General features: G+C 42.9%; 1 protein-coding gene across 2 annotated transcripts; it reads left to right on the top strand.

Moving 5' to 3' along the window:
• The first annotated feature begins 31,697 nt into the window (after positions 1-31,697).
• Positions 31,698-103,371, top strand: ANLN (anillin actin binding protein). Of its 2 annotated transcripts, none has more exons than XM_040353221.1 (24): positions 31,698-31,851; positions 50,549-50,693; positions 52,462-52,752; positions 54,542-54,882; positions 57,062-57,335; positions 58,750-58,943; positions 59,031-59,138; positions 61,545-61,644; positions 64,764-64,883; positions 73,352-73,629; positions 73,722-73,882; positions 73,969-74,116; positions 81,269-81,404; positions 82,249-82,422; positions 83,468-83,594; positions 85,210-85,258; positions 85,384-85,440; positions 86,431-86,466; positions 88,636-88,657; positions 91,112-91,224; positions 92,234-92,320; positions 96,216-96,323; positions 100,711-100,883; positions 102,559-103,371. In XM_040353221.1, exons 1-24 carry the CDS (start codon positions 31,834-31,836, stop codon positions 102,680-102,682), a joined length of 3,384 nt encoding a protein of 1,127 aa, XP_040209155.1. In that variant the 5' UTR covers positions 31,698-31,833; the 3' UTR covers positions 102,683-103,371. The 2 variants fall into 2 exon arrangements, with proteins under 2 accessions (XP_040209155.1, XP_040209156.1); XM_040353222.1 differs by having other exon boundaries at positions 31,699-31,851; positions 52,462-52,743.
• The last annotated feature ends 345 nt before the right edge of the window (positions 103,372-103,716 follow it).

Genomic DNA, 103,716 nt, shown 5'->3' with positions numbered 1-103,716 from the left:
TGCCGAGACGTGCGTTTTTCTTTTTTTTTTTCATTCAAGTTTAAGTTTATTTTCAGAAAAAGAAGAAAATACAATAAAATAAAAAAATAGCGGGAGATATATCAATGACGTATATAATTGTAAACAATATAGAACAGTAGTCTCCTTTCTTCTTCCATCACGTCTATAGACATAATATCATTTAAATGAGAAAGGAAATGTAAATGAGTAGAAAGAATAAAAATATCTAAAATAATAAATTATATATGAAAAAATTTCCCTATTTATCAGGGAATTCATAAACCTCTTAATATTATTTAAAACATTAAAAATTATAATGCATATAATGCGTTTTTCTAATGTAGGCCTCTGCAGGGACACAACGAAAACAATTGTTTTCTATGTGCCCTGTTCACACCATAAAATTGCCGTCGCGTGTAGGGTTGCCACCTTTTCTTCAAGCAAAACCCGAACACTTTACTGGCACATTTTTTTTCCGTATACACTATAGACAATAGGATTGTAAAAGACCTTGGAGCAGGAGTGGACGGGGGTAGTGGGATGGACACCAACAGACTTTGAGGGATGGGAAAGATGGGATGGCCTGTATGCTTTTATGTCAGTCAGCTCATTTCAATTTTTTTTTTTTTTTTTTAATAAATATTCTTGATGGTATTTCACTATTGTGAGTTCCGTTTCTCCTTGAAGTGCTTATATGGATTTTTATCTGTGAGATCTGCTTGCAATGTCTGTTATGTTTAGCATGGCAGTTGCCCCATGGATAGACGCTGAAGTGCTGTATTACATTCTGATCTGGGGGGGGGGGGGGTTTATGGGGGCGGTGCTGTCTTTAGATATTTTTTCACATGAATGGACTTAAGTAATTGCACAGTTGGGGCCAGATTCTCAAAAAATCGCCTATCTATAGGCGGGCGTAGCGTATCTCAGATACGCTACGCCGCCGTAACTTTGTGAGGCAGGTCCCGTATTCTCAAAGAACTTGCGGCCAAAGTTACGGCGGCGTGTATCTGTGCTGGCGTAAGCCCGCGTAATTCAAAGTAGGCTAGTGTGGGCGTGTTTTATGTTAATGTATCATGACCCGACGTGATTGACATTTTTAACGAATGGCGCATGTGCGCGCATGCTCAGTATCACGTCGAATTTTCAAATTAAATTAAGCCCGCTCAATGCCTAGTCGACGTGAACGTAACTTACGTCCAGCCCCATTCACGGACGACTTACGCAAACGACATAAACACGACGCTGTTCGTACGTTTCCGACGTCCATACCCAACATGACTTACCCCTGCTTTATGAGGGGTAACTTTATGCCAGCGTATGTCTTACGTAAACGACGTATCTTGCTACGCCGGGCGCACGTACGTTCGTGAATCGGCGTATCTAGTTCATTAGCATATTCGATGCGTAAATCTACGGAAGCGCCACCTAGCGGCCAGCGTAAATATGCAACTAAGATACGACGGTGTAAGAGACTTACGCCGCTCGTATCTTAGGCAAATTTATGCGTAACTGATTCTAAGAATCAGCCGCATAGATACGACGGCTCTCATTCGAACTTACGACGGCGTACATGGTGCTACGCCGTCGTAAGTCTTTTGAGAATCTGGGCCTTGGTGTTAACTTTTTTTTTTTTTTTTTAGGTATATGTATATAGGGAAATTATTAGCAATTAATTCTATGAATTATCAGATTTTCACATCAATGGAGGATAATAAATGACATACTCAGATATATAAACATTTTTAGTTAATCACATCCATACACACACACACTCAAATACATACAGATACTGAAATATATACATATGCTCAATTACATACAGTACATGCGCACACACATATACACACACACTCAGATATATACAATCAGATACATATATATATATATATATATATATATATATATATATACACACACACAATCAGATACATGTATATATATATATATATATATATATATATATATATATATATATATATATATATATATATATATATATATATATATAAACACAATCAAATACATGCATACACACACTCAGATATTAGCCTGTACATGTGCTCAGTTATATACATGCACACACACACACACATATATATATACACACTGAGATACATACATGCACTCAGATATACATAAGCATGCATAAATACACTAGACACAACCACAACACACTATGGGGGGAATACATACATATGTAGCCTGGTAATGGGCAGCCAGCTTCTCTCCTCCCCTCTCTGTCTTGATGTTCCCTCACTCACAGCCCAGTCAGTGCAACTTCTTCCTCTTCCCGCCCACACTCACTCACAGCTCCTCTCCACTACATCAGACTGTCAGAGTGAACAGTCCTGACAGGGCTCCAGTAGCCGGAACTATAAGCAGAGCATCGGCAACTGCGGCCAGGAGGTTCTGTATCCTTCCACATAGACAAACAAGTCCCTTGTAACTAGGGATGTTTGCAGCCAGACAACTACAAATATGTAAAGATAGGTGACTTTCTGTTACATGTGATAGATGCTAGATTCTGATTAAGCTTTCATGGAGGGTGTTGGAAGACTTTATGAGGGTTCCCTGGTGTCCGGGTGTCAGGCAGTCAGAATCCCGGACAGAGTTTGTAAAAACCGGACTGTGCACGTGAATCCCGGACAGGTGGCAACCCTAGTCGCGTGAGTTCTCTTTTCTGCACAGAAATATGTATTGTTCTCTGCAAGGGCACAAAAAAAAACAAAGAAAATATTGGCCCAGATTCTCAAAGGACTTACGACGGCGCAGCGCCATGTATGCCGTCGTAAGTCCTAATCTGGCCCGTCGTATCTATGCGACTGATTCTTAGAATCAATTACGCATAGATATCCATTAGATCCAACAGGCATAAGTCTCTTACGCCGTCGGATCTAAACTGCATTTTTTTTTTACCGCTAGGTGTCGCTTCCGTCGATTTCCGCGTCAAAGTATGCAAATTAGCTAGATATGCGAATTCCCGAACGTACGCGCGGCCGCCGCAGTAAAGTTACGACGTTTACGTTAGGCTTGTCCCGGCGTATAGTTGCCCCTGCTATATGAGGCGCAGCCAATGTTAAGTATGGCCGTCGTTCCCGCGTCGAAATTTGAAAAGTTACGTTGTTTGCGTAAGTCGTCCGTGAATAGGGCTGGGCGGCATTTACGTTCACGTCGAAACCAATGACGTCCTTGCGATGTCATTTGGAGCAATGCACACTGGGATATTTTACGGACGACTCATGCGCAGTTTGTTCGGCGCGGGGACGCGCATCATTTAAATGATACACACCCCCTACCCGCCGAATTTGAATTCCGCCGGGGGATTTACGCTACGCCGCCGCAACTTACGGAGCAAGTGCTTTGAGAATACAGCACTTGCCCGTGTAAGTTGCGGCGGCGTAACGTAAATCGGATACGTTACGCCGCCGCAGGAGATACGCCAATCTACGAGAATCTGGGCCATTGTTTTCTATGTGCCCTTTTTACACCATAACATTGCTGTTCCGCAAAATAAATTCTATGTATAAAGAAAACCTGCACCTGTACGAAACGCACTCCTGAACCTTTCACTATGTACAATGCATTCCTGAACCTTACACCCTGTACAACGCATTCCTGAACCTTGCACTTTGTACAACGCATTCCTGAGAGACGTGCGTCTTTCTAATGTAGGCCTCTGCAGGGACAAAACAAAAACAATTATTTTCTATGTGCCCTGTTCACACCATAACATTGTTGTTCCGCAAAAAAAAAATCTACATAGAAAGAAAAACTGCAGCTGTACGAAACGCACTGAACCTTGCACCACGTGCAACGAACGCCAAAATCTTGCACCATGTACAACGGAATCCTAAACCTTGCACTCTGTACAACTCCTCCCTGAACCTTGTACTCTGTACATTGCACTCCTGAACCTTTCACCCTGTACGAAATGCACTCCTGAACCTTGAACTCTGTACAACGCTTTCCTGAATCTTGCACCCTGTACAACGCATTCCTGAACCTTGCACCCTGTACAACGCACTTCTGAACCTTGCACTCTGTACAACGCACTCCTGGACCTTGCACAACACACTCCTGAACCTTGCACCCTGTAAGAAATGCACTCCTGAACCTTGCACTCGGTACAACGCAATCCTAAACCTTGCACTCTGTACAACGCATTCCTGAACCTTGCACCCTGTACAACGCATTCCTGAACTTGCACTCTGTACAACACATTCCTGGCACTCTGTACGACACATTCCTGGCACTCTGTACAACACATTCCTGAACCTTGCACTCTGTACAACACATTCCTGAACCTTGTACTCTGTACATTGCACTCCTGAACCTTTCACCCTGTACGAAACGCACTCCTGAACCTTGTACTCTGTACAACGCTTTCCTGAACCTTGCACTCTGTACAGCGCACTCCTGAACCTTGCACTCTGTACAACTCATTCCCGAATCTTGCACACTGTATAACGCACTCCTGAACTTTGTACCCTACAAGAAATGCACTCCTGAACCTTGCACTCTGTAAAACGCATTCCTGAACCTTGCACTCTGTACAATGCATTCCTGAACTTTGCACTCTGTACAATGTACTCCTGAACCTTGCACTCTGTACAACGCACTCTTGAATCTCTCCACACTTAGCGTAACACGTGTACAGAAAAGAGAAATAGTGGGACTTTAAATGAAGGATGTCACTGCAACAGATTTTGCATAGAATATATTTATAATTTATTAATCAATCAAATTTGAACATTAAATAATATTGAAATACATGATATGTTCTGAATAAATAACAAAACCATATGCAAAAGAGATGACATATAAAAATGCAGAAATACACATACACATGAATGACATATTACTTCATATAATATTCATACATAAAATGCAAACACGAACCAATACATCATGGAGGTGAATTAAGAGCCGAACTTGTCTAGGCACCCTAAAAAACTCTACGTGTTTAATGGCTCTCGACCACTCATCAGGAGTTTGATGCAAAGATAAGCTATGAAAAAGGTAAATAAAAAAAAATTATCTGTTAATAAATAATGTCCTTGAAAAGAGAGAAAAAAACTTGTAGGGGTCTGATACTCACAAATCAGCTTCAAAACTATGCCCAGCTTTTCTTTATCATACACCATGGGACACAGAGCCTCTATTCATTACATAGTGGGTTGTATGGTCACCAGAGGTGATTGGACACTGGCACAACCAATGAAGACAAGTTCCCCTCCATATAACCCCTCCCCTAAGGGAAGTACCTTTGTTTTTTCTCCGATGTCTAAGGTGTTGGACGCGAGTAGGATGTGCTGAAGGAAGCTCTGCCAAAGAGACCCTATGGGGGTAGAGAGCTACACTGCGGGTCCATCCAAGACGCTTATATTATTACGCCAAAACTGGATGGTATCCGGGCCTCATGGACGAGGTGTCGCTTGTAATGTCTCTCTTTGGAGGACTGGGCTCTAGGGTCCAGCACTTTCGCTCTATACACTTAAAGTCCTGGCAGAGTCTTTTACAAGGCCCAGGGAAGAGGTCTCCTTTAAATAGGAACCCATATCCCTGAAGGTTGGCACGCAGACCCCGTCGTGATGGGGGAAGATTGGTTCTGCTTGGCAGATAACCTGCGGCGGGGACAAGGTAAGTCAGGAAAGAGTCCTAAGTTTTAAACTAAAAGGGGTTCTAAAGGTTTACGTTTAAATGATGAGCGCAAAAATAAGTGAATGGTGGGTATACAGACAATGATAATATAAATATGATCCCCAATGAAGGAGAATGGGCCAATGAGTGAATATAAAAATGAATCAAATCACTCAAATCACTGTGACAGTGATAAACAAACAAAAAAGGAAAGTGTCCTGCGTATAAAAAATAAATAAATAAATAAAAAATCAGTGAATGTCCCAATGTGATGAACAATACACTTGTGCATCCAAATCAAAATGTTTAAATACGATCCCACCGGCAGCCGGGCTCACGGAGCGCTTACCTTCCTGATGTAAATAAACAGCGTATGGATGCTCAGGTGGAGACTTAGAGACTTTCCTTCTGCTCAGGACGAGCCAGTACACTCCTCTATCCTTTTGCCTGGAGAGCGTCACCCTCACTGTGTATGGTCCGGGGCTACACCAAAATGGAGGCTCTGTACTCGGAGTTTACACAGACCATCGATGAGATGTAAAAGAGGAAAAGAAAAACGGGCTCCAGATGGTGAAGTATTTCTCGGCAAACAGTTTTTTATTAGGTCCAAATGGTAAAATGCTCAACATGAGCTAAAAAATCAAACTTTGAAACAGCGAGTAACAAATGTGCGGACGGAACGTCACGTCACTTCCGGTCACGTCTATACAGGGCCTTACGCGTTGCGTCACGTCACGTGACTTCATCAGAGGCTGGGGATTGGCTAGACGGACCCCCTTTATATAGGCTAATAGGCGGAAGTCAATCGCGGCCATTTTAAAGATGGGCAAACCCATCGAATCTATCGTGGCCATCTTGTGTGTGGGAAACACTTAAATGACAGGCACGCAAATCCATTAAAACCAAGTGTTGGCAAGCAAAGTGATGTAGAAACATCATAGTCCTCATAGTCTCAATATATGCTGCATGAGCAAGAGGTCTGTATTAAATGTATATTTAATGGGTGTATTAAAAACAAGAACTTAAATTAAAATTACATTAAATCCAAAATATGGACCATATAGTGGATTGCACGATAAAATAATGTAGCCCCACAAACAGTTATATTAATAATAAACGTGGAGATTCACTCAAACACGTCAAAGGGAGGGATTTAAAGGAACTAGAAGACTAGACCAACAGTGATGCTAAATCCCATCCTTTACAATAAAATGCATAAAAAATTATAAAAAATTATTAAAAATTGCTTATAAAACAGTTGACATCAAAGTCCACATTTAATCCATCAGGCACTAATGTATGTAAGGTGTGTATCCATTGAGATTCCTTTTGGCTGATAGTTCTCACTAAATGTGCCCCTCTCCATGGTTTTTTGAACTTATCAATTGCCCAAAAGGATAAATCACGTGGATTTTTGTTGTGAAACTTCTCAAAATGTCTGCTGACATTATGTTTGTCTGAACCCTTCAAAATATTCTTGATGTGTTCTTTAATGCGGACCATTAATGGCCTTTTGGTTCTGCCTACATACTGTAAATTACATGTACACTGTAATACGTACACCACACCCTCAGTGTGACAGCTAATGAAATCTTTTATAGGATGCATTACATTAGTGTGTGTACCCAAAAATTCTGTTCTCTTCAGTTGAGGACCCCTTGCGTGCAAACATGCAAAACAATATTTGCACGGAAAAAAGCCCTTTTTATTAAAAAACGTGTACCCACTCCTAGGGGGAGGGTCAATCACGTTTTTAACAAGCATGTCTCGAACAGTCGGTGCTCTTTTATAGATAATGTTCGGTCGAGCAGGCAGAATCTTTTTCAGATGTTTGTCTGCTGTCAATACATGCCAGTATTTTTTGAATACCTTTTCCACATCCTTATGCTGGACATTATAGTCCAGAATGATAACCGGAGCTTCCATTTTGCGTTGTGTTTTGATGTCTCCTCGTAACATTGAATTCCTGTCAAGTCCTGCTACTGTTTGAATTTGTTGCTGAATAAAATGTTCAGAGTAGCCTTTCTTTTGGAATCTATCTCCAATAAATTCAGCTTGGATTAGAAAATCTGTTTCCTTCGTACAGTTCCGCCGAATGCGTACTAACTGCCCTTTCGGGATATTTAATAGCCATGATTTATAATGGCAGCTTTTTAATGATAAATAGCTGTTGGTGTCAACGCTTTTGAAATGTGTTTTGGTACACAGCGAATTCTCTGTAATCGTGATGTCTAAGTCTAAAAAACTAACAGTTTTCTCACTAATGTTGACCACTAACTTAATGTTTTGGTCATTTGCATTCAGTCGTGTGAAGAATTCTTCCAAAGAATTTTTTGAACCTTTCCAAACAATCAACACATCATCGATGTATCTTTTATACAGGATTAATTCTGGTGGGGTGTTAAAATACACTGCATTTTCTTCCCACTGTGCCATAAAGGCATTAGCCACCGACGGAGCAAATTTTGCCCCCATGGCAATGCCTGTTTGTTGATTGTAATAAGTTTGATTATACCAAAAATAATTGGATTTTAGACAGAACTCTAAACACTTAATCAAATATTTACGTTGCTTACAGGCTAGAATAGTGTAGTTCTTCAACAGCCACTTGGTTGCACTACAGGCTTGATGATGTTGCACGATAGTATACAGAGATGACACATCTGCAGTGGCCAATATTGTATTCCCTTCTGAGACAGGTATTTCTTCTAGTATTTGAAGAACATGTTTTGTGTCTCTCAAATAGGCCTTCGTTTGCTGAACTGCTGGTTGCAAGAAATGGTCCAAGTATTGACCCATCCTTGCAGTCAGGGAATCAATCCCATTGACGATCGGCCTACCCGGAGGATTGTTCTTATCCTTATGTAACTTTGGGATAGTGTAAATGACAGGGATTCTGCAGGTTTCAGGCAACAAATAAATGGCCTCTTTTTTGTTTAGAATATCCTTTTTCTTGCCTAAATGAATGAGTTGTTTTAATTGTGTTTTATATTTGGCAATGGGATTTCCTAATAATTTTATATAGGTGTCCTCATCTTCAAGTTGTCTAAGGAGTTCTTCATGGTATTGTTCCTTCGATTGGACAACCACTCCTCCCCCTTTATCCGCGGGGCGGATCACAATGTCATTTCGTTTTTTTAGGCTTTGGATCCCCTTTTTAATGTGTGGGGGATCTGATATTTTCTTTACTTTGAGGACATCCAAATCTTGAAGTACTAATTTCTTGAATACTTCTATATGTTGTCCATTGACAACCTGCGGGTTAAACACAGAGTTGTTCCGAAGAGTGCTGTGTTGTATAAAGTCACTAGTTATGGATGTAGATAATTGATGTTTCGCTGGATTTCCCAGAAAGTATTTTTTAATGTTTATTTTTCGAATGTATTTTTGGATATTAATGTACGTGTCAAATTTGTTTAAATTCTTTACAGGTGCATGTTTGAGGCCCCCTTCCAGTACTGCCAACTCCTCTACAGATAGTGTTTTTCCACTTATGTTGAAGACACCCTCCCCTTTTCCACTCTTTTTCTTTTGGGATCTCTTTCCCGCTCTGTATCCACGTTGTCCAGCATAAGGATGTGGAAAAGGTATTCAAAAAATACTGGCATGTATTGACAGCAGACAAACATCTGAAAAAGATTCTGCCTGCTCGACCGAACATTATCTATAAAAGAGCACCGACTGTTCGAGACATGCTTGTTAAAAACGTGATTGACCCTCCCCCTAGGAGTGGGTACACGTTTTTTAATAAAAAGGGCTTTTTTCCGTGCAAATATTGTTTTGCATGTTTGCACGCAAGGGGTCCTCAACTGAAGAGAACAGAATTTTTGGGTACACACACTAATGTAATGCATCCTATAAAAGATTTCATTAGCTGTCACACTGAGGGTGTGGTGTACGTATTACAGTGTACATGTAATTTACAGTATGTAGGCAGAACCAAAAGGCCATTAATGGTCCGCATTAAAGAACACATCAAGAATATTTTGAAGGGTTCAGACAAACATAATGTCAGCAGACATTTTGAGAAGTTTCACAACAAAAATCCACGTGATTTATCCTTTTGGGCAATTGATAAGTTCAAAAAACCATGGAGAGGGGCACATTTAGTGAGAACTATCAGCCAAAAGGAATCTCAATGGATACACACCTTACATACATTAGTGCCTGATGGATTAAATGTGGACTTTGATGTCAACTGTTTTATAAGCAATTTTTAATAATTTTTAATAATTTTTTATGCATTTTATTGTAAAGGATGGGATTTAGCATCACTGTTGGTCTAGTCTTCTAGTTCCTTTAAATCCCTCCCTTTGACGTGTTTGAGTGAATCTCCACGTTTATTATTAATATAACTGTTTGTGGGGCTACATTATTTTATCGTGCAATCCACTATATGGTCCATATTTTGGATTTAATGTAATTTTAATTTAAGTTCTTGTTTTTAATACACCCATTAAATATACATTTAATACAGACCTCTTGCTCATGCAGCATATGTTGAGACTATGAGGACTATGATGTTTCTACATCACTTTGCTTGCCAACACTTGGTTTTAATGGATTTGCGTGCCTGTCATTTAAGTGTTTCCCACACACAAGATGGCCACGATAGATTCGATGGGTTTGCCCATCTTTAAAATGGCCGCGATTGACTTCCGCCTATTAGCCTATATAAAGGGGGTCCGTCTAGCCAATCCCCAGCCTCTGATGAAGTCACGTGACGTGACGCAACGCGTAAGGCCCTGTATAGACGTGACCGGAAGTGACGTGACGTTCCGTCCGCACATTTGTTACTCGCTGTTTCAAAGTTTGATTTTTTAGCTCATGTTGAGCATTTTACCATTTGGACCTAATAAAAAACTGTTTGCCGAGAAATACTTCACCATCTGGAGCCCGTTTTTCTTTTCCTCTTTTACATCTCATCGATGGTCTGTGTAAACTCCGAGTACAGAGCCTCCATTTTGGTGTAGCCCCGGACCATACACAGTGAGGGTGACGCTCTCCAGGCAAAAGGATAGAGGAGTGTACTGGCTCGTCCTGAGCAGAAGGAAAGTCTCTAAGTCTCCACCTGAGCATCCATACGCTGTTTATTTACATCAGGAAGGTAAGCGCTCCGTGAGCCCGGCTGCCGGTGGGATCGTATTTAAACATTTTGATTTGGATGCACAAGTGTATTGTTCATCACATTGGGACATTCACTGATTTTTTATTTATTTATTTATTTTTTATACGCAGGACACTTTCCTTTTTTGTTTGTTTATCACTGTCACAGTGATTTGAGTGATTTGATTCATTTTTATATTCACTCATTGGCCCATTCTCCTTCATTGGGGATCATATTTATATTATCATTGTCTGTATACCCACCATTCACTTATTTTTGCGCTCATCATTTAAACGTATTCATTATATATTTTTTGTTGTTAGCACATTATAGATTTGAGCTGCATTTATTCATTTACTTATGTTATTGTTTGTATAATTTTACCCCTCACATTGAAAGTTTTGGCTAGCGCTTTAGTTCACCCTTTATACATTGGTTCTAAAGGTTTGTTTTTTATTTTCTAAATAGGTTCCTTTAAGCTAGTGCATTGTTGGTTCACTTACCTTTTCCTTCGATTTCCCTTCTAAATGTTTTTTTTGTTTGTTTTCTTTGTCTGAATTTCTCACTTCCTGTTCATCCTCAGTAAGGTGTTCAGTAAGCTGTTCTGGCTGACTAAACACCACTCGGATGATGGTGTGAAGTTTACTGAGGAGAAACAGGAAGTGAGAAATTCAGACAAAGAAAATAAACATTCAGAAGGGAAATCGAAGGAAAAGGTAAGTGAACCAACAATGTATTAGCTTAACCACTTCAGCCCCGGCCTTGCGGCTTCACTGCCCGATTCCATACTGCGCATGCGCGAGGATCGCGGTGCGCCATCACTGGTCCCCGCTGTCTTCAGTGTTTCCCTGAAGACAGCGGGGGGGGGGGAGGGGTGACAAGGCTGGACTCCCATGGGAGTCAGAACCTGGAAGTGGTGCAAATACCTGTCTTAGATGGGTATCTGCACCCCTCTCCCCCCGAAAGGTGCCAAATGTGACACCGGAGGGGGGAGGGATCCAAAAAGTGGAGGTTCACTTTTTGTGTGAACTTCCGCTTTAATTAGATGATTAGAGTGGGACACTTTGAGCCTAGAATATTGCACCTTTTCACAATATTCAAATTTTCTGAGATCGTGGATTTGGAGTTTTCATGAGCTGTGAGCCAAATTCATCACAATTATGACAAATCACAGCTTGAACTATCTTGCTTTGCATGTAATGAGTCTATCTCATATATTAGTTTCACCTTTTAAGTTGCATTAGTGAAATAAATGAACTTATGAACGATATTCAAATTTTTCGAGTATTACCTGTAATAGTCATTGGCTGCGGAAGATTTCACCATTGTTTATGAGTGAGAAATAAATTTACCGGCTACTTTATTAGGAACACCTGTTCAATTGCTTGGTTGGTAACACAAATTGCTAATCAGCCAATCACACTGCAGTTCTGAAGGCAAAAGGGGATCCAACCCTGTACTAGCAAGGTGTACCTAATAAATTGGCCAATGAGTTTATATACATTATTAAAGGGTAATCAGGTAGCGTAGCACTTTATTGTTAGTAGTTGAATTGGGTGTGGGAACACATATCAGTGTTTACTAGCAACCTGACATTTGTGTTTGTTTTATGTGGTTGCAGGGATTAAATCTCAGTTAGAAAGTAGTGCGGTAGTGTAGCGCCCCCTTACTTTCAGTATGGGCACTACGCTAAAGTTAGTGGGGAATGGGAGAGTTATTTTGCTCCCATTCACAATTTGCTAAATTTGGGCTGCTGTCATTCCTGAACTGTCCTGTGGGTCAGTCTGCGCTCCAGGGATGTAGTTCCCATCCCTGGGCGGCAGTTGACGCTAGAGGGGTTCTGGCAGAGCCGCTTTTCCCCAGCAGCCAATTGGAGGAGTTTTCCCTCGCGGGGCATGCTGGGGGAGAGTATATCTGTGGCAGACGCCATGCTCTTTGGTGCTTCTTCTCCGCGGGTTCCAGGTTCCAGGTGCGGCACCCACCTTCAGGGTGTGCGCATCCAACGGACCCCGGCGATGGCCTACCAGGCCGGGGTCGCATGCTACGCGGAGTTCCACATTGCTGAAAGGGGCTCCAGTGACATACTGGGTCCCCAGTTCTATTGAAAGGATCCCAGGCTGGGTGCCGCTCGATTGGGGGATCGGCTTGAGGAGAACCCGGAGGCAGGTTGTCCAATAGGGCTTGAACGAACCATCGGGGATCTGGTGACCGGGACATTGACAGGTACACTTCAACTGTCAACCGGTGACCTTAACTTAATCTACTGGGAGGATTCGCTCAATCTATTCAGTTCATTTAATTACTAAGCCTGTGGCAGAGGCCTGTTCCTCCCAGAAATCTAAAGTGACACTTCGGCTGCCAGGCTTGTGGCAGAAGTCTGTCCGGGGGCACTGGATTGCAATTGATACTACTGAGAGCAGGATTGCTCGGTTCATATCCAGGCCTGATACTGCAAAGTTCTCTCTTGCTTCACCAACCTTTTTCTCTTTTTTTTGATGTTGATGTTGGCCATGTTGGGCCTGGAAATAAAGCATTTGAAAACCTTTATTCAATGACTGGACATTCGCTCACTACTCTAAGCTACTCTACTGATCAGCTACACCCCTAGACAACACTAAAAGGTAACTTAATATGCCGATCCCAACAACAACCAGCGGCTCCTGAGGGAGTAGCGCAACAGTGGTTATTGCACCTAATTATCTAGAATGCAAATGTACATGCAAACTCAACTACAGTTATAGAGTAAAAGGTCCCTTACAGACTAGCTCTTCTGTCGTTGGCCGATAGGTCATGAGATCTGTTACCAGGTGTCAGGTCCTCCATCCTTTAATCTGGCATGTGTCTGGCTGGTTTGGGGCACCATAGCATACAGTCTCAGAGAGAATACCTGGTCATTACAGACAGCACTGAGCTTCCAGTGAGGTGGTCCTATGCCTACAGCCATTCACTTAAAGCGGAGTTCCGGCCACAATTTCACTTTTTAAATATAAATACCCCTGTAATACACAAGTTTAATGTATTCTAGTAAAGTTAGTCTGTAAACTAAGCTCCGTTTTGTTAGGTTGTTACAGCATTTAGACACTTTATAAAATAGAAATTGACTGGGGCCATCTTAAGTGTGGGCATCATGAAGCCAGACTATATGACTTCCTGGATTTCAGCCTTGCAGACCTCGCACATGCTCAGTGCTGTACAAGCAGTGTCAGATCAGGTTTCAGCACCTGTGCTGTCCAAGTCACATGATTCTTGAGACTGGGGAGTGCACAGACTCCTGGAAAGTTACACCCACTACATTCCCAGGAGTCTGTGCGGTGTAGGTTAGGAAGCATTAAGCACCTAGGTGCAGGAAGTGGGAAGATTAACTATTCTGCCTAGCAACAACACTTTGAAGGCATCTAAAAAAAAAAAAAAAAAATCGTAAAGGACTAATGACATTTTTTTAAAACTACTGATGTAATGTTATATTTATGGGTGGAACTCCACTTTAAGAGTCCACAGCAGAGACTCTTCCTGCCACTTGTCTGTGAAACAGGCTGAGGGAACCCTCCAGCCAACCACCTGGACTATCAGGACTTGTTCACACTTGTGTTGTTTTCTATGTGCCCTGTTCACACCTGAACGCAGCGTTCGGGAGAGCTGCAGTGCAGTGCAGAAATCTTCAACCCGTCTGCATTTTTCCATGCCATAGCTCACCCATAGCTCCATTCTTTCTGCATTTGAATGAAATGTAACACTGCCATTTTAATAAAATTAAAAAGAAAAGCAAACAGTGTTCTGTGCTTTAAAAGCACAAGAGATGTCGCTCCAAGGGAAGTGCAAGTAGTCATTTGTATTTTATTGTTTAGAGTTCCCTTTAGTGTTTTGAAAAATGTACTGTGCTGCCAGCTAGTGCCATTATGGAGAAACTGTTCCTAAGCAACTCTTGTTTTTGTAATTGTTGTATTGCCTGTTATTTTTTTTTGTACTTATTGCACACCCCCATTACCATTTTGTTAGCATTGCCAATCTATCCTGTGTTTATCCTGCATTTATTTAGTAAACCACAAGTAACACATTGATGTTCGTCTGATCATTTGGTGGATAAATCTTCATTAGGGGTAGACAACCTTTCAGAGGTTGAGCTCTACATGGACAACATGAGGAATCAAACATCCCGGGGGGGGGGGGGGGGGGCATTGTCACCTTTTTTTTTTTTATAAAACCAAGCCCCTAATAAGAAAGATGTCATGAAGAACACATGATAATATTCGCTGCCCCCCCCCCCCCACAGTGGTGTCCTCTGCCCCTCTTCACATCACCCCCTCCCAGTAATGTACTTTGGCCCCCCTCCACTCTAGTGTCCCTTTCCCCTCTGCCCCCCACACACATTAATGTCCCTTGCCCCTCCCCACACACACAGTAGATTCCTCTCCCCCCCCATACACAGTAGTGTCCTTTGTCCCCCACATAGCGGTGTCCTCTGCCTCCCCATAGTAGTATTCTGTGCCCCTCCACAAAGCAGTGTCCTCTGCCTCCCTCCCCTTCACTGTAGTGTCCTCTGTCCCCCAAAGCAGTGTCTTCTGCCATCCCCTCTTCCTACAGTAGTTCCCTCTACCCCCCATAGAAGTGTCCTCTGCCCCCCCCCTCCATAGCAGTGTCCTTTGCCTCCCCATAGGAGTGTCATGTGCCCCCCTACCATATCCGTGTCCTCTGACTCCCCATGGTAGTGTCCTGTGCCCCCCATCCCAAAGCAGTGTCCTATGCCCCCCTTCTTCCACTGTGGTGACCTCTGCCCTCCCATAGCAGTATCCACTGACACCCCCCCCCCCCCCACAGTAGTGTCTTCTGCCCCCCCCCCACATCAGTGTCCTCTGCCATCCCCCATAGTAGTGTCCCCCCCCCCCTCCAAGAGGTACTCTCTAGACCACAGAAGTAGTGACATTTGCCCCCTTCACTGCACACAGCCATGTGTAGGTAGCTCTCTCCCACCTCTCTCACACCAGCTGTACATTAGAGCAGAGTGAGAGGCAGCACAGTGCTGGATGAAGGGCAGGAGCTGCCAGAGTTAACTTTTATGTTAACAGCCGTGCTTGTGATCTACCTGTTGGCTTCCTATGATTGACAGGCAGATGCCTCTGGATTACCAATAGAGAATAATGTTGTCAGGGCCGGATTTCCCACAAGGCCAACAAGGCCAGGCCTCGGGGCGGCACTGTGTGCAGGGGCGGCACTGTGTGCAGGGGCGGCACCGCACGGCGGAGGAGACAAGGAATTTTTTCAGCGGTGCGGGCCGTGCGGTGGCGGAGAGAGATTACATCTTCTCTCATTGTTCGCACTCCTGTTCCAACTTCCGCCCTTACTTACAGGCTGCGTGACACAGAAGAGAGACAATTACGTAATCTCTCACCGCCCGCCCTCACTCTCATCTCTCACTCGAGTCTCATGTGCCTCTGTTTCACGGTTAACCTGCAGCTAGTTTCCCCGCGTGGGAGAGGAGAGGCTGACAGCATTGTACCTGGCTGCAAGTACTCTGCAATGCTGGAGGGGGGCTTGATTTTACATGCAATTAGTGACAAACTGATACTTTTTGAGTGGCAGCCAGGTAACTGTGGCAATTCCCATTCTGCTAGCAGGCAGTGTGGCAAGTGACATCCCCATCTCGTGGCAGGCAGTTGTGGCAAGTGACATTCCCATCTGGTGGCAGGCAGCGTGGCAAGTGACATCCCCATTTGGTAGCAGGCAGCGTGGCATCTCCATCTGGTAGCAGGCAGTGTGGCAAGTGACATCCCCATCTGGTGGAAGGCAGTGTGGCAAATGACATCCCCATCTGGTGGCAGGCAGCGTGGCAAGTGACATCACCATCTGGTGGCAGGCAGCGTGGCAATTGACATCTCCATCTGGTGGCAGGCAGTGTGGCAAGTGACATTCCCATCTGGTGACAAGCAAAGGTGGCAAGTGACATCCCCATCTGGTAGCAGGCAGCGTGGCATCTCCATCTGGTAGCAGGCAGTGTGGCAAGTGACATCCCCATCTGGTGGAAGGCAGTGTGGCAAATGACATCCCCATCTGGTGGCAGGCAGCGTGGCAAGTGACATCACCATCTGGTGGCAGGCAGCGTGGCAATTGACATCTCCATCTGGTGGCAGGCAGTGTGGCAAATGACATTCCCATCTGGTGACAAGCAACGGTGGCAAGTGACACGCTCAGGGCTCACACTCATTCTGCTTTATGTTGAGTTTAACTATTTCATTTCAATCATCCTGACACCATAACAACCATGGTGCCGGAATGATTGAAGCACTAACACCAGTCATTGTCTGGGGAAAATCGCTTACCCCCACCCCTTTAATGGGGGGGGGGGGGCGGCATTGAAGGACCCGGCCTTGGGTGGCAAAGGGAGTAAATCCGGGCCTGAATGTTGTAAATAGGGATATAATGACAATGAATGATTTTAATATAATTGCAGGTTTCAATAAACTTGCAGTGCCAACACTCTCACTGTTGGTCTGATCTAAATCCCCAGTTGGTGGGTCAACAGAATAATGGTAATTCATACAAAGAAAGTTTACAAACTGATTAACCCCTTTATCCATATAGGCTGTGGCAAGGCTTGTGGGCCTTAAAATTATATTAACCACTTGCCTACTGTGCACATACACCCCCTTCCTGCCCAGACGAGATTTTAGCTTCCAGCACTGCGTCGCTTTAACTGACAATTGCGCGGTCGTGCGACGTGGCTCCCAAACAAAATTTACGTCCTTTTTTTCCCACACATAGAGCTTTCTTTTGGTGGTATTTGATCGCCTGTGCGGTTTTTATTTTTTGGGCTATAAACAAAAAAAGAGCGTCAATTTTGAAAAAAACTTTACTTTTTGCTATAATAAATATCCCATTTTTAAAAAAAAAAATATTTTTTTTTCTCAGTTTAGGCCGATACGTATTCTTCTACATATTTTTGGTAAAAAAAAATAAAAAATCGCGATAACCGTATAGTGACTGGTTTGCGCAAAAGTTATATTGCCTACATGTAGGGGACATAATGATTTTTTACATTTTTTTTTTTACTAGGAATGGCGGCAATCTGCGATTTTTTCGGGACTGCGACATTATAGCGGACACATCGGACACTTTTGACACATTTTTGGGACCATTCACATTTATACAGTGAACAGTGCTATAAATATGCATTGATTACTGTATAAATGTGACTGGCAGGGAAGGGGTTAACCACTAGGGGGCGGGGAAGGAGTTAAATGTGTAGCCTAGTGAATGTTCTAACTGTAGGGGGAGGGGGGTGACTGGGGGAGGTGGCCAATCTGTGTCCCTATGTACAAGGGACACAGCATCGATCTCCTCTCTCCTCTCCCTGACAGGACGTGGAGCTCTGTGTTTACAAGCGCGCGTGCACCCCCTAGCGGCTTTAAATGACAGGACGTCATATGACGTCCTGTCAGAACAATAGAGCATTCTGCCCGCCGTCATTTGACGGTGGGCGGGTGTTAAGTGGTTAAAGGCTTATATTATTGTAAATAACAATTATTTTATACTTACCTGCTTTCTGCAGTGGTTTACACAGAGCAACCCTGATCTCCCTCTTCTCGGGTCCCCCGCCTGTGCTTCTGGTCCCTCCCTCCTGCTTAGTGCCCCCATAGCAAGCAGCTTGCTATGGGGGCACTTGAACAGGCTTGCTTCCGAGCTGCTGCTCTGTGTGTCCATTTGCGCAAAGAGCAAGACTCGCCCAGCTCTCTCCTCATTGGCTCACTGACTGTGATTGACAGTAGCGGGAGCTAATGGTTACCGCTGCTATCTCAGCCAATGAGGAGGGAGAGACCCAGGAGAGCTGAAAAAAGAGCGTTAAAAAACCTTCTGTATGCAGCAGCACCCCCACCCTTTACAACCACGTTAATGTGTACAGGTCCAGAATTAAACCTTGGGGGCCTGGGGCACTTCAGGATCGGGGGGCCCCTCATTCAGAGAGATCTTTTACATTCTCAATGACAGTCACACATTTTCAAAATGCATGACACAACGTCATTCTGAGGTCACACACGCACACAGTGATATGCCACCTTTCTTCAGACCGTAATCAAAAATTTGTTTTTAAAAACTATATACTATATCAGTCTAAAGTAAAACCTTTTACAGAGGATGTCAGGCAAAATATTACTTCCCAAGATATAGTTAATAAAAGAAAGGGTTTTGCTTTTATTAGTATATGTCTTATAATATTTTATTATTATTCATTTTTTATTATTTTATATAATTTTTTTATATTGTTTTATATATTTTTTGCCTTATAAATTGGCACTGAGCACATATATGATTTGCTGTCTTGCTTTTTGGGCACAGAACTGACACTTACTGACAGCTCACCTCACTACTAATGTTCGAGAGCTAGTAGGACGGACCCCCAATAATGTCAGCACTGCGCAGCCAATGCACTCCTCCTATCAGCTTTGGGCATTGCCGCACATTAAAAATTGTTTAATGCGATTACTAAATCAAAATATTACACATACATTATTTAGGACAGGCAAATTCTTGTATATGGGCTGAACATAGTTTGTGTGTTACTGCTTTTTTACTATATAGCTATGAAATGGCAATAATATAGATCTGTTTAGCATTATTTTAGCAGTACAGGATTAAAACAATGCTACTAAACAATGCACTACACATTACACTGGCACTTCTCAAAAAACAAAAAAACAAACAAACATAGGTTGCCAAGAAACTCATTTGTATTGTCTAGTATGTATGCACACTCATCTATGTATTGCTAGGGAGCAGGTATTTGGTAAGAATTACATGGTAAATAATTAGGCCATAAAACTGCTTTTTGTTCAAAGTTCATGTTATACCCAACAAATACACTGTAGTTACGTTTTTTTTTTTTTTACTAGAGGTTAAATAAGCATTTGCTATGATTTGTATAGTGTTATTACTACAGTATATGGATAGTGGTTTATTTTATTATTATTATTTTTATTTTTTTTATAAGTCACAAGAGAGCAGCAGCAGGTCAAAAGGGGGAAAGAGGTCCTGTGACATTATGCAACCTGACGAAGATTCCTACAAGGGGGGTGGGGCTACAAATGGAGCCTATCATTGATGTGCCCAACCTATTGCATAGGGGTGTGTACCCCAGAGCACAAACACACATGTATGTATATCAGCTGAGCAGTGGAGATTGGTGTCAGTAGGGCAGCAGATGGTGTCAGTATTTTATATATATATATTTTTATTTTTTACAAATAATTTTTTTAAATAATTTTTTACAATTTTTTTTTTTTTTTACAATTAGGAGCCACGTTTGGTGAAATATCAATGGTCTAAACAGATCCCTGATATAGTGCTAGGTTTGCATAAGAAATAAGTATGGTCCTCAGCACCATCTAGTGTCTATTATGCAGTATTTTATCCATGCACACTTTTTTTATTTTTTTATGAAAAACATTCGATCTCAGGAAACATAGCCCCAGTTTAGAACAAACACATTTACAGGAAGTTTCAATGAATAAACACCTATGAAAATGTTTATAAATATACCCCTAAGTAGATGCTAGGCACAACACAGTTCATAAATCACACACCTTGAACATAAGGCCTGACGAATCTTATTTATTTTGCCATGCTTACTAAATAAATACTGCCTAGGCACTACTAGGTAGATTCAGTAAGAGTTAGGCCGACTTATCAGTAGATAAGTCGACCTAACTCAGAATCTACGCCGACTTATGTTTAAGCGTATGCTCAAACAGAGATACGCTTAAACATATCTAAGATACGACGGCTTGCGCCGTCCTATCTTAGATTGCAATATTTTGGATGGCCGCTAGGTGGCGCTTTGATTGTGGTCGGCGTAGAATATGTAAATGAGGAGATACGCCGATTCACGAACGTACGCCTGGCCAACGCAGTACTTTTACGCCGTTTGCGTAAGAGATAGGCCGCGTAAAGTTAGAGCTAGGCCCTATTGGAGTAGTAATGTCAAGTATGGCCGCCATTCACGCGTTGAAATTCGAATTTTTAACGTCGTTTGCGTAAGTCGTCCGTGAATCGGGATTTACGTTGTTTACGTCCACGTCAAAATCAATAGGCCCATGCGGCGTACTTAGCCGCAATGCACACTGGGAAATGTAGGCGCCCGGCGCATGCGCAGTAAAAAAAAAACGTAAAAAACAAGAGGTCAAGCCTCATTAACATAAAAAACGCCCCCCTCAAACACATTTGAATTAGGCACCCTTACGCCCGCCGATTCAGGCTACGCCGACGTAACTTAGCAGGCAAGTACATTGTGAATCATGTACTTGTCTCGCTAACTTACGGCGGCGCAGCTTAAATTCCTTAAGCTACGCCGCCGCAAAGTTACGCGAATCTACCTGAATCTACCTATACATCTTTCCAGGTCTGCAAGAATGTTATAATGCTCAAACGTACAGCTATTTTAGGGAGTTTCTAACCACTTACAAGCAGCTTTTTTTTAAAAAAAAAGGCAACACACCAACACTTTGTACTGCACAGTGATCGAAGCTCTTGCTGCAAGGTTGCATTCATTCTTTCAAATGTTTTTCAGTTCACAGTTGGTTAAAATGGTTAATATTGCCACGCTGTTGCAATGGAACAACAGACTGGTGTTAAATTGTGCTTTATAACATGAATATAATTATAAAACAATACAGAGAAGTCCAAACACTTACTTGCTTCCTTCTTCACATTCTGAATTACGGATATTCGGGAAGTCCAGTAACACCCCTAGCTGTAATGTATTTCAATACAAAAGGGAACAAGGTTATCACTGTGTTGACTGGTAACCTCCAATTGCAGCAATATATTATGAATATCAGGTTTGTCCACCTATGGTAATGCCTGGGCTTTGTTCTGCTGAGCCAGCCCTGAATGAAAAACAAACAGAATGTGAAATAAAGGTAATGTATGCTCAGAGCTGATGGATCTAACACCCGATGCACAAAATACCAGCAAAGTCGAGGCTGCAAAGTCCTACTGACTGGTTTGATATGAACACAATGAAAGAGATTTACCATGTTACATGTTATTATTTATAGCAATCAGACCGTTTTATTGTTCACTAGCAAAAACAGGGATCATTTTAACAAAATACACTAAAACCTTGGATTGAGAGTAACTTGGTTTCAATGCGTTCTACAAGACCAGCAACATTTTATTTAATTTTTTTACTTAATATACAAGCGATGTCTTGATATACAAGTAGCGTCATGTCACAACTGGGTATAAAAGAGAAGAGAGGCGCCTCTAATGCTGTGTACACACGATCGGTCCATCCGATGAGAACGGTCTGATGGAGCGTTTTCATTGGTTAACCGATGAAGCTGACTGATGGTCCGTCGCGCCTACACACCATCGGTTAAAAAAACGATCGTGTCAGAACGCGGTGACGTAAAACACAACGACGTGCTGAAAAAACCGAAGTTCAATGCTTCCAAGCATGCGTCGACTTGATTCTGAGCATGCGTGGATTTTTAACAGATGGTTGTGCCTACTAACGATCGTTTTTTTTCTATCGGTTAGGAATCCATCGGTTACATTTAAAACAAGATTGCTTTTTTTTAACCTAAGGATAAATAACCGATGGCGCCCACACATGATCGGTTTGGTCCGATGAAAACGTTCCATCAGACCGTTCTCATCGGCATAAGTGTAGCAATATGGTTACATTTAACCACTTCAATACAGGGAACTTTCCCCCCTTCCTGCCCAGGACAATATTTTTAGCTTTCAGCTCTGTCACACTTTAAATGACAATTGCACGGTCATGCAACACTGTACCCAGACTAAATTTTTATAATTTTCTTCCTACAAATCGAGCTATCTTTTGGTGGTATTTTATCACCACTGGGTTTTCAATAAACTAAAAAAGTTTTGAAGAAAAAAAAAGTTTTCTTTGTTTCTGTTATAAAAAAAAAATTCTCCTTCACTGATGGGGCACTGATGAGGCTGCACTGACGAGTTGGCACTGATAAGTTGGAACTGATGGGCACTGATGAGTTGGCACTGATAAGGTGGAACTGATGGGCACTGATTAGGAGGCACTAATATGTAGAATTAATGGGCACTGATAGGTGGCACTGCTATGCAGCACTGAGGGGCACCGATAGGCGGCACTGATGTGCAGCACTGATGGGTGGCACTGACAGGCACTGATAGGCGGCACTGATGGGCACTAATAGGTAGCACTGATGGGCACTCACGGGTGGCACTGATGGGCACTGAAAGGTAGCACTGATGGGCACTAATAGATGGTACTGATTGGCATCTGACATGGGCACTAATTGGCATCTGACATGGGCACTGACAGGTGTTACTGAGGGGCACTGATTGGCACTTTGGTGGGCACTGACTGGCAGCTGATTGGCACTCTGGCACCTCTGATGGGGGCTGAGCTGATAATGTGCTTCTTGATTACACACTGTGATCAGCTGTGATTGGTCACAGCTGATCACGTGATAAAGAGCCTACGTCAAAGGCTTTTTACCTAGATCAGAGTTGCGGTGTGTCAGAGTGACACACCACAACACTGATTGCCACACATTGATAATGAGATGTATGAGAATGTGTTTTAAAATTCTGAATGATAGAAAGTGCTATCATAAGATTTCATCGTCCCTAATTGATAGGATTAATCAAGATTTCTATAAACTGATGGATGAGGCTCAAAGGGAGGCGATTATTTCCAATGACGTTGAAATTTAGCTGCACAAAGTATCCCCATACACCCACTGTGTATGCACTGCCGAAGGTACACAAGGACCTTCTTAACCCACCCGGGAGTCCCATTATCTCGAGCAATGGCTGTATTTAAGAAGCCATAAGCCAGGTAATTGATGATCACTTTAGACCTCATGGTATGGATTTGATGTCTCATACCAAAGACACAATCCATATATTACATATTTTGGAAAATATGGAGATCACTAGTTCAGCAATATTATATATATATAATGTATAATAGTATTCCACATGATTTGGGTGTTGCAGCTATTGGAAGAGTACTCCAGCAGAGACCGACACATGAATGGAAATACAAGTTCATAATTACCATGTTGGACTTTATTCTCAGACACAACGGGGCAGATCCACAAAGATCTGCCCCGGCGCAGTGTATCTGAGATACGCTACGCCGCCGTAACTTACTTGTGTTTGGTTCGAATCCAGAAAGAATTTGCGCCGTAAGTTACGGCGGCGTAGTCTATCTCTCGCGGCGTAATGGCGCGTAATTCAAATCGGTGAGTAGGGGGCGTTTCATTTAAATGAAGCGCGTCCCAGCGCCGAACGAACTGCGCATGCGCCGTCCCTAAATTTCCCACCGTGCATTGCGCTAAATGACGTTGCAATGACGTCATTGTTTTGACGTGGACGTAAATTATGTCCAGCCCGATTCACGGACGACTTACGCAAACAAATCAACATTTTTTAAATTATATGCGGGAACGACGGCCATACTTAACATTGCGTACGCCACCAAATAGCAGCTTTAACTATACGCCGAAAAAAGCCGACTAGAGACGACGTAAAAGAATGCGACGGCCGCTCGTACGTTCGTGGATCGTCGGAAATAGCCACCCAGCGGACGCCGAAGAATTGCATCTAAGATCCGAAGGCGTACGAAGACGTACGCCTGTCGGATCTAACCCAGATGCCGTCGTATCTTGTTTTGAGGATTCAAAACAAAGATACGACGCGGGAAATTTGAAAGTACGCCGGCGTATCAGTAGATACGCCGGCGTACTTTCTTTGTGGATCTGCCCCAACGTCTTTCTGTATAAGGGAAAATCTGATTGCCTCTCGGGGGATCAGGAAGGATTTTTTTCCCCTGCTGTAGCAAATTGGAGCACTCTCTGCTGGGGTTTTTCACCTTCCTCTGGATCAACTGTGGATATAGAATTGGGTATATGGGATTGCAAGATATTTTTAATTGTATTTATTTTTATGTTTTAACTAGATGGACTTGTGTCTTTTTTCAACCTGACTAACTATGTAACTGCTATATGGGGTGTGTAAGATAATGAAGTAGCGCTAATTGCTCTATATGTGCGTTGTATATGTAATACAGTAAGCCTAATAAATAAAGTAAACCTACTAAATAAATAATGTGACACAAACAGTGCACAATAACTATTAAAGTGCTAATGAGCAAAAATCTAGGAAAATAAACTCATAAATATAACAATAAAAAAATATATAGATGATTTACAGTGTAACAAGTGCGATGTGATAGTGCTAAAGTCCATATGTAAGGTGCATCCAAAGTAAACTGGTAATGAAATATTAAAAAAAAGTTAAAAATAGCAATAACAATCTTGAATCTATAAACGATATAGATAGTAAACAATGATATAGTCCATTTGTAAAGTGCATCCAACAATGAACTGGAGTTCTGACCAATAAAGTTCTTAATTCAAAAAAGGGTTCACCTCCAAAGCAAGCAAACAGAGATGAGGGGGGAAATGGAGAGGTAAGAGAGTCCAAATTACAAATGGAAGGTAGGAAGGACAAAATATCCCTCTATGGACCCTCCCTCAGTAATGCTAGCCTCTCACCTTAAGGAAAGACCCCAATGGGTCAAATAATGCATCAAGGAATACCAGTCACCGAGCACGGTTGTATCCTCCTCCAGATATCAGAGCTAGGGATCTCTGCGGCTGTTTATCCAGTTTCTCCAATCTTTTCTCTGTTGGGCATGTTGTCTCCAGAAACATGAAGTCAAAGGCAAGCAAAAAGACACTCCATAGTGTATTACAGCTTAAAAGTCTTGCGTTTATTATTAAAACAACAAAAAACAGTGAACTGGAGTTCTGACAAATATGGTGTTATGGGGGGCACTGGGATGGGGCAACTAATCACTGGGAGCACTGTGTTGGGGCAACTAATCCGGGGGGCACTGTGATTGGGGGAACTGATCTATGGGGGCACTCCGATGCGGCAAATAATCTTTGGAGGCACTGTGATGAGGCAACTTATCTATGGGGGCACTGTGATGGGGTAACTAATCTAAGGGGGTATTGTGAGGGGGCAACTAATCTATGGGGGCACTGTGATGGGGTAACTAATCTATGTTTGCACTTTGATGGGGGCAACTAATCTATGGGGGCACTGTGATGGGGTAATTCATCTATGTGGGCACTTTGATGGGGTAACTAATCTATAGGGGCACTGCGATGGCAGAAATGAATCTATGGGACAATCTGATGGGGCAACTACTTAATGGGGGTACTATGATGGGGCATCTGATCTATGGGGGCACTGTGATGGGGTCAACTAATCTATGGGGGCACTGTGATGGGGTAACTGATCTCTGGGGACACTGTGATGGAGCATCTGATCTATGGGGCACTGTGATGTGGCAACTGATTTATGGGGTAGTGTAATGGAGGCAACTGATCTATGGGGGCACTGTGATGGGGGCAACTGATCTATGTGGGTATGCTGACGAAGAAACTAATGGGGACACTGTGATGGGAAATCTGATCTATGGGGTTCTGTGATGGGACAACTGCTATTTGGGATACTGTGATGGGGCAACTAATCAATGGGGGCAATCAATCTATGGGGACACTGTGATGGGGCAACTAATCTAAGGGGGTACTGTGATGGGGGCAACTCATTTACTGGAGCACCTAATGTATGGGGGTAGTGTGATGGAGGCAACAAATCTATGGGGCACTGTGATGGGGCAACTAATTTATGTGGGTACTTTGATGGGGCAACTAATCTATGAGGATATTGTGATGGGGGCAACTGATCCATGGGGGCACTCTGATGGGGCAACTAATCTATAGGGATATTGTGATGGGGGCAACTGATCCATGGGGGCACTCTGATGGGGCAACTAATATTTAGGGGCACTGTGATGGAGCAACAAACCTATATACTGTATGTACTCTGATGGAGCAACTAATCTATGGGGTGACTGCAATGGGATCAACTAATCTGAAGGGGCAACATTCATTTGAATAGGCTGCCCTACACGTGAGAAATGCGGTAAAGATGCTCCTGCACCTTTTTTGGATTATGTGTATTTTTTTTAAAGCGTGTTTTTCCTCCTTTGTTGTATATTCTTGTGCATACAAAATGCATTTTTTCTTGCTGTGTTTGGGGTGCCATTAACAAAAATAGCACTGCAAGCTCGACACACATGATTTTTCTTTTGTTCAAGTGGTACACTACCACGGATGCTGGCTTATGGAGTTATAATAACAAAATGCAGAAGTCTCCTTTTTAAGCAACGTTTCCAGTGAAAACCAAAACCAGTTGTACTTTATCCCGGAGTTTTAAAAGAATTGCTATTTCCCACTCTGCCTGTGACATAGCACATGTGGATGCAAAAAGCTCAACTTGTGAGTCACAAGATTTGAAGCTGGAAATGACTGTGAACTGTGGAATTTTTAGCCGTTGAACACCACAAACAATATCAGTATTCAGAGAACAGAAAAGGAGCAGAAAGGAAAACTATGAAACTGTATGGAATGCTGAACCTCTATGACCTAAACATTACAAATAAAAAGGTACAGACTGTTTTCCACAGCAAGCAAGCCTAAACACAAACGTTAAAGTGTATGTTACCCCCCCCCCCCCCCCAAAAAAAATTCGCTCATATACGTATTTATTATATAATGTGTAAATCCAGCCTCTTTGTTTTTGTATGCTGCACATTCTCCCAAAACCCTGGAGATCCTGTCAGTGCCTCTTCTTATTTTTTTACAAATTTTGACCATACCAAGCATGAAAGAAAATCTATGTAGATGTGGTCAGTTTGTGTATCTCTGCTTCCTGTATCTCCTGTGGTCAGTTAGTTGCCAAGCCCCTGTCCAGTCTTTCTGTTTTCATTGACAGCGACTCTCAGAAGACCTACAATACATGGAAACACCTCGATTTTGAAAAGTGCCTCCTGTGGCAGGGGGCCTTTTAGTCACAAAAAAAAAAGAATAAAAAAATGTTGTTTTGTTTTAGTCAAATTAAATCTGGACTCCAGGCTATTTTTTCTTCCCGCCGAATGTACACATACAGTATATGCAGCTTCATGGATGTGGAACTTTATCCGGGGAGGGGCGCATATATGCGTACCAGTGTTTGTGCTGGGAACGTACTGCACAACAAAATCCAAGCACAGTGTCTGTACTCTCATTGACAGAATTGTGTGTAAAAAAATAGCTAGGCCAGGTTTTGATCTAGATTAGGGTTATTGTTAGGATAAAGGTATTTTTACCACTTCAATACAGGGCATTTTCATCCCCACAAATAGAGCTTTCTTTTGGTGGTATTTGATCACCTCTGCGTTTTTTATTTTTTGCGCTATAAAACAAAAAAAGAGTGACAATTTTGAAAAAAAATCAATATTTTTAACTTTTGCTATAATAAATATTCAATTTTTTTCCCTCAGTTTAGGCAGATATGTATTTTTCTACATATTTTTGGTGGAAAAAATGTCAATAAGCGTATATTGATTGGTTTGCGCAAAAGTTATAGCGTCTACAAAATAGGGGATAAATTGATGACATTTTTATTATTATTTTTTTACTACTAATGGCGGTGATCTATAAAAATGCAATAATTACTGTATAAATGTGACTGGCAGGGAAGGGGTTAACACTAGAGGGCGATCAAGGGGTTAATTGTGTGTCCTAGGGAGTGATTCTAACTGTAGGGGGAGGGGACTGATGAGAGGAGGTGACCAATTGTTGTTCCTATATACAAGGAACATACGATCAGATTTACCAACACAGATCCATATCCCTGCTCTGTGAAGAGCAATCGCGGGTGGCCGCCGGGCACTCACATTGGGACCACAGTGATGCGGCGCAGACGCACTCATCACAATGCCGGGAAGAAAAGACGTCATATGACATCCGCCCGGAGGGTCATTTCACAATATGGCAGTAGGTAAGTGGTAAAATTAGGATGCATTAAGGCGAAAAAACATTGGGCCATATTCTTGTACATCTAAGGCGGCGGAACGTATGTACTTTACGTTACTCCGCCGCAAGTTTAAGTGGCAAGTGCCTGATTCACAAACCACTTACCTGTAAACTTGCGGCGGCGTCGCGTAAGGTCCACCCGCGTAAGCCATCCTAATTCAAATGATCCTGGCAGGGGGCGTGGATCATTTAAATTAGGCGCGCTCCCGCGCCGATCGTAATGCGCATGCTCCGTCGGGTAAATTACCCGACGTGCATTGCGCTAAATGACGTCTCACGGACGTCATTTGTTTTGACTGTAACGTAAATGGCGTCCAGCGCCATTCACGGACGACTTACGCAAACGACGTTAAATTTTGAAATTTCGACGCGGGATCGACGGCCATACTTAACATTGAGTACGCCACCTAGGGGGCATCTTTATCTTTACGCCACGTATCGCTTACGGAAACGACGTTAAAACACTACGGCGGGCAAGCGTACGTTAGAGAATCGGCGTGACTAGTCATTTGCATATTCTACGCTGACCGCCACCTAGCGGTCAGCGTAAATATTGCAGCCTAAGATACAACGGCGCAAGCCGTCGTATCTTAGGCATGTTTAAGTGTATCTCAGTTTGAGAATACACTTAAACATAGGAAACGGACTTACGTAGGCGTATCTGCTGATACGCCTACGTAACTTGTTTAAGAATATGGCCCATTACCTTTACAACCCCGGAACGTCATCTGCATTGATGAATATGTTACATGCCAATGTAAACTACATGGATAAGTTCTATTGTTTGTTTCTGATCACTAGAGAACTGGTAAAATGTTACACACAATAGCAGGATGTTGTCTTTCAGCTAAAAGGGCGTCTCTGGAATCAAACGACTTATTTCAGTTATCCAACACAACCAATGTGAACAGGTAAATTTCTACAATATACTAATATATTATGTGAAAGAGCAATACATCTGTGATTGTATTTGAGATAATAAAACGACGATTCGACATTGTATGTGTGTTATGAGATAATAAAAACTAAGAAAAGAAAGTAGCATGATATGGTGCCGCTAGCATATGGACACTTCAAAGTGGTTGTAAACCGCAGACATGAAATATGAACAAAGCATATTCCTCTATAGTGTCTACTTGTCTCAAGTAAGAGCGCCAAGTGTCATTTTTGTCCCCTGCTTCCTTCCTCTGCTATCAGCAAGAATCACTTCTGACAAGTTTTCCTGACACAAAGAGAAAAAAGGTGACAGGGGAGGGAGGTCAAGCACACAGCCTGTGATTGACAGTCTCGGTTCTATTCCTGTGTGCTGTGCGAAGGGGAGGAGGGGTGTACCTTTGGGTGTCAGCTGTCAGAGCTCTCCTCACTGAGTTTTCTGACAATTCAGACAAGCTTTATAAATTATGCCTTTAAATGGATGTAGTGAGAATACTGCAGGTAGACTGGTACAACTTCTGTAGGAGAATTTGTTTAATCACTGTGTATCACCTAAGGCCAGTCACTTCACTGGGTATATGTAAGTCATGGGTGCTGAACCTGTAGCTTTTCAACTTTTGCGGAACTACAAATCCCATGAGGCGTGGCAAGGCTGACAGTAACAAGCATGACTCCCAAAGGTAGAGTAACTTAAAGGGGTTGTAAAGGTTTGTTTTTTATTTTCTAAATAGGTTCCTTTACCTTTTCCTTCCCTTCTAAATGTTTTTTTTTTCTTTGTCTGAATTTCTCACTTCATGTTCCTCCTCAGTAAGCTGTTCAGGCTGACTATCTACCGCTTGGTTGATGGTGGAAAGCTTACTGAGGAGAAACAGGAAGTGAGAAATTCAGACAAAGAAAAAAAACATTTAGGCCCGGATTCACATACATCGGCGCATATTTATGCCGGCGTAGCGTATCTAATATACGCTACGCCGACGCAGCGCAGAGAGGCAAGCACTGGATTCACAAAGCACTCGCTCTTAAAGATACGCTGAGTTTCCTCGGCGTAAGCCGGCGTAGGTGGAAGTGGGCGTGAGCCACGCTAATGAGGCGTGACCCCATGCAAATGATGGGCCAAGCGTCATAGAAGTACTTAAAACGAACGGCGCATTCGCCATCCCGTGGACGCATCAACGTGCGCATGCTCAGAATCACGTCGGAACTACTCCTTAGGATACGACGGATCACTGCCTACGACATGAACATAGCCTACGCCCAGCCCTATTCACGTACTACGTAAACGACATAAAATACGACGGCTGTGTTTCCTGGTCCATACCTTAGCATGAGTTGCGCCTCATATATGGGGAATAACTTTACGCCAGACGTACGACTTATGCAAACCGCGTATATTTTGCGCCGGGCGCAAGTACGTTCGTGAATCGGCGTATCTCCCTCATTTGCATTTTTTTTCTATTTTGGCGAGGGTTCCCATTCAACAGCCTGAGTGCAAAATCTGCACCGCAAGTTGGATCATCATTATCCGACTTGTGATGCGACTTCTATTCAAATCCGTGTTATTGGAGGGGGTGTTGTCAGGTTGGCTGTATGGGGCCCTGTGCTTTCTCACAGCACAACTGTGTGCAGTTGCTGGGTCCCAACTGACATGAATGGGCTAGTCTATGGCCACAGAACACGTGTGGAGGGAAATTTGTTTTGCACAAAGATACGAATTAATACTCCCGACGCCCAGACTATAAGGAAGCCAGAGGTAGCCAGGCAATTGGCATTTCAGCAGCAGCCCTGCACACGTTTTGTAGTAGTGAAGCTGCCTGCAGCCTCTCCCAGCACTCTGTCCCGGGTGTTACCATAAAAAAACAAGTCCATATATCCCAGGAGCACTGAGCGGATCTCCTTCCTGTTTTATACACATCACACACAACCCTCTCCCCCCCCCCCCTTCCGTCCTCCGCCCAGCAGGTCACATGACCGCCATGTCGCAAGCAGAGACTGCGCCCACTTTTACAATCCGTCCAATCGTATCCCTGTTTTTTACTCCTTTCCTTATGTTCCACCCATGTCACGTGGTCGGTAGCGGGCGAAATTCAAAATTTGAACCGTTTTGTGTGCTTGTTGTAGGCTGAGCCTGGGGGGTGACACCGCAAATTCCCGGATTACTGGAGACTCTATACACCGTCCTGAGAGCAGAGCATACACTGCGGAGAGCGGACTGCTGACAGCATGGATCCCTTCACAGAGGTGAGAGCTCACTCCTATATATATATATATATATATATATATATATATATATATATATATATATATATAACACAGATGACATGTGTCACACTAATATATATATATATATATATATATATATATATATATATATATATATATATATATATATATATATATATATATATATATATATACACACATACACATACACACACACACACACACACACACACACACACACACACACACACACACAGCTTTGTCCTAGGAGCACAGTATTGGTTGTGGGGGGTTTATCTTCTATGGGATTTGTTAAAGGTTAGACTTTCACTGTCATTTCTCACCATTCTATGTAAATTGGGCCTCATTCATAATCAACTGTGATGATCTACCTCCCAGATCAGCACAAAGCAATAGTTCTTTATGCGCTCTGTAATGCTGCATTGTGTTTTCTGTTTTCTCTTTAAGCTGATCATACACTATGCAATCTGATTGTACAATCTGCCTAGTACACATGAGGAAAGGAGTGCCAATAACCATGTGTGCGTTTTTTTTTTTGTGATTGGACACAGCTGATTATGTGGTAAAGAGCAGCTCAATAGCTCTTTAGCTCAATCTGTGATCGACAGTGCCCTCCGAACAGTGCGATCACAGAGCGCGCCACCTGCGCCCAGCAGCAGGCGTGATCACGGGAGACCGTCATGTGACGACGTCCCAGAAGTAGCTGTATGTGCTGTAGCCATCATTCAGCTATAGTGCAGTTAACAATTGGTTAAAGCGTTTCTTACTTTATATATCTGATATGTTCCTTCTGTACCATGTACTTGTATGAGAAAGTATCAGGTTCTCTATGTGAAATCCCTGGTGTTCCTGCCAGTCCCTCTACTTTCCTATTAAATACTGACCACACAGTGTGGTCAGTTCTCTAGCTGTGCTGGGCACTCAGCCTGCTCTCTTCCAATGATCAGACTTGTCCTGACATGGACACACAGAGCTGGAGCTCGGCTCAGGTGCCCCCATAGAAAGCTGCTTGCCGTGGGGGCACCCAACAAGGAGGGGACAGGAGCAGCAAAGAGGGACCCCAGAAGAGGAGGAGGATCCAGGCTGCACTGTGCAAATCCACTGCACAGAGGAGGTAAGTATAACTTTTATGTTTTTTGTTTATAAACAAAAAACATAAAAGACTTTACAATCACTTTAATTATCACTTTAATTGGTACAGTACTGTATTTAAAAAATAAAATAAAAAGTAATCGAGTGACCATGCATGCTCAGAAACAAAAGAATACAATACATTGCTTCCTAATAGTGTATTGTGTCATATGAGAATTTTCGTAACTTTAGTAACCGCTTCAGGTTTGATATGAGACTAAATGCAAAAAAATAAAGATGCTCATTTGCCCATTATTATTATTATTATTATTATTATTATTATTATTATTATTATTGTGTGTACTAGGCTCTAGATTTACCAACTCCATGTAATAGAAGGGCACACCTAAACAATTCATTCAATGTTTATCACTATCAGGCAGGCATTTGACTTTATAGTTGATTGTACAATCTCCTTCAGATTGTATAGTGTATGGATTATCTTTATGCAGCACAACTCATTGCACTGCATGTCACAGCCATCATTTCATGTGTCATATTGAAATGTCATTTGATGTTTCAATGAAGCTAAAAAAAAAAAAAAAACACACAGCACAGTGTGCTTGTAGCATCACACTGTCCCTATAGAATGTACACGAGCACACAGGCTGGTGTGAGTGGACCCTAAATGTACACAACTTTACAGTGTTTTGCGTGATGTGATTTACATTACAGTAACTTGCCTGACGAAGAGGTCCTGTGTGACTTCGAAACGTTGCTTTTTTGTGATAGTTTCTATGCATTAAAATTTTTTGGACGTTTTTTCAAATGATCCTCGGTGTGCTGGCGAATATATCTACATGATTACATTACAGTAAGTACTCTTTCACACTGACAGACCGATCGGGTTTGCCTGTCAGTTTTTCAGGATGGACCCAATCGGACCATTTGTTTCTCTCTATGGAGACGCAGATGTTGGCAGACATGTATCCGCTGAGAGCCGCTGGCATCCCATCCAATCTGCTTAAAACATAGGTATAGGGGTCCATTCCCCATCCATTCGGCATATTGGATAGAAATGGACAGGCGGTCTGTTTTTATCCGTCCTCCCCATAGAGAAAAGCAGGCTGTGAACATGTCCAATCCTGTATAGGGTAGTGAAGTCTGATCTGTCAGTGAGGGGGATCCCCCGCTGAGCAGGCAGGTGTGCTTTTTACGGAGTCCGTCCTGTCTGAAAGGGGCTGTCGTTTCTTGTTGCACAGCAGAGACTCTTGGGCTAGGTTCCCACTAATATGATGCGGGTAACGGCGTGATCCTACACCATCTTCAAATCGCACTGCCCTTGCAATCTGCAGCGGGTGTCACCCCAAAACACAAGAAGCAGTGCGCTGGCTGGCACCGATTGCAGCGTGGTTCTAAAATGTCTGCACATCTTTGGTGTGATTCTGTGCGATTTGAAAATGAATGAATGGGCTCAAATCGCACTGTAACCAATTGCATTTGAATTTAACAGGCATGCAGGGCCGTTCATAGTGTGAACGGAGCCTCAAATAGAACCCTTTTTCCCTTTTGGATGGGAGGGGATGGATAAAATCCCACCCTCCGGTTACCATTCAAAAGGTCTGCCATATAGACACAACAGGAAGTGAGAGCGTGTCTTTGTATAATGACACTAAAAGGGATGTGGGAGCAAATTATAGTACCATCATGTAATCACCCAATTTTGATCGATTAATCGCTCAATGGACATAAACCAGTTTTTCAACCGTCTTTTCACATATGCCTAGTGCAAACTGTTACATTTTTAATGGACAAGAAACACATTTTTCTTTCAATTTATCATTCGTTTGGCAGAATTTACCAACCTTTTCCTTTTTAGGGCCGAAACAACTAATCGATTAATCGGCCAGTAACATAATGGGTTAAAAAAAACTAAATTGGCAATTTATAGTACAAAAAGAGCAAATCGCTACTGTAAATATTAATTTACATATTTTTTTATGGGACACGTTCACATCCATGATTTTTTTTCAGCTGCTGCCTATTTGCAAAGGCCAAACTTATTTTTTTTTTTTTTTTTAACGCAAAACGGTGCTATTTTGTTTTTTTGGTTCAATATACTGTATTTATCGGCGTATACCACGCACTTTTTTTGCCCTGAAAATTGTGGGTGCGCGATATACGCCGATCCCCGCGCCGAGTTTGAATACTGCGCCGGCATATACCGAGCGCAGTACACTCGTGTATTGTCGGGCAGGCTCGGCTACTCTCGCGCTCACGTCCTGGACGTACAGGACGTGAGCGCGAGAGTAGCCGAGCCTGCCCGACTATACACGAGTGTACTGCGCTCGGTATATGCCGGCGCAGTAGTCAAACTCGGCGGGGATCGAGCGGGGAGGACGCCGGACCTGACGAAGAGGACACCCGAAGCCGCAGACGGACGCGACGAGGCCGCTGATGGACGGCGCGCAAGACACCAAAACTGTAATTACAAAAATCTTTTTTCCACAGGAATGCGGGTCCACTTTAGGGGTGGGCGTTTTTGTGGCAATTTGTGTTTTTTTAATCTGCCCAACAATTTGGCAATAAAAAAATGCCAATCACCGCAAAATTACCTTTTTTTTTTTTTTTTTTTTTTTTTTTTTTTTTTTTCTCTTACGTTATTAACCGATTAATCAAAACAATCGGCCAACTAATCGATTATGAAAATAATCGTTAGTTGTAGCCCTAATTCCTTTTGCTTTTTTTTTTTTGGGCTCTAAAAAGTTAAAACCAATTTTCTATTTGTGCCTGTTTACTGGACAAAAAAACGAACAAAAGATCAAAATGACAGATTTCAAACGATTTTTGTGTATGGCCAGCATAAGTCTGTGAACAGGCAGATGGAAGAGAGACCTCCATCCATTTACCTGCTCGTTTGCCCAGGTCCGGGGGATAAATCTGCATCCTTTTTGTGTTTTTCTAGACCTAAATGTGATGAATTGAAAGAAGTCTGTAACTGGGCACAAGTCCATTTACATCCAGTTCCTCATAGACCAAAAGTGACTTCTTCCCCCCATTCTGTTCCAATTCAGAAGGGGATCTGTTTACCAATCGTTGGCTGAACAGACCAAGTGGCGCTTGTGTGAAAGGCGTCTGTCTGAATAAAAAAATTGAATGGATTGTTGAGGTTGTTACCAAGATCAGGGATATTCCAGAAATCTTCCAATGGGGACACCAGGAATTACCTCACTTCCTGTTTTTGTTATGGGACAGGAAGTGAAGGGGAAATTTCCTCGATGGGATACATAAGCCCAAAAAAAGCATCATGTAACCCTCCCTTACTGTATCTCACCCACTGAGGGACAAAAAAGAAGCATTGTGAGTTTTGATAAGCAGTGTATAAGTGTAATTTGCAGCACCAGTACTGCTAATGTCTGATGTATGTGCCTGCTGATTTCATGCTTTGTAAGGACATCTCACCAAAGCCTCCAATCCTAATTTTGTGATTGGCTCCATAAAAGTACTTTCGAAATGCGTCAGACAAAGCTTTGTGTAAGACATTCATTTTTGTCTTATGACAACCGGCTTGGTAAACAATGATACATTCATGTCTCTTAAAACACTGATAACCATTTTATGAAAATCTCCAGTTTTATCAGCATGATTAGAGTTACAAGGATGTCTTTTATCCAATGCAATCACATGTCCAAACCACGCTGAGCTCTGACTATCTGTATATCTAAGGGCGGCTTATCTTTATCAGCACAGGGGCTGGAAGTCAGAGTGTGTCAGAGTGTGTCAGAGTGTGTCAGAGTGTGTCAGAGTGTGTCAGAGTGTGTCAGAGTGTGTCAGAGTGTGTCAGAGTGTGTCAGAGTGTGTCAGAGTGTGTCAGAGTGTGTCAGAGTGTGTCAGAGTGTGTCAGAGTGTGTCAGAGTGTGTCAGAGTGTGTCAGAGTGTGTCAGAGTGTGTCAGAGTGTGTCAGAGTGTGTCAGAGTGTGTCAGGTAGTACTGAGGTAGGCCCCACTGAAACTGCCACATTTCCATTTCCTGTGTTAACAGAGAATCCCTCCTGCTGGGCCTGTTTCTGTGCCCGGGGGAGAGTCGTCCCTGCTGGGAGAAGACCGTGATTATCACTAGCGGCTCAAGCAGCCTCTTGCGATAATCAGAAGCAAATTCAGCAGGCTGGTTGTACCCAAGTTCATCAATTGATAAACTTGGTACATTCACGACAAAAGCAAAGTAAGGCGCACCAGCCTAGTGTGTTACCGTTGACAGGTTTAATGAAATAAAATGATAGTAGAAAACCACTTACAAGAGAACTGACATGGTAGGCTTTATCAGCAACGTTGTGGTGGATACCCCTCAAACTGCACTCCAAAATAGGGAGGGATGTAGAGGTGTGTCACTGCCGGCTGACGCGTTTCGAGGCGACAAGGACCTCTTCATCAGAGCTCAGCTTGTTTTCGTTTTGTGTATAACTTGGTACATTCAGCCTACCCATTAATGGTTCAAATCTTGGCCGAACTTCGATCCGTCTATGGCCAGATTTAGGCTGGCTTCACACTTGTGCGGTCACAGACATCGCATGTGATTTACACCACATTGCTGTGCAGGTCACAGGTCAAACTGACTGAAATCACATTTGCATCTAAAATAGTGCAGGACCCCTATTTTTTTTATTTTTTGGTCCGCACTGGAATTGTATAGCATGGGTGTTCACACCTACGCGATCCTATTCCTGCACCATTTGACAGTTCGCACTGTGATCTGCAGACCGATCCCAGGGTGTCATTACCTTTACATTGATACCCCCAGTGGTTCGCAGGTGTCAGCGTGAACCAGCAATGTGGGGAAACGGCACTGACTAGCAGGGTTTCCCGCATCGCACCAGGGTGAACCGGGACTTGGAGAATAAGTGCCGGTTCACACTACTGCAACTTGGGATCCGACTTGTGTCGCCCCACATGAGAAAATCCATTGAAGTGAATGAGAGCTGTCTAAATGTAGCCTACTGAAGTCGCTCCGACTTCAGAAAAGGTTCCTGTACTTCAAGGCAACTTCTAGGCAACTTGTATCCATAGCTTTCAATGGAAGTTGCCTCCAAGTCAGATCTCTGTCTTAACTGAAGCAACTTTACAGGGAGAGAAATGGTTTACTCAGGCGAACCCCTCCCTCCCACAGAGCTGATTATTCTTTGATTGGCCACAGCCAAAGTCGCCTGTCCTGGAGCCAACTTTCAGTCGTGTTGTAAGTTGCCTTGCATAGTTGGGTTGCCCCTGTGTCAACCGGCACTTAAAGCGGGAGTTCACCCATTAAAAAAAATTTTTTACCCTTAGATTGATGCTCATTTTGTCAAGGGAAATCGGCTAGTTGTTTTAAAATCGAAGCTGTACTTACCGTTGTAGAGAGCGATCTTCTCCGCCGCTTCCGGGTATGGTCTTCGGGACTGGGCGTTCCTATTTTGATTGACAGTCTTCCGACAGGCTTCCGACTGTCGCATCCATCGCGTCACGAGTAGCCGAAAGAGGCCAAACGTCGGTGCGGCTCTATACTGTGCCTGCGCACCGACGTTCGGCTACTTTCGGAAAATCGTGACGCGATGGATGCGACCGTCGGAAGCCTGTCAGAAGACTGTCAATCAAAATGGGAACGCCCGCTCCCGCAGCCCATACCCGGAAGCGGCGGAGAAGATCGCTCTCTACAACGGTAAGTACTGCTTCGTTTTTAAAACTAGCCGATTCCCCTAGACAAAATGAGCAGGAATCTAAGGGTAAAAAATTGTATTTCCGGGTGAACCTCCACTTTAAGGTGAATGTTATTGCTAACCTCTTTTTGAAAATGCTAGTTGTCTGGCTGCCCCAGCTTCGTTTTTTTTGTTTTTGCATTCATTTTTCCTAGTTAGTGTGTCCTTCCCTATTTTTTATTTTATTTTAAGGAAGGGTTAGAACTCTTGCTACTTTGCATTTTTCCCAATATTAGTAAATTTCATCTTCAGGTGATTCGGTTACTATGAAAATATTTGTGCGCTGCGAAGAATACTTTTACTAGTTTCTGGTCATGCTCGTAATCCTCTTATCTCTTTGAATCTCTCCTGTTAATCTTTTATGACAATTGATAATCCTTTTGGATACTGTAGCAAGGTTGAGATCATTTGGGTGGAGTATTTCTTTATAATGGGCTTGTCATTGTCTTCAGATTATGACTGGGAAGAGGTTTTAGGAGGTGCCAGATAACAGCATGCTTGCTTGAAGGAACAGCGTACCTGTGACTTTCCTTCAGAGCTGCGCATGCACGGGAGTGACATCATCATTGGTAATGTGTTGGAATGCGATGCACAGTAGGACACAGTGGTGTTGATTTACTAAAGGTAAATCTGCACTAAAAGTGTACTTGGAAATGCAGTCGCTGTAGACCTGAGGGGAAGATCTGAAATGAGGGGAAGCTTTGACAACTTTATCATCCAATCATGCTGTTTTTTTATTTTCCATGCATGTCCCCCTCAGATCTACAGCAACTGCACTTTGCAGTGCAAAGTGGCTTTGCCTTTAGTAAATAACCTCTATGACTTAAACTGCCTTGGGCCCGTTTTGTATTTTTTATTTTTATTTTTTAACTGCCTCTTTAAAGTGTATGTCAAGGCAACATTAAAAAAAAAAAAAAAAAGACCAAAAGACGGCAAAAAAGACACGTTCATTGTTTAGGTTTATGTAAACTTGATGATGTGATAGTCATCTGACTCTGGAGCAAGCCCTTCCCCAGCCAGCTGAGCTGGGTACAAGGTATCTTCTCCCACTTCTGGCTCAGTTCCTTCCACCGCAGCCTACTGGGACACTTCACAGGTCCCAGTAGACTGCAGCCCATTCACAGAGTGCTGTGCGCTTTGTTCCAGTGCAGTAGGAGATCAACTGTAAAAGCCACACGGCTTCACTGCTGGTTTCTTAGTCAAGATGCCAGCAGCCGATTGAAGAATCGGCTCAAGTGAGGACACCGCTGGATGCCAGACAGATAAGTGCCCTAATAAAAGTCAGCAGCTACAATGTTTGTAGCTGCTGACTTAATTTTTTGGGGTGGGAGCCTGAAGCTCTGCTCTAAGGGCCAGTTCACACCAGACACAGTTCCGTGCGTTCTTTTTCTGCACAAAATGCACGCACAGTGTTTTCCATGTATCCCAATGGTTCTAGTTCACACCATGCAGTCGGTTTCCGGTGAAGAAACTGACTGCATGGTGTGAACTAGAGCCATTAGAATACATGGAAAACACTGTGCATGCATTTTGTGCAGAAAAAGAACTCGCAGAACGTTCTGGTGTTAATTGGCTCTAAGCCCCGGTTCACATTGATGCTACTTTTGAAATCGCGCTACTTCCCTTGAAGTAGGACGATTTTAAAGTGGCAAGGTCAGCGCAGTTGATAGACATTGCTGCATGATAGACATTTGTGTGGCTTCATGCACAGATGTCTATTGAAGTCGTGCCTGAAATCGGCAAAAGCAGTGTAGGAACTACTTTTGCAAATCGATGCAACGCCTCAAAATTGGTGTTGCACCGATTGGAACAGTGCCATTGCCTCCAATAGGCTGATATTTGTCATGCGATTCGATCTCTCAAATCGCTCCAATTTGAACCTAGGCTAAGGGAATATTTATAAAGAAGTGAATGGGCCATTCAGCAAACGTTCTCTGCAGGTGAATCCTCCAGGTCCATGTGTTTTAAATGACACACTAATTTTTAATTGACTGCCGTTCTCTTCTGCCACCTGAATGAGCCCTTGGTACCGTATTTGTAATACAGCTGATTCCCAGCAGCCCATCATGTGGTGGCTGTATGGTAAATTGTATTCAGAAGGAGATCATTCACCTCCATTGCAACTGCATGTCTCAGTTATATCTTTAAATCTAAGGCTGGCCGTACACGGGTCGAATTTCAAAAGAGCTTTCTTTTGAAAATCTTATCTAAGAATTTTAACAGCTGATTTTTGGGCGGCCATCAAATTTTAATAATCCAACATGTTGGCTATTTTTTGAAAAAACTAACGATTTTCTATTTGATGGGAGAATTGTGCGAGAAATTTAATCAAAAAAGAAATGTGCAAGAAAAGAAAATTCCCGGAAAGAAACAAAGGTTCCCAGACAGGAAATTAAATGAAGAGATGAAATTGAAGGCTTGGCACCATCAGATCCCAAAAAGCAAGAATTTAAAAAAAAAAAATACATTTTTTTGAATGCGTGAGTACAAAATATTGGTACTTTTGGTGTTTTTTCACAGGTGCGAAACGCAGCAAAAAAGATATATGCATTTTTGCAACGAAGTATGTAAAAGTTGCCTTATGTTTGGCCATACACTATATGAAAAATGTGGTCCTTTGGCCAGTTAATGGGCACGAAATTGGTAATTGTTGGGACGATTTTGAGCCGGAAAAAAAAACACGAAGGACAAGTTTGGAAATTTTCTGCCGAACAAATGATAAATTGAAAGGTTAATGTGTTTCCCGTCCAAACTGTTTGCACTAGGTATTTGTAGAGCTGCACGATTCTGGTCAAAATGAGAATCACAATTCTTTTGCTTAGACTAAAGATCACGATTCTCAAAAACTGAATGCCAGAACCCCCCCAAATTTAATAAATAACCTGTGATTTATCTGAAAATATGAATATATAAAAAACAGACCAGTGATATGTCTATAATGTTAAAGATCGTATAACGCCTATCAAAAAGCAGAATCAAACTTTGATTCTGCTTTTTTTCATAGAAGTTATAAGGTCTTTAACATTATAGACATGTCACTGGTCTGTTTTTTTTTATACATCAGAAGCAGTACCGCCAGCAACCATTAGGTGGCGCATGGATACACACAGTTGTACAGAACTGTTAGAGAAGCACAGGCATCTATTCAGCAGCACAGGCTGCTGACGTCGGTTCAGATATCGGCGCCATTTGCGTTCCACACTGGTTACGTGGAACCAGCGGTGAACACAGAAGAATCGCGGGTCATCCCGTGGGGAGATCGCGGGCGGGGAGAATTGAGATCGCTATTCTCTCTGCGATTAATCGTGCAGCTCTAGGTATATGTAAAAATAAAACCGAACAAAAAATTGATTCATTTATGTCCACTGAACGATTTATTGGTCCTCACATGATGGTACAAACGTTTTCTCTTGCGGCCGAACCCATTTTTTAAACCACGAACATGAGAGCAAACGATAGTGCCATCGTGTAATGACCGATAAATCATTCAGTGGACATAAATGAATACATTTTTTGCATATACCTAGTGCAAACAGTTTGGACGGGAAGCACATTAACCTTTCAATTTATCGTTCGTTTGGCAGGAAATTTCCAAACTTGTCCTTCGTTTTTTCGGCTCAAAAGCGTCCCAACAATTACCAATTTTGTGCCCATTAACTGGCCAAATGACCAAATTTTTCATATAGTGTATGGCCAGCAGAAGGCTACTTTTACATACTCCGTTGCAAAAATGCATATATCCTTCTTTTTTTTTTTTTTTTGCTGCGTTTCGCACCTGTGAAAAAAACACCAAAAGTACCAATATTTTGGTCAAGTACTCGCGCATTTAAAATTGTTTTTTTTAAACAAAAACAGAAGGGGGGGGGGGTAACCCTGATCAGTGTGCAGGAAGCATCCTTACTTACACCTTTTAGCTCATTTTTCGTATAGCCAATAAATGACATAAAATTGAAATGTACTTTGATTTATGTCCTTTCCTATGTCTTTTCTGGCAGTTAAAGGGGTGGTTCACCCTAAAAACGACTTTTTTTTATTACTGCCCCCCCACTTTACAATACGATTAAGGCTATTAAATTTTTTTTTTTATGCTGTACATACCTTTGTACAGCATATTCACCCGTGGCATCCGGCTTGCGAGTCCCGCGGGAGTGGGCGTTCCTAACATGTCTGTGATTGACATTTGACCAAAAACGAGCCTCGTCGCGTAAGCCGCGTCACGATTGGCGAAAGGAGCCGAACGGCGATGCGCATGCGCAGTATAGCGCCGACTCGCCGTTCGGCTCCTTTCGCCAACCGTGACGCGGCTTACGCGACGGGGGGGAGCTCGTTTTTGGTCAAACGTCAATCACAGACATGTTAGGAACGCCCACTCCCACGGGACTCGCAAGCCGGATGCCACGGGTGAATATGCTGTACAAAGGTATGTACAGCATAAAAAAAAAAATTAATAGCCTTAATCGTATTGTAATGTGGGGGGGGCAGTGTAATAAAAAAAAGTCGTTTTTAGGGTGAACCACCCCTTTAAGGTGTAGCCATCTGACAGAACCTGTTAATCAAGGCTTGTTATCAAATGTAGAAAATAAAAATGTGTTCTTTCTCTGTAGATTCAGAGACATGGGAAGAAGTTGTATGTCCTGACTATAGAAAGGACGCGGTTTGCATAGCATGTGGCACGTTAATTCCCCCTGATTTCTCCCCTGTGACTCGGCTGCAGACTGTAAAACTGCCGGGCTCCCGTTTTTATTTTTTTTTTAAAGTGCAGATGGCGTCTTTTAAGTTTTTTTGGTATGAGGATCTGATGATCTGTTTTTCCATAATTGGTAGGATGGAGGTTCTCTGCAGCTGGAGGAAAGATGTGTCGGTTAGTGGGCTCTGTTCCAGCACATAGCTAAGGAAAAATGCTCTGCGTAACGCCTGTGCTCTACAAGCTACAGCATGAGTGGATGATATAATACTCTGCAATGAGATGTAAATACTTGCTATGGCTACAACTATTGGCTGATTCAAACTAAAATAACTGGGTGTCTCCCGATGGTGCCAAAAGGCATTAAAAAAAACGTCCTCTTTGTCGTACTGCGAGTGCAGCACTTTGATGAGCAATGAGTTCATATACTCCACAAGAGACTTTCTTTACTACTAGCAGAACACGTTCCCTGCTGGAGATGTGCAGAATACCAACGTCTTTCAAAAACTGCACGCAGACGGGCTCTTTATTGCAGAAGAGATGCAATGCCTCCTGCAGTAAATTCTGCCCTACCTGCCTGCGGTCTGGGAAGGTAGTGTTTGATGCCCTAGCAAATTAAGGCTTCATGCACATGTGCCCACTCCTGTGTGGCATATTTACGGTGCCCTGGATTGGTGAAGGCAGCTATATCTAGCTATGCTCAGCTACTTGACTAATGTGGCACATGCCCACAGACGTAATGTGCCACGCTACCTGTGTTTCTTTTTTTTTTTTAGGCCTCATGTACACATACACTCAGTCATTTATAGTTTTCAATCCATAAGACGCACTCCCCCCAAAAATTGTCTGCGTCCTATGGAGCGAATACTGACCCCCCCCCCCCCCCCCCCCCCCCGCTGCTATGTTACAATAACGGGCCGGCTGTCTCCCACGAGTGCTGGTCACTCTCCTGGCTGGGTCTGTCACTCAGCCACAGACAGAAGACAAAGCGGATGAATGGAGTGCGGCTGCTCTGTCTTTTTGAGTGACGGGCAGATGTGATGACGTCCTCGCCAGGGAATGCGACAAAACGCAGCGTTTTTCCCCGCGGTTTTATACAGGTCATTGGCATCAATGTAAAACGCCCGATTCGCGCGTCAAAAAAGGGTCCGGGACTTGTTTGAAATTCAGGTGATCGGCGTTCTTTCGGCGTTATGCGTTGGAGATGTGAAACATCTCCATAGAGAATAATGTTTTTTTTCCCCCCCTCTAGCGTCTTTGAGCGTCGCGCTTCAGGCGACAAAACGCTCAGGTGTGAATGCAGCCTAACAAAGTCTCGCCTCCTAAATAGACGGTACACTGATCCGATGATATATTGAATCAATGTGACGTGTATGGGAGGTGGGACTTTGTCACAATGGGTGCTGGGGTATTTGAATCCGTGAAGTGACAGAGCTCTAGTGGTGGTCGGGATGCATTTCATGGGCACTGGTAAATATCTTAGTACGCCATTTGGTTCAGAATATTTTTTTTTTGTTTTCCTCTAAAAACTAGGTGCGTCTTATGGAGCGAAAAATACGGTTTAGAGGCAGTTGAGGTTACAGGCATTTTTTTTTTTTTTGAAAGCAGAAAAATTGCGTTCAGGATTGTAGTTAACTGGCATTTCAAAAGCTAAATGCTTGTAACGCCAGTAAACTGTTGATTATTTAAAAAAAAAAAAAAAAAAAAAACATTTTTAAAGGGGAAAACCATTTCAGAATCTGTCAGGTTAGTAAAACAGCGATATTGGAACCAATTCAATCATACAGTTTGTAGTGTACATAGATTTGCAAAACAATGTGATAAAGCAATATTCCTGAACTTTGTTTTCTATCATGATTACTGTGAAATTGTGTAAATGCATCAATGCAGTGCATGTTATCTCAGCTTGCAGAGCTTTTATTTATTGAATGAGTTTACCAAAAATGTAAATATTGCAGAATATACAGCCTCATGCTACATAACTAAGCTCCATTTCATGCTGAATAAACAAAATTATTCATGTATCTTAAATAGAAAATTATCTTTAGATAGATATTTTATTTATTATTTTACTCCAAAAGCATCTTATTAAAATAAATACCGTATTTGCCGGCGTATAAAGACGACCCCCCCCCCCCCCCCCCCTATTTTTCCAGGAAAAATGTTGGTTTTGGGATATACTCGCCATATAAGACGACCCCCCCCTTCCTACTAGTCTTTCTGGAAGCTGAGGGGGAGCCAGAACAACCGCTGACAGAAACAACCGCTGACAGAAACAGGCTTTTTTCAAATCTCACTGTGCCATTACATTACATGCCCCTCACTGTGCCATCACTTGCCCCCACTGTGCCGGCCAAGACGATCTCCCTACCTTATTTTTTTGCAGATTCTGGCTTCCAGGCTGCGGGCATCCATGATTCAAAAGCCGCGCATTCTCCTGAGACTGTTCCGTGATAGGCGAAACACAAATTTTCCCAGCAGGGCCTCTGTTCAGTGTTGCGCCAATCACGGATGTCCTCTCCTCCGAGGATGAGAAGGCATCCGTGATAGGCGGAACACTGAACAGAGGCCCTGCTGGGAAAATTTGTGTTCCGCCTATCACAGCGTATGACGACCCCCGACTGCATTTTTTTGCATCCAAAAGGTCGTCTTATATGCCGGAAAATACGGGACAAAATCGTTTAACAGCAGCAGTGTGCATGAGGCCTAAATTTGCTAGTACATCTAACACTACCCTCTCCCCAGACAATCTACACAGCACTAGGTCGTCCCAGGCACCAAAAATACACAGCAAGGGCAAATGTGCATAAAGCCTAGGGAGCCTTTCACACGGGGCAGATCAGTAATGATCCGCCTCCGTAAGCTCAGCGAAGATCGCTCCGTAGATCCCTGCTGAGCCGGCGGATGACAGGGCGGTCCCTGCACACTGTGCAAGGACCGCCCTGTCTTTTCTCCGCTCTCCCCTATGGGGGGATCGGATGAACACTGACCGTATGTCCGTGTTCATCCGATCCGCTCTGCAGACGGAAGAAAAAATGGGGTTTTCTTCCGTCCGCAAAATCGGATGTTTATCCGCCGACACCCGCAATCTCATTGGGACCAAACGGATGGATGAAAAAGCGAACATGCGGTCCGCATGTGTGAAAGGGGCGTAAGATGGACTTGGCGGATTCAAACTAAGTTCCAGAAACTTTTTTTCTACTGGGATAAGGGCTGGTTCACACTTATGAACTGAGCTGTATTTTTCTTTATAAGAAAGGACACACAGAACCTTGCCCTGCCTCGCAGGTGTCAGCAACACGGTTGCATTTTTCCTAAACGCTTTGCATATCAGCTGAGTAGCCATGCTTGGAACTAAATGGAATGTCACTTTGGCTTTGATTTACAAAAATTTGAGGGTGCAAAATCTGGTGCAACTCTGCATGAAAATTTAAACTTCCACGTTTGTTTTTTTTGTTTTTTTTTCAAAAGCTTGGTTGAACAAGTTGAAGTTAGAAGCCGATTGGCTACCATGCACAGAGCACCAGGTGTTGCATGCTCCAGTGTTAGTAAATCAACCCCAATGTGGCATTTCATTAAAGCGGAGTTCCAGCCTTTTAGTGTTTATTAAAAGTCAGCCGCTACAAAAAGTGTAACTGCTGACTTTTAATAAACAGTACCTGCTCTACGGTCCAGCGACACACCGCCCAGAGCTCCGACCTCCCCCCCCCCCCCCCTCTGGCCGGCGCCTTCATTCATAGTAGTGGGCACCCGGCCGTGGCAGCTTTTGGCTTCACGGCCAGGCACTCACTGTGCATGTGTCAGTCGCGCTGCGCTTTGAGTGGACAGGCGATCTCCTGGGACGTGTCACTGGAGATCGCCTAAAGGGAGGGGCTACCTAAGGCGAGAAGAGAAGTCGCCGAGGCGGTCCCTGGGCAGAAGGAGGAAGTGGGACAGGAAGTCAAAATGACAAATGTGGCATGTAAGGGGGCATGCTTAAAGCGGACTTTCCACTTTTGGGTGGAACTCCGCTTTAAAGTTTAAGGGGGAAACTGCGCTGTAGAAATTCAAAGCACCCCCCTTCTGGCAGTTGTGATCAATACCTGCAGGAAAAAAAGTTAAAGCGGAGGTTCACCCTTTAAAACATTTTTTGACATCGCACAAAGTCGCGCCATCCTACCGACATAATGACGGTGTTGTTTTTTTTTTGTCAGCACATACCTCTTGATCCCGATTTTCACATCACGGCGTTCGGGTTCTGTCGGCAACCTGTGACGCGCAGTATGCGCCGTTCAGAAGCCTGTCAATCACAGGCAGTGCTTGGGAACGCCCACTCCCGCGGGATCGCCGTGATGTGAAAATCGGGATTAAGAGGTACGTGCTGACAAAAAAAAAAAAAAACAACACCGGCATTATGTCGGTAGGATGGCGCGACTTTGTGTGATGTCAAAAAATGTTTTAAAGGGTGAACCTCCGCTTTAAAGCGGAGGTCCACACAAAAAGTTGGCACCTTTCAGGGAGGAGGTAGGTGCAGATGCATAGACTCCCGCTGTCTTCTGGGACCAGTGCGTTTCCCAGGAGACAGAGGGGGCCAGCGGGGACGCACCGCGCTATTCGCTTGCGTAGTAGGGAACCGGGAAGTGAAGCCGCAACGCTGCAGTATTTGTAGCTGCTGGCTTTTAATATATATTTTTTGGCGGGACCTCCGCTTTAATTGTGAACCTACACTAGTTCGGTGTGTGGCGCTGCATCTGATTCAGACAGGAATCGTGCCGTGTTCCTGTTAAAATCGCATGTAATTCTTTTCAGTGTGATTTGAGCCCATGCATTTTGTATGGCTCAAATTGCAGCACACCCATGCAAGCTGATTCAGCCAATTTCACTGCGTTTTGCAAACTGTTTTTTTGGGTTAACTTAACATTGACACCCACAGCGGTTTGCATGAACTGAGTGTGGCGCGGTGTGCGAAATGCACAGGATGAGCACAGCATCAGTGTGAACCTAGGCTAAAGGATTTACATAAATACAATGTGACCATTGTAATCGCCTCTCTGTGTTTAAACAAGTTGTCTCAACCCTCTAACTGCCGCTTTTGCTGGACAGTTTGTTATGCTGAAGATGGTTAAAATGAGACTTTCTCTAGAAAATTCTTGCATAAGGAGAAAAAAAAGTAGAAAGACCAGACAGACACTCAGGGCAGACTAGAGGGCTTGTTCTCCAGGCAAGATATCAAGTACTGCTCTGTTTTCATCGCTCTTTTCTCTTCCCTCTTTATTTATTGTTTCTGTATGTGAAGGAAACCTGTACTGAGAAAAATACCGTAACAGCTGACCTTTGTCTGAAAATACTAGCTGCCTGGTGGTCTGGGCTTCTGTACACTGGGAGTCACTGATCTGGGAAAAGCTTGTAGTATATGTGATTTGGAACGCCTGATCTGTAGACTTGTTCCTCACTACTGAAAGCACAAGGATCTGAAGAGATTTGAATAGCATGTCAGCCAGGCAGTTGGCATTTTAGAAGAGATCAGCAATAGTAGACTGTCATGCTGATGCTCTAAGACCATGACTCGGCATAAGAATGCAAATCGGGAATTCTGACTTGCAGACCCCGTTGACAACTTAAAAAAACAAACAAAAAAAAAAATACATATAAAAGCACAAACGTCAAATATTTTACCTGCCTATTTGCTGTTTTTTTTTTTTTTATCTATTATTTAATAAAAAAGTGTGTGTGTGTGTGTCACATTTTTGTAAATATTTTATTATATCTTTTCACGTGAAAACACTGAAGAAATGACACTTTGCTACAATGTAAATTTACTGTCCCCACAAAATAACACAAGTAAGTACGTAAGTCGCGCCCGCATATGAAAATGGCGTTTAACCACTTAAGCCCCAGGCCAAAATGCAGCTAAAGGACCAGGCCCCTTTTTGCAAATCGGGACTGCGCTATAAACAAAAATAGAGCGACAATTTTGAAAAAAAATGCAATATTTTTTTCTTTTTGCTATAATAAATATCCCCCAGAAAATATGAAAAAAAAATGTTTTCCTCAGTCTAGGCCGATACTTATTCTTCTACCTATTTTTGGTAAAAAAAAAATCGCAATAAGCATTTATCGATTGGTTTGCGCAAAATTTATAGCCTTTACAAAATAAGGGATAGTTTTTATTGCATTTTTATAAAAAAAACATTTTTATTTTTTCCGTGACTGCGACATTATGGCGGACACTTCGGAACAATTTTGACACCTTTTTGGGACCATTGTCATTTTCAGAGCAAAAAATGCATTTAAAATGCATTGTTTACTGTGGAAATGACAGTTGCAGTTTGGGAGTTAACAGGGGCGCTGAAGGCGTTGTGTGACCTGAAATGTGTTTACAACTGTAGGGGGGTGTGGCTGTAGGGGTGACGTCATCGATTGTGTCCCCCTATAAAAGGTATCACACGATCGATGACGCCGCACAGTGAAGAACGGGGAAGCTGTGTTTACATACAGCTCTCCCCAGTCTTTAGCTCTGGGAACCGATCGCGGGACTCCAGCGGCGATCGGGTCCGCAGGTCCCGCGGTCATGGAGCTTCGGACTGGGTCGCGGGAGCGGGCCCTCGACCCCACGGCTAGGCTTAAAGGGCAACGTACATATACGTTGATGTGCCATTCTGCCGACATATATCGTCGTGCAGCGGTCCTTAAGTGGTTAAACCACACATGTGAGGTATTGCCACGATCGTTGGAGTGAGAGCAATAATTCTAGCACCAGCCCTACTCTAACTCAAAACTAGTAACCTGTAGAATTTTTTTTTGTGTGTGTGTGTTTTTTTTTTTCAATACTTGAAATTTTTAAGTGAAACAGGAGGTTGCCAATGGAGATTTTTAAGTGCCAAAGTTTGTCGCCATTCCACGAGCGGGCTCAATTTTGAAGCATGGCATGTTGGGTATCCATTTACTCAGCGTAACATTATCTTGAAGAGGTGGCCACATATGCCATGCTACTTCAATCGGTGGTGTGACATTCTCTAGGCCGGTACTTTCCTTTTCGTAGACACCCGGAATCTGTATAAAGTGTTCTGTTGGAATCAGACCAGACAGTACAATGTACCTTACACACTATAGATAAAGCAACAGGTATGTCTTTGCAGCGGTCATATACAGTATCTGCAATATATATATGGTTCTTGGTCACTGCAAAGTAACGTTCTCTAAAACATTTTAACACCTTTTTTTTTATGTCTTAGAAATTACTTGAAAGGACGCGAGCAAGGAGAGAGAATCTTCAAAAGAAGATGGCGGACAGACCCACGGCCGGAGCACGGGTGGCAGCATTAAACAAAAGGCCGCTTACAGAAACCAATCGTCAGCCTCCCGTACAAGCTGAAGAAGGTAAGGACCAATGAGTACAGTGGTGTTCTAGATTAGGACTGGACGTAATTTTGATTGCTTGAGGACCGGAAAATTTACAGTAAAATTCCAAGCTTTGCCTCTCTCCCAGGGCCGTTATAAAGCCAGAAATGTGGGTTATTCACTCTAGAGACAGATATATGGTAAATTTAGGACTATGGATAACGCCCATATGATGGCTCAGCAGTATCATAGAGTCGGATCTACATGGGTAACTCGCAAAAGAATTTAGCAGAATTATTATTATAATAATATTAGTCTGTTCATTAAAGGAGCTATTGTATTTTTTTCTCATCCTTTTAAAATGTAACTCCTTCTCCTGCAACGCCTTTTTGATTCAGTATTGTAAAAGGCAGTAAAATAGTATGCATTACTACGTATTTTTTTTCCCGGTAAGTCTGTAGACTGTTTCCATCAGGTATCCATTGATGCTGCAAGAGAATCAGTCTAAAATGCCATTAAATGTTCACAATGTTTCTGTGATTCCCATATGTAACCACTGTTTAGGCAATAAAAGTATTGAATCTGTATACAAACGGAAAAATAATGGAATGGAAAAAGGGCCGGTTCACACAGCTGCAATGCGGGCACCCTGCGAATCCATTGCGGGTTCCTGCATCGCATGTTTCCCGGCGGCAGTTCACACCACCCTATGTGAACTGCTGGGAGTGTCAGTTAAAAGTTAATGATACCCCCAAATCAGTTTGCATGTTGCAGTGCGATCTGCAAACTTGGACAGGAATCGGATCGCATGGGTGTGAACACTGCTGTGGACAAAATAGGGTCCTGTGCGAGGTTTGGTGCAAATTTAGCCATACGATCTTGATGGCTGAAATCTCATCGCGCAGAGATCGCATGTGTTTTTTCACAGCAGTGCGGTGCGACTCGCATCCGATATCTGACATTGCAGCAGTGTGAACTGGCCCTAAATAACGTTCCTGAAATCATTTGGTGCTGTGGTCATGACAGTCATAGAAATCAGGAAACCAAGAACGGTCCTGGATGGCCGCACAATGTTAAAGGCCATGCATCTTGAATAGCAGATAAAATCCAATACAGTCACTTCATATTCAGCAGAGGCAGGAAAAAACGGCTTAGAAATCAATATAAATAGATCTAAAGCCCAAACCTTTCTTTTTATTGCATATAGTAGAGGAGTTTAAAAATCCCTGTCAGGTTTCTTGGGGAGATTTTAAGTCCTGTGCACACAAATGTATCCAGAAGCGTTCAGCTGGCAGATGGGACTTGTAGTTTATTGATTCACAGATCACTGTGAATGAATAATGTGGCTGTGTGGGAGGAGCCCTGCAAGGCCATGTCGCCTTTAAATGTGACAGTGGCTGCAGGGGAGAGGAACCCCCCCCCCCCCACCAGCTCTCACAGGGAGGGGGTGAGAGGGGTACTGGAAAATGTTTCACAATATACCCATACAGGTTTTAAAAGGTGAACTTGTCCTTTAAAGCAGGGGTCTCCAAACTACGGCCCTCCAGTTTTTCAGGAACTACAATTCCCATCATGCCTAGTCATGTCTGTGAATGTCAGTTTTACAATGTCTCGTGGGATGTGTAGTTCTACAACAGCTGGAGCGCCGTAGTTTGGAGATCTCTGCTTTAAAGGATCAAGTATTGTAGACATCTTGGTTGCTTTCTAATGGAAAAAATTAGTCCTGCCCAATATTTCTTTATTGATATTGTCATTACCCCCCAAATACTTTATATAGGCTTACCCCAAAAATCTGTTCTCTTTTCAGTGAAACCATGCTCGAAACCATCTCCCTCAAAGAGACGCTGCTCTGATGAAAACAAAATATTGGGAACTGAGAACAAACAACCAAAAAGTCCAGAGATTGTTAAAAATACACAGCCAGAGATTGTTGCGCAGCCACAAGTGAGGCCCACAGAACCGACTCCACCAAGAACCATTGTAACCAGTAAAGAGGAGCCGAAAGTCCACTCTGAGGATCATGGGGCACCTTCAGTGAGGAGTCGTATGCAGAGGCTTGCTGATCAGCGGAGATATTGGGATAATAATGGTAACAAGAGTTCAGTACCAACCTTCTTTTTATTTTTTTTATTTTTTTCTCACTACTGTATATATTTTCTTTTACACTTATTTTAGAAAATAAAAGCTCATAATAAGTGCTAACCTTCTAGGAAAAAAAACCCCCTAAGTCATTTGATTTAAAATATCAGTAACTTAACATACAGTTTTAATGGCAGTTCAAAATCTATTATTGTACTTGTTTGCAGAGGCTCTCGGTGAACAGGTGTAGTGCTTTGAATCCTGGGGCAGTCCTCCTCCTGGCTCCCTCGATGCCCATTGTGGTGTTCCTTTCTTTACCAGTCTGAGCTCTGCTATACCAGGGATTTCAAGGGGCTTGATACCAAGGTGCAATCTGATACTTGCACTTGAAAAAGTACATAGTGAATGGGCCCCCGTTGACATGTTTGCGCTGTCAATGAGCACAGTTTAATGTGTGGTGTTTCAGGTATTAACATGCGTTCTGTTAAGGCAACCTATTAATTTTTAATGGTTGCCAACACACCACAAGGTCTGGGGGGGGAGAGAGAGACAGGGTGGATGCGCCATAGAGCAGGTATGTTGGGGTGCCATTCAAATGAATAGCAGTGCACTATGCACGCTGTATTTACACGGTAAAATAACTTCCATTTTAGGTCAACTTCCATGCAGAACTTCTACCTATAGGTGGGCTTATCGTAAGGCTTAACTATAGGTAGTGTATTATAGGAGATAAATCTACAGTACATGCAGCCAGGGACATCACCGGCACATGCGCTCTGAAGGAATGGACACTCGTGCCGTTTCTTCAGAGCCCTGTGCTGTGACCAGCGGCACGAATGCGAGGGAGTTGCGTCATTGCACCCCCGGCCAGAGCCGGAGTCCGAACCCCACAAGCAAGACGGGTGAAGATGGAAGTGGCCTCCAGTTCTGATACTTCGACGTGGGAGGGCTTAGTTTTTAAGGCAATTTTAACATAATGTGCTAGTAAAATACGTCCAGGGGTTTTACAACCTGGGGTTCACCCAAAAAATGTTTTTTAACATTACGTTCAGGCGAGTTATGATGACATTAGGCTGTTTTTTTTTAAATCCTTGCCGTACATACCGTTTTATGTACATTTTCACCGCGGCTTCCGGGTATGTAATCTGCGGGACTGGGCGTTCCTAATTGATTGACATGCTTCCGACCGGCGCGTCACGAGTTGCCGAAAGAAGCCGGACTGCGAGACGGCTCTATACGGCGCCTGCGCACCGACGTTCGGCTTCTTTCGGCAACTCGTGACGCGCTAAATGCGCCGGTCGGAAGCATGTCAATCAATTGGGAACGCCCAGTCCCGCAGACTACATACCCGGAAGCCGCGGTGAAAATGTACATAAAACGGTATGTACGACAAGGATTTAAAAAAAAAAAAACGGCCTAATGTCATTATCACAACTCGCCTGAACGTAATGTTAAAACATTTTTTTGGGTGAACCCCTGCTTTAAGGATCCATTCAGATTGTTAAATGATGCATTATGAATAACTAGCTTCATTAATTTTTATTTCTGCTTGAGTTGGAACTTTATGATGGGGCCATAATCCCCAAGGATGACCCATATCATGGAGACTGCTGGCAGAACCAAGGCCTGGCTTCACAGAAAGCATAGTCTAACAGGAAGCTAGCAGTTATAACTTGCTATTTGTGACTGGAGTTCCACTTTAATATAACATTCATTCATTCATTCAGTCTTGTGTAGGGGGTGGAGTAGTCTGTGTGGGCATGCAATTTTTTTTATTTTTTATTATTGTTTGCCTTTTTCATCCATAGGTAGCCCACCAAGTTCCCCTCCTATTAGCAACCCACCCAAAGAAATTGTACCTTCCCCTCCAAAGACACAGACTTCCATAATTAACCCTGAAACTCCCATGAACCGGAGAGGTCGTTTCGCTAACCTGGCTGCCACGATCGGGTCCTGGGAAGACGACTTGAGTCATCCAAGTGTTAAACCAAACAATACACAAGAAAAGCCTGGTACCGCTTGTTTATCGAAAGTGTCCGCTGCCAGTTCAGCATCTTCCAGCATCAATAGTCATACTGTCCGGCAGGAAGCTTTCTCTCAAAAACCCAAAGAGGAGCCTGTGAAAAAAGCCACGCTCCCTAGCACGCTGGTATGTAGTTTATACAATCCTTTTATTTAACTTTTATTAGATCTGGTATTATGAATTTTATGTAATCCGTGTTAAACAAGATTATGTATGTTGGTTTTAAACATTTTATATACGTATGGACTCAAATAATATGTAAAGAAATATTTAATGTGACTTTTTTGTTTATTTCACGTTACTTCTTTCCTTTATTTTTTTTATTTTTTCTAAAAATAAAAGATTAACCACTAGAGGGAGACCTATACATGAATAATATAATCTCACTGCTTAGTAACTGTTGATATAATAGATCAGTTATGTAGGGAGTGCATTGTTTAATACGTTAATCCAGACTCCAAGGAAAGGTACAAACAGTAAAATCGCAGCCATTGGGTAGCACAGCCTGTAAGCTAATATGATTGATCCATATACTGTATATGTATGATTACAAACTAAACACAGGAGCAAGATTTTAAAAAATAAATAAATAAATGATTGCATTAAGATAATGTTCACATGTATGTGTGCCAAAAAAAGAGAGGGGAAATGCCCCTTACAAATGCCTCACTGCCAATGTTCATGTTTTATTAGCAACCCATAGTCACAAATGATTCCTTAACCAAGCCATTCTATTCCAATGGTATTATATATAATAGGTTTGTTTTTGGTTTATTTTTATATTTTTAATAAAAAAAATCCTTTACAGTCAATTTAATCCATACATATTTTGCCACATAGTCAAATTACTAAAAAGGAAGGTATCCTAAAAATGCGTTTCTTGAAGCTTCACTTTTTCAGGAGTAGATGCCACCCGTATAAAATCTGTAAGAAACCAGCTTGATAACTAGATCATTGTTGTGGCATCTCCAAGTTCTGACCACCACATAGTGTCTGGCCCGGGAGTTGTGGAAGGGGAACGGTAAACCCCCACCAGGATAACCACAGAGTGGCACACAGAGGTGTAAATAGGGAGTATGAAAACCCAAGGTCCCACCTGTTGCCAATCGTATGGGAGATGCATGTCTGTCCGCATGGCCATACAAATGTCCAAGATTGAGTGAGCAGTGTCGGGACCAGCCATTTTAACACAAATGCTTTTAAAGAACTACTGTAGTGTATGTATGTGCCACAATGCTAGCCTTCCCGACAGGTGGCACTGTGGGGCGTATCGGGATTATAACCCAGTGAGTAGGGGGTCTATTCACATCTCTGCTCTATGGTACCAGATGCCACTTGCATTGGTGAGCTATGGTGCTATTCATTTTGAATAGTACACTATTGCAGTTCCAAATGAATGTGCACTGCAGTGTTGCAAATTGCATGGTATCTTATGCCTTGCGCTGTGGTTAAAATGCAGCCCGCCACAATGTCATGTACATAGCTGTGCATTTGTATCCATTTTAAATGTGCTTTTAAACATAAGTGACTTGTGTGTTGAAGAGCACAGCCTTGTAGTGTTAATGGACCCATCTTTACAGAGAGCCACAAGCAAATATTTTAGCTTGAAATTACTTGTGACTAGGGTTGTCCCAATACCACTTTTTTAGGACGGAGTACAAGTACCGATACTTTTTTTTTTTTTTTCAAGAACTTGCCGATACCGAATACCGATACTTTTTTTTTTTTTTTTTTTTTAATGTGTCCCCCAAATGCAGCCATGTCCGTCCCCCCCCCCCCCCCCATATGCAGCCATGTCCCGTCCCCCATATGCAGCCATGTCCCGTCCCCCATATGCAGCCATGTCCCCCCCCCCCCCCCATATGCAGCCATGACCCCCTTACCTACATGCTGCCGCATCCCCGCTGCCGCCGCCACTTGGTTAATACGGGCGGCGAACATTACAGCTTTCATTTGAATAGCTGTAGTCTTTCGTGCCTTGCTGCGTATAGACACTCCCCCTTGTTCGGGATTGGACAGTTCACCCGAGCAAGGGGGAGTGTCTATGCGGGGCGGGAAATACTACAGCTATTCAAATGAAAGCTGTAATGTTCCCCGCCCGTATTAACCAAGTGGCGGCGGCAGCGGGGATGCGGCGCAGCGTTGGCGGCGGGGGGGAAAAGTATTCTATTTAGGTATCGGGGGCATTTGCGGGAGTACAAGTACTCCCACAAATACTCGGAACCGGTCCCGATACTAGTATCGGGACAACCCTACTTGTGACCTTTCCAATACTTGACTCTAGACCATATGCTTTCCCTTACAGGTGTCTACACGTTCTGAATCAAAACTTTCAAGTGCTCCAGTAGCAAACACCATTATTAATGATGCACCAAAAGATAAAGTCACAAATGTCCCTTCCAAGTTGAAGGAGAGGAATGAACAACCAGCTCAAATAGAAAAGTCTGTGTCAGCCAACGTCTCTACCCCACAGAGAGCAGAGAGACCAACCTCAAAAATATTCACCACTTTCCAAGCAACCCCTAGGGAAGAATTCAGTAGAACACCTGTAGGGCAAAGAGACAAGACTGTAACACCAGGTAAGTACAATACATTGGTTAAATGGATTTGTGTTGTACTGTTCAGTATACTTAATTTTTTTTTAGCATTTTTTATTTTAGTTGTAGCTAAAATAGTTTTTAGACAGTGAAAGGAGCAACGTAAACCTCAGTAGCCAATTAGAAGTCGCTTTAAAGGGCTTGTAAAGGCTTACTAAATGTGTGTGTGTGTGTGTGTGTGTGTGTGTGTGTGTGTGTGTGTATGTGTATATATACACACAAATATATAATTTTTTATTTTTTTTAAAATAACAAACATACCATACTTGCCTCCACTATGCAGTCCCTCGGCGGCTATTTCCGCTCCTCCCCGCAAGAGCTAACCCCCTCTGGGAAGCGCTCTTCCAAAGGGATTAGCTTGCGGGCGCGCTCCCGTGTGATAGTCGGCGGCCATAGCCACCGACTGTATCACTTGGCCCAGCAGCCGCGTCATTGATTTTGACAGCAGCGGGAGCCAATGGCTGCGCTGCTATCAATCATCCAATGAAGAGCCCACAAGAGTTGAGGGGGGGGGGAGCAATGCGGGATCGCAGCCATGGAGATTCGGGGCTCAGGAAAGCAAAACGGAGGCTGGGGGGGGGGGGGGCGGTTTGTTCGGGCCTAGAGTGCGAGTTGTGGAATATATATATATATATATATATATATATATATATATATATATATATATATATATATATATATATATATATAATTTTTTTTTTTTTTTTTTTTTTTTCTTCACCTGATGCATTAAGGTGAAAAAACACAAAGCTTTACAACCCCTTTAAGTCAGCCATATATAAGCTGGGCTCTTATTTGTTACCCTGACTGCTACTCTTTACATTTTGTGCTGCAGGCGGGGAGGGGGGTGGTAAATTCTGAGTATCGGACATGTCGTGTAAGTCATTGAAAATGGAGCATCCCTAGAGTTCAAGGTGATGATCAGAAGTGTTCCCAAACTACTATAGATATCGAGTACACAGGTATACTATACCGGCCACAGTACATGCAGATACACAATTTTCATGTAAGAAAAATGAGAATCGTAACAGCAAGAGTAGTACAGAAAAGGCCATGGAGGAGGAGAGTAGAACGGGGAAAAAAGTGGGGGGGATGCTTTGCCGGGGTGTGTGTGTGTGTGTGTGTGTGTGTGTGTGTGTGTGTGTGTGTTAAAAGGAAGGACAGAAAGACGTCAATCTTCAGAACAGGTTTCTTGTAGGGCCTTGCCCTCATCAGAGTACGGAATAATTTTTCTTGTCATGGAATGTTATCAGTACACAGGCTCTCTTAGTAGGTTCACATGTGCAAGTACATAGTACAGCTTCTGTTTTATTAAATCCATTCTTAACCCCATCAAACTCCTGCATTTCAGTTTGCGAATCCCACTAAATTCTCCAATCGATGTATTGCCCTGTAGGTGGTCCGGGAGTTAAGTCGTTCCTGGAGCGATTTGGGGAGAAGTGTCATGAACGCACGCCTGTTAACACAACACCTGGAAACTCTGCACTGAAGTCTTCTGCGGTGACGCCAACAACAAAAAGTATCCAGGAAAGGCTTTTAAAGCAGACTGATGTGTCCAGTACTGCTAGCTTAGCACAGCAGCAGAAAAAGGTACAGACATCTACAGACCACTGTATTCAGAAAATCGGATGTTCTATTCAGTACAGTAACATGTATTTTATCACCTTTTATGATCAGGAACGTGAAAAGGAACTTTCAGCCATTCGTTCCCGATTTGATAAAGGCAGTGTCTGGCCGGCAGATAAGGAAGGCGCAGCTAAAACCAAGCATCAGGAGACACAAAGGGTAACGGATACTTGTATGAGAAATGACAAAGCCTTTTACTAGAAAAAGAAAATGCCATTGGTCCTTTCAGTTTCCTGAAAGAGGACATTCGGTCTCCCCAAAAAAATGAAAAGTCAGCAGCTATAAATACTGTAGCTGCTAACTTTTTAATATGAAGACACTTACTTGTTCAGGGATCCAGCGCTGTCTTCAATCGTCAATGGGCTTCGGGTCCAGGTGTCAGCATCTTGACTAGGGGAAACCAACTTTCCACTGCGCATGCGCGAACCACACTTTGCGTAGAAAATGTTCCTACAGCCTTCTGGGACCTGTGATGCGTCTCAGAAGGCTAAACCTCTGCTGCGATCCTGGTTGGAGTGGGTACCTGTCAAAACCAGGTATCTGCCAAAATCAAAATGCCAAATGTGGCAGAGGAGGCAAACTTCTTTTGGAGGAGTTCTGCTTTAATATATACAAGTACTTGATCTGCAGCTTTGCTTTTATTTAATCTGTCATTTTATCTGTGACCTTTTTAATACTAATATGGGTTTCTGTAGAGGTACGCTTTACACACTGAAACTACTCTCGGCAAAAAGTATTTAATTTGGCACATCTATGATAAATTTCATGTTCAATGAATCATAAATTGTATTCTTTGCTTACCTGTAGACTTTAGATTTGTTCTGTGGAGCTTATACGATGACTTTTCTTGGGCAACAAGGTTGCCATTGGATGTTTTCAAAGTGAATTTGGACTTTAAATACAAGGATATTGTTTTAAATGTGTAGATGATGAAATCGCTACATTTTAAAGATTAATTGTTCCATTTAAAAACAAAAAAATAATAATTTCTATTGTCTACTTGCTATCCAAGACTCATTACTCTTGCCCACTCCTGTTACATAATATAAAGATAACAGCGTTACAAAGAGCAATACTGGGTTTGATCCTATTACATCATTGGCTCAATGCTTTCTTTTTTTTTTCCTGATGAGATGTTAAGTCACCCCCAGGTCCTAATTCTTTTTTGTTTTCCCAAAATTTGGCTGTTGGAGGCATGGGCTATATAAATGGCACTCAATGAAAGGATAACCTATATGTTTACAATGAAACCAATTTTGCTTCTGTCGAACGTGCATGCTGGAAAACCAGCATCCGACAGACTCCCGATCAGCTCAGCGGGGGAGATCGCTGTACTAACCTTGCAGGATTAGTACAGCAGCTCCGAACAGAGCTCACAGGTTGTGGGGTTGAATGGGGGGAAAAGTGTGTACCTGGCGGTGTTTTACCCTAAAAAACAAGTTTCTAGCATGCCATTCAGCATACTAGCGCGAGCTACAGTATGCCTTTATATATTTTTTTGGCGCCGTACTCACTGTTTAATCGCGTAGTAAAGTTTCAGACTCCCCGCGGGGAATGGGCGTTCCTATGCAGAGGGAAGGTGATTGACGGCCGGCTATGGCGCGCCACGCTTCCCGAAAATAGCCGGAGTAGGTCTCGGCTCTTCACGGCGCTATACGATGCCTGCGCACAGACATCGGAGCTGACTGCGCAGGCGCCGTGAAGAGCAAACTCCTATTTCGGCTATTTTCGTGAAGCGTGACGCGCCATAGCCGGCCGTCAATCACATTCCCTCTGCATAGGAACGCCCATTCCCCGCGGGGAGTCTGAAACTTTACTACGCGATTAAACAGTGAGTACGGCGCCAAAAAAATATATATATAAAGGCATACCGTAGCTCGCGCTAGTATGCTGAATGGCATGCTAGAAAAAAAAAAAAAAACATTTTTAGGGAGAACCCCCGCTTTCACTTGCCCACCCTAGCTGATTAATTAGTTCTGTAGTTCTGTATCGCAGCAGTGGCCCTTCCCAGTGCATGCCTTTCCTATGCAGAAGCTCTTTTTAGCCCTGGCCACACCTACAGAGTCCCTGAGCCGAGAGTAACCAAGCCCAGTGTGGGCTTTAAATCTGAAGTTTGGGCACAAAAATGTTCCTTTAATGTATGCATAATCCAATTTGTGATCCCCAAATGCCTTTTCAAGCCCAATTATTCTCTTTTAAAGGTAGCAGTGTCTCACTGTCTTTGTACTGATTCCTGCGATTGCTAGCTGCGTGCAGATAGCGGTGGCCGCCAAGTCCGTACACTGCAATGACCAGCTGTCGGCAGAAGCAGCTATTCGTGCTTGCTTGCACACAAAGTGCGCCCAGCCGCCATCACTGCAGGTGATTCCTGTTTGAACAGGCACAAATAGCTGCAGCTGCTGGCAGCCCGTTATTGCAGTGTATGGGCTTGTGAGCAAAACGTCTGTGCAAATGGTGCCTTTTAGTAATGATTTTTGTCAGTGTTGTGTACGCGAATATCTTAACTTTTGTAAGATGGCCATCCTGAAAGCTTAGTCCATTTCTGATACGTCCTTTCACTTTTAGGAAATTCAAGCTCATCCAGTGACTTCTAGCAAGCCACCAAAGCCAATCTCCCAACCAGCTGTTGAGCGAGTGCCTGTCTCCCCACAGAAGGGCACAGCAAGTAAGTAGGAATGACTGACGGTATTCAAGACATAAGGAGGACACCTGCCTTTTATTAACCACCATTACAACATAAAATTGTTAGACATTTTAATTCTGGCAGACTTAAGGCACGATACACGGTTCGAATTTCGAAATAATTTTCTTTCGAAAATTGTATTAAATAATTTTCGTACGAATTTCGCATCGTTAGTGGGCTGCAGCAACAGCCGATTTTCGTGCGGCAAACAAATTTGAGAAATCCGACATGTTGGAAATTTTTTGAAAAACAAACTATTTTCTGATCAATGATGAGAGAATCGTGCGAGAAATGTAATAGAAAAAAAAAGAAAAGAATATTCCCGGAGAGAAACGAATATTCCCGGCAACATGACTATTTTGTCGGCTGAATTTCGAAAATCAATGGTGGCATCATCGGATCACAAAAAAAAAACGAACTTTCTGATTTTGAAAAGAAAATTTGTTCGAAATTCGAGCTTTACAGCTGTTGTTATTATTATTATTATTATTATTATTATTATTTTTTTTTTTTTCAAAGATTGTTTCTAAGTTTTTTTGTTCCCCTAAATAGCTTCCTTTACCTTAGTGCAGTCCTCCTTCACTTACCTCATCCTTTCAATTTTGCTTTTAAATGTCCTTATTTCTTCTGAGAAATCCTCACTTCCTGTTCTTCTGTCTGTAACACCACACAGTAATGCAAGGCTTTCTCCCTGGTGTGGAGTGTTGTGCTCGCCCCCTCCCTTGAGGGTGCAAGCAGGAGAATCAGGACGCTCTCTACGTTGCAGATGGAGAAAGGAGCTGTGTGTTAGTGGGCGTCCTGACTCTCCTGCTCGCCCCTCCACCCTCAAGGGAGGGGGCGAGCACGACACTCCACACCAGGGAGTAAGCCTTTACATTACTGTGTGGAGTTACAGACAGAAGAACAGGAAGTGAGGATTTTCAGAAGAAATAAGGACATTTAAAAGCACAAATGAAGGATGAGGTAAGTGAAGGAGGACTGCACTAAGGTAAAGGAAGCTATTTAAGGACTTTTTTTTTTTTTTTTCCTTTACAACCCCTTTAAAGAGGAGCTACAAGCCTGCACAAAATTGTAATAAAATAACCTTTTTAGTTATCACTCGCAGCACCTAGTTAGGATATGCCTATATAACTGTCCAAATACTTTTTAATTGCCAAATCTGTGTCTTCCTAAGTCTTCTGGGAATCGAGGCAGCGGTCATTGTAGATGTGGGCATCTGAAGCCCGCTTCTATGTATTTCTGGGATTCCAAGCAGCTGACGATCTCGCGCTTGTGCAGTAATGACACTGTGCGGCGCACATAGAAGCTAAGGCTGACCAAAGCAGGACAGCCTTATTGCATCAGTTGCTTAAAGAGGAAGTAAACCCTGATGGGTTTTACTTCCTCTATCTTTCCCTGCCAAGGTAAAGCTTGATGGGCTACTATGCATCGCAGTAGAAGCCCGCGATGTCACCGTCTTCCACGCTGGCAGCGAGCGTCCATTCTTCACCCCTCTTCCGGGGCTGCGAACAGCGGCTCTCTGACTGTCCGGATGTCCCGTGACCTCACTCCCGAATGCACGCGGGAGCCGCCTTTCACAGCATGACCCTGGCTTGAAAGGGCACAGCGTGCCCTTTCAAGACGGCGCATGCGCTGTTGAAGTCGTCGCTGTGGGAAATTCCAAATATCTCCAGAGACCGTGTAGGTCAAGGAGATGATATTGCAAGCACCTACAGGTAAGCCTTAATGTAGGCTTACCTGTAGGTGTAAGTTGTCCCTGGGGGTTTACTTCCTCTTTAAGCGGCTGGAACAGGAAGCCACGGGGGGTGACTTTCACAGAACTTTGAAAAGTTTTATTCTGCAATCGCTTAAGCAATGTTGGTGGAAGAAAAAGAACTTTAGAAAATGAGTGAACCTCTGCTTTTAAGCTGGCTTTAGATGGATTGAATCTTGTCCAATTCAGAATGGACTGGCCTAGACTCGTTAATCCTATGGGCAGGCTGATGGTACTGAAGTCGATCCGTTGACTTGGGTACAACCAGCCTGTTGGATTTTTTTACTATGCAATTACTTTCAGAGGCTATAGCTGTTAGCAGTAGTAATTGCGTTCTGCCGGTCGAGAAGGCTCCCCACTGGCAGAACACAGTAGCTCCGCAGGAGGGTGGAATGAAAGTTGAATCATCAATGGGGTAGATTCAGGAAAGAAATACGCCGCGTAATTCCAAAGCTGCGCCGGCGTATCTACTTTCTGTATTCAGAAAGCTAGATACGCCGACATTAGCCTAAGATACGACTGGCATAAGTCTCTTACGCTGTCGTATCTTAGGGTGCATTCTGACGGCCGCTAGGTGGCGCTTCCGTAGTTGTCAGCATAGATTATGCAAATTACATACTTACGCCGATTCACAAACGTACGTGCGCCCGGCGGTAGTTTTTTACGTCGTTTGCGTAAGTCGTTTTCGTCGTAACGTAGCTCCTGCTATTAGGAGGCGCAGCCAATGTTAAGTATGGACGTCGTTCCCGCGTCGCGATTTGAAAATTTTACGTCGTTTGCGCAAGTCGTCCGTGAATGGCGCTGGACGCCATTTACGTTCACGTCGATACCAATGACGTCATTTACCGCAATGCACGTCGGGAAATTTTAGGGACATCGCATGCGCAGTACGTTCGGCGCGGGAACGCACCTAATTTAAATGATCCACGCCACCTACCGGATCATTTGAATTGCGCGCGCTTACGCCGGCCCCTTTTACGCTACGCCGCCGCAACTTAAAGAGCAAGTGCTTCGTGAATACGGCGCTTGCTCCTGTAATTTACGGCGGCGTAGCATAAAGACGATACGCTGCGACACCGTATCAGTGCGCGCCCCTACCTGAATCTACCCCAATGTGTCTAAATGTATTGCCTTTTAACTAAGCTGCATTTTAGCTATAACAAGTGTAGTTTTACCTGCTGCTTTAATTCTGGTTAATACTTGTACTGTCCTCATTGGTTCAAGTTCCCCCTCTGATAAGTTCAATGACAGATATACAGGCCATTTTTATAATTTAGTGACGCCGAATAACATTCAGCTAGCAATTTTCACTAACTAGGTTTCTTTTACTTTTATAAAACTTTCTTAGGTGGCACCCAACAAAAGATTGCTGAATATGTAAAAAGTCCTGAGAAATCTGCACAACCCTCTTTAGTGACCAAAGAAAAGCAAGCCTTCAGTAACGAAGTGAAGTCTAGTGGGGATAAAGGTTTGTCTCGTTTTTTAGAGCGCATCATAGTATTGTATTAACACTAATGGCAGGGTGTTCTCGAGAGTAACATGGAATTCTATGAAAGTGGTGAAAGAGCAATAATGGTGTTATAGCAACAAATCCAATTCCACAATATGTTTTCCATTTCAGGTTTGAGAAAGCAAAATGGAAATGTGATTGGTTGCTATGACATTTATTAGAATACTTCTGTAAATGGTCTCCATTTTTAAATAAAATTTGGTACACTCCTTACCAGTCCTTGGTAAAGAAAAGAACTCCTTACCCTCCTATGACAACTGTGTTTCTGTGTATTGAAGTCCTGCCATTCAAACTTTCTGTCTAAGAAAAGCATACTACCCCTAGTGACAGATTAGATTGAGGCTAATTAAGGGGAGCAGAAACGGGTATTTTTTTTTTTTTTTAAATCAGTGCCGTATTTACCGTTTTCGAGATAGATGTTCTCCCGCCGCTTCCGGGTATGGGCTGCGGGACTGGGCGTTTCTATTTGACAGCCTTCCGACGGTCGCATACAGCGCGTCACCAGTTGCCGAAAGAAGCCGAACGTCAGTGCGGCTCTATACGGCGCCTGCGCACCGACGTTCGGCTACTTTCGGAAACTCATGACACGCTGTATGCGACGGTCAGAAGGCTGTCAATCAAATAGGAACGCCCAGTCCCGCAGCCCATACCCGGAAGCGGCGGGAGAACATCTATCTCTAAAACGGTAAGTACGGCATTGATTAAAAAAAAAAATACCAGTTTCTCCTCCCCTTAAATAGCCTCAATCTAATGTTAAAAATGTATTTTTTGATTGAACCTCCACTTTAAGTCAGCAACTACAAATACTGTAGTTGCTGATATTTAATATAAAGACACTTGCCTGTCCAGGGATCCAGTCATATTCACACCTGAGCAGATTCTTGAATCGGATTTGGGTCCAGGCACCAGCATCTTAAAGTGGATGTAAACCCCATTCATGAAATCTGACTTGGGCACACATATATCTGGAGTGTTTACATATCTCCATCCAAAGCTCTGAGTCCTGTGTCTTTCTGTTGCTCCGTTCCTCTGTTATAACTTCTGACAAGTTCTCAGACACATGAGATAAAAGCGGCTGAAAATTTGTGTCAGGGTGGGTGCATATAGATAGATTAGCAGGGAGCTGGTCTATTCAAAGTACAGCTCTGCATGTTCCTCTGCCTATGTGGAGGGGGGTTTGTGCCTTTCGTCCAATCGGCTGTCACACAGTGTATGCCCAGTAGTGGAACAGGAAGAAAAATTTCTAACATGTTCAATTTTTAACCAGTGTAGAAAGCTGAAGACAACAGATCTACAAATAAAACGTATGTAGGGAGATTTGTTTAATCTCTGTGTATCATCTGAGGTGTTCACATCACTGGGTATAGGTGAGGGTTTACATCCACTTTAATGAAGGTGATCTGACCGGAAGTCAACAGCAGGTGCCCGCACCCCTCTCCCCCACAAAAAGTGCCAAATGTGGCAGTTGGGTGGGGGGGGGGGGGGGGGTTGAGGGGAATAGGGGAGGATGCAGACAAGCAAAACTTCCCCTTTTTTGGCTCAAGTTCTGCTTTTAAGGTCACATCATTGTCCAATGTGCCTACACATTTTTTTTTTTTTTTATTTATATATATATATATATATTTCTCCGAAAACCAAAATCCTGCATCCCCAAGGAATACCCAAACCAGACAAGATGTAATCACTTTTTATTTTATTTTAACCACTTGCCGACCTGCTCATATACGTCAGCAGAATGGCACGGACAGGCACATGTACGTACCTGTACGTGCTCTCCCCCCCCCCCCCCCCCCCCCCCCGGTACATGCGGCGGTCGGCAAGCCTCGGGGAGCAATCCGGGACGACGGCGCGGCTATTCGTTTATAGCCGCTCCGTCGCGATCGCTCCCCGGAGCTGAAGAACGGGGAGAGCCGTATGTAAACACGGCTTCCCCGTGCTTCAATATGGCGGCGCATCGATCGAGTGATCCCTTTTATTAGGGAGACTCAATCGATGACGTCAGTCCTACAGCCACCCCCCCCTACAGTTGTAAACACACACACACACACAGTGAACCCTAAATGTTACAGCGTCCCCTGTGTTTAACTCCCAAACTGCAACTGTCATTTTCACAATAAAGAATGCAATTTAAATGCATTTTTTGCTGTGAAAATGACAATGGTCCCAAAAATGTGTCAAAAGTGTCTGCCATAATGTCGCAGTCACGAAAAAAAATCACTGATCGCCGCCATTAGTAGTAAAAATAAATAAAAATGCAATAAAACTATCCCCTATTTTGTAAATAAATTTTGCGCAAACCAACCGATAAACGATTATTGGGATTTTATTTTATTTTCTTACCAAAAATAGGTAGAAGAATACGTATCGGCCTAAACCGAGGGGAAAAAAAAATGTTATATATGTTTCTCTAGTCGTCTTCCAGGACGGCACCCTGAGAGATGACTGGCTTCTCCTGACAGGAAACACAATCAAAAAGAGGTTAAAAACCCCGCCCCTTCCCGTGCTCCTCAGTTCTTGATTGTGTTTCCCCACAGCGAAACGTTTATTTTTTTCTGACCTAAGGCCTGGGGCTGGTGGTCCCCCCCCTGGGAACTGAACCGCAGGCACTGGGTAGCCTTTGGGTTCAGCGAATACTTCCACTCCTAGGGGGTCCCTTCTTACTCAGGGGGGCCTCACTATGTGAGCAGAAGAACCCCCCTGAGTGCTGGAGTCTCCTGGGGATAGGTGTCTATTCTGGAGCTCCAGGGGCTGATCCTCTCTCTCCCTGAGCCTTCCCCTTACCTTGGAGGTTTTCGGGTCGAGCTCTCTCCGGGGGTGGGGGCCTTCTGTGCGCTCTGGGGCTGCGGCCGGGTCGTCCTGGATCCCTGGGCGTTCATTGCCGTTCGAAATTTGGCGCCAAACCGGCGTCTCTCAGAGCCGGCGGCGCGGGGCAAGGACGTCACACACACAGGCGCGCGCGTGTGTGTCACTTCCGGGTCGGCCTGGTAAAGATGGCGCAGCGCAGCTCCAGCACGCCAGTCCCGGCTTACCACTACACCGGAGACACACGGTACGTCCTACCGGAAAAAGGACAGCAGCAGCTGAGAGAGAGCAGAGCCATCATCCTCCCGCGATGGAGCGAGAGGGCCGGTCATCTTCGACCCTGGCTGCAGAGGAGACCACAGGGAGTGAGTCTTCTTGAATACAGGTATGGTGGGCTAAAATCCAATGTGATTTCTCAGCATTTACATACATGCCTGTGTACCTTTTCCTTTTTAGGGGAGGATTGCACTGCCCAGGGGGGGGCTAGTCGTTCAAGCAGCACTAGTCGTTCCAAGAAATGTGGCTACTGTAGTTGCAAATTACCCTCAGATTATTTCAAACCCTTTTGTGCTAAGTGTATTGTTAAGCTAGCAGGGAAGGAGACCTCTGAGATTCTGAAGGGGTTTCTTGAGGTACAGTCAGAAATGCTCTCTACGCTCAAGGAATTTCATGTGTCTTTAAAGAGCAAAGAGCCTGAACCCCCCCATCGCAGGGCCCTCTTCTCAGGAGAGTTCCTCTTCACAGATCTTTAGAGTCCGCCAGGAATCCCTTGGTTCCTTAGTATCTGACTCCGAGGACTCGGAGATTCCCCCTCAGGAGGGTGGCTCTCTTGGTCAGGCAGAGGAAGAGAGCGAGGATACTAGGGCAGGCAGGTATGTCTTTGCTGCGGACGATATGGAAGGCCTCCTAGAGGCAGTATATGCCTCTGAAGAGATCCCTCAACCTGCGGAAGTAATTTCCACTCAGGATAGGCTATACCAGGGCCTGCTAAAACCTCAGGCCAAGGCTATTCCGGTACACCAGTCCCTAAAGGATATTATCCTCAGGGAATGGGCAGAGCCAGAGAAGAAGCTTTTAAGGTACAAGACCTGGAAACGACGTTGCCCCTTTAAGGAGGAGGAGGAATCAACTTTTTTTAAGATTCCTAGACTAGACGCTCCGCTCGCGCAAGTTTCCAAGCAATCGGATCTCTCTTTTGAGGACACAGGCAATTTGAGGGATCCTATGGATCGGCGGGCAGAGACCTCCTTGCGTAGGGCCTGGGAGGCTAACGCGGCTGCCTTGGGCCCCGCCTTAGCCTCGGCCTGTGTTGCAAGAAATGCCAATTCCTGGATCTCAAAATTGCAGGAACATGTGTCCCAGGGGTCAGATTCTAAGGAAATTTTAGAATCCCTTCAACTCTTAGGGAGCGCAGTAGCATATTTAGCAGACGCCTCTGTAGAGACTGTGCGTTCTACTGCAAAAACAGGAGCCCTCCTCAATTCTGCCAGAAGGGCAGTGTGGGTCAAAATGTGGAACGGGGACCTTGCGTCCAAAAACCGCCTTTGTGGTCTTCCCTTTGAGGGCTCCCTGCTCTTTGGTTCAGGCCTGGATCAGGCCCTGACTAGATCCTCAGAGAAAGGGGTTCGCTTTCCTGCTAAGCCTAGACAAAACAAGAAAAAGTTTTTTCGAGGCCCCCAGGGTGGATTTGGAGGTAAGAACCGTCCCTCAGAGAAAAAGCCCCCTTACAACAGGCGTTGGGGTACTGGGAAGGAAAAGCAAAAAGGAGGTATCCTCTTTTCCAATCCCAAGCCCAGCGACAAGGACTCCAAATGACGGGAAGGTCGGGGGAAGACTCTCCCAGTTCCTTCCCAGATGGGAGAGTATTACTCAAAGTCCACATATTCTCCAGATTGTAAGGGAAGGTTACAAGCTAGAGTTCCGTCAGCTTCCCCCTCAAAACTTTATTTTGACGCATTTACCCAGGGACCCTCTCAAATCAGCAGCCCTTCTACAAAATGTTGCAGAACTGGCACATCAGGGGGTCATAGTCCCAGTCCCGGTGTACCAGAGAGGGTTGGGTGTGTACTCCCACATCTTTATGGTTCCCAAACCTTCAGGGAAATTTCGTCTGATAATAAATCTGAAGCCCCTGAATACCTCCCTCCTCCACAAGAAGTTTCGTATGGAGAGCATTTACAGCCTCAGGAGGCTCCTACTGAGGGAGGTATTCATGGTCACCATCGATTTACGAGACGCATACCTCCATGTCCCGATTTTCTTGGGGCATCAGAGGTTCCTCAGGTTCGCGATCGCCTCCGTCCAGGGAGTGCAGCATTGGCAATTTGCTGCCCTTCCTTTCGGATTGGCCTCCAGTCCAAGGGTCTTTACCAAGGTCCTGGCGGAGGCGATCGCTTTCCTGCACCTACAAGGGATAGCGATAGTTCCCTATCTCGACGACTTGATACTATACAATCAAAGTCGGGATCTCCTTCTTGCGGATCTGGCCACTGCAATGACTACCCTCGAGTCCTTGGGGTGGATCATCAACAGGGAGAAGTCCTCTCTCCTTCCAGAACAGCAGAAACTCTATCTAGGGTTTCTGATAGACTCCCTGGGAGGGAAGCTCCTTTTACCCAGCGACAAGATCCGAGGTCTCATGTCAGTGGTCAGATCAACGTTGGAAAGAGCAGAGTCCTCCTTCAGGGACATCATGAGAGTCTTAGGTCTAATGACTTCCTGTATTCCAGCAGTCCCGTGGGCTCAGCTCCACTCCAGACCCCTACAATTTTTCCTTCTCTCCTCCTGGGACGGAAAAAGGGAATCCCTAGAGCTCAGTGTCAGTCTCCCAGAACCAGTGAAACTCTCACTGGGTTGGTGGCTCATCCCACAGAACCTACAGCAAGGTCTGTCGTGGGGCCAGACCAATCCGGTCAGGATCACCACGGACGCCAGCTCATGGGGGTGGGGCGCACATCTGGACGATCTCCGTGCCCAGGGTACCTGGGGACAACGACAGAAGGGGGCCTCTTCAAATTACCGCGAGCTATTAGCGGTCGGAGAGGCTCTGAAGGCATTCGAGGACAGAGTCTTGGACCAGGAGGTCCAGATCATTTCCGACAATGCGACCGCGGTGGCCTTCCTCAACCATCAGGGGGGCACCAGATCTCGCACCCTTCTAGACTTGTCCTTAGAGATCCTGGGCTGGGCCGAGCAGAGAATTCTCTCGCTGGTACACCTGAAAGGGACCCTCAATCTGGAGGCAGACTATTTAAGTCGCCATCCCATTCTCCAGGGGGAATGGGAACTAAATACAGAGATTTTCAGTCTAATATGCCAGCACTTTGGCAGCCCAGAGATAGATCTCGTCGCCCGCAGGGCAAACCGGAAGGTGAAGAGATTCTTCTCTCTCTCCCGAGAACACGGCTCGGAGGGGGTGGATGCACTGGCACAGGTGTGGAGGTTTCAGATAGCCTATGCCTTCCCTCCTTTGAGCCTAATTCCGAGAGTCCTGCAGAAGGTAAATCTAGCAGTAGGGAAGTTCATTCTCGTCACACCCTGGTGGCCCAAGAGGGCCTGGTTTCCCGCTCTAGAGCGAGGGTCAGTATTGCCTCCCCTTCTTCTCCCTGTCCGGGCGGACCTTCTTCGTCAGGGTCCGATTTTTCACCCAGAACCCGGCTTCTTCAAGCTGACGGCCTGGTGCTTGAGAGGCGGAGCCTGAGGGAGAAGGGCTGCTCAGAGAGAGTTATTGACACGCTTCTAGCCAGTAGGAAGGTAGTCACTAGGCGTATATATGCCAAAACCTGGGGTATCTTCTCTCGCTGGTGCTCAGAGAGACATGTTTCTCAGCAGGAGACCTCGGTCATCTTAGATTTTCTCCAAGATGGAGTAGACAAGGGGTTAGCCACGAGAACACTAAGGGTTCAGGTAGCAGCCTTGTCATATTTTTTGGATAGACGTTTATCCCTGGACCCCCTGGTTAAGAGGTTTCTTATAGCCAGAGACAGGTTGTCCCCAGTTCAGATCTCTAGGGTTCCACCCTGGGATCTTTCGTTAGTGTTAAACCAACTTACCAAGGCTCCGTTTGAGCCAATCGACACTATCCCCATCAGGTTACTCACCTTTAAATTCGCCTTCCTCTTGGCAATCACAACGGCCAAGAGGATAGGTGATATGCAGGCGCTCTCCATTAAAGAGCCATTTTTTCGCTTATTTGAGGACAGGGTCGTTCTAAGTCAGGACCCCCTTTACCTTCCTAAGGTAGTGACAAAGTTCCACAGGTCACAGGAGGTAATCCTCCCTTCTTTTTGTTCAAATCCCCAGAATGAAGGAGAAGCTTCCTTTCATTGTCTGGATGTTAGACGATGTCTATTAGCTTACTTAGAAAGAGTTACAGTCTTTAGACGTTCTACTCATCTATTAATTTGTTTTTCGGGTCAGAAAAGAGGCCTTCAAGCGTCCAGAGCCTCTATTTCCAGATGGATTAGGCAGACAATTTCCTTAGCTTATGTACAAGCCGGTAAGGTAGCTCCTAATGTTAAAGCACACTCCACACGATCACTAGCAACCTCCTGGGCAGAAAGGGCCGGAGCTTCGGTGGAGCAGATTTGCAGAGCAGCGACGTGGTCAAGCCAGAACACGTTCCTGAAACATTATAGAGTTGACCTACTGTCACCTCAGGACTTGGTTTTCGGGAGAAAGGTCCTGCAAGCAGTGGTCCCGCCCTAAGGTAGGCCTGAAGCTACTTGCTTCTCTCTCAGGGTGCCGTCCTGGAAGACGACTAGAGAAATGACCAGTTACACTTACCGGTAGCTGTATTTCTGGTAAGTCTTACAGGACGGCAGGCCTACTTCCCACCCTTGGGATACATTATTGGTTTGTATTATATTTTTTTGTGGTGTTTTTTCCGTGCACTGGTGGGTTCATACTTTATCTCAAACTGAGGAGCACGGGAAGGGGCGGGGTTTTTAACCTCTTTTTGATTGTGTTTCCTGTCAGGAGAAGCCAGTCATCTCTCAGGGTGCCGTCCTGTAAGACTTACCAGAAATACAGCTACCGGTAAGTGTAACTGGTCATTTTTGGGGGATTTTTATTATAGCAAAAAGTAAAAAATATTTTTGTTTATAGCGCAAAAAATAAAAACCGCAGAGGTGATCAAATACCACCAAAATAAAGCTCTATTTGTGGGGGAAAAAAGGACGCCAATTTTGTTTGGGAGCCACGTCGCACGACCGCGCAATTGTCTGTTAAAGCGACGCAGTCCCGAACTGTAAAAACCCCTTGGGTCTTTAGGCAGCATATTGGTCCGGGGCTTAAGTGGTTAAACTGATTTGGATCATAATTTCTACCTGCAAGTACCACAGATGGTAGACAAACCTTAACTACCTGTACATTTCACAAAGCTGTAAAATGTATTGGTTTTATCCATTTTATGTAAACCTGACATTTTCAGCTCCTTTTGGAGAAGGCTGCTCTGATACAATGACTATAGGATTCCGTGGCTTAGGCTTCTGCATATTGAGTGGTCTATTCTTTTTGTGACTTTTATGCTTGGCTCTCACTGAAGAGTAGTATATATTATGCTTCTGCAACCTTTATCCATGATGGCACTTTTTCTTGATTTGTTACTTTTTCTGTCATTACAGTGGAAGTGATAAGAGAGATTGAGATGAATGTAGATGGAAGCATTGATGAGACTAACAGCTCAGAAGTGATCACCAGCATATTTAGTGATGCTCTTGAAAACGAGGATGAAGATGTAGATGAAGTATGTACTCGGCATGTGGAAAGGATTTCAGATGATACAGAAAGCAATAAAGAAGGCGATGACAGTTCTGTTGACGAAGATGATGATGCGCTCAACATTTCTTCAATGTCTTTGCTAACTCCATTAGCAGAGACGGTTGGAGTTGGAAGTCCAGAGGTAGATGAAGAAGCCAAAAATACGGCATTGATGAAAACCTATTAATGGTGACTCCATTTTTATTTATTTTTTCTTCCTTTTTTTATTTACAGTCCCTACTGTCTCTCTCACTATCGCCCTCCAAGGTACACGCAGAGACTAGTGCAAGTTCTGATAGCCCTAAATCGGTAAAGTTTCAAAGGACCAGGGTACCCAGGGCAGAATCAAAGGACAGTTTTAGATCCATAGAGGAAAATCAAAATCTCTTGTACAGGTAAGAAAACATTTGGGCCGATCGGCTATTTCACAAAGGTAAGAGATGTGTTTAGTTTTTCTGTAACGCAACCTGTTTCTTTGCAGCATCGATGCATACCGATCACAGAGATTTAAAGAGGCCGATCGTCCTCAGGTAGTGCAAACAATTGTGCGCAAAGAAGATGTGTCTTCCCGAATGGAGGAAGCAAAGTATGCATCTCCCCGGAATGTTAATATCAAACAGAAACTAAAGGTAGCTTTTTTTTTTTTTTTATTTTGTTTCTTTAAAAAAGGCATATTACTAGTGCAGTTTTTAATACTTTGTGTGATTTTAATTGTATAAGGATTGGGTCCATTAGCTGTTTAACCCTTTCACGCCGAGCGTACGCATATATGCGTCCTCGGCTTTCAGGGGTTGTACCGGGATGATGCCTGCAGCCGCAGGCATCATCCCGGTACCGTTGTTTTAGAGCGGGCGATCAGCTTTCGAAACATAACAACCGATGCGGCTAAAAGCCGCTCGGTTGTTATGCCGGAGGAGCGGGAGGGGACATCCCCCCCCTCCCGCCGCCTCTCGCCGCTCTGACCGGGCCTCCCGTCCCACCGGGAGACCCGATCCACGATCCGGCGCCTCCAGCGTCTCGGCGCGCTCTGAAACAAAGCCGTAAACGGCTTTGATTCAGTGTCCGCATTGAAACCACGGAAGCGGCGTCATGACGTCACTTCCGGGTTTCTCAGCTGCCAGTGGCGCCGGATTTAAAAAAGTACACAGTATTCAGAATCGCCGTTTTCGGCGATCTGAATACTTTGAAGTGCAAAGGAGGGCTCGGAGGTCTTTTAGACCCCCGATCCCTCCATAAAGAGTACCTGTCCCGACCTATTGCTGTCACAAGGGATGTTTACATTCCTTGTGACAGCAATAAAAGTGATCAAAATGTAAAAAAAAAAAAAAAAAAATTTAATATTAGAAAAAATAAATAAGAAAACAAAAAAAATTTTTTTTAAAGCGCCCCCCTCCCCGCGAGCTTGCGCAGCAAAGAAAGCGCATACGGAAGTCGCGCCCGCATATGAAAACGGTGTTCAAATAACACATGTGAGGTATCGCCGCGATCGTAAGAGCGAGAGCAATAACTATAGCACTAGGCCTACTCTGTAACTCTAACCTGGTAACCGTAAAAAAAGTTTAAAGCGTCGCCTATGGAGATTTTTAGTTACCGTAGTTTGTCGCCATTCCACGAGTGCGTGCAATTATAAAGCGTGTCATGCTTGGTATCTATTTACTCGGCATAACATCATCTTTCACATTATGCAAAAAAATTGGGCTAATTTTACTTTTTCATTTTTTTAAAATTCATGAAAGTAAATTTTTCCCAAAAAGTTGTGTTTAAAACACCGCCGCACAAATACCGTATGACATAAAATATTGCAACAATCGCCATTTTATTCTCTAGATTCTCTGCTAAAAATATATATATAATGTTTGGGGGTTCTAAGTAATTTTCTAGCCAAAAATATGGATTTTAACTTGTAAACACCAAATGTCATACATAGGCATGAAAGGGTTAAAGTGAACCTTTATTTAAAGTTTAAAGTAATCCTGTATTTCATCCATAAAAGCCAAAATGGCTTTTATTTAACCACTTCAGCCCCGGAAGTATTTGCCCTCTTCGTGACCAGAGCATTTTTTTGCGATCGCCACTGCGTCGCTTTAGCTGACATTTGTGTGGTGTTGCGACATGGTACCCAAACAAAATTGACCTCCCTAATTCCCCCCAAATAGAGCTTTCTTTTCATGGTATTTGATCACCTCTGCAGTTTTTATTTACTTTTTTGCTATAATATCCATCCCTTAAATTTTATATATATATATATATATATATATATATATATATATATATATATATATATATATATATATATATTCATATTCGCAAATTTCTTCCGGAGTTTAGGCCAATATGTATTCTTCTACATATTTTTGGTAAAAAAAAAAAAAAAATCGCAATAAGCGTATATTGATTTGGTTTGCGCAAAAGTTTTATAGCGTCTGCAATTTTTATCGGGGCTGCAACATTATGGCAGACACATCGGACGCTTTTGACACTTTTTTGGGACTGTTGTCATTTATACAGCGATCAGAGCTTCAAATAGCCACTGATTACTGTATAAATGACACTGGCAGGGAAGGGGTTAAACACTAGGGGGCGATCAAGGTGTTAAGTGCGTCCTAGGGAGTGATTCTAACTGTGGGGGGGTGGGCTCACTACAACATAAGAGATTGCTGCTTCCGATGACAGAAAGCAGTAGATTCCTGTCACGTTGCTAGGCAGAACAGGGAGATGCCCTGTTTACATAGGCATCTCCCCATTCTGCCTCTCCGTGTCAAGATCGCGGGCCTCCAGTGAACATGGAGTTCGGGACCTGCGGGCACACTAGGTGGCAAATTCAAAGGGACATACAGGTACGCCCATTTGCCTGCCTGTGCCCTTCTGCCGACGTAAATAGGCGGGCTGCGGTTGCCAAGTGGTTAAGCCAAACTCCGGGCAATTTTCTTTTCTTCCCTCCATGCACTGCATGGGTTGACTACTCATTTTGTCTAGGGGTGAACACAGTCTATACTCATCTTATCCTTCAATTCTCCGAAAAATGACACTCCCAATGTCCAGGGGTGGACTGTTCCTGATGTCTTTATGTACAGAGCTGGTCTATGTGTGTGATGACGGCAGGAACAATCAGGAGCCACAGGGACTGGTCTTGCACTAGGAGGATTAGGTGAGTATATCTCAACCCTCCAATCGCTATAGACAAAAATGAATAGTAACCCATGCAGTGCAAGCACAGCGCCCCACTGCATTGGGGGAAAAAAATTGCTCAGAGTTTAGCTTTAAATCGGAGTTCCACCCAAAAATTGAACTTCCGCTTTTTGGAACACCCCCCCCCCTCCCCTCCGGTGTTACATTTGGCACTTTTCAGGGGGGGGGGAGGAGCAGATACCTATGCAATACAGGTATTTGCTCCCACTTCCGGGCATAGATCATTGTGGTGACCTACGCCACATCTGGTGCCTACTCTGTCCCCCCCGCTGTCTTTTGGGAGACGCAGAGGTCCCAGAAGACAGCAGGGACCAGTGGGATTGCGCAGTAGGGAACCAGGAAGTGAAGCCATAAGGCTTCACTTCCTGATTCCCTTATTGAAGATGGCTGCGGCAGCAGCACCCGAGAGCCAAGGGAGAGATCGGCTTTTTGCGCCTACATTGCGAGCGCCCAGGACAGGTAAGTGTCCATATATTAAAAGTCAGCAGCATTTGTAGCTGCTGACTTTTTTTTCGGCGGAAGACCACTTTAATGATGGCTTTACCAGCTGCTTGCGCGTTTCTGCCTTTCATTTTCCCACCACTCCTTTTATAGCTGTCGGTAACAGCCTTGTGGACTCTTCAAGTTATGATTTAGAGCTTAAAGTGGAGGTTCTAACAGTAAATCCAGCCCAGTCCTGCCTATAAAATGACACTGACCTTTTTTTTTTCTTTGCCGTAGATAGCGTTTAGCCGTGGAATTCACCGCGGCTTCCGGGTAGGGAATCCCGCGGGAGTCAGTGTCATTTTATATGCAGGACTGGGCTGGATGTAGTGTTAGAAATGTTTTATAGAGTGAACCTCCACTTTAAACAGGACTAGAGACTCTGTTTCTGCCCCATGTAATGGCATACAGTACCCGAGTGGCCAACCATCAAGCATAAGCTTTTTCACATGGGTGGCAGGAGAATCCTAAAACTTCACATACCTGAAAGTACCAGGGGCAAAGAAAATACCCATTACTTTTGGGTATGGATGAACATGCGACTCGTTCTCCTCTCTTTAATGTGACTGCACTGGTGCTCTGTGATTGGCTTGAAGCTGTCGTGGACAGTAGAGTTCTCAGGATTGTGTAATCTCAGACTAGAGTGTCCTGGAACATTCACAAGGCTTTCTCTCCTGGCTGCTAAAGGGAGCAGTGTTGAGAGTGAGAATATGTAGTGCTGGGAAGAGTGGCATTGAAGAAAACATGTTCTTTTTCCCTGCACTAGTTTATGTAAAAAACTACCAGCATGTAATTGGGCTTGACAATTGTGTTCAATGGAAGATGTTTTATGTTGCTGTATAGTTGGATGTAACCTATTTATATGGTCAACCATTTTAGGCAAACGCAAGGAATGACGGCAGTGTCCTTCAAGGGGATCTCGGGGCACAAAGTCAACTCTGTGTAGGATATTCCCATAGCCACCTTTTTTCACTATTTTTCACTTTCTCATAATTTTAGTTTTCAATGTAGGGTTTTTTCACTTTTTTTTTTTCTGTTTGCTGTGTTTTGGCATGCATGTTGAACATTAACAGATGACGTGTTTTATTTTCTTCTGATTGGTCATTTTACGTGTGTGTGTGTGTGTGTGCTTTTAATAGCTTGTTTTTTTTGTTTTTGTGTGTGTAAACACTGCATGATATGAGTTTCTAATGACCTTACTCGACATGCAAAATATATTAAGAAAAAGCATATGAAATATTTTGAAGATAAAAAATAATTTCTGCTGTAAATGCAGGCTTTTTTGCCATTTGCGTACTCATTATGGCTTGTCCATTAAGGCCCCTTTAAGGCTGCCATGACTTGACATTGGCGTAATTTTTGATGCCGCGATTTCAGGGACTGCCTGTGTTAACTTAATCTATTGATCTCAACTTGCATCAAAGTAGTACAGGGACAACTTTGAAGTCAGTGTGACTTGATGTCGCACTGATATGAATGGTTCTCATTGGGAATCATGGTGTATGACTTGTCATGCGACTCTGATGTCCAAAGTCGCACAAGTGTGAAAGGGGCTTAACCCATCCCTTGCCAACTTACTGTGTCTTTGGCACTTAGCTCTCTGAACTTATGTATAAAATAAATTACAGATCATAGATTTATGTATGTTTTACTTGGGGGGGAACTGTAATTGTGAGTTTTATTTTGGAGCCATTTGAAGGTGATTGTGATAAATTAAAATGATACTTTGTGAGACAAAAAAAAAGGATTTCTGAGAAAAAAGCATTTCAACAGTCAAAGCCTGATTCATTTGAAAATGGAATGATTCCCATACATAGGAGATATTTGATTTGAATTGATGAGCAGTTTTCGGATAAATTGTCATGTGATAATGAATTAAATGAAAATAATCCATCCAGCTTTCTAAGTTGAGAGGCTTGTGCTGTAAATTGATGTTTTACGCAGTGCAGCCAGTAGATGGAGCCAAAGTACCAGTATAAAGTACATTATCACAAATGCTGAAGTCTGTCTTGCAGTAAGAGGACAATCCACAACATTCAGTGAGTCCATGGGGGGGGGGGGGAAACAACAAAAATCATGTCCTAAATTTAACTGAGCAGCAAGACTTGAAAAAAATATTTATAAGCTCACAGCTGAACTAAAAAAATTTTTTTTTATTAATTTTCCTGCCTGTTAATGGGCACAGTTTACGTAGTACAATTACTTTTTAAAATCTAAAAAAAAAAAAAAATGAATTTCTCAGCCAAGCCAGTTGCATATAGTGCAAGCCAGACTTGCTGCACAGGCTGTTGGTTGTATATGCATACATCGCTAGTTTCCAGTGCCAAGAACGGTACAGAAGGCAGCCAAGTAGGTAGTTAAAAACAATGCAAATCCAGTTCATACTTCTCTTCCTCCACAAGTAAATCTGCAAAGTTCCCATGAAATTTAAGCTCCCCAAAAATTGTAGATGTAGACAAAAATAGCTTTTTTTTCCTATACTTCCAATCTTATTTCATATAAAAACATCTGTCATGGATGTAGAAGGGCTTATTTTTTTTGTATTGAAAGCTGAATTCCCTGTATGGGAGATTTTATAAAGTTGGATTGATCCAGCTTGGCCCAATAATGGTATGCATGTTCCATAGTAGCTATGGAAGCGGAAAATCCCTGTAGTAATCACCAGTCCTGTGACAAGCATCTGACCTGCTCTTGGTGAACGCAGGAGCACGCTCGCTCAGCACGGCTTTATTCACATAGGAGTGTGTTTTTTTTTTTTTGTTTTTTTTTAAGAATGCAAAGTGTTCCCATCTCTACAGTGTCCCATTAAACAGCGCTTTGCATTCATTGAAAATGTGCAGGGTCTTCCATGAATGACGACCGACCTCTGTTGAGTAAGCAGGACAGCAGGAAGTCGGTGGAGATTACTGTAGTAGCATTTCCTACTACACTCATTTCCAGCTTCCACAGGGATCCCACAGGTATGGCTTGCATTGCTTCAAGCTGGACCAAGGGAACTGTAAAATTTGCCATACCTAAACTTTACAGCAAAACTGTAGGGAAGCAGACATTTGAAATGCATGAATGTGAATTGTAACACCTATTATAAGTATTTGTAACTGTTAAGATTCATTCACCCTTGGCAGATGCACATCTAGGTCCATCACCTTACTTTTCTCCAATGCTTTTATAGTCGTACAGTGTGGTCATCGACCTGTGCCAGTGTGTGTCTGGACAGTGAGGGCAAAGTAGCATGTGGATGAGGTCAAACCTGTTTTCTTTTATCCGGTCAGCAAGTCATTTTGTGTTTGTTTGATGGCATTGTGCAGTAAAACCTGATTGGTTTATTGGGCTGCTGCTTCCCCCTACTGCAGTTCTGGGATATACTGGAGGCTAATATACTGTAAAGACAAATAGGCTGTGCACTTTGCAAGTGCTCTAGAGCTTAGTAAATGAGGTAAAGCTTCACTAATGCAAACGATACCCAATCACATGCAAGGAAAAATAAAAAAACGCCATTATTGCTTGCACTTGATTGGATGATGAAAGTCAGCGGAGCTTCTGCTCATTTACTAAGCTCTGTAGCAACTGCTCGTGCAAAGTGCACATCCTATTTGCCTTTAGTAAATCAACCCCATTGTGTTACTTTGTATCATTTTTTTTATTTATTTTTTAATGTATACATACTTGTGAATATATATTTTTTTTTTTATATTTGCCTCATAGTTCCACTTTAAATTCAAAACCTTTTATATTCCATGTGATAAACCACACATGGTTGTTATCAGAATAGAAACCCATAACTTGAAGCCCAGAAATACCGGCTCACAAATATTCATCCAAACACAGAATGTTGATATTTATTTTATTTCTATAGAGTATGTGTGTGTGTGTGTGTGTGTGTGTGTGTGTGTGTGTGTGTATATGTGTAATATTATATATAGATGGATGGATAGAGAGAGAGAGATAGATAGATAGATAGATATATATTGTGTGTGTATGTATGTGTGTATGTGTATGTGTGTGTGTATGTGTATATATATATATATATATATATATATATATATATCAATTTTTTGAAGTATTCTGTGTCAGACATTTATATTTAAAACCTACTTCCCCCCCCCTAGATATTAAATAATGAAATCAACATGCAACAAACTGTGATCCATCAGGCTAGTCAGGCTCTTAATTGCTGCACAGACGAGGAGCATGGTAAAGGAACACAGACAGAAGCAGAGGCAGAACGCTTACTGCTGTTTGCAAGTGAGTATCTATTTACATGGTTTTTGGTTTGTGTCGCTTTTATGCACTTCAAATAAAGTTTGTTTGGGGGGGGGGTGGACAGCTGTCCGACTGTAAACCACTGCATTTTACCCTAAAGAACATGTTAACCCAATATTTCATATTCCTGATATGTGCCTGCTGTACCATGTATGAAAAAGTATCATATTTTGCTTCCTTTTGTGTGAAATCCCTGGTGTTCCTGTTGCCTCTCTGCCTTTCCCTTTAAAAACTGACAACACTAAGCAGCAAAACACACTGTGGTCAGTTCTTTAACTGTGCTGAGAACTCGGCCTGCTCTCCTCCAGTGGTCAGACTTCTGCTAACACAATCCCTCCCCCACCTACGCACAGCCGTTCACTGTGAAGACCAGTGTGCTGCTGTTTCTCCGCCTTCACCCCTCTATGCAGCTCAGAACTCATATTCTGTGATCACCTTTTAAAAAATGGGGAAAACAATGTATTTCTTATGAATGTTTTATATGTATTCGCAAATATTTTAAACTGAATGGGCTCTTTTCTACGGTAAGAGGTTACGTGTATTTTAAGAACCTTGTGTATGCAGTGCCACGTAAATTTTTTATATATATATATATATATATATATATATATATATATATATATATATATATATATATATATATATATATATATATATATATATATATATATATATATATATATATATATATATATATATATATATATATATATATATATATATATATATATATATATATATATATATATATATATATATATATATATATATATATATATACATTTTTTTGTTTGTGTGTTAATAAAGTGTAATTTCTATTATCTAGCTGAGAAAAGAGCAATTTTGCTTGCTGAGATTAACAAATTGAAGAGTGAAGGTCCCCAGAAAAGACCACAGCCTTCAGCTTATGAGAGCACTCCATCCAGAGGCCTTATATCTATTTCTGAGATATTTCTGCCTATCAAGCCTGATTTTATTTGCAATACATCTCAGAGACCAGGTAAAAACTGATTATTTTACTGACCACAATAATGGATCGCAGCCTATAAGGGGGCCTTAGATGTGCAGTTGTGGGTAGAAATGACTGGGAGGGGTTGTGAGGGAACAAGGGAAGTGATGGAAAAGAGTAGTAGCATATCCAGAAGCTACAATGATTAAAGTGGAGCTCCACCCAAAAATGGTGCTGGCGCTTTTCTTAAAACTAACCCCCACCCCGATGTCACATTTGGCACCTGTCTAAGGTATTTGCACCCACTTCTGAGAATACGGTACTGCGGAAGCAACGCCTCTACCCGCAACCCCCGCTGTCTTCTGGGAAGCGAACTGTTCCCAGGAGAGAGCGGGGACCAGTGATGACGCGTCATGCTACATGCGCAGTAGGGAACGGGGCAGTAAAGCCGCAACTCTTCACTTCCCAATTCCCTAACCGAGGATGGCGGCGTGTGCAGCCGAGGGGCAAGCGATTTACTCGTCCTCAGGTGATGACTTCACGGGCGCACTGGACAGGTAAGTATCCATTTTTTTTTTTTTAAAGTCATCAGCTGCAGTATTTGTAGTATTTTGTTTAAAAAAAATAATCTGCGGAACCTCCGCTTTAAAGTAAATGTGTCCCCATATTATGCCCAGTATGATCTGCCTTTGCATGGCTTGTTAGACTCTTGGTGCCAAAAGCAGTTCACCACTGTGCCTGGTGGAGCTACAGGACTCTGCTGGTTCAGAGCCACTAAAGTGTGCTGTCGGGCGTACTTGTTGGGACAGGGTGCAAGTGTGTGTCACCCTGTTGGATGCATTGAGGGTGCTATTTCCTGAATTGAGCAGATACAGTCTGCATGGGAGTGACAACTCTGCCCTGGTTTGTGGAGCAGTGCAGCAGTGTTGCCACCCCCATTGCACGAAGCTGCATTAGGTCACCCTCCAAAGACAGGTAAATGTGTGACTTTGTTAGAAGATTAGGAAAACATTGGAGAGCAAATTAACTTTATAGTTAAGGCCGCAACAGATTTTGGCACTGGTGCACTTACATAATGTGTTTTTTGTACCCACAGATGCAGCAAACTATTACTTCTTTATAGTCATTCGAGCTGGAGCAGAAAACATGGTGGCAACGCCCCTTGCCAGTATTTCTAGTTCAATGAAAGGAGATGCTCTAACTTTTCCAACCACCTTTACACTGTAAGTATGCTGAGAGTCTAGAACTGAATCATAATTATGAATATTTATTTAAATGTATGGAATAGAATCCACAGAATGACGGTTTAGCATTCTGCTCTGTCATGGTTTTGTGATGGTTCAGAGCTGCAATCGAGCTCAAGCTGAATATCTGCTGCTTCTAATTGTAAAGTGTGGAGATGTGTGCACTAGAAAGCAATCACACTTGGCCGTCTGTTCAGTTTAACCCATTGGTCTCAAAGTACCGGCCCGCGGGCCATTTGCGGACCAGTTATAAATGACGCAGGCAGGGTGGAAGTGAGGGGAGCAAAAAAAAAAAAATTTTTTTTTTTTTAGCTGGCGCCATCTGGTGGTGAGCCGTTGGTATTACAAGTTATTACCACCAGATGTGAGCTGGCGCCATCTGGTGGTGGCCGTTGGTATTACAAGTTAAGCATTACAAGTTAAACAGCAATTCTAATGTCATTTTACACTATTTTCACTGCCATATTCTTCCCTCTAATTAGAACCCCCAAACATTATATATATTTTTGATCCTAACACCTTAGAGAATAAAATAGCGATCGTTGCAATACTTTCTGTTACGCCGTATTTGCGCAGCGGTCTTACAAGCGCACTTTTTTGGGAAAAAATTACACTTTTTTTAATTAAAAAATAAGACAACAGTAAAGTTATCCCCATTTTTTTTTTATATTATGAAAGATAATGTTACGCCAAGTAAATTCATACCCAACATGTCACGCTTCAAAATTGTGTCCGCTTGTGGAATGCCGACAAACTTTTTTACCCTTTAAAATCTTCATAGGCGACGTTTAAAAAAATCTGCAGGTTGCATGTTTTAAGTTACAGAGGAGCTAGAATTATTGCTCTCACTCTACCAATCGCGGCGATACCTCACATGTGTGGTTTGAACACCGTTTACATATGCGGGCGCTACTCACGTATGTGTTCGCTTCTGCGCGCAAGCTCGTCGGGACGGGGTGCGTTTTCTGGCTCCTAACTTCTTTTTTAGCTGGCTCCTAGATTCCAAGCAAATTTGTCAAACCCTGACTTACACCAGTGCTGGTGGTAATAATGCGCTCGCTGACACCAGTGCTGGGGGTTAATAATGTGTTCACTGACACCAGTACTGTTGTTTTTGAAGTTTGAAAGTTTGCATGCGGCCCCCCATGGCATATGAAAACTTGTCTTGTGGCCCTCAGGTAATTTGAGTTTGAGACCCCTGGTTTAACCACTTCCTTATCACTGGTTTATTGCAAGCCAGTGCTCAGCTCTTTACACAAAGAACAATAGAGTATACATCACTACTATGCAAATGTGATGGTCTAAAAGGCACATCTTAATTGGCTGAAATACAAGAAGAATGTAGAAACTTGATGCCCGAAGTTTGGTTGTGCTCGTCCTCTTCTGTATTTCCTCATACCTCCAGTGCGTGGGCAGCAGGGGGTAGACGCCATCTTTCAGCTACATTCTTGTCTCAATGGGAGGGAGTGCTACTAGCGGCCATTTTGAGTAAGGAAGCACACAAAAGCAGTTTATATATACAAAGTAAAATATAGACTTTTTCGAAAAGATGCATAGAAAATTGACTTTTTTTTTTTTTTTTTCTTTCTTTCAGTGAGGATGTTTCTAATGATTTCAACATTCATGTTGACGTGTACAGTTTGGTGAGTTGTACTGTGTGTGTGTGTGTGTGTGTGTGTGTGTGTGTGTGTGTGTGTATTTTTGTATTAAATAGGTTTGTATTATAGTTTTAGATTTTTATATTCATAATTTGAATTGTACATTTCAGGCACAAAAAAAAGAGAGCTCTGCTCTTGATAAAAGGAAAAAGGCTGGAAAGACTAAGGTAAAGAAACAAAGAAAAGCAAGTCGCTTTCTATGCAGCATACAATTCATGATTGTGCTTTGTTTAACCAGTTGAGGACCGCCCACTGTAGTTTTACTGCAGCAGGGCGGACGCTCTGCGACAGATCACTTAGTACGAGATCTTGGGTGTGGGGTGCATGCGCTGGCGGCAACCTGCATATGCTGTGATTTGACACATTGGGAGCCAATTGGCAGGTTTGGCTCGCCGCGATGATCCGTCAGGACTTCAGGAGACAGAGGCAGTTCGCTGGTCTGCCTATGTAAACCAGGCAGACTGCCATTCTGTGAGAGGGGAATGTGCTGATTCGGTGTGCCTGCTGAGCAGGAACACCGATCTTTACATTCCCCCAGTCAAAGCAGACCCCCCCTACAATTGGTAATCATTCCTAGGGAAAACGGATAACCCGTTGATTGCCCCCTGATGTTAACCCCTCTCTTGCCAGTGTCAGTACAGTGACCATATATGTTTTTAGCACCGATCACTGTATTGTCGCTGGTCCCCAAAAAGTGTCAGGTGTCCGATTTGTCAGTCGCTGATCGCCGCTATTGCTAGTAAATTAAAAAAGAAAAGCTTGTAGCCACTATAACTTTTGCGCAAACCATTTTATATACATTTTTTTTTTTTTTTTTTTTTTTTACCAAAAACATGTAGCAGAATTTATATTGATATTAAGTTGATTAAGACATTTTGATTTTCTTTACTTGAGAATGTTTTATAGCAGAAAGCAAAAAATATTGAACGCCTCTGCGTTCAAATACCGCCAAGGGAGAGCTCTATTTGTGGCAAAAAAAATTTGGGTACAGCGTCGCACGCCCACGAAATTGTCAGTTAAATTAATGCAGTGCCGTATAGCAAAAAATAGCCTGGTCGTGAATGGGGGGTGAACCTTCCGGTGCTGAAGTGGTTAAAAAATATGCAACGCATTTTCCTTCACCACTATAATTTAAATGTTTTGTTTTCTGTTTTTAGGCAATCACTCCAAAAAGACTGCTTACTTCTATTACAGTAAGTGTAATGTGTTTACCTAAATAAACAAAACCGTCAATATTGTATGATTTAATAAAACTACACACTACGTGTTAAGGACTCAACTCCCTGTATAACTTTAATTTCATTGTTACAATAGTGCAGCTTGGACCAAGGTGAGTGATCGCTGTGGAAGCTGACAATCACTGTCCCCACTACTACAATGATGGAAGCAATCTTCTGGGTCCTATCTTCGGTGGCATTTCTGCATAGCAACTGCAGGGAGTCCCTTGCTTGCTCAGCACTGACCCCTTTCACACAGAATGCTTTTGTATTTTTTTATTTTTATTCAAGGGACTCTCTGATTGGGCGAGGAGAGGCAGGGGTTAATGTCAAGATCTTCAATTCGTATTCAATTATAAAAAAAAAAAGGATTCTGTGAATTGTGCAGTGCTGAGCAAAGGAGCGTCTGTGGTTACTATGCAGAAGAAGTGAAGCCGCTCGGCACAGGACCTTTGCTGTATATTGCTGCTGGCAACCGACTACTACTAGTGATTTGTAGCTTTCGCAGGGGGTCGTTCAGGAATGAAATATAAATACTTTTTGGTCCGGAGGTTGTATACACAGTTGCTGGGTGGTAAAATAAAACCAGCTGGGGAAAGGGTTGACCGTTGTAAGGGCAGTTCCTGGGATTTTTAGGTGCTAGCCAGCACACTATGCTATAAAAAGGGGGAAAGCGTAGGTCCAGGGCTCTCCTTCCTAGCTGTACTGCTCAGTTCTGTTTGTGGTATCGGGCCTGCTGCGCTTTGCGGCCCTTTGAAGACATTGGAATTTTCAGGGACATCCAGGTCATAGACAATGTCGTAATGGACTCTCACCTCGTGGGGGTATGCCAGGGCAGCCACCCTACTATAGTTAGGGGAAATATGTTGTTCATATTGAATTGTTATGCCGTTCAATAAAGTTACATTAAACATTCTAAGCCTGCTCTGAAGTTTTTCAAAGGGGTGAATGTTGGTTCTGGTGTATCTAAAGAAGCAGGCTCTGTAAAGCACAACTGGGTATGAAGTAACACCAGTACGAAGGGCTATTCGGCAAGATAAGTAGAAGCGTGTAGTTGCTAAGAGTAACCAAGCACGAGTTCAAGACAATAAGCAACCAGTTGTTGGGTGTGGTACCTGGTAAGGTGACCGGTCCTCTGGTAGTGAGATGGTTGTTGTCTGGCTCCCTCTATAGCAGTTGGTTTCCAATAGCAATTGGATCCTGGTCACGAGACGTGGGAAGTGAAAGGGTTAATAAGTGCACACATGAGGCCTGCGCTAGATGCTTAGAATGCATTAAGATAAAAAACCTTCTGCCTTTACAACCTCTTTAAGCTATCCATAGTCATAAAGCACTTCATTACGGCATGTCTGTGGACTTGGCATGTTCGGACATTTGGCAAACCTCAATGTGCTGCCCTTGTCTAGAGGGAACAATGACAAATCTCTGTAACTATGTATTGGTGGAACCTCGGTTTAAGAGTAACTTGGTTTGAGAGCGTTTTGATTTGCGAGCAACTTTTTTTTTATTCTGACTCCGTTTGCGAGTGTTGACACGCAAGTCAAGCAGAATTCAAGCTAAATAGGCCTGCAGTACCTCATTTGGCCTGAGGCACGGGGCGCAGAAGCTGAGCAGAGCCGAAAATAGGCCTGCAGTACCTCATTTGGCCTGAGGTAGGGGGGCGAAGGAAACAAGCCAAAGTGTCCTCGGGCCTTTTCGTCGCTCTCTGGCGCCCCTCCCCACCTCTGGCCGCATTCGGTATTGCGTCCCATTGACTTCATGCGGAACAAATTTATTTTCATTTCCATTGACTTCAATGGAAAAACTCGCTGTCATATAAGAGGACTTTGGATTACGAGCATGCTTCTGGAACAGATTATGCTCGTAATCCGAGGTTCAACTGTAATAGCTTTTCTTGCTGCATGTAGCGTTTACCATGTCAGGTGTTGTGTTTTGTGGCGGGGCTAATGAGATTCCTAGCACTAAACAAGCGATTTCCTATTTATCATTTTGGTATATAACATAAAACTACAAAAGATACTTCAGTTTTTTTTAACAGATTCAAATGTGACTGAATAAAATGTAAATTAAAATTAAAGCAAGTAAAGCTCTAGTGTATTTAATTGACTTGCGTTTTAGTTAACTTTGTTTTTTCTTTTGTTTTAGAAAAGTAACATTCACACACCAGGTGAGTTGCCTATTTTATGTACATATTGGCTGCTTAGGTGTAATTCGATGCTAAATCATTTCATATGGAAACCAGATTTTGGAAGATGTTTATTTTCATTGTTATTGGGCTCTAAAGACTAAAAAAATGCTGGTGGCTTTTTAAAAATGTTCAGTCTGAACTAAATAAGAACATAATGTATATTATTTGCAAGATCTTCAGGGTGGATTTGATTTAAATCAAGTTGATTTTAAATCGCTAGTAAAAAGGCTTACCGTATTTATCGGCGTAAAACGCGCACCCCAATTTTAGGAGGGAAGTTTCAGGGGAAAAAAAACATTTTAAATAAAGAACTTTGAAACCCCCATCATTGCAACTTTGCCAGTGTCAGATCCCTGCTCTCTCTGAGGGAAGAGGAGGAACGAGTGCCGCTGAATTAGACCACAAGTGATATATAACCCCCCTCACTGCTCCGGAAACATTGCCATCATTGCAGCCTCGCCAGTGTCAGATCTCTGCTGTCTCCGAGGGAAGAGGAGGAACGAGTGCCGCTGTGTACCGGGCGCTCCGTTCTGCAGAATTAGAGCCGCTGGGTGCGCCGTCACCCACAGCCACGCCTCCCGGCCCCGCTCATATGAGACAGTTGCCCAATGCGGGGCCAGGAGGTGTGGCTGTGAGTGACGGAGCGCCCAACACACAGCAGATCACGGCTCTGTAATTTAGCGGCATGCGTCCGTCCCTCTTCCCTCGGAGACTGCAGGGATCAGCGTATAACGCGCACCCCTGATTTCCCCCCAATTTTCAGGGGAAAAAAGTGTGCGTTTATACACCGATTTTAATACGGTAATTTTAATTATATATTTTGAAAGCGCAACTGTCATCTTCGTCCTGCAGCAGCGCCTTCTCCTGACCCGCTGTTGACTCACTGACAGTCCCTTTCACTTTTAATGGGACAGCTGGTGATGCGGTGGTGGCAGCAGGTGAGTGGATGCCCTCTAACAGGCGCTGCCATGATGGATCTGAAATTACAGGTGCTCTTTAAATGTAAGGACTTATTCTTGCTGGTAGTTAGAATCCTTATTTGAAAACAAAATGAAGGTTTCCTATTTAGAATAATAATCTGTCAGGTTAGTAAAACAGCGATATCAGAACCAATTTAATCATCCAGTTTGTAGTGTACATAGATTTCCATAACAATGGGATAAAGGAATATTCCTGATCTTTTTTTTTTTTATCTCATGGTTACTGTGGAATTGTGTGAATGCGTCAATGACATGCATGTTATCTCGGAGCTTGGATTTATTGAATGAGTTCCCCAAAATGTAAATATTGCAGAATATCATGCTACATAACTAAAACTATGCTTTCATGCTGAATAAACTAAATTATTAATGTATCCTAAATAGAAATATATTTGTACTCCAAAAGCATTTTATAAAAAAAAAAAGGAGAATATATATATATTATATATATATATATATATATATATATATATATATATATATATATATATATATATATATATATATATATATATATATATATATATATATATATATATATATATATATATATATATATATATATATATATATATATATATATATATATATATATATATATATATATATATATATAAATTTATTAATTTTACCCACAGGTAAGCCTTATTATAGGCTTAACTGTCGGTAAAAATAACAAAGCGGGTTGAACTACCGCTTTAAAGAGGTATTCCAGCCTGGGGGAAGGTGTGTTTTTTTTTTTTTTTTTTTTTCTTTTCAAAGCTTAAAGCGGTTGTAAACCGCATATATAATTTTTTTTTTTTTTTTTACCTGCAAGGCAAAATGCATAATCAGCTAGTATGCACCGCATAATAGCTGATTATGAAATACTTACCTAAAAACGAGGTGAACAACACTTACCTGGTTCACGCCGAGCGAGATGTCATCTTGCTCCGGCGTGTCTTCCGGGTATCGCCGCTCCAGCGCTGTGATTGGCTGGAGCGGCGCCGCTCCAGCGCTGTGATTGGCTGGAGCGGCGATGACGTCACTCCCGCGCATGCGCGCGGGAGATTTAAAAATCGGCAAGGTCCGGCGGCTGCCGGATCTTCCGCCGTGGATCCCCCCTGCGCATGCGCCGCCCGCATTGCGAGGGGAATATCTCCTAAACCGTACAGGTTTAGGAGATATTCTTTTTACCTACAGGTAAGCCTTGTTATAGGCTTACCTGTAGGTAAAAGTGCAAATTTAAGGTTTACAACCGCTTTAATTGAACAAGCCGATGTTAGAAACTCGCTAATCATAATAAAAAAAGTGTGTGTGTGTGTATATGTATATACATACATAGTGACTTTGTTTTGTATTTGTATAATTTTCAAATCAATAAATATATATGTTTAAATGGTGGCAAATGTAGTGAGAATGATAAAGTTCTATTTGGTTCACTTGTATACAACTTACTTCTTACCATTCACAGCCTTGGCCAGTCCAGGAGGTCGCAATGCTGTCCGCACCAGCTACTTTGTTCTTGTTGGATCTCACAAGCTCTCGCTATCGTCCATTGGTTGCAACAAGTTTCTCTTAGACAAGGTAATGAGATCTGTTATTTCCTTGTTCACCTTTTCTTGTTCCTGGTTGTAGGCTTGAGAGCAGTTACCAGAGGATATATTATGAAAAACCTAATGTGATGAAACCATTCAATTGCAAGAACCTACTTGTACATGCATAATGATTACAATGTGAGCTCTTCTTTAAAGTGGATGTAAACCCACTCTCATCCTTTCTAAACTACTGCCATAGTGGTTATCTATAAGGATATAGATGCCTCCTGCATTTATCCTTACTTGTCAAATGTCTCCCCTCTGTCTGTTATAAGAACTGAAAAACTGCAGATTCTGTGGGTGGGTCTGTTGTCTGGAGCTCGGTGGGTGGAGTCGTGATGTCAGACTCGCCGCCCACCTCTACACTCCCCTTGTCAACATGCATTTTCTCCTGTGTATTCCTTACACTAAATTCTGCTATGATCACTAACATCCAGTCAAAATCCAGAAAATTTACCACATAACTTCAGAAAAGGAGTGGGGGTGGGAATTAAAAAATGCCTGTCTCAGGCTAGTGCATGAGATATGTAAATAACCTGTCACTCACAGCAAGGGGGAAGAACTGACAAAAGTTTTCTCCTGTTTTATCCCACTGAAAAAAAGAAAAGACCATTGCTCAGACCTGGATTAACTCTTTGTGGCAAGACTGGGCACAGATGATAGGAAATCTTATACTCTACATTGTGACTGCAAAAAAAGAAAATGAACATTTACATCCACTTTAAGTTAGAACTGTTCGGTATGATGTATAGGTCTGTATTTGTTTTTCTAGCAGAGACCTCGTACTCCTGTAAAGAGAAGTAGAATGCTTTGGTAAGCCATTATCTATTGCTCACAGAGCAGGGATGAACATTGGTATCCCAAGGGATAGGAGAGGCAGTGGCTAGAACTTGACAGGCAATGTCTTCTGTCAGAAACAACTGCAGTGACTGACATGGCAAGTGCTTTGTTTTATTACACATGACATAAATAATAAACCTTCTTTTCTGATCTTCTAGGTTCCATTTTTGTCTCCTTTAGAAGGCCATGTCTGTCTAAAAATCAAGTGCCAAGTCAATTCCTTTTTTGAAGAAAAGGGCTTTATGGTGAGTCATCTCACAGTAGATTTTTTTTTTTTTTTTGTAATTCATTAAAAGTTAAGTTTTTGCTGTTATTTTTACAAAATAATTTGGTAAACCCGCACATAACACATTTAAAGAGTCACTCAGCTGGGTTTGTTACTTAACTACTTGGAATCCGTGCTATGGACGAAAGACATCCACAGCGCGGCTCTCAAGTGCCGAGTGGACGTATTTGGACATCCTGTTGAGGTCATTCCCCGTGCGCGCCCCCAACAACGTGCCTGGCGCATTACTGGGGAGCTGATGCGTGTGCCTGGCGGCCGCGAAGTCCGCCGAGTGCACGCAATCGGCGGTGACAGCAGGGACGTGGAGCTCTGTGTTTACACACAGAGCTCCACGTCCTGTCAGGGAGAGAGGAGACCGATGCTGTGTCCCTTGTACATAGGGACACAGCATCGGTCACCTCCCCTAGTCATTCCCCTCCCCCCACACAGAACACACCCAGGATACACATTTAACCCCTTCCTCAACCCCTAGGGTTAACCCCTTCACTGCCAGTCACATTTATACAGTAATTAGTGCATTTTTATAGCACTGATCGCTGTATAAATGTGAATGGTCCCAAAATTGTGTCAAGTGTCCGATACGTCCGCCGTAATATCGCAGGCCTGACAAAAAAATCGCAGATCGCCGACATTACTAGTAAAAAAAAAAAAATCAAATCTATCCGCTACTTTGTAGGCGCTATAACTTTTGCGCAAACCAATCAATATAAGCTTGCGATTTTTTTTCTTTCTTTTCTTTTCTACAAAAATATGTAGAAGAATACGTATCGGCCTAAACTGAGGGAAATTTTTATTTAATAAAAATAAATTGGATATTATTATAACAAAAAGTAAAAAATAGTGTGTGTGTGTTGTGTTTTTTTTTTTTATTTAAAAATTAAAAAAAAAATCGCAGAGATGTTCAAATAACACCAAAAGAAAGCTCTCTTTGTGGGGGGAAAAAAGAGCTGAAAGCTGAAAATTGGTCTGGGCACGAAGGGGGTTTAAGTGCCCAGTATTGAAGTGGTTAACTACTTTAGTACCATACTATAGCTAAAAGAGGGCTACAGTGCAGTACTATAGTTCTGGGAGGGCGTCCATAGATGTCCTCTCAGAACCCCACCCCTGCACACCTCCCGTGGCGTGCTCTGTGATCGCTGTGTCTTTTGGATACAGCTGATCGGGGTAAAGTGGCAATCGCAGCGGCCCTTTACAATGTGATCAGTTGTGTCCAATCACAGCTACATCCAATCTAATACAGGAGGTGTGTTACTGGCCAGATCACTAGGTGAAGAGAGGGGAAAGAAGCCTAAACAAAAAACTAATGCAGCCACCACCTCTAAGGATTGGTAAGCGGCAATATATAATTTATAATTTCTCACTTCCTGTTTCTCCTCAGTAAGCTTGCCCCCTGTTCTGGCTGGGGGTTAGTCAGCCAGAACAGCTTACTGAGGAGGAAAAGGAAGTGAGAAATTCAGACAAAGGGAAAAAAAAATTTAGAAGGGAAATGGAAGGAAACGGTAAGTGAACCAACAATGCACTAGCTTAAAGGAACCTATTTAGAAAATAAAAAACTAACCTTTACAACCCCTTTAACAAACCAAACCACGCAAATTTGTATTTCTCATTATTTGACTGACTAATATTTTAAAAATATTCATACATAAACCTTCTTAATGTTGGCTTAATGGTTTGCTTAGATCGGTGCGCAGTTTTGTCCTTTTGAGCCGATTGTCGGACAGAATTTTCGTAATTTTAAAATTAGGACACACTGCGTTTTGCGAATCACATAAGCCAAACCAAACACTGGCAGCTCATTTGATGTTTGGAATGTTCATATCGCACCTAATCCCTTTAAAATGACTTTAACCTAACTTATCTGCTCTTCAAATAATTTGCCCAGAAATCTGTCACATTGGCAAAGTTTCCTTTGGTTGGCACTGAAAAGCAGTTCATGCAATAACAATTCTGATTTAACAGATGGATTCTGTAGCAACAGATATAGCTTTAAGGAAAATCTGTTTACACATGATAATTTTTCACTATTTTCACTGCCATCTTCTTCCCTCTAATTAGAACCCCCAAACATTATATATATTTTTTATCCTAACACCCTAGAGAATAAAATGGCGATCGTTGCAATACTTTCTGTGACGCCGTATTTGCGCAGCGGTCTTACAAGCACACTTTTTTGGGGAAAAAATTACACTTTTTTTTTATTAAAAAATAAGACAACAGTAAAGTTATCCCCATTTTTTTTAATATTATGAAAGATAATGTTACGCCGAGTAAATTGATACCCAACATGTCACGCTTCAAAATTATGTCCACTCGTGGAATGGCGACAAACTTTTACCCTTTAAAATCTCCATAGGCGACGTTTAAAAAAACTCTGCAGGTTGCATGTTTTGAGTTACAGAGGAGGTCTAGAGCTAGAATTATTGCTCTCGCTCTACCAATCGCGGCGATACCTCACATGTGTGGTTTGAACACCGTTTACATATGCGGTTGCTGCTCACGTATGTGTTCGCTTCTGCGCGCAAGCTCGACGGGGTGCGTTTTCTGGCTCCTAACTTTTTTAGCTGGCTCCTAGATTCCAAGCAAATTTGTCAACCCCTGCATGACCCTACTTTTCCGTTCTGTTACCAACCTCTGAATACTCCCTATTTTTCAGACTCTTTATTAACGTCTGATCAAAAGTAGATGTACAGTGAGGGGGAAAAGGCATTTGATCCCCTGCTAATTTTGTACGTTTGCCCACTGACAAATGATCCATCTTGATGCAGAAAAATGCATTTTAAAAAATGTATTAATTTACAATTTAATGAGTGAAATAAGTATTTGATCCTCTATCAATCAGATTTCTGGCTCCCAGGTGTCTTCTATACAGGTAACAAGCTGAGATTAGGAGCACTCTCTTAAAGGGAGTGCTCTCAATCTCGGCTTGTTGCCTGTATAAATGCTTCTGTGGACAGGTGTCTATCAATCAGATTCCAATTTCTCCACCATTGCCAAGACCAAAAAGCTGTCCAAGGATGTCTAGGGACAAGATTGTAGACCTACACAAGGCTGGAAGCTGAGTGAGAGGGTGACAACAGTTGGTGTTATTCTTCACAAATAGAAGAAACAAAATAACTCAACCTCCTTTGATCTGGGACTCCATGCAAGATCTCGCCTGTGTAGAGTTTCAATGATCATGAGAACAGTGAGGAATCAGCCCAGAACTACACGGGAGAATCTTGTCAATGATCTTAAGGCAGCTGGGACCATAGTCACCAAGAAAACAATTGGTAACACACTATGTAGTGAAAGACTGAAATCCTGCAGCGCCCGCAAGGTCCCCTTGCATAAGAAAGTACATGTACAGGCCCAGCGTTGGAAGTTCAATTGATCTCCAACTTGTCTGGTTTATAATGGTAATCCAGTAGGCAGGAATTTTTATATAAGGTCGGTTTGACCTTCTTCATAGTACAGAGTAAATAGCTGAGCGATGGTTCAGGTGTTACATAGAAGGGTAGTATAGTGTGTTCTGAAGCATGAAATCACTTTTTAACTGCAGCAGAACGCCTGTGCTAATTAATTAAAACTGTATATTAATAATATCCTGTTTAATATAAGTACAGAAAAAGGAGAACTTTGTTCAAGTGCAAAAGAGGAATTTAATCGGCTTTGAGAGATGACTGTATACAGTCTCCATCATACAGTGAACAGACATGTCTGCTGGTTGCAGTTGAGAGACATGTCTTGGACCTTTTATGTGTTTTGATAGATCACCTGCCAGGAAATAGATGTTTGCATTCTAATGAATATAATATATCTGTACCTGCATACATTTGCCTGCTTTTTTTCCCTTATGAGTATTATCCTAATTTCAGACTATGTTTGAAGATGTAAGTGGCTTTGGAGCTTGGCATCGGCGTTGGTGCGTTCTGTCGGGTTATTGTATATCTTACTGGACATATCCAGATGATGAAAAACGAAAGGTCAGTGTTAATGTTTTGTTAATGTGTTTGTAAAGACAAGTGTTTATTTCTTTTTTTTTACCTCATTGCATTCTATGCACAAACGTAAAAAAAAACAAAAGTGGAGGTTCACCCGGAAATGTAAATTTTTAACATTAGATTGATGCTCATTTTGTCTAGGGGAATCTGGTATTTTTTTTTTAAATGAAGCAGTACTTGCCGTTTTAGAGAGCGATCTTCTCCGCCGCTTTCGGGTATGGGCTGCGGGACTGGGCGTTCCTATTTGATTGACAGGCTTCCGGCTGTCGCATCTATCGCGTCACGATTTTCCGAAAGTAGCCGAACGTCGGTGCGCAGTATAGAGCCGCACAAGAGCCGCACCGACGTTCGGCTTCTTTCGGCTACTCGTGACGCGATAGATGCGACTGTCGTAAGCATGTCAATCAAATAGGAACGCCCAGTCCCGAAGACCATACCCGGAAGCGGCGGAGAAGATCGCTCTCTAAAACGGTAAGTACTGGTTCGTTTTTAAAAAAACTACCCGATTCCCCTAGACAAAATGAGCATCAATCTAATGTTAAAAATTTTTTTTAGGGTGAACTCCCGCTTTAATACTCACCCAAGACCCCTCCCAATCCAGCGATGTGCATGAGAGCCTTGGCAGTCCCATGACTTCCTCTCCTCATTGGCTTAGACCAGTGTTTCTCAACTCCAGTCCTCGGGGCGCACCAACAGGTCATGTTTTCAGGATTTCCCTCAGATCAAACTGCTGTGGTAATTACTAAGGCAGTGAAACTGATAAAATCACCTGTGCACAATAATGGAAAGCCTGAAAACATGACCTGTTGGTGCGCCCCGAGGACTGGAGTTGAGAAACACTGGCTTAGACAGCAGCAGGAGGCAGGGCCGAGCCATGGCTCTGTGTGTCTTATAGATGCTTAGAGCAGAGCTCAGGAGCAAGCACGCACCAATGCCCCATAGCAAGCAGCTTGCTATTAGGGGCACTGGTCAAGGGGCGGCAGCAGCCAGGAGTGACGGTGGGGGACCTGAGAAGAGGAAGACGGGGGCTGCTCTGTACCATTGCACAGAGCAGGTAAGTACGACATGTTTGTTGTTGGGGGGGGGGGGGGGGGGTTGTTTCCCCATATCTCTTACAGTAAAATCTTGGATTGCAAGCATAATTGGTTCCAGAAACATGCTTGTAATACAAAGCAATCGTATATCAACGTATATCTCCATAAGAAATAATTGAAAACTCATTTGTTCCACAACCAATATTCATGAGTCCTACAGTTTTATATAGTCCATATAAAAAGATTATAACAAGGTTGTGTAACCATAAAATGTCCATCACACAAATAGAAGCCTCCACAAAGGGATTGGAAGCAAAATCCAGCAGGAGCTACAGAGTATAAAAGGAAAGAGAGGCGCCTCTAAGTGTAGCAATATGGTTACATTTAATGAAGGTATAACATTTAGCAACTCGCATGGTTGATAAATAAGAGGTACATCTAAGTATGCAGGTATCTGAGGTAAAGCTGTCCACATAGACCGTCCTCCGCACTGCAGGCTCTCCCTGCCGTCGATTTGACCCCACTAATTAGAAAATTAATCTAACATCCTTTAAAACGAAAATATTCTAACTGAAATCTATACGTGTATGGCCAGCATAAGTCTCCATAACAAAGTGAAAGTAATTTCATCAGAGCAACAAGGAGCCTTTCTTTGGACAAAGGGGTTGCTCTCTTAGACAATACTCTGCTTTTAAAATGGACATGGAAGACAAGTGTTTGCATGGCTTTTTCTGATGGTATTGGCCCATTACAAAGTTATGCAATTCTTGAAAACCTTGTGAGTTTTTGTTAACCGGTCCGACACCTACAACAGATTCACGTAGTTCCTATTTTTTTAGCACTTTAACGTTTTGTTGCTATGGCTGCGACCATTTCAAAATGAATTGCCACCAGTTTATGGATAAGACTGGAGGTAATTAAGACCAACTCTTAAAGGATAAGTTCACCTTTTAGAAAAAATATATTACCTGCACATATTTTTTGCAGGAAAAAAAAATGTGTATTTCTTTATTTTGAGGCCTATAAAGCATTGCACCAGTGATCTTCTGATCACTGGTGCCATGCAGGTCTCCTGTAGACCTGTCCATAAATCTGTATACCTGTACGGCCAGGCAGATACACTGACAGGAACAAATTGATGAACTACCATGGCGCTCTGTAGTGTCGTAATTAATTTAGAACTACAAGCCACCAACTGCAAAGGATGCCGGGGCTTGTAGTTAATTCACACAGAGCTGTGTGAATGAATGACGCTACCGCGTGAGTGGAGCAGCGCACGGCCAATGCTGATTTTAAAAAGCGATCGCTAGTACAGGAAACTTCTCCCCATACTACTGCCGCAAGGAGAAGGGACGAGCGAGCAGCGGCTGCTACACTGGGAACATGTTATATGTTCCCAAAGGTGACCTTATCCTTTTAAGATGGCATACAGAGACAGTCCAGAGTCTACCACTGTCCTAAAAACCAGTGCTGTAGGCTGAACTTGGAAAGTGGGAAAAACCTGATTGGTATTCTGAGCAGCTAGTTCCCCAACAGGTCCGCCTTTCATGTAATTAACACAGATGGCAGTGAGAAGGGCTCGACAAAATCCAGGCACCCGGTCAAGTGGGACACAATCATGAAGTGGAACGAAATTTATTGGATATTTCAAACTTTTTTTAACAAATAAACTGAAAAATTGGGTGTGCAAAATTATTCAGCCCCCTTAAGTTAATACTTTGTAGCGCCACCTTTTGCTGCGATTACAGCTGTAAGTCGCTTGGAGTATGTCTCTATCAGTTTTGCACATCGAGAGACTGAAATTTTTGCCCATTCCTCCTTGCAAAACAGCTCGAGCTCAGTGAGGTTGGATGGAGAGCGTTTGTGAACAGCAGTTTTCAGTTCTTTCCACAGATTCTCGATTGGATTCAGGTCTGGACTTTGACTTGGCCATTCTAACACCTGGATATGTTTATTTGTGAACCATTCCATTGTAGATTTTGCTTTATGTTTTGGATCATTGCCTTGTTGGAAGACAAATCTCCGTCCCAGTCTCAGGTCTTTTGCATCAGGTTTTCTTCCAGAATGGTCCTGTATTTGGCTCCATCCATCGTCCCATCAATTTCAACCATCTTCCCTGTCCCTGCTGAAGAAAAACAGGCCCAAACCATGATGCTGCCACCACCATGTTTGACAGTGGGGATGGTGTGTTCAGGGTGATGAGCTGTGTTGCTTTTACGCCAAACATAACGTTCTGCATTGTTGCCAAAAAGTTTGATTTTGGTTTCATCTGACCAGAGCACCTTCTTCCACATGTTTGATGTGTCTCCCAGGTGGCTTGTGGCAAACTTTAAACGACACTTTTTATGGATATCTTTAAGAAATGGTTTTTTTCTTGCCACTCTTCCATAAAGGCCAGATTTGTGCAGTATATGACTGATTGTTGTCCTATGGACAGAGTCTCCCACCTCCGCTGTAGATCTGCAGTTCATCCAGAGTGATCATGGGCCTCTTGGCTGCATCTCTGATAAGTCTTCTCCTTGTATGAGCTGAAAGTTTAGAAGGACGGCCAGGTCTTCTTAGATTTGCAGTGGTCTGATACTCCTTCCATTTCAATATTATCGCTTGCACAGTGCTCCTTGGGATGTTTTAAAGCTTGGGAAATCTTTTTGTATCCAAATCCGGCTTTAAACTTCTCCCCAACAGTATCTCGGACCTGCCTGGTGTGTTCCTTGTTCTTCATGATGCTCTCTGCGCTTTAAACGGACCTCTGAGACTATCACAGTGCAGGTGCATTTATACAGAGACTTGATTACACACGGGTGGATTCTATTTATCATCATTAGTCATTTAGGTCAACATTGGATCATTCAGAGATCCTCACTGATCTTCTGGAGGGAGTATGCTGCACTGAAAGTAAAGGGGCAGAATAATTTTGCACGCCCAATTTTTCAGTTTTTTATTTGTTAAAGTTTGAAATATCCAAGAAATTTCGTTCCACTTCATGAATGTGTCCCACTTGTTGTTGATCCTTCAAAAAAAAAATACAGTTTTATATCTTTGAAGCCTGAAATGTGGCAAAAGGTTGCAAAGTTCAAGGGGGCCGAATACTTTCGCAAGGCACTGTGTGTGTGTGTGTGTATGTGTGTGTGTATGTATGTATGTATGTATGTTTATGTGTTTTATATATATATATATATACAAATTACACACACACAGAAACCTTGTCTCTTGTAGTTTTAAACTGATCTTTACTACTTTATAAAGGGTTCAGATTAAAAGGATATTTTTACACACAAATTGCGCTGCGTAGAGTGGAATTGCCTCCTTACCTCCTTGTTTTCTTGTTTTGTCAGAACCCTATTGGCAGAATAAACTTGGCAAACTGTACAAGCAGGAAAATCGAACCAGCCAACCGGGAATTCTGCGCCCGACCCAATACGTTGGAGCTTATTACAGTGCGTCCACAGAGAGAGGGTGACAGAGAAACTTTAGTTAGCCAATGCCGGGACACACTGTGCGTTACCAAGTAAGTACTTTTTTGGTTGAATTGCCAGTTTTGTGGGGGGTTTTTTTTGTGTGTGTGTGTGTCATATATATATATATGTATGTATGTATGTGTATATGTATATATATATATATATATATATATATATATATATATATATATATATATATATATATATATATATATATATATATATATATATATATATATATATATATATATTTTTATCTATCCATATTTTATTGAGCAGGAAATTATTAGGAATGTAATATAACCAAAATAACTATTTTTATATAGCAGTTCTGTTCAAAACGTCTTCCCAGGCGCTCAGCAGTGAATCTAATCGGTAATGATGTAGAAAATGCAGGTGTTACAAGGAAGCCATTTAGGATTCAGAATGCGCTGACATTGTTTAATCCCATGTAGTTTTCAGCTATATGAAGTAGATATAATCAGTGAAAAGACTTCGAACTAATCATGTCTGTACTTGTGCAACAATTTTAAATATTCATTCTTATTACAGTAATGCTGGGTTACTGATTGAATAGGTTTATTTGGCAATCTATTTAGATTTATTTGCTTTGCTTGTGTCTGATTATTCAGCTTCAGGGGGTGAATAATCCCCTGAAATCTGACGGATGCTGGCCTGTAAATTTGCTTGACCTTGCCTATTCGGCAACTAGGCGTGCCAAAAAACATACAAATTTGTCCCTGCAAAATAATTAAGGTGGCACATAAGTCTGAAAAACATGCCAGGAGGTATAACTTTTTTGGCAGAAGATACTTTGAATGTATATACTGCTAGAACAAAGTCTTTCTCCTAGCAAATTTTTTGTATAGGAAGTAAAAATTCTAACATGATGTTCAAATTCTAAAGAATATAGCAAGCTGAAGACCTTGGCACATATATCTGTAGTGCTTTCTTATCTCTCTCCAAAGCCCTGAGTCTCGCATTTTTCTGCTGCTCTGTTCTTCTGTTATCCGCATGACAAGTTCTCTGACAACCAAGATGAAACCCACCTGAAATGTGTATTTGGGTGGGAGCTATAGATTGGCAGAGAGCTGGTCTATTCACAGCACAGCTCTGCACATTCCTTCCATACTTATGTGGAGGTGGGGTGTGTGCCTTTCCTCCAATCAGCTGTCACACAGTGTATGCCAAGAATCCACTCCCAGTGCTGAACAGGGAGAGAAAAAAATCTAACACAATGTGCGCTTTCTAAAGAATATAGCAAGCTGAAGACCGCAGATATACATGTAAAACATGTGTAGGGAGATTTGTTTAATCCTTGTATCATCTGAGGCCGTTCACTTCACTGGGTATATGAGAGGTTTTACATCCACCTTAAGTCCTTGTTTACTTCTGGTCAGTTTGGTAGAAAAACTTCCTTTTTAAAGTGTTTTTTAAGATGCGTTTCCTGTTTCTGTTGGCGGATGTGCCAGCCTCTCCTACGCTGTCCTGGAAGACTCCTAGAAATTGTTACTGAAAAGTCTAGCACTGACTTACTATGTTTTTCCACAATGCCTATAGCTACAGAAATGAATGGAGGCTTGTTTCAAAGTCCTTTTTACTACGTGTTCAGAATATGTAAATATTTAATGTGTGAATAATTTTGAATTTTTCTAGGCACAGGTTCACTTGTACGAAAAAAAATTTTTAGCCATATTTTATAATGCATTTTTTTTTTGCTCATAGGAACTGGTTATCTGCAGACACTAAAGATGAACGAAATCTCTGGATGCAAAAGCTTAACCAGGTCATTGTGGATCTTCGCATGTGGCAGCCAGATGCTTGCTATAGACCAGCTACCAAAGTTTAAAAGAAATTGTGGATGTTTACTGAACCTGCGTCTTGTCCCATAGTTCATCTAGTTTTTGTGTGTGTGTTTTTTTTTTATTTGTATGCTTTTTAAAACTATATTCTGCCTTTTTGTTGTGTATCATTTTTCATCAAACTGAGGCGTTTTATTACTAAATTTCCCTTGGCCTCCTGGATAAAATTTGGGTGAGTTAGTGATTTTGTTGCTAGGAATCTGAATCTAACCCTACATAATACCACTGAGGGATAGTGCCTGTAGTATTTGTATTGTTTTACTCCTTTATTTTGGCAGTGAAAATTTTGCTTTTTGTGAGCGCTTTAATTTCCTGCTACCTTATGTGCAATATTCAAACCTTTCTTTGGGCAGAATTGCCACAACAGTTTTACTTTTATATATTTAAAAAAGAAAAAGCTATTTTAATTACTTTAAAAACATGAGCACAGTCCGTAGATGTTTTTCCAGCTTAGCTTTTTTTTTCCCCTCACTCTGAAACTTCAACATGGAGTTATTTGAAGCTCAAAACGAATGCTTCAGTGGCTTCCACTGTTTTGAATTGTACAGTTTATGCATTATTTAAATACCACACTGTTTCAGGATCTGTTGTGCGATTTATTAGTTAAATAAAAATGTATTATTTTTTTAATAAACATGTCGTACTTACCCCCACTGTGCAGCTCGTTTTGCACAGAGTGGCCCCAAACCTCGTCTTCTGGGGTCCCTCAGTGGCTCTCACAGCTCCTCCCCGCATCAGATGACCCCCACTAGGAGAAGCGCTCTCCCGGGGGTTACCATGCTCCAGAGTCCGGAATTTGCGTCTATAGACGCGAATGCCGGACTCGGCTACAAACCCCACGCCTCCCCCGGCGCTCTCGTCATTGGATTTGATTGACAGCAGCGGGAGCCAGCATTGGGAACCAATGGCTGCGCTGCTATCAATCTATCCAATCAAGAGTCTGGACCCCGTGGAGAGAGGGCAAGCGCATCTCCTCAGGTAGAAACACGGGGCTCAGGTAAGTGACACGGGGGGAGGTCAC

This window comes from Rana temporaria, chromosome 5 (assembly GCF_905171775.1).
Source record: "Rana temporaria chromosome 5, aRanTem1.1, whole genome shotgun sequence".
In the NCBI taxonomy this organism is placed as follows: Eukaryota; Metazoa; Chordata; class Amphibia; order Anura; family Ranidae; genus Rana; species Rana temporaria.
This window is presented reverse-complemented; position numbering and strand designations above follow the sequence as displayed.

Coding starts and splice junctions, on each gene's coding strand:
- ANLN (XM_040353221.1), top strand. Junction 88,658..91,111: donor AAGTAACATTCACACACCAG/GTGAGTTGCCTA, acceptor TACCATTCACAG/CCTTGGCCAGTCCAGGAGGT. Junction 100,884..102,558: donor GACACACTGTGCGTTACCAA/GTAAGTACTTTT, acceptor TTTTGCTCATAG/GAACTGGTTATCTGCAGACA.